The following is a 144,179-nucleotide window of genomic DNA, read 5'->3' as shown; positions in this document are numbered from 1 at the left end:
AGAGAGAGAGAGAGAGAGTGAGAGAGAGAGAGAGAGAGAGAGAGAGACATCCACCTAACATATTGGGTAACACGATATGATGCTCTGGGGAGGTGGGATGGGGTAGGGTGTTTATTTAATGCTGTATAAAAATGACCTTATGTTTTACAAAATAATAGACAATGTTAATGATTGTTTTTTAACGCCGCACTCAGCAATATTCCAGCTATATAACGGCGGTCTGTAAATAATCGAGTCTGGACTAGACAATCCAGTCATTGACATCATGAGCATCGATCCACGCAATTGGGATACGATGACATGCATCAAACAAGTCAGCGAGTCTGACCACCCGATCCCGTTAGTCGCCTCTTACGACAAGTATAGGCGTCTTTCACGGCAAGCATTGGTTTCCGATGACCTATTCTACCCCGGATCTTCACGGGTCGCTAAATTTCAAAACACACCACACAATATTGATACTACAGCGTTCAATGTAAGCGTAGTCGCCTTTTCGTAATCGGCACAGTGTTGCATGTAAACAACATCCCCATTAACACAGGAATGCGAACATCACTTTTGAATTCAAAGCGCTGTTGAAAACGCAGCTGCTTAAAATAACGTTTAATCATGTTAAGTCTAGACTCTCGCATAAGTTCCTTTGATCAGTGAATTATGGATATTGGCGATAGTCATATATATCCCTACATTAACATTATTACATGTAGTCTGAGCGACTAGATTCAACCCTGCCAGGATACGCCTACGTTTAACTGTGCTCAATTTCTGTACACAATGTTCAGATCAACAAATATACACTTGTACGTACACCCCCATGACCCTGGATGTAAAGTATCTGAAACATAGAACGGTTTTTATTATTCTTCATTCGTAACTCCCCGTTTACGTCCGTTTTCAATCAAGACATCAGATATGCTGCTCGGGATGCTTTACACGCTCGATGGTTAACAATGTTGTAGGGATGTCATTAATAACGCTGTGATATGACGTTATTCTAACGTTCCTTCCTCATTACCAAAGCACATTAGAAACGTCGTGTGGTAGCAGGGCAGCCATGATAACGGGATAAATAAAACCCGGAAACCCCGATATCCCTCGACAAAATAAACCTGACACACTAGGGAAACTACTCGTGACGATCCTGGGTAGAATAGATCTTCAGCAACCCATGCTTGCCAGAAAAGGCGACTATGCTTGTCGTAAGAGGCGACTAACGGGATTGGGTGGTCAGACTCGTTGGCTTTGTGTATGCATGTCATCGTATCCAAATTGTGTGGATCGATGCTCATGATTTTAATCACTGGATTTATTTACAGACCGCCGTCATATAACAGGAATGTCGCTGAATGCGGCGTTAAACAACAAACCAACCAAACTAACAAGGAAAACCGACGGGGAAATCGTCCTGGGGATAGTTGCTACAGAGTCGTCAGCCACATGGCTCCTGTATGAAAATACCACGGACGTGACGTATCACCAAGACCAGCAATGCAACACTGTCACAAAGGAAGTGGTCGTGACTGTCGCCTGTTCCATATATACGAGGGGCGTTCAATAAGTTTTGCAACTTCATTATAAGACCAAGTCGCAGAATATCTTTTTCACTTTTATTTTTCAATATAATCTCCATTCACCTCAATACACTTATTCCATTTGTCCTTCAAGCTTTTAATACCTCTTTTATAGAAATCCGCAGATTGGCCCTCTAACCACGCCTCTGTGGCAGCCTTTATGTCCTCGTCATCCTGGAAGCGTCTTCCACGTAGGCCAGATTTCATTTGCCGGAACAGGAAATAGTCACTGGGGGGCGAAGTCTGGGCTGTAGGGTGGCTGATATAGCTGTACAGCCCAGGCATAGCCCCCAATGGGCAATATAATAAATTGTTGACGTTCATCAGTTGATGAAGACAGTGCCTCGCGTGAGCAGTATAATATTTGTTGACGTTCATCAGCTGATGAAGACAGTGCCTCACGTGAGCAAATTCCATGATAAATGGTAAATTTGTTCGCGTGAGGCACTGTCTACATCAGCTAGTGAACGTCAACAAATACAACTTCAATCCTTATTTGGACAGATACATAAATCATTAGAAGACAATACTTTAAAACACCAATCTTTAATTATTCAAAGCGAACTATATGAACGCGGAGAGTTGCTTTTTATCGTAACGTCCTCCGTCCCAAACATTCCATGGAAGTTACGCCCCTTGGTTTTACAAAAGTCATTAAGTGGCAGCTAGGGCAATGCCATTCATTTGAAATAGAAGTTGCACCCATGAAAGTTTTGGAAAGAACTCCAGACCCGTTCGATTCTGAAAATGGATTAATATAAACGTTCAATGAACGCTTAGTGAATGTTTGAGTCATACTATGGCTAAATGAGCTGCTGATGACGGGAATTACCGATGCAAATTAACCTACTCGACAGTGTGGAGCTTAGTGATTTCTCTGAGCATTCTCTGTTGTAACAATGGACGCTTTATTTCGGTGACCCGACATGTAATGATCTGTCTGACTTAAAAGTCTGCATCTTTCATGGCCTAAATCGCACGATGCTACCGTCCTTATTTGACGTTATTTTTAGAAATTGAGGAATTCCCCATAAGCTTTGTTTGTTTGTTTCTTGTTGAACGCCGCACTCAGCAATATTCCAGCTATATGACGGCGGTCTGTAAATAATCGAGTCTGGATCAGACAATTCAGTGATTGACATCATGAGCATCGTCTCCGCTCGATTGACAACGTAATCACACAACACTCTGGGGTTCATCGGGAGTGTTCGTCTTGGCGAGGTCACCTGCTACTGTCAACATTACATGATGTAGTTTCTTGGTCTGCCAGCACCTTGTCCCTGTTCTAGGCTTTTTACAAAAGTGGTACACGTCTCCGACTGGCATCACTGCGGGCCTTTCCCCAAGACCGTGCGAGGCAGCAAACTCTTGCTTTTATGCAAATACTTCCGGTAGAGCAGGAAATACTTACCATTTTCAAGAACATCTGGTGTCATCATTGACCTTCAGTGATTCATTCATATAATTTTCACCACCATTTTGCCTTTTTCGTCCAATTGAATCTGTTTTTGCGGATAATCGAATCTGGTTGTTCTCTGGCGTTGAACTTTCATATTTATATAACAGAAATACTTTTCAAAGCGGAATAAAACAAAACCTACACACTCACTTATAATCCTTGAACTATATACCTTATGTTAGCCGACCGCCTCCGTGGTCTAGTGGTAAAGCGTCCGCCCGGGGAGCCGAAGGTCCGGGGTTCGATCGTTAAAATGTGGTTCTTGTTGTGACCCTGTCTGGTACTCGGCATTACGGGGCGAAAACAAGCTCTGGTCGGCTCGGATTCAGTATACTTTGTCTGAGTGGGTGGGTATTCATGTTAAACTGTGACTTGGTATCGCAGTGGGCTAGCACTATAAATCAGGGGCCGGTCGTGTAGCCTAGTGGTTAAAACGTTCGCTCCTCACGCCGAAGACCCGGGTTCGATTCCCGACATGGGTACAATGTGTGAAGCCCATTTCTGGTCTCCCCCGCCGTGCTATTTCCGGAATATTGCTAAAAGCGGCGTAAAACCATACTCACTCACACTATAAATCGGCATCAGTCGGTACAAGCAGCCACACACACAAACTAAACTGAAGTACAAAAGAAAGTACACACCCCACTATTCTGACAGTAAAAGAAGACAGGGCAAACTTTATTGTGATTGTAATGTTTAATGTCATTGTTGAGTCATTTTCAAACATGTTTAGAATGGATTTAAAGATTTGTGGCCACATAAAACTTTTCAGTTGACAATAACGTCCATAGGCGGTCACTCATAAAAAATCACTCATGTAGAAATGATGACAGTCCCAGGTATGAAGGCCATGCGAGTGGTCTCAGTACCTCGTATGACCCCCATTTGAGTTAATGCAAGCCAGGACACGCCTTCTCATGGAAAAGGTCAACCGTCGGATGACGTCATTAGGGATCCGCTGCCACTCTTCTTGCAGAGCCTGTTCCAGCTGTGGTATGGTGGTTGGTGGCTGTGCACGTCGTCGCAACTGTCTACCGAGATGGTCCCACAGGTGTTCAATGGGTGACAAATCCGGAGAGCGTGACGGCCAAGGCAAAAGCTGAATGTTCTGACGGTTCAGGTCCATAGTGAGTCTAGCGGTGTGTGGTCGGGTGTTATCTTGCTGAAAAAGAAACCCCTGCCTTTGCCTCTGCATGAAGGGGATCACCACCGGCTGTAACACTTGGTCCCTGTACCTCTGGGCTGTCAGGGTCTGGTGGAGAATGACCAAATCCGTCTTCTGTTCGCCGCAAATGCCTCCCCAAACCATAACGCTGCCTCCGCCAAAAGGATGAACTTGTTGGACACATGCTCCAGCCAGTCGCTCGCCTCTACGTCGGTAGACTCTCACTCTACCGTCAGCATGGTAGAGGTTGAATCGACTTTCATCGGTAAAGAGGACTCGTGACCAGTCACGACGTTGCCAGCGTCTGACTCTTCTTGCCCAGCGAAGACAGCTGATACGGTGTTGAGCGGTCAAGGTCATCCCACGGAATGGTCGATAAGCCCGGATACCGGCAGCTCGTAGTCGTCTCATGACTGTGTTCCTGCTGATGTGGTGACCTAACGCTGTCGACGCTGTTGATGCCATGGTGAGGAACCTGTTGCGCAGGTGTAATGTGCGTATGTACCGGTCTTCTGCAGGGGTCGTCACTCTCGGTCTTCCTCTTCTTGGGCGGTCGGATGTCTGGCCAGTCTGGTTGACACGACGAAGGAGTCTGATAATGGTTTGCCTGGTGCAGCCAAGAGTCCTTGCGATGTGACTGTTCGACGCCCCCACTTGGGACATTCCCACGGCTCTCTCTCGCTAGAGCTGCTGTTAAACGTGGCATTTGTCTTGTGTTGTTTTCGTTGAATGTGTAATGAACGATAGAATCCACTGCCTTTTATACTGTTTCTACGCACATTGCACGTGCAAATGGAGAAAATTGCCATTTTCACAATGTGTTCTTTTGTTGCCTATCATAATGTCAAGGTTACGTTTCTGCGATATGCTCTCAATGGTTTTGTTCATTACATTACGATAGCGCCAAAAATGTAACAACTTTTTCAACCATATGCGTAATATATGATATTTTAGGGGTGTGTACTTTCTTTTGTACTTCAGTTTATATAAATGCAATAATCTTGGACGCGACGTTTAACCCAATTTCACCCCACCTCACGCAAGCCGAGTTTACGTATCTAAGTGAGATGAGAAACAGTCTTGACCGAGCAGCAGGCAAATTGTGTTTGCCACAGGCAAATATGCTATCAAGTATATACGCATGCATGTCTCGCCCACCCCGCCCACTAATACAAGCAAGATATCTTTAGTAAGAGATGGTAACCTTTCAGCATGAATATTATCTTTAATTGTTGCCAGTTTTTGCTGGCCGTTCTCAACTGTTCATGAATAAATATTAAGGTGAGGTGAGGTGAAGTGAGGTGAGGTGAAATGGGGTTTAACGTTGGGGTTAATGAATATCTACGGTAAAAGTCTTTACGAACATCAATGCGCTTCTGTAGGCCAAATACAGTATCAGCAATTATAGTTAAATCGTCCGCAAACAATAATAAAAATGAATGAAAATGGATTCCTGGTTCACATTTGGATTCAATTCTAGAGCCAAGTCATTAATAAACATATTAAACATATAGGGGCTTAGTATACAGCCTTGACGGACTCCAATATTACACGGGGAAAAATCTGAAAGTTGGTTTCCATAATTAACGCAAGATATAACATATTTATAGATAGATTGGATATTTTTATACATCTTTGGCGAGACTCCGTGTACGTTTCATACGCGCCACAGTTTTGATCTATCAATAGATCTACAATAAGTGAAAATACTTTACTTCTCTTTTTACCTAAATATCGCCGAATGTTAGATTGCAATATAAAAATAGCGTCAATTGAAGAGTAGCACTTACGAAAGCCAGCCAGGGATTCAACAAGTTTATCACGTGATTCACCCTCCAATTGTAATCTCTTGTTTAATATGTTAGGTTAGTCTTTACTAAAAGTACTCAGTATTGTTATACCTCTGTAGTTGGCTGGTATTTTAGTATCATCCTCGTTGTGGAGGGGAACAATAACTCCATGTGTCCACATAGAAGGAACGTATGCAGTAACAAACATTGCATTAAATAGTAAAGTCAAGATTGGACATAGTATATCCTGAGCATATTTAAACATTTCAGTTATACGTTTTTATCATATTATGGGTAGGTTTCTCGGCAGAATAAAGCCAACGGATAAAAACAATATCCGTTGGGGTCATATGCGGATAGAGATGCAAATATCAAAGGTAAAGTAGGGACTACTTTCATTGTTTATAAACAAACATGGCGTCGCCCTTGTCATTCGGCGATCGAGTCAGAATTAACCATCGGGAATCTGGATACACTACAGAGATAATTGCTATCATTATCAAAAGAACAGTCTAATATACTGAAAATCAGCGTCTAACTGTGACGTAGCGAAGGCATTTTATAAGTTTTGGCAACTTTGGAGAAACAATTTTGCGAGGGCACGAGGCCTAGCCAAGCGGGATCAGTACCCATATATCTGTGCTTGTAGACCTCTGCGGCTTGAAACCTTCTCCACAAACTAAAATAGTTGGATTTGGCCGAAATATGTTTGAATTGTTACCTTGTTTCGTTTTGTCCTATGTGTACATCTGACTACACCGCTTAACGTTATGACAGGACAGACCGACTGTCAACAACGTCTGACTGTGGCCGTGACGTCTCGTAGACTGGGTTTAGAGTAGCTTCCCTTTGACAAAGGGCAGTTACTCTAGCGGACAGACCGATGGATTGCCGCGAAAGGCAATTAAAAACAATTGTCGTTTTGCGTATATGTTGCTTCGCCACTGTATAAGAAACAGATTTCAGTTGGAACTATATTGGCTACTGTCACTGTCCGACTGACACATCACTTACCCTGTGACGTAATAAATATTAATGCGCGCATTCCAGGAAAACTCGCAATGTTCCGGTAATGTTTATGAGAGAGGGAAAGCGATTTTGAAGCACAGAATTAAAGAATGACATTATATGATAAAGAGGTTATCACGCGAGTGTGTTTGGGGATGGTTAATATCCTGTATTAGGAATAAACACTATGTATTTAGCTCGCCAAGGCTCGCTAAATACAATGTTTATTCCTAATGCAGGATATTTACCATCCCCAAACACACTCGCGTGATAACCTCTATATCTGCACCAGCTGATTTATCATATTGTAATGAAATTATAGAATTGATAACTTCCGCTTGGAGAATGGGAGAGAATGGGAGAGGCAAGCTGATCGGTGTTTGTATTTATACCTTCATCTTTGGTGACTGTATCAGATTTAGTTTTCAACATGCCTCGAAAGTGCTTTGACCATTGGTTTATGTTAATGTCCGGTTTTTGGAGTAGGCGGAGTATGAGATGAACGCTTCAACGAAGACCAGAACATTTTACCATTACGTGATTTTTGTATATTGATTTCTTTGCTTAAAAAGTCATTTAAGGATGACTGATCTTTTTTTCGTTTAAAGGATTTAAGTAGTCTATGTCTCTCTGAACGGCGATAACGACAGTCTTTATCAAACCAGGCTTGATCATAATCGTTACTCTGTATTTTTTGCACGTGTGTCTTGTTTAAAATGCTCCCGTTGATCAAAGTCACGTGACTATAATGTACAGGTGATTGGCGCGTTCCGATTCGGACCTAGTTTTAACGTTGAAGCGAGAACACACGCAGTCCTAAAGCTACAGTCACACAGACAATGCGACCGTGATGCAACCTTTTGGCGACTGATTTCCTTTGCGACCGACTGGCGATCGCTGAGACCGGTGCAACTACTTCTGCCCATATTTGGAATAAGGGTATGATCACAGATCGATCAGCGATAGGTTTTGCAACTTGTCAGTGATTGATCGGCAACTATTAACCGCAGATACGCCGAAATGTTTGCAACTGGTTGAGACAGATCGGTGATCAAAACATAATGCATATAAACAGGGTGCTTTTCTGAATGAAATAATCACTTTGCAAGTTTTCGAGATGTTAACAACAGAACAGTTGCAGCTGCTCCGCCTGCAAAGAATATATCAAAATGCTGCAGTTGCTGCCATGATGATGTACAGAAGAATGAGAAGGATAAGGCGAAGACAGTATTGTCTGATACCTTGGATCGCAACAATGCCACAGCTAGGAGTCATGAGAATCTGATGGCAGAGTGGTGATTGCGTGGGCTACCTCAGAATATTTCACGAACTAGTACAAAGACTCACACCCAGATTAAGCAAAGAAGACACTAATTGGAGAAAATCTTTGAGTCCTGGGCTGAAGCTTCGGTTCCTTGCAACTGGAAACAGTTATCACAGCTTGGCCTTCTCATTCAGAGTGGCACACAGCACAATAACAGTATTTGTTCGTGAAGTTTGTGAACCCATCATCGAAGAGTATGGTGATGAAGTAGTGAAGGCACCCTCTACACCTGCAGAGTGGCGCCAATTGAGTGACAAATTCGAGTTAAGATGGAACTTTCCACATGCCGTTGGGGCCATAGATGTCGCCACTAGAGCACCCAGTAAATCTGGCTCCATCTACTCTTCCTTTGGTGAGATGTTGGAAACGACATTGCGACATTGCAACCGTTCGACAACCAGTCACTCACGGCCTCTGATTCTGAGGAGAACACCCTTTATGTGCTATTTGTACCAAAGGGCATTGAATGAGCGTGTGGGCTAAACGTCGCTAAGGACATTATTTCATTCATCACATCGACCGGCTTTGTTGGCAGTGAAAGCTGAAAGAGACTACTACCACTTTGGTGAAACCCACGAGCACTGTTGTCGAGTTGATACTCTAAGGATCCGGACATGGCCAGGGGACTCAACTTAGAACATCGCACGACCTGCAATGTCAACTGCATTGATATCAGTTGATGCCTTAATGGTTCTCACTTCAAACACGGAGTACCAGAGAACCCAGAATGGGCGTATCCGGACCTCAGCCGATACTATGAGGATTATCACCGATCTCGGTTTCATTACAGCTGACGCTCAACCCTATCACGCCCAGAGCCTCCGTTGTAAGGCACTGTTGAATATGAAAAGCACTTTCTTATATGTTGTCCTTTTTATGAAGATTTAAGAATTATTTTATGAAGCTTCAAATGTATCCCAGAGTTTTTATACCCTTGATGATATGCATAGGTTGTTTTATATTGAGTATTGTTTATCTTAGACCCTTTTAGTAATGTGTAAACGATTATTATCTATTGTGTGAATTGTCTTTAACAATACTTTTATTGTGCTGAAATTGGTATAGCTTCATACTTTTTTATGAATGATATGATTCACAGTGTCTCATGGCTGGGCGTCACATATTTTATTTATGTATTGAATTTGTTCATAATCAATAAGTAACATTGTAACGCGTGACACGCTTATAAACCCTCTCTCTCTCTCTCTCTCTCTCTCTCTCTCTCTCTCTCTCTGTCTCTCTCTCTCTCTCTCTCTAAACGGAGATATGACAGTCTAGAAAGACGAATCCACGTTCAGTTGTTTGTGAGCGATTTCTCTTAACATTTCGGCCTTCTGAACGACACTTGACCGAGATACTCATTAATGTGAAGTGGCCATTGTAGCATTCAAACTATCACCATTCGGTTTCAATCACCGAAAACTAAGACATAATATTTCCCTTATATGGCTCCTATTTCACTGCGGATCACGTTGGAGGTAAACGAGTCTAATTTGAGACAAGGTGATCGGGACCACCTTAGCTCTGTCACCTGAGTCCTGGGTTTGTGTTTCTGATCGATGGCTCAGATAAAACCCACGGAGTCAAACGCTCTGCGCGCCCTCTACCGGATTCATTTTATCATAATAAGTGTAAGCGATGCCAGGTCGGTGATTTGAGTGTAATCGCGTGGCACTCTCTGGGTCAATAAAGATTTGTCATTCCGGTTATTTGAAACAATCGAGTTCCTGTTGTGTTGGTGTAAATGCGTCTTTGCCATGAGTAACGGCATTGCCAACGGAAACCCAACTCTCGCCCCAAGTCTCGGATTACTGGAAGGACGAGATCTTGCTGCATATATAGTCCTTGCTGGATAGCCTGGACCGGAGACTGTGTGAAATATGTCGTGGGGGCTTTTGATGAGATATCCGTTACAAGTATTAAATTAACGAAGACTTAGAGTTCCCTGACAAAGCCATATCACATCAAATCAGGGCTACACGCTCTGGACGTCACCTGAACATAATTCATGACATCAGATCTATTATTTGTTGTACTTCGGCGCACATCGGAAGCAATTGTATATGCGCAATTCATGTTAAGCAGATATACCCGACGTCATGCATACATGTCGATAAAATTATAAATTTCTCTCTAACAAGGGACCCTAAACAGAGGATTTGCATTCCCTGGCGTGTAGTTCATGTTTTAGGATAAGCTATGAAAATATCAGTTGCAGTGAAAGATACACCATTTTACAATCACGCCCTAAACCAGTTTGCTTCTATGCAGTATTGTCGTATTGTATTGTATGCAATTTTTGTTTGTTTGTTGTTTAACGCCGCACTAATTGAGTCTGCCATACAATCCAGTGATTAAAATCATGAGCATCGATCCACGCAATTGAGATCGATGACATGCATCAACCAAGTCAGCAAGCTTGGCCACCTGACCCCGTTAGTCGCCTTTTACGACAAGCATAGTCGCCTTTTATGGCAAGCATGGGTTGCTGAAGACCTATTCTACCCCGGATCTTCAAGGGTCGTATACAATGTAACCTTACTTGCATAAATGCATGGAAAACGTATTGTATTGCCTCCTTTGAGATTCCGGGGCAGACTAGGTCCTATAAGTACCCCATGTCTCAAGGTGTGACGAATGTGTTCATGCAAATTTTATTCGGGTCAACCACTTACCATTCAAATACGGTTTCCAAGAGCAGGTGCCTCATAGCTTTTACATCCGGGCAAGGTATCAAATGTTTCCGGTGACGTTAAAAACATGGATCGGCAATTATGTGAAGTATGATCATGATACTAGTTAGCAGAATGAAGTTGGGTGGTCCCAATATATGAGCTGGCTGCTTGTGTGTCACCGTGCCCAGATGGCGTGGATCATTGCTTATGCTATCAGTCATTGGTTTGCCGGAACCAGATTATTTACAGACCGCCGTCATAATAGTTGACTTATGTTGACGCGTCCAAAAATAGCATTCTATCACTCATTATGAATACCGGCGGTTTCAGTCGACTTTGCTGTTGCAGGCAACAGTGAAACATAACCCTTGTACCGTTCCATAAACAGTTGTTTTTGCATTATGACTGTCGGAGCTCCCATTCTTTAATATTGCCTTACGGTAGTCGTAGCGCTGAGATCGCTTTGTTGAACAGAACCCAGGCATAATATCCCGGAGGTCGATCCCCTGACTGCGCTATACCAAAAGACGTTAAAGATGGTACTTCGTTTTACCCTCCTGGGCTCGGCATTCAGGCAATACACAAGGACTGGTCGGCTCGGAGTTGGTCTACTGTTTGTATGTTCTTTTCATGTTAAACTGCGGCATATCATCTTAACAGGCTAGCACTATAAAACCGGCATTATTTATTTCTTGCCACTTGAAATAGACTCACGAAATATCGCGAATACTAAATATGTTCTGACATGTATAACGTGAAAACAAGCCATCAGCCTATGTGGAATATTACCTAAAATGATGACAAAAATTGCAAAGTGCAAACGGATCACGTGGTTACAGTCCGGGTAAGTATCGGTAGTCGGGTGAATGCGAGGGGTTTTATTTAGCAGTGCGTGCAGCTCGAACAAGAATGAATTTATAGCGCTATTGAGTAAGTTGGAGATTTTATTTCAAGTGACGGGTAGCGTGGTCTGAACAAAAACAAGCAGCGACACGCACGCAAGCGCACACATGCGCATAAGTGTAGTAATCTTTAGCGCCACGTTAATCCCAATGTCCCCGCCCCTTTATACTAGTATTTGTACGGATACGTACTTCTCTTGTCTACGGTAGTCTTTCAGGACCATTTGCGTTTTCATTCGTTTCTTCAACATTTATGTCAAGATACTCACGTGAAAGTTCAACTTTTTATTTTGGAATTTAGCAAATGGTCCTAAAAGCTTTCCGTACTTGTCATCCCCGGCGAAAAGAACCAGAACAGAAAGTCCAGATTTGCCAATTAACCCCTCTGCATAAATATGAGCAGAAACCCATTGAAACGGTAGTCAATTGACAATAGCTCTCAAAAAGCCCATATGATATTAAGTATAGTATGTGCGACCCCCCCCCCCCCCCCCCCCCCCCCCCCCCAACCGATAGATAGATAGATAGATAGATATATGATAGATGATCGCCAGTATCTTGCCGTAGAGCGACGCCCAGATTTTCCGTGCTACTTCATATTGACGTCAATCAAAATTACGCCTTATTTCCATCGAAATAATGTTGACATTCTTAATGATCGGGGCGGGAGGTTTAACTTGTGGTGGGGGCGGTCGGGTAGCCTAGAGATTAAAGCGTTCTCTCGTCACGCCGAATACCCGGGTTCGATTCCCGACATAGGTAAAATGTGTGAAGCCCATTTCTGGTGTCCCCCACCGTGATATTGCTGTAATATTGCTAAAAGCGGCGTAAAACTATACTCACTCACTAACTTGTGGTGCTGCAAAATAATAGGAATCAAGCATAAATTTGGGGAAGATAAGATGGGGGTGGAGTGGGGGTGACCCTGGTATGTTCGAATCCCATATGTATATCTGGTCAACCAAAACACGATGTTTTTCTCGAAACCATTCGCTATGAGCTGTAAGAACTATATCCCCAAATTACACATTTACGTATCAATAAGAAATTATATCAGTTCGAAATAACATCAAATGTTTATGATTGCGAATATAAATATATGTATATGCCAATTGACATTCCACAACAGCCAATCACATCTTAGTTCTCGCTATCGCTAAAGATTGCACAACAGTAAAATCACATCTTAGTTCTCGCTATCGCTAAAGATTGCACGACAGTAAAATCACATAATAACTTTTGAATCAAGAAATCCCTGATTAAGGAGGAAACATGCAATTCAAACTTCAGGAATGTTGTAAAGTTTTCCCGTATTTGATGACATGTGCTATTCGTTCTAGCAATAACAAGAACCATTCCATATCATTTAGGTCGTACCGCATTAAAGAGTGGATTTAAAAAAAACTCGTTTCAGTGTATTTGATAGCGAAACACGATTACTGAGTTCATCAAACAATGTACAAATGCGACACTCTTTGAAACTTCATTTCCAAATTGAATTTTTGTTTTGTCAAGAACTCTTTTTTGATTAAGATACTTATGGATTTGCTTGCATTTAATATGAGAAGCTAAAATCGATCAGAATGTATCGTTTCACATCGTGTCTTATTTTATACAGTTGGTATTTCACATATCTGACAAACGATTGAGTTATGTCATATACCAAGGCGAGCTTCTTGCTGTCATATAGCACATAGCGGAGGATACAGAGGTCGAGTAACAGTACATTATCGCTATGTTCATGATGGTTGGGGTGTTTTCTCTTTGATTTCGGGCGAATAATAACTGCGCATACAGGTAGAACTATTACCTGACCTGCAGGTGGACTTTCAAATCAGCACTCACATTTGATTAATTCCACGTTACCTTTGTAACACGCAATGGTGATGCGGTACATAAAAGCAAGCAAACACTTCACTTTGAGACTGACCATCGTATATTTCTGGACAAAAATTGCAAACAAAAACACATTGTTCGCTGGACATACTGATGTCCAGAAGAATTGTGCTGCGAAAAAAAATAGCTTCCTCCTTTATGTCATACAATTGTTCCTCTGAAATCCGTGACGGAAATTCAACCCAAACCGTCTCAAAACCGTTATCAAAAGCAAATTATCTCATTTTACAAGAAAAACATATGACCCGTTAGCACTTTCAGGCACTGTATGGATAAGAAATAAAGTAAACTTACAAATTAACAAATACATTGGCTAGTATGTCACGTACTGAATCTTCACATGTATCAGTTATCATGGTAGCTGTACAATTCACGTACATCTGATGGACTTTGCTAAACAAGTTTGTTTGCAGAAACTACAAAGAGGAAATAGTGTTTGATGATAAACCGAGGGGCAAAACAAAGTATGCCGAGTTTATTTTGTATGTGAATGAAAACTGTTGTTTAGTTTTATTATGTCTGTTTGACCTTTACTCATACCTGCAACCGTTTGTAAACAGTATTGTGTGACTGTTGTTGTTTTTTGTTTAAATAATGGGTTAAATGAAGACTGGGGGTAAGAAATGAATTTGCAGCCACATTAACCCTACTCTTGGGGTTTGAAATGTTGTAAATTTGTGCGATATAGTGCAAATTTATTGCTTTTCAAAGATAAGATACGTATCAACAGTTGTGTATTATGCGATTTTTTTTAATTTCTAAAAGTTTTGATTCAGATTATATTTTAAAATGTTTTTAACCATACAAAGGTATTCTTTGGGTGCTGACTTAGCGCCAGAACTGTTCATTTTTTTATATAGCATCGCTAACATGTGATATTTTCAATTGGAAATGAAACAAAATGAACTTAACCGAGAGGTATAGATGAATGTGAACGTCTCAAAAATGGAAAGATATCGAAGTTTGAATAGGTTTATGAAATACAAAGCATCGTTTTGTAAAAGCGCGACAACACGGCATTTCATACCCCCCCCCAAACAACCCTTTAACGTTATATATGTATAATCAACAGGTGGTAATCGATTGTTCCAAATTGTCACACATCATTGAACCAGGAGGGCCATGGCAGGGTCCTGGATGTTGTGATTCCTGAAATAGGCTGTTGTAAGTCTTGCCGTGTGAGGTCTGGAATTGTCGTGTTGAAAAAAAATGACGCTCGTTTGTTGCATAATAGGAAGGACGTGTGGCCGAAGAATGTCATCCGTGTAAAGGTGTATCGTTAAATGCCGCAGAACTTGCAACACATCTGTTTTACCAGTGTAGGAGGTGGCTGCCCACATCACCACACAAACACCACCAAATCTGTCCGCTTCCTGTATGCAGTTTAGTGCATAACGTTCCCCGCTATGCCTGTAAGCACGACGTCTTGTGGCCCTTGGTAAAAGACAAAAGATATTTTTCAAAGCACGACCAAGGGACAAAAGGTCAAAATGTTTTTGTAAGGGCCAAAAACGAGACATTGTCTCTTCTAGGATAACATAAAAAACAGCCCTTTGAACGTGATTCATTTACGACTTCTCATGGACAAGTATCTTCATTCAAGATGCATAGATTATGCATTCAAGAAGCACAGTGCAGATTTAGATGCGATTTGTGTAGCCTATATACCTTCACGGAGGCTCTAGATTCTGTCTAACCTTTTGTGATGAGTTTTGTGTTGAGCTTACAGTGTGTCAGGTTAAACGCTGGTTTGAATACCCAGATAAACATATCACTTACAGCTGTATACCTGTTGTTCCTTGAGAAAAGAGCTAAACTAAATTGATTATTGCTAAACGGTACGGAAACACCAGCAACGCATCTCACTCCCCACACAGCCCTGATCATGCTATGTGATGTTGACAAGTATGTTAACAAGATCAATTTTACCATTATTGTAATGGTTACCGATGTTCAATATAATAACATCAAACATATAAAATCTGAAGAATATATTACTTGATTTCCAAGTCCATGTTGGTCCTCGATCTGAAGTGTTTCCAAGTCCACCACGGACATCTGCAGTGTTTCCCAGTCCACCATTGACATCTGCAGTGTTTCCATGTCCACCATGGACATCTGCAGTGTTTCAATGTCCACCATGGACATCTCCAGTGTTTCAAAGTCCACCACGGACATCTACAGAGTTTCCATGTCCACCGTGGATATCTGCAGTGTTTCCAAGTCCATCATAGACATCTGCAATGTTTCCATGTCCACCATGGACATCTGCAGTGTTTCCGTGTCCACCATTGACATCTGCAGTGTTTCCAAGTCCACCACGGACATCTGCAGAGTTTCCATGTCCACCGTGGATATCTGCAGTGTTTCCAAGTCCACCATAGACATCTGCAGTGTTTCTCTGTCCACCATGGACACCTGCAGAGTTTCCATGTCAACACCTGACATATGCAGTGTTTCCATGTCCACAATGGACATCTGCAGTGTTTCCATGTCCACCACGGACATCTGCAATGTTTCCCAGTCAACCATGGACACCTGCAGTGTTTCCATGTCCACCATTGACATCTGCAGTGTTTCCATGTCCACCATGGACATCTGCAGTGTTTCCATGTCCACCATTGACATCTGTAGTGTTTCAATGTCCACCACGGACATCTGCAATGTTTCCAATTCATGAATGGACATCTGCAGTGTTGCCAAGTCCACCATGGACATCTGCAGAGTTCCCATGTCCAATACCGACATTTGCAGCGATTCCATGTTCACTACGGACAACTGCAGTTATTCCAGTGGTTTATCTGAACACCAACAGTGTATCCGATTTTGCAGCGGCCAGCAACATTCAAGGCCATAAATAATCGAGCCTGACCCAGGCAAACCAGTAGCCGATAGTGTCGCAGTATTACTACAACTGTTATATTCATCAGTAGGGAACTGCGATGTTATTACTATTCTGCGTAAACAATTCTCAGTTTGGTGAAAACCGTATCGAGTACAGTTTCCATTACAGTTATGAATGATACACAATGATGTCAGATATTTCTAACAATTTCCAAAATATATTTGTTATGGTAAACAGTCTACACCATAACTTTACTGAATTTATTCAGCCTAGTTCATGTCTACAATCCATGGGATGAACTGCGGCTCGGAATCATGGACTGAGTAAGTGAGTTTGGTTTAACGCAACATAGAACAGTGTTCTGGGCAGTCATATCACGGCGTTCCTTCTGTGAGAGGAAAGCCTGAAGTGATGCAGTTCTCGGACATTTCCCACTTTGGTGAAACCCACGAGCACGGGCATGGCACTGACAGACATATTAAGATACTAGGGGCGAACCGGGATTCGAACTCATGATCATAGGTTTCTTGCGTGCCCAAGGGCGTGCTGAAGACCCGGATCTTAACGGGTATTCATCATAGCAGTACAGCACTGTAGCATTAATCAATTATGCCAAGACAACTACAAGAGAAATGTTTGGTCCGAGACTATAGAAACTGAATTGTCTGGTCAAGATTGTTTACAGACCATCGTCGTATGGCAGGGTTACTACTGTGCGGTGTTTGATAAAACTTTTGTGTTCAAATTGTCTGGGGGGCACAAGTGGCCCAGTCTTCTAAGGCGCCGCGATTCGCTGTGCAGAGTTGCGTTCCGTGGACACGCCAGAAACCTATGATTGTGGGTTCGAATCCCGGTTCGCCCCGATTATGTTTCTAAGTTTGTCAACACCATGCCCGTGCTCGTGGGTTTCACCGAAGTGGTAAACGTCTGAAATCTGCATCACTTCGGGCTTTCCTCCCACATTAAGCTTACACGCCGTGATATAACCGGAATACTGTTAAAAGCGGCGTTAAACCCAACTCACTTACTCAAATTGTCTGAGTGGCGTGTGCTACTGGTCATGCTTACCCTTTTTACGAACACCTTGTGTCACCCCTGATGTTTCAGTGATCCATTCATGTCATTTTCACAATTCGTTTCCCTCTATGTCCAAAGGAATGTTTCGACAAATAATCGAGACTGGTTATTTTCTTGCGTTGACGTTGACGTTCTCTAGATATCATATAAACCCCCTTCCCTAAAAAAAACTGTAACCAAAAACTTGTCAAAAGCATGTACACAAATGTGAACCAATTAAATCCATGGATTAATTCTTTCAATGGTTCATCCCACCTGAAATCAAAAAGTACCTTCTTGCAATGAGGCCCTACAAGGGTGGTTGAATGTCTAGCAAGCATCACAGTGGACCACACGTATAAACACCCTCAGAGGCCATGTAAAAAGGAATACGTATAGCTGTCAGGCTCTATTCGCCCACACAAAACACAGAATAGTGTTTCAATAGCATGAGCAACGCTGCCGTGATACAAAGACCCAACGTCAGACATTATGACCACCCGATCCACACCAGACGGATCTAATGACAAGGACCTGTTTCGGGGGACCTATTAACACAGCGCACTCACACGTAGCTGTTTCGGAGCAGCTGGTCAGTGTTACGGTTAAACGGAAAGTACAAGTAACGGGCTGAGAACAAATAGACATGTCGTTATGTATTCGTCAAACAATATGTAAAAAAACATAAAAACCTCAAACGTAAGACTTTATAGAATTATTTTCGTTGTTGTTTATTTGTGGTATGACGGAAGTCTGTAAATAATCGAGTCTGAACCAGACAATCCAGTGATTTACGTCATGAACTTCGATCTACGCAATTAGGATGTGATGACATGACAATTAAGTCAGTGAGCCTGACCACCAATCCCGGTTGTTGCCTCTTACGACAAGTTGATTAAGTTATTTAGAAAATAATAATCCCAATTGTTCTTTTAAAACCATTTTCAAAAACCATCCCACGCAATAGGGATACGATGACATGCATCAACCAAGTCAGCGAGCCTGACCACCCGATCCCGTTAATCGTCTCAAACGACAAGCATAGTCGCCTTTTAAGGCAAGCATGGGTTGCTGAAGACCTATTCTACCCAAGATCTTAACGGGTCCCTAATTAGTTTGACTCTTCTAGACACAGTACCTCTGACATGATGTATAAATACATTGGAGGGCGGGCTGACATGTCTCCCACGCTTTGAACTTTATTTTTATCAAACTCTCAATGTTAAATATGGTTCTCATTGTGTTTAAAGAGACTTGTGTGGGTTTGTATTTCACATTAGTATTACTTTCCGCAAATAAACCTTGACATACATATTTATACTTCAGTGTCTCTTAGAATACCAACAATTACCAGTACCCATGAGACTGAAATTGGAAACGTTATTTGCAATAAGTTACCATATTGTCTAGACTGTTTGTACTTGTCATTTTAATCCTCTTTATAAAAGTGTATGACATTTGAAACGATCGTGGATATTCATTAGACTTGTGTACTGTCCTTTACTGGTGCACGTAAAACAAAGGTAACATGAACCGGCACACAATCCCGTGGTATCATTTAACACACACTTTCAGGTTTATAGATAATTTTCGATCCTTATACGAGTTCTTGGTATTTGATAAAACATTTATTTTCAACAACAACAAAATATGGTCAAGAAAATTACAACAAAAAACAGTCTACAAGATTATGCAGAGAAAGCGTACAGAATAGTTTTGCTTTATTGCACTTACTTAAACCACTTAGGTAACGGATTAAGCCGATTTGGCACAGCTGGCGAATGTTGTTAGTGATGAAGGTAAACTAGAGAAACTCATCACGTCAGTCTTCTCTCAGTAAAGAAGCAATTGTAATATGTTTGAGGCTTGATTAAAATTGTTGTGACCGTCTCTGGCTGGTGAAATATATGTATTGGTTGCATGAGTCAAGTTCCCGTGACTTTCTAAAGTAAGAGCATCTAATAGGTTTAATTGCAAAGGAGAGTCTGACATTTTCGATATTAAGACATACACCAATTTGATACTTTCTTGGTTGTATGTATGTAATTATCAGACCTGAAAAGGCTATTGTGACAAATATTGAATTGTTTGATGTCTGTCTCAGCCAGACTCATTAGAGAAACAAAAAAGTACAACATGAAATGTTTCTATACCGGGCATGAGATTTGATATATGTCTCGTCTTTCGGTTTAGATTGAAGGGTTGCTGTCACCCACATATGGTGTCGGCTTCCGAATGGGAGCTATCTAACAGATATCTAAAGCAATTGCCACAACGTAAATCACTTGACAAACACATAAAAACAGTTAACAGAATAATTCACTGGTTAAAGTATATCACGGAACAAAACAGGGGCAACATTTGACAGGATTATACAAACCATAGAACACATGACAAAACACGGGCAACATTTGACAGGACCAAACAAACCACAGAACACATGACAAAGCACGGACAACATTTGACAGGATTATACAAACCACAGAACACATGACAAAACACGGACAACATTTGACAGGATTATACAAACCACAGAACACATGACAAAACACGGGCAACATTTGACAGGACCAAACAAACCACAGAACACTTGACAAAACACTGGAAAACATTTGACAGGACCAAACAAACCACAGAACACTTGACAAAACACGGGCAACATTTGACAGGACCAAACAAACCACAGAAGACTTGACAAAACACGGGCAACATTTGACAGGACCAAACAAACCACAGAACACTTGACAAAACACGGGCAACATTTGACAGGATTATACAAACCACAGAACACATGATAAAATACGGACAACATTTGACAGGATTATACAAACCACACAACACATGACAAAACACGGACAACATTTGACAGGACCAAACAAACCACAGAACACATGACAAAGCACGGACAACATTTGACAGGATTATACAAACCACAGAACACATGACAAAACACGGACAACATTTGACAGGATTATACAAACCACAGAACACATGACAAAACACGGGCAACATTTGACAGGACCAAACAAACCACAGAACACTTGACAAAACACTGGAAAACATTTGACAGGACCAAACAAACCACAGAACACTTGACAAAACACGGGCAACATTTGACAGGACCAAACAAACCACAGAAGACTTGACAAAACACGGGCAACATTTGACAGGACCAAACAAACCACAGAACACTTGACAAAACACGGGCAACATTTGACAGGATTATACAAACCACAGAACACATGATAAAATACGGACAACATTTGACAGGATTATACAAACCACACAACACATGACAAAACACGGACAACATTTGACAGGATTATACAAACCACAGAACACATGACAAAACACGGACAACATTTGACAGGATTATACAAACCACAGAACACATGACAAAACACGGACAACATTTGACAGGACCAAACAAACCACAGAACACTTGACAAAACACGGACAACATTTGACAGGATTATACAAACCACAGAACACATGACAAAACACGGGCAACATTTGACAGGACCAAACAAACCACAGAACACTTGACAAAACACGGGCAACATTTGACAGGACCAAATAAACCTCAGAACACTTGACAAAACACGGGCAACATTTGACAGGATTATACAAACCACAGAACACATGACAAAACACAGGCAACATTTGACAGGACCAAACAAACCACAGAACACTTGACAAAACACTGGAAAACATTTGACAGGATTATACAAACCACAGAACACATGACAAAACACGGACAACATTTGACAGGATTATACAAACCACAGAACACATGACAAAACACGGACAACATTTGACAGGATTATTCAAACCACAGAACATATGACAAAACACGGGCAACATTTGACAGGATTATACAAACCACAGAACACATGACAAAGCACTGGACAACATTTGACAGGACCAAACAAACCACAGAAGACATGACAAAACACGGGCAACATTTGACAGGACCAAATAAACCTCAGAACACTTGACAAAACACGGGCAACATTTGACAGGACCAAATAAACCTCAGAACACTTGACAAAACACGGACAACATTTGACAGGATTATACAAACCACAGAACACATGACAAAACACGGGCAGCATTTGACAGGACCAAACAAACCACAGAACACTTGACAAAACACGGGAAACATTTGACAGGATTATACAAACCACAGAACACATGACAAAACACGGACAACATTTGACCGGACCAAACAAACCACAGAACACATGACAAAACACGGGCAACATTTGACAGGACCAAACAAACCACAGAACACTTGACAAAACACGGGAAACATTTGACAGGATTATACAAACCACAGAACACTTGACAAAACACGGGCAGCATTTGACCGGACCAAACAAACAACAGAACACATGACAAAACACAGGCAACATTTGACAGGACCAAACAAACCACAGAACACTTGACAAAACACGGGAAACATTTGACAGGATTATAAAACCACAGAACACATGACAAAAACTGGACAACATTTGTCAGGACCAAACAAACCACAGAACACATGACAAAACACAGGCAACATTTGACAGGACCAAACAAACCACAGAACACATGACAAAACACAGGCAACATTTGACAGGACCAAACAAACCACAGAACACTTGACAAAACACGGGAAACATTTGACAGGATTATAAAACCACAGAACACATGACAAAAACTGGACAACATTTGTCAGGACCAAACAAACCACAGAACACTTGACAAAACACGGGCAACATTTGACAGGATTATACAAACCACAGAACACATGACAAAACACAGGCAACATTTGACAGGATTATACAAACCACAGAACACATGACAAAACACGGGCAACATTTGACAGGACCAAATAAACCTCAGAACACTTGACAAAACACGGACAACATTTGACAGGATTATACAAACCACAGAACACATGACAAAACACGGGCAATATTTGACAGGATTATTCAAACCACAGAACATATGACAAAACACGGACAACATTTGACAGGATTATACAAACCACAGAACACATGACAAAGCACTGGACAACATTTGACAGGACCAAACAAACCACAGAAGACATGACAAAACACGGGCAACATTTGACAGGATTATACAAACCACAGAACACATGACAAAACAGGGGCAACAATGGACAGGACCAAACAAACCACAGAACACATGACAAAACACGGGCAACATTTGACAGGATTATACAAACCACAGAACACATGACAAAACACAGGCAGCATTTGACCGGACCAAACAAACAACAGAACACATGACAAAACACAGGCAACATTTGACAGGACCAAACAAACCACAGAACACTTGACAAAACACGGGAAACATTTGACAGGATTATAAAACCACAGAACACATGACAAAAACTGGACAACATTTGTCAGGACCAAACAAACCACAGAACACATGACAAAACACAGGCAACATTTGACAGGACCAAACAAACCACAGAACACATGACAAAACACGGGCAACATTTGACAGGACCAAACAAACCACAGAACACTTGACAAAACACGGGCAACATTTGACAGGACCAAATAAACCTCAGAACACTTGACAAAACACGGGCAACATTTGACAGGATTATACAAACCACAGAACACATGACAAAACACAGGCAACATTTGACAGGACCAAACAAACCACAGAACACTTGACAAAACACTGGAAAACATTTGACAGGATTATACAAACCACAGAACACATGACAAAACACGGACAACATTTGACAGGATTATACAAACCACAGAACACATGACAAAACACGGACAACATTTGACAGGATTATTCAAACCACAGAACATATGACAAAACACGGGCAACATTTGACAGGATTATACAAACCACAGAACACATGACAAAACACAGGCAGCATTTGACCGGACCAAACAAACAACAGAACACATGACAAAACACAGGCAACATTTGACAGGACCAAACAAACCACAGAACACTTGACAAAACACGGGAAACATTTGACAGGATTATAAAACCACAGAACACATGACAAAAACTGGACAACATTTGTCAGGACCAAACAAAACACAGAACACATGACAAAACACAGGCAACATTTGACAGGACCAAACAAACCACAGAACACATGACAAAACACGGGCAACATTTGACAGGACCAAACAAACCACAGAACACTTGACAAAACACGGGCAACATTTGACAGGACCAAATAAACCTCAGAACACTTGACAAAACACGGGCAACATTTGACAGGATTATACAAACCACAGAACACATGACAAAACACAGGCAACATTTGACAGGACCAAACAAACCACAGAACACTTGACAAAACACTGGAAAACATTTGACAGGATTATACAAACCACAGAACACATGACAAAACACGGACAACATTTGACAGGATTATACAAACCACAGAACACATGACAAAACACGGACAACATTTGACAGGATTATTCAAACCACAGAACATATGACAAAACACGGGCAACATTTGACAGGATTATACAAACCACAGAACACATGACAAAGCACTGGACAACATTTGACAGGACCAAACAAACCACAGAAGACATGACAAAACACGGGCAACATTTGACAGGATTATACAAACCACAGAACACATGACAAAACAGGGGCAACAATGGACAGGACCAAACAAACCACAGAACACATGACAAAACACGGGCAACATTTGACAGGATTATACAAACCACAGAACACATGACAAAACACGGGCAGCATTTGACCGGACCAAACAAACAACAGAACACATGACAAAACACAGGCAACATTTGACAGGACCAAACAAACCACAGAACACTTGACAAAACACGGGAAACATTTGACAGGATTATAAAACCACAGAACACATGACAAAAACTGGACAACATTTGACAGGACCAAACAAACCACAGAACACTTGACAAAACACGGGCAACATTTGACAGGATTATACAAACCACAGAACACATGACAAAACACGGGCAACATTTGACAGGATTATATAAACCACAGAACACATGACAAAACACGGACAACATTTGACAGGATTATACAAACCACAGAACACATGACAAAACACGGACCACATTTGACAGGACCAAACAAACCACAGAAGACTTGACAAAACACGGGAAACATTTGACGGGACCAAACAAACAACAGAACACATGACAAAACACGGGCAACATTTGACAGGACCAAACAAACCAGAGAACACATGACAAAACACGGGCAACATTTGACGGGACCAAACAAACCACAGAACACATGACAAAACACGGGCAACATTTGACAGGACCAAACAAACCACAGAACACATGACAGAACACGGGCAACATTTGACAGGACCAAACAAACCACAGAACACATGACAAAACACAGGCAACATTTGACAGGACCAAACAAACAACAGAACACATGACAAAACACAGGCAACATTTGACAGGACCAAACAAACCACAGAACACATGACAGAACACGGGCAACATTTGACAGGACCAAACAAACCACAGAACACTTGACAAAACACGGGCAACATTTGACAGGACCAAACAGAACACATGACAGAACACGGGCAACATTTGTCAGGACCAAACAAACCACAGAACACTTGACAAAACACTGGACAACATTTGACAGGACAAAAAAAACACACTACACATGACAAAACACTGGACAACATTTGACTGGACCATATTAACCACAGAACACTTGTCAAAACACTGGACAACATTTGACAGGACCAAACAAACCACAGAACACATGACAAAACACAGGCAACATTTGACAGGACCAAACAAACAACAGAACACATGACAAAACACAGGCAACATTTGACAGGACCAAACAAACCACAGAACACATGACAAAACAGGGGCAACATTTGACAGGACCAAACAAACCACAGAACACATGACAAAACACAGGCAACATTTGACAGGACCAAACAAACAACAGAACACATGACAAAACACGGGCAACATTTAACGGGACCAAACAAACCACAGAACACATGGACATGAACACATAACACGGGCAATAAACGCAAGAAAAAAGGGTCAGCACTCGGATGATACTGTATACGTAACTCTCTTTTCTGTCAGTGACGAGTGCACAGTCTTTTTCTTCACAAGAGTCTGCTCACCGTGACCAGCATTATATACAACTAAAACATGGCTAAGAGTCACCCGATTCTTTCCTATTACTATAGTCAATCTATCATTACTATAGTAATAGGAAAGAATCGGATGGTCTTTACCTTTTTGAGTGGTAAACAGTCACATGTTCTCCTCATGAAATGGTTTAAATGGAATCCTACATAAAAAACACACCAAACAATTAGGTCATTACTGTGTTAAGATGAATAGTTGAAAATTGATTGGGGCACATTAAATCCATTAAAGGTATTAAACGTCCTTTCTAGTCTTCACATCAGCCTCATTTTTGACAAAGCTGTTTATGTCATTTCCTGCCTTATGAAATTCTCTGTAAATATTGTGCATTAACCCTGTAAATTTCAATATGTTACGTGGCATCAGCCTACGTTAAATTCCTATGAGATCTAATTTGCAGGTAGGTACTATACTTAGCTTAGGTGCTTAATACATTGCATCAAATAAGACTAATAAATTCAAATCATGTCTGATTTCATAATCCTGTTTGTCTCGTTATCTACCGAAAAAAGAAAGTCGAAAGATACAAATAAAGTTCCTATGGAATTTATCGAAAAAAATCAATTGTCCCGAAAAAAATAATTATGCTTCAGATTGTCGAAAAAAGAAGTAATTGCCTTCCACACAAAATTACAATGCTGCAAGGTGTGTTTCTTTAAAAGGAATCAGGATCAGTTTTAAATTAAACAACTATGTTTTTGTAGCTGTATCTGAAAACATCATTGCAAAATCCAATTCGTCATCCCGCGTGACACCAGAAGACATATGACCCCTGAAAAATGTCGTATACCATTTAATAGCTTAAGTTCATTTATTTCAACATCGTATCCAAATTGTAGCTGTATAACACATTCCAGATATAAACTGATGAATTAGACGTATGTTTATTCGTAATCAGGCATCTCTACGTCTTTAAAGTTTTAGACATTCATGGAACAATAAGCGACAAACTGCATAACATCAACGATGTTCTGAATTTGTGACTTGAACTTCCATAAATACACAAATATGGGTGAGTTTACCGCCGCATGAGCCCAGAGAGAGTTAATCGCGGTGTTAAATGTAAAACAAATACATCATTTTAACACAATCGGCAGGAAGAAAATTGTTCATGTGAACAAAAACCAAGCGAACATAATTATACGAGGGTTGGTCAAGAAGTTCTAAGCCTAACAAACGAAACCAAAAATTGTGAAGGTGTTTTTTAATTATATTTTTCAACATACCCTCCCTGCTTTTCAATACACTTTTCATATCGATAGTGAAGCTTTTTAATTCCAGTCAGGAAGAAGTTTTCTGAAGCCACCCTGAATAACCCATTCACGGAACCTTTGAGGTCATCGTTGTCGCCATAGCGCTTTCCACGAAGGTGTTCTTTCAGTTAGGAAACAGGTGGAAATCACTTGGTGCCAGGTTTGGAGAGTATGAATGGCGAGGAAGTTGTATAGGAAAATCAGGTATAGACCGCATGCAATTACAGTTTGCCATGGGTAAAAGGATGCAAAGGATTTGAAGAATGGATTGAGATAAATAAAATAGTGAAGTAATGTGAATGATCCAATCACGTACCCGTGCTATGCATCTAATACCTTTGCAGAATTTGGTTTAATCTCTCAAATAAGGACTGTTTTACACTGTCTGAAGCCCATTTTCAGTCTACATGTAGACGTTATGATTAGTAACTCCTGTAGCAATGAGACAATATTTCTGTGGAATAAGAGAAATGACGAACTGGTATATCGATGTACATCATAAACTTTAAGTTGCCAGACGAACAACGATAGCGTAGAATGACTTGAATCAACTTTACTGTTGTTGCCAATTGAGTTACGTGTCGAACCGTAAATGATGGACCTGTTAGCACAATCTGAACGTGCGAGTAATATGTTTCAGTGTATCACATGGAACGATCTGTAACCTATTTAATGTTCACATATTTTCCTTTCATGTGAGGAAAGGGGCCATCTTATTGTCCGAAATAAATGCAGCATAAACAGATGCACGGACTGACTCACTCACTCACTCAATCAATTGCTCTTTAAAAAAGTTGGGAATACTCGGATATAACTTTAACAAGTTTACAAGTTTGAGAGATATTATTTTCGGGTAATAGTTGCATGATGATAATGGACGAATTGGGAACACATTACAAACGGTAGTGAAGTATGACAGCAGATGTTATGACCACCAGCGATCTCGAAGGACGATAGGGGTTAGATTGGAAATTTCAAAGTGACGTTTTTGGTTCAGCAGTGCGTAATACCTCAACGATTTGTCAAACATTCACTCAGTGTGTATGACCCTCCCAATGGCGATTTTTGGTGAGTCTGCCCCACTCATCTTGCAGCGCCTGGCCAAGTTCACGAACGTGGTCGACGGCCTATGACGTCTCCCTGTCATGTCCCAGACGTGTGCAGAGGGAGAAAGTGCGATTTGGAAAATCTGATAGTTAAAATGATGATTAGTGTAACCATGGGACACATTCTCAAGGAAATCCCTTATTAAAACATTCAAATACAATAGGAAGTTTATAGCTGATGGGCATTCTGAATTTTGCAACACTGTAACTAAACTGGGCGGCAAAAGAAAGCATAGGTCGATTTCCATGATCGATAAAAAAAAATAACAAGAATTATGATATAATCTAGGGAGGGGTAACAAATGATTGATCAATCACAGTTTGAATGAAATTATGCAATCACAGGTAAAGTAAGTACAAGGTAAACAATGGTGGGGTAAGAAATTTCATTGCAAAAGTTGTCTGAAATGTCACCAAAAAAATGTCAGGCACACTACAAGTTCATTGTCGACACAGTTGCTTTCAATAGCGTGTATGGCGTCCAGCTGCCTCAATGCATGCTGTGATACGCCGCCTCATCGATGATGTCAGTCTTCTGATCTCAACAAATACCGCCCCACACCATGACACCTCCCCCGCCGAATGGATGAACCTCTCGAATACACGCCGGAGCCAAACGTTCCCCTCTGCGTCGATAAACTCGTTCTCTACCGTCATTTCGAAACAAGTTAAACCGACTTTCATCAGTAAACAGCACTCGACGCCAATTTCTCACTTGCCAGCGTCGAACCTGCCTCGCCCATCGCAGTCTCAGGCGTCGATGTTGAGCAGTCAGTACTATTCCTCGGAAAGGACGATACGCTCGGATTCCAGCATCACGAAGTCGTCGTAGTACTACTGCACGTTGGCTAATGGGATGTCTCAACGTTGTTGCTGCCGTTGCCGTCGCCGTTACGAATCTGTTTCGCAGGTGAATGAGCCGTATCTGACCGTCTTCCAGTGGTCTTCTAGGCCTGTCTTGTGTCCTCCCTGTCTGCCTGTACCGTTGAATCAGCCTGGCTACTGTCAATGGTGTACAACCAAACCTTCAAAGAAATACATACCATCTTCGTGATCTAGTGGATAGACCGTCTGTCCGAAGAGAGGAAGGTGGTTCAATCCCCGTGTCATATCCAAAATACGTTAATAGGTGGTTCTTGTTTTAGCCTTGCCTAGCACTCGGCATTAAAGGGACAAAACAAGGACTGGTCGGCTCGGACCAGTATAGAGTTTCTGAGTGGGGTAGCCATGTTAAACTGCGTGGGCTAGCACTATAAAACCGGCATTAATCCGGACTAGTACAAGCGGCCATCAACACACGCACGCGCACACGCACACGCACACGCACACGCACACGGACACACACACACGCACATGCACACGCACGCGTGCAATAGGTGCGATAAGTAATAATCTTGAACGCGATGTTCAACACTTCACCTCACCTCAGAGCAAAATAAGCTGTGCAATCGTCATCTCTTGTAATTTTAAATAACATAGAAATTATACTACTCCAAGTTTGCTAAGGATCAAGTTTTGATGATATTTGTCCGGATTGCAGCAAGACGTCGTCACTTCGCGACTGCCACCACACTCATAAATGACCTGCGGAACGCCAGTGGCATGAACATTTCTACTCAGAGAGTGCATATCCGTCTCCGTGAGGCTCTTCTCTGGTCACGGAGGGCATGCGTTCTCATCCAACTGTCCCGAAATCAGAGGCAGGCACGTTTTTGTTTAGGCTTAAGACCAGACCAATTTCAGCGAACTGAAAGCTCTTGGAAAGTATTTGTACATTTTGTCAAACTTTTTAAGCTAAAAAGATGTAAATGTGCTGTTAATTCACAAATAGAAAAAATTATGTTATCTTAAACAAGCCCTCTTTATCACTTGTATGTTTTAGATTTCAGCAAATATTCTTGTCGCGTTAAGCTATTGGACTACTGACATGATACAATATAGACTTAAGAAGAATGTTTCATCTTTTGAAGTGATAAACCCTATTCAACAAAACAAGTTGGCACATTAAGCATCAACTGTCAATTGACATAACTATTAGTTTCACAAAAATCAGTAAATGCGCTAACGTGTCACTTGGTTTTCTAGTCCATCGATCAGGTGATTGTCTGGTCTGTTTGCAGGCCGTCGTGGCATGGCAGGAGTACTGCTGAGCGGGGTAAGGCAGCAAACCCTTACTTTTTGTGAAAATTGTGTAAGTGGCGGATGCTCCCGGGAGGGCAGGACATGCTTGCACTTTTCGCAAACACCTGGTGTCATCACTGATTGTAAGTTACCCATTCCTATACTTTCAACTGCTAGTTTGCCTTTTACGCCCCATGGAATTTGTATCGGTGGATAGTCAGGACAGTCGATATTTACATGCAGTGAAAACTCGAGTACAGTCTTTTCTAGTATCTATATTGGTGATAAGTCGCCTGCTAGTCTTACTATGTAACAGCTTAGTCTGGCAGGCTACTTAATTATCAGGAATAAGATCCTGGCATCCAGATCTGTTCCAACTGTAAAGATAATCACTGCATGGTGCTTGTTGAATATATATACAATTACTGGGAAATGTTAAATTGTTAAACACTAAAGGCTTTGCTTATATATCCAAAGACAATCCAAAGACTTGCCTATGTTCAACTTTTATCTCTACATTTGGCGTTGTTAAAATTAAAGCATGCGCACGTGTTGAAAAAAATAAAGTTCAAAATTCAATTTTATAAAGGTTTTGCTTAATGTTAACACAACATGCAGATCCGGTAGTCCTAAAAGGGTCCTAAACACTTCGTCTTTACTCTGATGGGGCTGAACTAGGTCCAGAGGAGCCTTGCATTTGCCTCCCTTTTACATCAATTTGAAACCTATCACGACAGTTTCTTGTTAAATGTTGGGTCTTGACTATCTACAGTTTACATAGTGCGAAGTTGAACAAGAGGTGTCTCCTTACAATCTGACTCACATTCATGGCATTTTAATTGTCGATCTTTTGCTTGAAATTAAAGAAACTGATGAAATGAGAACAATGTTTAAATTCAATACCCGTCTAAATTAAACGTTTTACTATGCCAAACTTGTCATTAACATCCCCAAAAAATCCTAACGCAAAGAGGTTTATGTACGTTGTTATGACAACGATGATAAAAGGTAAACTGCTTTTTCCCAAGAAACCTAAATACCAGAAAGAGACACAGTTTATATCAAGTGGCACAGATGCATGTATGACAATTTCAAAATAGGTGACATTACAAGTTGTGTGATGGTATCCGCTTGTTTAGAGTGTCGTATGAACGAAGATACATGAAATATGCACGAAGCACCTGTGTAATCGCAATTCAAACGGTAATATTACAATGTCGATTAAAGTTCTTCCGTTCGTTACCACTCCCCATTTTCGGTTCATTCCGTCACAAAACGATTGGCATCTCGAGACCCTTGTGTTTCGTTTCACGGACTGCGTCCCGTATTCGAACAATAGGGCGTAATGGAACATAACACCTCAACGCCACAGAATAATTAGTCCGGATTATCTGCTGAAACAGATTCCATTTGGCGTAAAATGCCAAATAGTGATGAAACATTACTGAAAATTATATTTTTGTTTTATTTTCTTCATTTTGATTTATCTAAACATAAAACGTGTGCCTACAGATAAACACATTATGATTGTATTCACCCCCTCCATATCTCCAGGATCTCCATGTCTACACTAACTCCTGGATCTCGCGATCACAACATACCAGCCCAGAGATCCAGCTCAGACATACAATGGCGGTGGACCTCCAAACATACAACGTTGGTCGACCCCCAAACCCCGGTCACCATTGTATGTCTGGAGGTCCACCACTGTATGTCTTGAGGTCCACTAACGCTGTATGTTTGGAGGTCCACCTCTTTGTGTCTGAGCCCGAACCCCAGTCACCACTGTATGTCAGGAGGTCCACCACTGTATGTCTGGAGGTCCACCACCACTGTATGTTTGGGGATCCGCCACCACTTTATATCTGTAGGTTCACTAACGCTGTACGTTTGGAGGTCCACCACTGTATGTCTGAGCCATACAGTGGTGGTGGATCCCCAAACATACCTCCAGACATACAGTGATGGTGGACCTTCAGACATACAGTGGTGGTGGACCTCCAGACATACAGTGATGGTGGACCTTCAGACATACAGTGGTGGTGGACCTCCAGACATACAGTGGTGGTGGACCTCCAGACATACAGTTATGGTGGACCTTCAGACATAGTGTGGTGGTGGACCTCCAGACATACAGTGATGATGGACCTTCAGACATACAGTGGTGGACCTCCAAACACACAGCGTTAGTGGACCTCAAGACATACAGTGGTGGTGGACCTCCAGACATACAGTGGTGGTGGACCTCCAGACATACAGTGGTGGACCTCCAGACATACAGTGATGATGGATCTTCAGACATACAGTGGTGGACCTCAAGACATACAGTCATGGTGGACCTCCAGACATACAGTGGTGATGGACCTCTAGACATACAGTGGTGGTGGACCTCCAAATATACAGTGGTTGACCTCCACACATACAGTGATGATGGAACTCCAGACATAAAGTGGAGGACCGCCAGACATACAGTGGTGGTGGACCTCCAGACATACAGTGGTGATGGACCTCCAGAACAGATTTAGTTATGTAATAATGGACTTACGTCATGACACTGTTGCAACAACCTTCTCCTTCTCCTTGGTTACTGTTCTGTCACTCTTGTCAATCAAGATGGCGCATCCACACCAATTATCGATTGGTGAAACTCTGGTAATGTGTCTTTTGGACGTCAGTTTATAACAGTCCTTTATAGCTAACTGTTGTTCCTCCGCCATGTTCGTCCCACGGCTAGCACTCCATTTCGTAGCTTGCAATTGCTGTCGTCTGCTAACATTAGTGATGGAAACATAGGTGCAAACTTGTACAAGAGAAAACACCTCAACTCAAATTGATCCGTGAAGAACCTGGTCAGAATAGGTCTTCAGCAACCCATGCTTGTCCTTAGAGGCGACTAACGGGATCGGGTGGTCAGGCTCGCTGACTTGGTTGATGCATGTCATCGTATCCCAGTTGCGTGGACCGCTTGTCATGATGTCAATCACTGGACTGGCTGGTCCAGACTCGATTATTTACAGATCGCCGTCATATAGCTGGGATATTGGTGAGTGCGGCGTTAAACAACAAACAAACCAACCAACCAACCTTATTGCGCTAATCATCAAAGAGTGTGGCTCGTCGTGTTTTAGAAGACAAAAATACTAGTTTACGTTTCTTGCTGAAGACCTATTCTACCCCGGATCTTCACGGGTCAGCGCAATAAGGCTGAAAATGTAATCCCGTTAGTCGCCATTTACGACAAGCATAGTCACCTTTTACGGCAAGCATGGGTTGCTGAAGACCTATTCTACCCCGGATCTTCACGGGTCAGCGCAATAAGGCTGAGAATGTAATCCCAAACACATTAATGTACATGTATACATGTTGTACCTGATACTTAATAACTGATAAAACTACTGACGGAGCTAATAGTACATCGCAGGTCAAACCATATTTGACCGCCTCCGTGGTCTTGTGGTAGAGCGTCCGCCCGGAGAGCGGAAGGTTCGGGGTTCGATCCCCGGCCGCGTCATACCAAAAGACATTAAAAGATGCTACTTGTTGTTACCCTGTCTGGCGCTCGGCATTAAGGGGCTAAAACAAGGACTGGTCGGCCCGGAGTCAGTATACTGTGTCTGAGTGGAGTATTCATGTTAAACTGCGGCATGGTACCTCAATGAGCTAGCACTATAAATCGGCATCAGTCCGGACTAGTACAAGCAGCCACACACACACACACACGTACATGCACGTCGCTATATAAGTGCGACGTTACACCCAATTTCTCCTCACCTCACCTCAAACCATATTTAGCATGGGGCGTTACAGTTACAATAGTTATTGAGTACCCTGGGTTGCCTAACATTTGTCAGAGTGACAAGGAAGCATATTCATATAGCAGAATAACGTGGACGCGACACAACATATCACCATCCACCAGTACCCTGAAGATTCCGGGTTCGAATTTGTCTTCAGCAACCCATGCGTGATCGGATGGTAAGACTCGCTGACTTGGTTGATGCATGTCATCGTATCGCAATAGCGTGGGTCGATGCTCATGCTGTCAATCACTGGATTGTCTGGTCCAGACTGGATTATTTCCAGACCGCCGTCATATATCTGGAATATTGCTGAGTGCGGCAATATACATCAAACAAACGAAAATATACAATCCGAAATCAATTGCATGTTGGGAATATATACACATATAGGTCATACTATGGCATTGGTTGAGTCGACTAATGAGTGATTGAGTGTGAGAGTGATTATGGTTTTATGCCGCTTTTAGCAATATTCCAGCAATATCGCGGCGGGGGGACACCAGAACTGGGTTTCACACATTGTCGAACCCGGATCTTCAGTGTGACGAGCGAACGCTTAAACCATCAGGCTACCCAACCGTCCTCGACTAATGGGATTATTTGAAAAATTACAAACAATGCTGTCTGGATTTAGTGGGCGTAATCTGATTTCATCAGTGTAGTTTGGCATGCATGTTAAAATAGTATGTTTTCCCTATATGCCATCCATATTAAGTTTTCCTGTCTTGCTATCTGCCGACTGGCAGCTGTGATGAATTATACCTATCGTGGATCAGCGGACGTCTTGCTTTCAGAACAGAATATGAAATATGAAGACGCAATATGCTATAAAGGTGGGTAGGTGCGAAAACGAACTAGACAGATACAGATATGTCAAAAAGGTAGACAGGAAGACAAGGTACACGGATGTTAAAAAGGTAAGACCAGGTGCACACAGGTCAGAACGGTCGGCGGAAAGAGGAGGAACGTGGTCGTTGGAAAGATAGGCAGGGAGACAAGGAATGTTAGAAAGGCAGGAAGGAAGACAAGGTACACATACGTTAGAAAGGTAGGTGAGAAGACAAAGATACACATATGTTAGAAAGGTAGGTTGGAAAAGAAGATACACGCATGTTAGAATGGTAGGCTGGAAGACAAGATACACATACGTTAGAAAGGTAGGTGAGAAGACAAAGATACACATATGTTAGAAAGGTAGGTGAGAAGACATTGTGCACGGATGCCGGAAAGGTAGGTGAGAAGATATTGTGCACGGATGCCGGAAAGGTAGGTGAGAAGATAAGATACACACATGTTAGAAAGGTAGCTTAGAAGACATTGTGCACGGATGCCGGAAAGGTACGTTGGAAGACATTGTGCACGGATGCTGGAAAGGTACTTGAGAAGACAAGATACACACATGTTAGAAAGGTAGATTAGAAGACATTGTGCACGGATGCCGGAAAGGAAGGTGAGAAGACAAGATACACAGATATGCAGGAAGCAGCAGATACAGATGCAGATATGTAAGAAGGTAGGCGGAATGACGAGGGCATGATAGTTAGAAGGATAGGCAAGAAGACAAGGAACACGGATGTCAAGAAGATAGGTGGGAAGACAAGGTACACATATATGCAGGAAGCAGCAGGTGTTAAAGGTATGTATATTGAAGGACGCGTACGTTACTCGATTAAAATGTAATTCATGCCTCACACAACTTTGAAATCTTGCATTCTAAATGTGGACATAACGTTTTTATTTTGCGTAATACAATTGGATCTGTGTGCACGTTACTTTAGATACCGTGTCATTTATTAATTATCCACGGCAGTTTTAAGAGTGCTATTCTATATGGAGGGAAACTCAGGTTCCATACAAACCCTGGATACACGAGACCCAGCAATATCAGGTTGTAAATTAGATATCATATGTTACAGGAATAATTTGCAACATCATTTAAAGAGGATGAGTGGTGTCTTGTTGCGGATGATGGATGCTGCTCTAATAGTTTCGTAATTCCCTTCTCACAATAAACGTGGTTCTTCCACCTCAAACTCGTTAGCTCAAATTCATCTTTTCCAAAGCTGTCTCTAGTGGTCGGAAATATCTATACATTGTGTAAGTTGGAAGATATTCGAGAAAGAAAGAATTGTATTGCTAATGTTGACCACCCGAACATAGCTTTATAGATGTCCATCCACGACCCAGAATATGTAGAATATGTAGAGGGTGTCCAAATTCTTTGGAATACAGACTCAAACCTATCCAGGCCAACAAACCTGAAAATCATTTATATCATTAAATTTTCTGTCCCTTTTGACACTAATGTGATTGAAAAGATTCAGGAAAAGCATGGCAAATATGCGGACCTCGCTTTCGAAATGTCACGCTTGCATCCCAAGTGCCAAGTTGTCCGTCTCCCCATTGTTCTCGGTGCCTTAGGTTTGGTACCTCCCAATCTGTTGACTGACATTGGGAGAGTACCCGGGTTTGCTACTAGGAATATAGCCCTTCTGACAATCTGGGTAATGCAGAAAGCTGCAGTGTTGGGGAGTCTTCACATTCTCCGAAAAGGTCTGGGTGGGTTTGACTATCAGCGCTTCCTGGGAGAATTCCATTCGCTGTCTTGACTGCATGTAGAGGGGGCAAGGGCCCTGAGCTGATGATGAGCCTAACCAGCCTGACTGTGCCAGGATCACCCGAACCCTCTTTACTGCATTTTTTATTTTAATATGTTAATAGTAATAATAATAATATTAATGAGTGACAAATTGATAATGTTTCCATAACCATAAGAATTACTGAGTTTTGAATGGCGTTACCCTTATTACACAACTTGTCAGCAATTCAAATGTCTTTGAAATTTTATAAGAAAGAGCAAGCTCATTTTTACCTCAAAAGTTGTGCAATATAGGCGGCAGAGGCTGGAATTGCTGGACTATTGAAGTCATCTCTTTTGTCGTGCATTATTGAGGGGAATATTTTGTCAATCTGAAATATAAAATGGGCTTCACACATTGTAACTATGTGAGGAATCGAACCCGGATCAATTTGTTTAACAATGAAAATCATTACAATAGCTACATATTTTCTGATTAAAAACCTGCTGTAGCATAAAAACATATACAGTTGTAAGAATGAGGCCGTACATGACAGATTCCAGGTACATGTCATCGGTCTGCATGAGGAATAAACGTTGTAGGACTTGAGGGTATAAACCAAGTTATGGCCCAGTAACCACCATAGTGTTTTTAACTTTCGCAATACTGTTCTATTTCTCACTATTGTATATTGCATTTATAGTGATATCTTATTATCTTCGCTGGGAAAGTGTGAATGGTATCTATTCGAGTTGTACCCTTTCATCGAGCTAAATTATGATGGCAAATATTGTCGGGTGGATTCTTTGAGTAGTGCAATCACCAACTGAAAACCGAAATTGAAATGACAGTAGGTTCCCATGTCAACAGTGCTGACAAACCAAGCATTGTGAATCCACCCTTGTTATTTACGGCGAAACCACATTGGAGTGTGTAACATCTCCGAAATGCACTATACGGAAGATTGGTGATGTGGCTGCAATAAATCGTTACTGAACAGTTCTTTGGATTGGATTTGTTTGCTTCTTTGTTTGTTTGCTTGTATCGTTGCACTCGGTAATATTCAAACTACATGACGGCCGTCTCTACACGATTAAATCTTGACCGGACAAACCACTGATCAATATTGTGATCAACGATTCACGTTGTCGGTGTACGATGGCACGCTATCAACCAAGACACCGAACCCGACCATTCGATCGCCTCTTACGACCAACATTGGTGAAATGGGGCTTAACGTCGCGTCCAAGATTATTGCACTTATATAGCGACGTGCATGTACGTGTGTGTGTGTTTGTGTGGCTGCTTGTACACGAACCCCGGGCCTTCCGCTCTCCGGGCGGACGCTCTACCACTAGACCACGGAGGCGGTCATATAACCCGGAAATCGCCAAGGGTCGTTTGAATTGGAACTGTCATTTATTTTTCAAAATAAGGACATACTTCATCCTTTGTTATGTTATTCACCAAATGAGTGCTTATATCTTTGTTTGTGGACGGCGGTATCTACATGCTTGAATCTGGACCAGACAAACCAGTGATTGATATTATGAGCAAGCCCCAGGCCGGGGTACGATGCAAGCAATCAAGAAACTATGTCTGACTGTCAATGAAGTTCCATGTTAGAATTGGTCTTCAGCAACCCATAAGGGGTGACTAACGAGATCGGGTGGTGAGGCTCACTGACTTGGTTGATGCATGTCATCGTATCTCAACTGCGTAAATCGATGTTCATGATGTCAATCACTGAATTCTCTGGTTCAGACTCGATTATTTACAGACCGACTCTGGAATACTGCTGAGTGCGGCGTTAAACAACAAAGAAACCGAGTCTGACCACCTGATCTACAGGTTTGTCCGTCGTCTTTAAGATCGCTGTGCAGAGTTGTGTCCCTTAGGCGTACCAGGAAACTGCGACCGTGGTTTCCAATCCTATATTGATCTTGATTATGTTTCTAGGTTTGTCAGCTCCATACTCCTGCTCGGGGTTTATAACAATTTGACAAACGTCTAAGACCTGCATCACTTCGGGCTGTCCTCCAGCGTCAAGTTGACACGCCGTGATATAACTGGATACTTTTCGAATAGCCCTTATTTTAATCACTTTCTTTAGTGATGTGGAAAAAGACATATGAAAGATTGTTTTAGATGGGTGTTTTCACCGAAGTGGTAAACGTCTAAGGCCGGCTTTCCTCCCACATTAAGCTGACACGCCGTGATATGACTGGAATACTGTTAAAAGCGGCGTTAAACACAACTCACTCACTCACTCACTCTAGATGGTTTCAAATGTGTATGGTGTTTTATGCTTGATTTCCTTTCCATGAACTCGTATTGTTCATGGAAATGGGTGGTAGCCCTATAGTAAAGTGGTCAACGCTCGTCATTCCCGGATCCCTTGGGCACGCCAGAAACTTATGATTGTGGGTTCGAATCCCGGTTCGCCCCGATTATGTTTCTAGGTTTGTCAGCACCATACCCGTGCTCGTGGGTTTCACCGAAGTGGTAAACGTCTGAGACCTGCATCACTTCGTGCTTTCTCCCACATTAAGCTGACACGCCGCGATATAATTGGAATACTGTTAAAAGCGGCGTTAAACCCAACTCACTAACTCACTCACTCGTCACACCCGGTTCGGTTCCCCCACGGTTCGGTTTGGCGTTGTGCAGCGCATTCGGGTACTCCCCGTCACAAGATGGCTTAAATAGGAACTCCATTACTTTTGATATAGTTACATGTTGTGCTATGGTGCTATTAATTCGTTCGATAGTATTTACAACGTGTTTTGTTTTAACATTAAATATCACAACTGATGTTGATCCGAAATAGCTCATAAAGTTTTGTCTGACTTTTGAAGGTTTTAAAGGCAAATAATGAAACAAATGCAAACAATCCGTATAATTAGTTTTAAGTGACGTCCTACGTATCCACTACGCTTCGATTTTCACCCGACCTAGCAATTAATCATAATCGACACTCGATATTCCTGTTGAAACTCAATATTCATTCAATCAACTTTTTCAATTCCAATTTTAAGGATATCAACGTATATCGCTTACGGATTATCGTGATCTGAATTCATAGTAAGGGCCAGAAAGCATTCCAGGTCGACTCGCGACACGTATTATTCAACACCAACGCTGTCATCTTTTGCAGAGTGCGGCATCTCATGTTCTCAGTCCCCATCCTGGAAGTGACATAACAATGGGCGCTCATGCTGGCTTGGTGTCGAATACCGCGGCGTAGACGCCAGGAAACTCAATGGGTAAAGGTGACACCGGTGGAGCGTCGGGTTCGGCCTCTGGGGCAGCTGATGGCGTCACCCAATCCCCGGGGTCGGGCTTCTTGCCTGGGACACGACACAGCGGGACCTAACGAGCAGGTGCCTTCGGGCTTTGTCTCTCCCTGCACACTGTGTAATGAATAGCCGGAGCCGCTGTTTAAACCGCTTGTTATGAAACTAATAATTATAGTCGCTATCACTTCTGTTTAAACTGTTAAAATCTCCCTAAAATCGCCTGAATTTGATTACCACTTTGAAAATGTGTTTTTTAAGAGTTTGAGAGACCCACGAGTTGTCTCCCTTAACTCATACGGCTTATTCTGCGAAGACCTGTATTTTAAGTATTCGGGGATCGTTTTAATCATGAAGAGACAACAAACATCAGCATCTCATTTGAATCAGACTTTGGATTAGATATATATCATTCATGCAAGCTTAATCTTATATTTCAAAAGAGATTAAATCGCTTCAAGAGTCGAACCACAAAATGTTTTTCTGTTATGTTATTCGTTGTATTTGATAATCCTCCCTCACGCCCTGAACACAGAGTATTGATACGACCGAGTTGTAACCTTAGAAATAAGACTTATAAACATAACATGTTGTTAAATATGTATTTAAAATAAGATAAAGATATATAGTTGAGAAAATCACCTCGTATCCAGAAGAGTAACGTCTTATTTGTAGGACATGAATATGAAAGCTATATGAAGTCGGTTACCGATTAATCCACTCCCGGTCAGACAAAAGAGTGGTCGATAGCACAGACAACAATCCACTCCGTCGGGTGTCAGGGTCTCAGATTAATAGCTGTAACCACCGGATGTGACCTTTTAGGGTTTCCCTCATCAGGAAAAGACCTCCACATGGGTACACTGATTAATGTGTGAAGCCCATTACTCGTGCCCCTTGCTGTGATGTTGACACAAACACCGAAGAGGTACAACCCTACACCCGCAGGCTGTTTCTGTGGTGGTCCGGACGCGGGTGTAGCCTAATTGTTCGACTGTTAGCTGTTCACGCCAAATACCCGGGTTCGATTCCCCATTTGGGTACAATTGTGACTATGCGGGAATATTGCTTTAAGCGGCGTAAAATCACACTCACTTACAGTCTGCCTCACTACTGTCTCAAACTATATCTAATGCAACTCCTCATTGCAGCTATAACGGTTTTATTTGTTACCATTTTCTAATGTTTTTGAGATGTATTTTTAACCTTATAACACCCATGATCAGAGTTCAATGGGTGAGTGAGTGAGTGAGTGAGTGAGTGAATGAGTGAGTGAGTTTAACGCCGCTTTGGACAGTATGTCAGTGATGAGAACCCGATGTGTTGTCAGCATTAAGACAAACTGTGTTAAATGATATCATAGGAAACATGTAACTGGTACGCAGGATGTGTCAATAAAAAATATATTCTACAGAATAAATATATAGATATTATGGATTTAATGTCAAATTGTGTTTAAAGGCATCAAGAGTAGACGAAGTGCCTCAAGCACAGGGATGTGCAGCTGTAAACACACAGACACACACACAAAAATACACACGCAGACACACACAAAAACATACACACACATACAATACACACACACACATACACACATACACACACGCACGTACACACACATAAATACACACACCACACATACATACACACGCAGACACACACAAAAACATAACCACACATACAATACACACACACACACACACACACACACACACACACACACACATATATACATACATGCAAACACACATACACACACATTTATTGACCCATATATCCTATTTTTTATGTACAGTTGCGTATCCCTGTGCCTCAAGTTACATAATGTCCTAACGAATGTGCATGTGCAATACGGAGCGGTCGGGTAGCCTAGTGGTTAAAGCGTTCGCTCGCCACGCCAAAGACCCGGGTTCGATTCGCGACATTGGTACAATGTGTGAAGCCCATTTCGTGTGTCCCCCGCCGTGATATTGCTGTAATATTGCTAAAAGCGGCGTAAAAACATTCTCACTCACGTAAGTGCAATACACTAGCAAGAGTCGATACAATTACACATTAGTCAAATGTGCCAGTCAACAGGCTGTGGAGTAGTGTTGCCATTTTATTTTGAAATACCTAAATGATTTCATTAGACAACTTATTTTTTAACATATTTTAAATATGTTATAGTGTTTATACCAAATCCGGGGTAGATATCAGTTTTAAGTGTGTCTTTGTACGTATTTGTAGCCCCTGTCAAAGAAGCTTTTTTGTTCCAAGAAAATTTATGTAGCATTTTGGTCAGGGTACAGAGCTTTAACACGGGACAAATAATTACTTTAGTGTGACCAGATAAGGTTAGCTGATGCTAGCCAACAAAGAGGTTCAAGATATACCTTATGTGAAACTCGTCCTTGTACTCAGTATGTATGTCAGGTATAGGTTGGAGAGAGGGCCCGTGGACAGTCCGGATTCCTTGGAGTGACGGCTTCGTGTAAGGGCTTGGTATTGATCATGTATAGTCATGCAACACCGGGACGGGACAGTCTCGTATCGTTTGTAAGCATTTGGGATTTTACCTATTGATAGCACCACATCCATTGTTTTCCTCATACAGTGAACGCCTTTGTGTCACTGTGTAGAGTTACAATGATAACAATCTACGATAACAACACATAACCGATACAACGTAAGCACGTGTTTCAATATGTTGTATTATTGATCTGCAATAATGCTGCACCGCTGTCTGGATTAAGAGGGTAAATTGAACCTCATCAGTAGACACCCCTTTAATCCGAAAACCATGATGCTGTGGACAATTTGGGTTTGTTTTAAACACCGTACTAAGCAATGTTCTAGCTATGTAACAGCGGCCTGTAAATAATCGAATCTGGACCAGAAATTCAGTGATCCTGACTCCCATATTTTAACACAGACTTACGTCAGTCTTAGCGCTAATATCGCTTTGTGGAACGGGCCCCTCGACTTTAAAACGCAGATGGGTTCGAATCCCGGTTCGCCCCGATTATGGTTCTAGGTTTGTCAGCACCATACCCGTGCTCGTGGGTTTCACCGAAGTGGTAAACGTCTGAGACCTCCATTACTTCGGTCTTTCCTCCCACATTAAGCTGACACGCCGCGATATAACTGGAATACTGTTAAAAGCGGCGTTAAACCCAACTCACTCACTCACTTAAAACGCAGAGAAGGTGGAACCCATGAGTGAGCACTGGAATGATGCTGACACACCAAGTTATAAAGTAAAGCAACACATTCCTTCTTTACTTTACATTAATGTTTGAGGCTGTTCTGCGAGGAACAGTGACAGTGTATGCATGACACTTTACTGAGGTTAGCTGTAATTAAACGAATGGCAGTGGAAAAAACGTACACAGAGAGAAAACGAAGGATTGTGATCAATTTTCGGTTTCAATGTCGTTCGTAGCACAGGAGTACTTGACAGATATAAAATCAAAGTTGATCCAGCGTGTTGTGTTGAAACAAGATGATCAGATGCTCACATGTATAGATGACGTCTTGCTTATGTATCCTTAAGGTTCCGGTTTCGTTGTGAAAAGCGAAAAGTGAAATATAACAGATCTAGTCTTCCCAGCGTTAGAGCAAAGTTGGCTCCTCGTCTGTCTATTGGGGCACCCCTTTCATTGACAAGGGAAACTTTGCTTGTCTTCCTTTGGTCATCATGTGTAAGAATGGATCGTACCAAACCATTTGAAAAACTTACTGCTGTACCACAAGGATCTGGTGCAGACACAGGTGCCACAATTCGCCTCGCGGAGTTGTGTCCCTTAGGCGTGCCAGGAAACTGCGACCGTGAGTTCGAGAGCCAGACAATCGCCCTGATTTTGTTTCTGAACAGAAGTAAAGAAGTATAATGATGTTAATATTGGAAGTCAAACAGAGCCATATCAAGATATTTACTAAAATAGCCACCCCGCCCCACCCTTTCTAAAAGACGTACTAGTCCAGAGAACGATGAAATGACCAGATAAGCATTTGAGCAATACTCTTTCGAACAAACGATTGTTAATCATTAATTTTATACTTTATCTACATATTTCAAAATAAAGATTTTCATCTATTCATAGATCCTTCACAACCATTGCATAATAACAGAAATTTGCAACAAATATGTTCAATAGCTTATACTGACTGTTAAGATGGGTAAGAATTGCTTTCACTAAAGTCGATTTTCTCTATATCCGATACTGGCGATTCAAACTCGTACTCTGTAACCTAGTTCATTCAGAAACCAACCCTGCAATAACCTGGAAACACAACAAGAAGAGCTATAGCATTACCTTAATGCATTTGCTGTTATTTGCGAGTTATATCCTACCCTGTATGCACTCACGTGTCAAGGTTTAACTTAATTTACAGCTTTCTTAAAACCTGTTTGAGAAAAGGAACTTTTACGTTTTCCTTATTGCCGTTCAAAGCAAACTAAAACGCCCGTTAACTGTTCCAGTTCTTGATGGATACCATCAATACCTGAAACCTGTCACGTCTCGATTACTGATGTTATCATAAGACAGGACACTGTCTTAAACGAAACATGCAATCTACAAATTGTTGCAAAGGTCGTGCTTAATTCCATGTCTTCAGACTGTAACTCAATCCATGAAAAGACTTTGATATGAAGGGAGGAATATTTAAACCTTGCAATATGACGCTGGGCTTCGTGCAAAGATAGCAGCTTTACGCAATTACGATACGACCATGCACTCGTCAAAGTAGTTTGGAGTGCCCACTTTTTGAAATACAATCTCAAGCCGCCCAACCTTACAATACGATATTCACTTACAGTAGAATTGCCATGCTGTAATAAGATCTAAGCATTTCAACCGAAGAGTCGCCCATCAATATTCCGTGATATTTAAACTGACGTCCTAGACACACGGACATAGGGGTTTTGCTTGATCTTATCATACAAACCCATACCTCATGGTTCGAATTTCCAGCTATTTTCAGATCGGTTCACACAGATTATTCCACAGCTGGGACAGACACGTACATGCAAGGGGAAATGTAAATGTGCCTCGGAAGTTACAAATGTCATCTTGACACGACTCCCTATGTAAATATGCAGCATAACCAGTATCCATTTTCCATGTTTAGATGTCATTACCCTTCTCTGTAGCTGCCGGTGTAGGTGTGGTCGTGACTGCCGTGCTGCTTCAGACGTTCCTGTGGCCGGGATCTGTATTAATGGACTTCTCATGTATATATTCAGTTGCAGGAATGTCGCTGAAGTGAACTGTGTCAGTGATTTTGCTTTTGTGGCCTTATTAACTCAAAATAAAAGCATCAGTTTGCACAGGGATACTTATTTCAGTGGCATTTAGAAGTTGGTGTGATGAAGAAAGACAAGTTATATGGATGAACAACTTCCTTATTACAATTAGTGCGACGTTTCGGTGTAGGTCCTAACACCTTTATCAAGCAAGTGATTGATAGTGCTGAACAGCATAGGTATATATACTTATTAGTAATACTCTGTGTCCATTAGACAATTCACTGGCTTCCAATCATCCCTATCAGCTTCCGTGATTGTAACCCTGTCCCATTAGTCATTCACTGGCTTCCAATCATCTTAACCAGCTCTCTGTGTCCATCAATCAATTGACTGTATAAACATTGATGTTAATAAGTCTATATACCTATGTTGTTCAGCACTATTCATCACTTGCTTGATAAAGGTGTAAGGATCTACACCGAAACGTCGCATTAATTGTAATAAGTTGTTCATCCATAGAACTTGTCTTTCTTGATAATTATTTCATTCAAATTGTTTATAATTGGCAATACACTTTAATGGTTTTCTTGTATACAAAGTATTCAAACTGTCAGTTTTCTATAATCGATGCATAAACAGCATTGTTTTCACAAAGGCATCTTTTTTTTGTTTATTATTTGGGTGCACAGTAGCGTACCCTTACGCGTATCCTTTTCGCGAACCCCCGGTGTCGTCACTAATATTTTCAGTAGTCTTCTAAAATAATTCTCACAGCTATTTTGCTCTTCACGCCAAATGGAATCTGTTTCGGTGGATAATCTAGACTGGTTATTCTCTTGCAGTGACAACATATATTCGTGTGGTTGATATACGTTCCTTAATTGTACTGACGTGGATATCGGTACTTCTCACGTCTAATAAATATTGTCATCAAAGTAAAGTCAAGGTAACATGGTAACACGGGTTTGGGTGTGCAGTTATTTTAAACTGTCTGATGCTTGTCTCAATGCATGTAGCAGGTTAAAAGTAACAGGTCTCCAGGTCCCCAGCCCCGGCCACAGTAGGTCTCCAGCCTCTCAAGCCTGTCTTCCCGTGGATATTCAGGATATAGGAGGTCTCCGGCACCTCGTGTCTGTCTCCCAGGGTATTCGGGGAAGAGTAGGTCTCCAGCACCTTATCCCTGTCTCCAAGGGGGATTCAGGGCAGAGTAGGTCTCCAGCAGCTTATCCTTGTCTCCAAGGGGGATTCAGGGCAGAGTAGGTCTCCAGCACCTTATCCTTGTCTCCAAGGGGGATTCAGGGCAGAGTAGGTCTCCAGCAGCTTATCCTTGTCTCCAAGGGGGATTCAGGGCAGAGTAGGTCTCCAGCACCTTATCCCTGTCTCCAAGGGGGATTCAGGGCAGAGTAGGTCTCCAGCACCTTATCCTTGTCTCCAAGGGGGATTCAGGGCAGAGTAGGTCTCCAGCAGCTTGTCCTTGTCTCCAAGGGGGATTCAGGGCAGAGTAGGTCTCCAGCACCTTATCCTTGTCTCCAAGGGGGATTCAGGGCAGAGCAGGCAGGTCTCCAGCAGCTTGTCCTTGTCTCCACGGGAGATTCAGGGCAGAGCAGGTCTCAAGGACCTTATCCTTGTCTCAAAGGGAGATTCAGGGCAGAGCAGGTCTCAAGGACCTTATCCTTGTCTCCAAGGGGAATTCAGGACAGAGTAGGTCAGAGGTCAGAGGTCAGAGTAGGAGACAGGGCATAAGAGGTGCCCAGTACCTCATGTTTGTCTCCTCGGGGCGTACAGGTCTCGTGTCTGAATTTCTGTCGGAATTGGAAATATAACCAAAATCAGATATAAATTTGGCATCACTTTATTTCATAGCTCGTGATGTGTAAAGCTCACAATCAAATTTACAGACAACTGCGAAGGCTAACGCAGTCCAAATAAAAACATATACCGCATGCTCGTGCATAACACGTCTTAACTTATTGCAACAACCGTGTAGTACAACAATGACACTCAGTCATCACACAGATATATACACCAGACGAGCCACTGAATTACAGGACATCGGGGGAAATATAGTCCACGTCCCACTTGCTCAAAGCGATCTCAGCACTCCTCAACCCCCTTTACTTTAACCTAATAATAATCTTACCACTACAATCGTTCAACGTTAGTGAGTGAGAGAGTTGGGTTTTCACGCCGCTTTTAACAGTATTCCAGTTATATCACGGCGTGTCAGGTTAATGTGGGAGGAAAGCCCGAAGTGATGCAGGTCTAAGACGTTTACCACTTCGGTGAAACCCACGAGCACAGGTATGGTGCTGACAAACCTAGAAACATAATCAGGGCGAACCGGGATTCGAACCCACAATCATAGGTTTCTGGCGTGCCCAAGGGACGCAACTCTGCACAGCGAATCGCGGCGCCCCCGTTCAACGTTAGTAGGTCCATGCGCTTTAACAGAACCTAGTACATGTATACGGACTGAGACGTTGCAACTGCGACTACCGTATCTCCATTACTGTAACGGTGGCTTACACTTTTCTCAGTTACATTAGTTTTTTCATAAGTGAGTTCAGAAGAGGACCTATTCACGTATATGACTTGAGTTGTAAGTTAGTAAGTCTTAAGACCATCTTAAGAATATTTAAGATGCAACGGTAGTCGAAACGAATGCATCAGATCATGGCGTCACTATTTTACGTACTCAATTTTTTGTTCTATTTTGAGCTTACTTTGCTGCCAGCTTATCGAAAGGGAATATGCAATTCATTCAGAGCGGGGTGTTTGTCGTTTATTATTTAGTAATTAATTATTTCAGAGATTAATATTCCTCATAACTTCGTTGCCAGCTATCACAAAAATGAATTATCATGACTATTGGAAATATATATTATTCACACATAAAGTGTTGGTAGTTCTGCTTTACCATTTAATTTGGACTCTTTTAGGGAGAGAAGAAAGAATAATGATATAAACAATGAAAATGTTCAAATTGGTAGCCTGAATAATTTGGTTCCCATGTTTATATTGATATCATTTCTGCCAGCTTTGAACCATTTTGTTGTACATCTTGGCATACTTGGCAACGCATATAGATAACAAGAAGCTCTCTTACTGACGGCATGTTCCATATTCAGTGTCTGTTACCTCTTCGCAACAATAAACACAGGGTTGTACGAGACTATAGTCCACCCAAAATGTCCTATATTTGCTGGCCCTGTTTTAAAGCCAGTAGATAATAACAAATGTATATATACACGCGCTTAACATCATATATAGTAGATAATAATAATATAATAATAATCATAATCATAATATACATATCAACAAAGACTTCGTACATAACAACTGCCAAGTGAAGCTAGAGGGCTGATGCATCTGCAAAGATGCAAAGATGCAAGGATGCAACACACACGCCCCATCTGAAGTGAGTGAGTAAGTGGGTTAAGTGTAACGCCGCTTTGAACAATATTTCAGTTATATGGTGTGCGTCAGCTCATTGTGGAAGGCAAGCCCAAAGTGACATATAGGTCGTAGGCTTCTACCGGTTTGGTGACACTCACCTCAAGGGTGACAGACCAAGGTTGACAGACCAATGATCAGGACGGTTCTTTGATTCGAACCGACCACCAGTGGATCATGACATGGCTAAGGGACGCAACTCTACATAGCAAAGTGCAACGCCCTCGACCGTAGATATAAAACATGTTATCCGATTTGACATGAAGAACATAACATCATGAACAAGATTTGCCAAGTCATGCTTTGTTTGTTTGTTTGTTTGTTTGTTGTAGAACACCGGACTCAGCAATATTCCAGCTATATGACGGCGGTCTGTAAATACAATGTCATGCTATGTAGGAACAGTTAGGCTTTGTTCGTGTCAGATATACATCATATCCCTCGAATACAGTGTATGAAAAACTGCATGCCCTTTTCATTGACATGTGTAACGTTTCATGGGTTTCATTACCACTGTAAGCGTGATCAGACTGCAGAGTTGATACAGAGCAACAGCAATGTCATATACCGAGTGAGTGAGTGAGTGAGTGAGTTTGGTTGGACACCCCTTCTTATGCAGTTATATCACGGCGTGTCAGCTTAATGTGGGACAAAACAGGAAGCGATGCAGTTCTCCGACGTTTACCACTTCGGTGAAACCCACGTGCACGGGTATGGTGCTGACAAACCTAGAACCATAATCGGGGCGAACCGGGATTGGAACCCACAATCATAGGATTGTGGCGTTTCCAAGCGACGCACCTCTCCACGGCGAATTGCGGCGCTTTAAGCGAATAGGCCAACCGTGTCCCTTAACGTAATATATTTCATAAAAGTGTCACACATTCTCTGGTATCGTGCTGCGTGTTTAAAAGGAGACGCACCTTTTGCAAAGTCAGGGTAGAGAAATTTTTCAAACATTTTTGCGACCGGAATGCGACACTTTCGCGTTGCGGTCGCGGAGCGTTTTTTTCTTTTTGGGGCAATTAAGACACAACCAAGCGTCCTCAGGATCTCAGAGGTAGTGCAAAAGAATTGCTCTGCGGACGCGATTGAAAGAGTGTTAATTTTTCACAGTATATGAGAGAATGCGGAACGATGAATGTGCATTAAAGAGGTTTTCAGATCGTTCAATAAAAATAAATATAAGAACATAATACAATAGTAACTAAAAACACAGTCTGATTCGATATCTCACTTTTCAGCATCGAATACTATCTACAGACAATCTTCCTACAACTGTACATTGAAGCGTTGACGTCTGTATTGAATTTGATGCAGGTGATTTCGACATATAACACCGCAGTATTGGACTCTTGCAGACGCTACCAAGTGAGCAGAACATATGTCGAGACAGGCAAGTCAATCTGGCTTAGACAGGAACTTTATAACTCGATCAAATTCTGCTTGACTCAAGGCTAATAAGATTCATTTGCAAGATTCTCCTAAAAGTCATAAGAGCTATATTATCACCCCTCAGCTAGTTTCCTTCTTTGTAAATGAAACATACACAGGAAAGGTTAAAAACGCGCGTATAAATGATACATCGGGATGAATTTAATAGTAATTCGACATATGTTTTTTAGAATGTTAATCATCAAAGTGCAAAGACACTTACAAGATACAAGTTTAAATGTGATTTTGCATTTTTCACTCGTGGCGTTTCTCACAATGAAGGGTCAAAGTCGATCCATGACAACGACATTTTAGTGTCTTAGGATCTGCCACATAACACGAGGAAAGTTTGCAGAGGACATTATTCTTTATATAATTTGCCTAAACATCATTCATCACACGTTTAATATGATGTCAAATGGCTCCACATACTATATCCTTCTGCGATAGCCTAGCTGAAAGTATCAAGATTGAAAAAAAGCATTGTAACTGTACTTAGGTACGCGTATATCACATATATATCACATATAGAACCGAGAGAGATATCACGAGATCTTGCTACCCACAGCAAGGTGAGCAGATGTTTCTACACAACTCCTACTAGGTCGAAGTTAAGGGAGCAATACTTTCTAGATAACCAGTAGTCGGGCTCGAGAATAAAGATATATTGCTTTTAGCTGCATCAGCAACTTTGCAAATTCTACTGCATATCATCAGTTTGGGCGAAACAATTTTGATCTGAAAATGCATCAATAATTCACACAGGTTGAAGGACGTGTGTGCCTTATTGACAAGTAAACTCGTTAGATTCGGTGTCTGTTCATCCATTGATGAATGGGTACCCGGTAGTATGCGAATGTAAATTGAAATAGCTGTCTTGGTTCCACCCAAAGTCAGCTGGCAATTTGTTTTGAACGAACACAGACCTAAACGCCAGGGCAATAAAATGTCTAGCCCAATATTGTATCACCATTATTATTGTAAAACGACATGCTGATTGAGTATTGCTTGCTCAATATTCTACACACCTCACGTTTCCTTGAAATTTTAATCAGCCCTATCATTAAAATAGCTGCCATACGAATAAAAAATACAACTATCCAAGCTAAGGTATTTGAATTACACACAGACAAGCTTGAAACTGTATAAATACTTAATACGTTCATATTACTTTTAAATGGATAGAAACCCCACACAACCACCCATCCCCACCCTCAACATTTTAATCCTTGGCTCCCACAGACAGAACACCACCTGAACCGGACGTTGTCGGGTTATAAAGCACTTGGATCAGAGCTGGTCCGGTTAAGAGATCCGGTTTCCAATATGGAAGGGTCTTATGTTACAGCGGTTCCAGGGAGTATTTAGATAGGTGAAACAAAGTACATAAAAATGGCTATCACCGGTAGCCTTTAACCTTTTTCAATGAAATCGGATATTCCCTGCGAGGCGACTGTCTGATGTTATCATAAGGACAAGACCCAATCGTCTCAACGGCTCATTATTAAAGCTCTCCTCTTGTAGGTCAATTTGTTCCAATTATACCGTAGGACGCGCGCTTTGCAATGTAACATTACCTCCCTGCACTATTTGACATTAGAAAACTGACTAATGCGACCACCCCTGTTTGTTTTGTAATTCTGAAATATACGGGCGTTATTTGATAAAAGAGGAAATTGTTTGAATTGCAAATATGAACCATGGTGACTGTATTTCAAAGATTAATGACGAGGGTGTGTAACCATGATCATTCATCTCAAACCCTATTAAAACCGTTGCTCCAAATTGGAATAAACGCTCTCGTAGTTGCGGTTGCTGCTATGTAGAAAGTTATTCGTGTAGACCTGTAGGATGTTTCTGGCCAAGAACAGTAGGTGTGAATTACGCTCGATATTTAAGCCTTGCATACGGTGAAATCTCGTCAACTTTTGGTCCTGGGGACAGAATAACCTAGGTCGTATTATTAGTAGTTCGATAAGAGACTGTAACGTTACATATCGACTTAAACGGTTTATTCTGTTACTGACGTTCGAATTAACGGGAGTTTTCACTTTGAGAATTGTTACCTCTTATTAGCGGTTCCATAAGAGACCCTAACGTTACATATCGATTTAAACGGTTCATTGTGTTACTGACGGTCGAATTAACGGGAGTTTTCACTTTGAGAATTGTTACGTCTTATTAGCCGTTCCATAAGAGACCCTAACGTTACATATCGACTTAAACGGTTTATTGTTACTTACTTTCGAATCAACGGGAGTTTTCACGTGGAGATGTGTGGAGACAGCTGAGTGTTGAAAAGAGACCACAACCATATTTCTGAAACATTACTAACAAGCCGTTCTGCATGCCTAGACTACACTCAGTGTCTGTTTCGTTATATAAATATATATCTTCTAAAAATATACTTCTTTGAAATTGTTATACGCGTCTTTATGTACTCGGAATAGATGAAAACGATATTCGTGTCTTGATAAATTCAAATTTTCAAAACACGAACTCAATCATGTCTATACATAACCCCATGTCTAAGTTTGGATCTGGCTAAAAAGGATAAAATTGAACCAGGTTCTTCACAGTAGCACAACACATTTAGCCGTAGCAAATGCATAAACGCAGATCAGTGAGGAAACTAGTTTGTTATAAAGTTATCTTGTACAGTTGGTAACATCCCTTATTACATAGGTACTGACCAAAGGGCCAAAGCAATCATCCGGTCACCCTGGGATTGTGAGCTGCGTGCTCATCACAAAAGTCACATCCGGTGTAACCGGAAGCATACACAATGTGAAACCAAACCTACGCAAAACTTATAGAGAAACAAATAACGAACCAAATATACCATTGCGTGTTCAAACAATCACTGCATATTGACGCACCAAAACATGAAAGAAAACAATATAAAACTTATCATTGAACTAAAATCAAACAGAAAAAAAAGTTTCAATCCGTCTTTGTGGATTTATGAGGCACGGGGGATGATTTATGACACAGCTGTTTACTGTCTACCAAGGAAAACTGTATAGATGCATCTACTACAGACTCCGTTGTGAACTGAATCCTGTCTGCCCCCAGACATACATCAGTCAGTTCTGCACGTCATCTTTTGAAATTATTGCCTTAATACAAATCATTAATGCAGATCAACATATTGGAGCTATAAGAAAACTTAAATGATCTCAAACCTCTATTGCGTAATTTCAGTGCGTTTAGTTATACCCGTCACATGTGACAGGAAGAAAATTAATCTTGCTCAGACAAGCTTTGACTAGAGTCATATATAATGCATGAATAAATTCAAAGATACATTTCAAAGTTACGAGACATTTCAAGAATGGAACATCACAACATGTATGTGTAACATAAATATATATGTAAAGCACTACTTTGTTAAATGCTGGCAAATAATAAATTAATACATTTTGTAATTTTAAAATTGGATTACCAATATAACAAAGTAACACCCTATACGCAGCATGGAACTGTTGGTATCAGTTAAAGCCATGGGTACTTGACGCCAAAAGATATGAAAAAATAAACAAAGTAATTCAACACAACAATGCAGTTAAAACAAATACTCTTGACTCTTCGATTTCATATTTAAAATCTACTTATTACATTTTTTATCGTTTTGGCGTCAAGGGCCTCGGTATTAGGCCTGAGTGATTGAGTTCACTTTGTTCGGACACGAGCCCGTAGACATCGTCTACGTGCCGCCTCTATCATGTCCCTTGGAACACTCCGAACATAGGGTCGTTCTTGGTAGGTGTTCTTCTGCTGCTTGGGGACATTTGGTGCGTCTAGAATGAGGCTCCGCCGTAGAGAATACGCATGATCAGTCGGCGGAAGCGGGAGCTGTTGTGAAGCAAGGGGTGGTTCTCCAGCCGTGGAGACAATGTGAATCCTCGGCACCTTCAGTCCAGTGTCCACCTCCGAGTCCTCAGCATCAGTCTTTGAGGACTCTGAAGGCGGCCGATCCTTGACCGTAAACACCCGATGGTTTTCCTTGCCCATGACCTCTGAGTCCGAGGACACACAGCTGTCTTTTGACAGATCTATTGCACCTGTTTGATTGCTCTTCAGGTCTAGTTTTGGTCTCTTGGTCAGATCAAGCGTCCTGGCAGTGGTAGGTGTAAGAGACCGTTTCAGTATGTGTGAGTCGATCATAAAAGAAGGTTTAATATCTTTCCTCTGTGTGATAGCAGGTTCAGCTGATTCAGATCTTTGACGGTCTGGTTGTTTGCAAGATGCACAGTCTATACAACCACTAGAAGCAGAGTCTCGGGACACAGTTACTCTCCTGTGTGTATTCTCTCTGGGGAAGTGCACTCGGGAACTAAGGGGTGTGGAGGACTGAGGGGAGACAGTATCCCGGACTTCATCTGCACTTGTACCAACCTTTGTGTCAGGAGAGGGGGCATTGCTTTCTGCTTGTTTCTCAGCAAAGAATTTCATGAGTTTTTCCATTGAGATAGGTAGAGGTACAGGTATTGGTATTGGAAGAGGAAGAACAACTGGAAAAGGTACCATAACTGTGACAGGAGGAACACCATTGCCTGCTGGGGGTGGTGGCATCCCTGGATGGGGTAACTGACCTGGACCAATGGGGTTAAAGAAGGGAGGACACATATTTCCCATACCTGGATCACCTGGGAACATTGGGGGTAGTGCCCCAGGAGCACCTCCAAATGGGAACAACCCTGCTCCAAAATTTCCTCTTGGTAACCCTGGTCCAAGAGGTGGAGCTGGGTTATGTGATGAGACAGATCTCATGTTGGGTTCTGCAGCTGAGCTTGTGGCCCTAGGGAGGTTTGGTGTTGTACTGGTAGAGGAAGGTGATGTTTCTGGTGAAGACAAGGACAAGGGGGCCCCAGATGTGCTCTGGGATCTGTCTCTGTCTCTGTGTTTGCTAGAGCCCCCTGCATCTGGAGTCAGAAGGGGCGGTCTTTCTGATGGGTTTCCAAACAGTCCACCAAACATCATTGGGTTGAACATACCAAGTGATGCCATACCTGGAGCAAGTCCCCCCATCAAATGTGGAGGAGGCATCCACTGAGGAAAGCCTGAAGCCCCTGGTAGAGGAGCTTTAGGTGAAGACTGTCTTGTACTTCTGGGTGGACTGCATGACCTTGCAGCCTCCCTTGACTCTCTTATCGCACGACGAAGGCGTTCACGATCTTTGGCAAATCTATCAGCTCCAGATGACGTCTCAAACTTTCTGGAAGACAAAAAACTCTTGGACAATGTGCTGTTCTTCTCCCCTCGTACACTGACTTCTCCATCATCGTCCCCTTTGTCTTCCCGCTTAATGCCCCGAGCTTGATCCTGCTTCTTTGACAGCCACAAGTCTGGAGTAATAAGGATCTGTTTGTCATGTATAGTTGGTGAGGGGGAGTCTTCACTGTCTTCCCCTATCTGCTGCATCTGCTTGAGGTGTTCCTGAGTCTCCCTACAGAAGATATTCATCTTGTACTGATTGAGACACTTGGAGCTGCAGAACTGAAGCTGCTGGTCACCATCCTGAAAGTCCACATAGTTCACTGTATGTCTCACATGTTTACACCAGTCACATACTTTATTCTTCTTGAAGGATGCTCTTCGACACTGTGTGAAGCAAATTTCACTGCAGAATGCCTTCAGGCCTGTGGAGCTCTTCAGTGTGAACAGCTTCATTCCAGTCTTTTGGCACCATGCACAGACAATGAAGGAGGACGGGGATGAGGAGTCAGACAGCCCTGAAACAGGCAAAAATATATTGTTTAGGACACTCACAAACCCATTGACACATGCTTGCATTGATCAGTAAGTTTGATACAGTCACACTCACTCACTCACTCACTTAGTGTGGTAGGTAAACCCAAACTAATGCAATTCTGAGACAGTTATTACATAAGTGAAACCTAGTATGGATATTGCACTGACAAACCAAGAATGAATATCCGGGTGAACCTTGGATTCAAAACACTAACCAAAGGGGTTTGCATAGAGAATGGCAGCACCTTCGATGACTTGACCAGCATTTCCCCAGCAAACTGGAAGTTGTGAGGCTTTTAAATGTACTTATGATCAGTTAACTGTGTACGTATAATAGTCTGCTAGGTGCTGGATGTCAGCGTGGCATAAATTGTAATATTTTGATTGTAACATTGTAACTTGTGGCACATGTATAAGATTCTGCCAGTTTACTAGTTATGTTCTAACTCATATTTCTGTGTGAGGATTGGATTGTGCCCCCAAGCTGACTCTTGTATAGGAACTCTGTGGCCAGTGTCAAGTGTGATGTCTCATACAGGATGATCAGCTTTGACAAGATATTGACATGCCCAGTCAGTCAAATGACAGCGAGTGAGTGAGTGAGTATGGTTTAACACCGCTTTTAGCAATATTCTAGCAATATCACGGCGTGGGACACCAGAAATGGGCCTCACACATTGTACCCATGTCGGGAATCGAACCCGGGTCTACTGCATGATGCTTTAACCACTAGGCTACCTGACTACCCTGACAAATGACAGACAGATAGATGACTAGAGAGCCTGATGATAGACAAGACACATGCCAGATGATGGACAGAACAAGGACAGAAGGATAAATAGCAGAAAGTTAGATGACAGGCAGACACATAAGAGAAAGTGTATTGACACACATACAGAATGACAGACAAATGACTGACAAATGCTTGACAGAAAAATAGACGCTAGATGTACAGACAACATACTGACAGATGACAGAGAAATAATAGAAAATCTGATGACAGACAGATAGATAACTGACAGACCCATTACTGACAAACACATGGCAGATGGACAGATCACAAATACAGAGCAGACAGATAGATGACTGACAGACCGGTTACTGACAAACACATGGCAGATGGACAGATGACAAATACAGAGCTGACAGACAGATAGATGACTGACAGACCGGTTACTGACAAACACATGGCAGATGGACAGATGACAAATACAGAGCTGACAGACAGATAGATGACTGACAGACCGGTTACTGACAAACACATGGCAGATGGACAGATGACAAATACAGAGCTGACAGACAGATAGATGACTGACAGACCGGTCACTGACAAACACATGGCAGATGGACAGATCACAAATACAGAGCAGACAGACAGATAGATGACTGACAGACCGGTCACTGATAAACACATGGCAGATGGACAGATCACAAATACAGAGCAGACAGACAGATAGATGACAGACAGACCGGTCACTGACAAACACATGGCAGATGGACAGATCACAAATACAGAGCTGACAGACAAAAAGACAACCCCTGAAAGATGAAAGGTGACAGACAGATGATGTGCTGTGCCATTTGTTCAATTTGACATTCAGCTTGGAGAGCATAAACTTGATCAAGGTAAACAACAAAAACACAATTCCATTAATAATGAAAAACCTCAGAATTCAGGAAATCATTTTGAAACTTCCTCTTGTCCAAAACTATTGGACCAGTATTCACAGAGATCTGTCAGTTAGACAGATTCCACTGTACTTATCACGTTAAGTTGAAAACCTACAGACAATAGGGAAATCACGATACCTGGAATCAAACAAAGAAAATCTTTTTCAAGATACACTAAAAAGATTTTTTCATAAATAATACACTCAGAAATTGAAGCAGTCTGTCTTGCCTCCCATAAATAAATATAATCAAACCGATGAGATTTTCACAATATCAATTTTCTTTCCATGTTACATCTGTACTTTCGCTGTTTGTTCAGTTCTAATATAACTGTCTAGACAGGGGAAAGTTTTTCAGAGCTGCACAAAATATAGTAGTCAAGTTGTATGGTATCCATTGTGTCGCTATAGTATGCGATTTACAGTTGTTTTCCTTCTATATATAAACCCCACGTGACACAATATCGAATGAGAATTAATTCCTATCCTTGAGGTCTACATTATACACTGTTTTAAGTTTCAATATTGCAATTTTCTTATTCATTGACAGCTTGATTTTACATGTGAATTTTACACTGTATGGATGACATGCTGATATATCAAAGCTGAATTAGTTATTTTGCCAGGCAGATAAAGAATGGCACCAGTGAGTCAAAGTGTGGCACCAGAGAATCCATGTGTGGCGCCAGTGAGTTAAAGTGTGGTGCTGGTAAATTCAAGGCCCACGACTGGCACCAACGAATCAAAGTGTGCCATCAGAGAATCCATGTGTGGCGCCAGTGAGTTAAAGTGTGGTGCTGGTGAATTCAAGGCCCACAACTGGCACCAATAAATTAAAGTGTGGCATCAGAGAATCCAAGTGTGGCGCCAGTGAGTTAATGTGTGGTGCTGGTGAATTCAAGGCCCACGACTGGCACCAATAAATTAAAGTGTGGCATCAGAGAATCCAAGTGTGGCGCCAGTGAGTTAAAGTGTGGTGCTGGTGAATTCAAGGCCCACAACTGGCACCAATAAATTAAAGTGTGGCATCAGAGAATCCAAGTGTGGCGCCAGTGAGTTAAAGTGTGGTGCTGGTGAATTCAAGGCCCACGACTGGCACCAATAAATTAAAGTGTGGCATCAGAGAATCCAAGTGTGGCGCCAGTGAGTTAAAGTGTGGTGCTGGTGAATTCAAGGCCCATGACTGGCACCAATAAATCAAAGTGTGGCATCAGAGAATCCAAGTGTGGCGCCAGTGAGTTAAAGTGTGGTGCTGGTGAATTCAAGGCCCACGACTGGCACCAATAAATTAAAGTGTGGCATCAGAGAATCCAAGTGTGGCGCCAGTGAGTTAAAGTGTGGTGCTGGTGAATTCAAGGCCCACGACTGGCACCAATAAATCACAGTGTGGCATCAGAGAATCCATGTGAGGCATCAGAGAATCCATGTGTGGCACCAGTGAGTTAAAGTGTGGTGCTGGTGAATCCAAGGCCCATGACTGGCACCAATAAATTAAAGTGTGGCATCAGAGAATCCAAGTGTGGCGCCAGTGAGTTAAAGTGAGGTGCTGGTGAATCCAAGGCCCATGACTGGCACCAATGTAGGGTGCCAGTGAGTCAATGTAGGGTGCCAGTGAGTCAATGAAGGATGCCAGTGAGTCAATGAAGGGTGCCATTGAGTCAATGAAGGGTGCCAGTGAGACAATGAAGGGTGCCATTGAGTCAATGAAGGGTGCCAGTGAGTCAATGTAGGGTGCCAGTGAGTCAATGAAGGGTGCCAGTGAGTCAATGAAGGGTGCCAGGGAGACAATGAAGGGTGCCAGTGAGTCAATGAAGGGTGCCAGGGAGACAATGAAGAGTGCCAGTGAGACAATGAAGGGTGCCATTGAGTCAATGAAGGGTGCCAGTGAGTCAATGAAGGGTGCCAGTGAGTCAATGAAGGGTGCCAGTGAGTCAATGAAGGGTGCCAGTGAGTCAATGAAGGGTGCAAGTGAGTCAATGAAGGGTGCCAGTGAGACAATGTAGGGTGCCAGTGAGTCAATGAAGGGTGCCAGTGAGTCAATGAAGGGTGCCAGTGAGTCAATGAAGGGTGCCAGTGAGACAATGTAGGGTGCCAGTGAGTCAATGAAGGGTGCCAGTGAGTCAATGAAGGGTGCCAGTGAGTCAATGAAGGGTGCCAGTGAGACAATGTAGGGTACCAGTGAGTCAATGAAGGGTGCCATTGAGTCAATGAAGGGTGCCAATGAGTCAATGTAGAGTGCCAGGGAGCTCAGTTATGGTGGCAATGATATACTGTGTAGAGCTAGTTAACCAGCGTGTGGTGCCAAAAAGTCAAAGTGGGGCACCAGTTAGTCAAAATGTGGCACCAATGGATCGACATGTACCACCGGTGAGATAAAGTGTGGAGATAGTAAGTCAGAGTGTGTCACCAGTCAGTTGAAGTGTTTCACCAGTTGATAAAAGTGTGGCACCGGGGAGTTAAAAAGTTTCACCAATTGATCAAAGTGTGGCACTGTGGCAGTTAAAGAGTGACACCAGTGAGTGAAAGTGTTCAATCAGTAAATTAGTGTGGGACTTGGCAGAAGCACGTCAAAGTGTGGTGTTAATACGCTCAATTGTTTGGTCAGATATACTATCTTAATTCAATGAAGACTGAAGACAAGAGAACTACATTGGCCTTTGACACTGACAAAACCCATTAAATTACGACACTGTTATTGATAATATATTGTATTTTACAACTTGATTGACATTGCACACCATGAGAATGTAAAATCCTACACACCCTGCTAGTGACATAAGCATGCTTTCTGTGAAATATTTGCTTGTGTGACAATTAGATTAACTTATAATCAAACTTTAATTGCAGTACAAACCGGGACAAAGAGGCCGGCCAGTCAAACTGTATGTTTTGGTGACTGGGCAATCAGATGGCTAGATTAAACAAGCTGAATGGACTTACACATAATGTTATTGAAGGATCTTATATTATTCTTGTTCCCTACATTCTCTTCATGTAAGTCATGGTCCCCGCATTCTCTTCACATCGCTATTGGTCCCCACATTCTCCTCACATCACTATTGTTCCCCACAGTCTCCTCACATCACTCCTGTTCCCCACATTCTCCTCACATCACTATTGTTCCCCACATTCTCCTCACATCACTCCTGTTCCCCATATTCTCCTCACATCACTCCTGTTCCCCACAGTCTCCTCACATCGCTATTGTTCCCCATATTCTCCTCACATCACTCCTGTTCCCCACATTCTCCTCACATCGCTATTGTTCCCCACATTCTCCTCACATCACTATTGTTCCCCATATTCTCCTCACATCACTATTGTTCCCCACATTCTCCTCACGTCACTATTGTTCCCCACATTCTCATCACATCACTCCTGCTCCCCACATTCTCCTCACGTCACTATTGTTCCCCACATTCTCCTCACATCACTCCTGTTCCCCACATTCTCCTCACGTCACTATTGTTCCCCACATTCTCCTCACATCACTATTGTTCCCCACATTCTCCTCACATCACTCCTGTTCCCCACATTGTCCTCACGTCACTATTGTTCCCCGCATTCTCCTCACGTCACTATTGTTCCCCGCATTCTCCTCACATCACTATTGGTCCCAACATTCTCCTCACATCGCTATTGTTCCCCACATTCTCCTCACATCACTATTGTTCCCCAGTCTCCTCACATCACTATTGTTCCCAACATTCTCCTCACATCGCTATTGTTCCCCACATTCTCCTCACATCACTATTGTTCCCCACATTCTCCTCACATCACTATTGTTCCCCACATTCTCCTCACATCACTATTGTTCCCCACATTCTCCTCACATCACTCCTGTTCCCCACATTCTCCTCACATCACTATTGTTCCCCACATTCTCCTCACATCACTATTGTTCCCCACATTCTCCTCACATCACTATTGTTCCCCACAGTCTCCTCACATCGCTATTGTTCCCCACATTCTCCTCACATCACTATTGTTCCCCACATTCTCCTCACATTATTCCTGTTCCCCACATTCTCCTCACATCGCTATTGTTCCCCACATTCTCCTCACATCACTATTGTTCCCCACATTCTCCTCACATCACTCCTGTTCCCCACATTCTCCTCACATCACTCCTGTTCCCCACATTCTCCTCACATCACTCCTGTTCCCCACATTCTCCTCACATCGCTATTGTTCCCCACATTCTCCTCACATCACTATTGTTCCCAACATTCTCCTCCCATCATTCCTGTTCCCTATTTTCTCCTTACATAAAAAATGATTGCCCTCCTGCATTATGATATCTCTCACATCAGAAACAAATAAAACATATCATTTGCAAATGTGTTCTTCCATCCTAAGGCTATAACAAATCATTCTTAGACTTTCATCCCTGGCCACCTCTCTTCCAACACCTTGCCTCACATCCTGTCAGCCATGATGTGACAACCATCTACAAGCACCTGGTTGCAATTAGAAATTCATGACACCTGTTGTTTACTGGTACTTGACATGTGTCCTTACCAACAAGCTTGTCAAGAAATGAATCGCCATCAGTCGACAGTTTATGAACACATTTCCCTTGAACAGTTTTTTCAAAAATATAATATATTAAAAATAGAATGACTCCTGATCAAAATTTGTGAATTGAATGAAAGTATAATAATTAATTTATTGTGGCCTTACTAGATATTTGAAATCTAAAGATGAAGTATAACATATAAAAGGCAAGACAATGACATCGATGTCAATATACATCCAACTTTCAAGAATGACCATGAACAGTACGCTCAGCCAGCTATTGTCTTGTCGAATCAGGATGTGTTGCCAGGATATCAGCATTACAGATGAACGATGGATGATAAGGAGCACAGCAGCCTGTGGACAAGGGGGTATTGCAAGGCATGATGGGAAGTGTAACTGGATTCTCTCCCTTGCTGTGCTTGAAGGTAAAATATATAATACACCATGGTAGCGTGACATCAATCACCTTTCTCTTGGATCATCTTCACTTCAAAGTCAGCTTGTGATGGTAACCCAACACTGACTAAGAAAATGTCACCACAGAAATGACTGAATCAGAACGTCATAGCAAATTGGCGACTGGGTTACAAAATAACATTCTTTCCTAATTACACTGTAACATGAAAGCAGGAAACCTTATATGATACAACTCCTGTGTCGTGTATTTCGGGGCTAGTCTATTAAAGTTCGGATATCTGATCTGACAAAACAAAGGCTGGCCTGAGACTGCATTTTGAAATGTTGCATGGATTCTGAGTCGGAATCAATAGAACGGGTCTCAAATAACTGTCAACTTCTGTCTAAGGGATGTCCCCTTCACCTTAGTCATATCACACCTCAACCAATCACAGATGACCTTACACCTCATCCGGCCAATCATGGCTGCCAGGCCATGTCATGCTGGTGTAACAGTAAGGTGTAGGTGTGTTTGCTGGAGCCTCCTGTTTACAGGTAATTCGAAACGTTTGCAAAGACAGCGTTGTAAAGGTTCGTGGGTTACCTGACACCAGGCAGCCTGACTGAGGACTCAGTCAATACAAGTCTCTGTGTGCCTGCCTCTCAGCTGTCAGTAATCGGAGAACTTTTGTCATCAAAGTTTGGATCAGACCCTGAGTTAGAACCTTACAAGATGTCAGTCCACTGGGAAGATATGTAACTGATCACCGAGGACCCAAAGCGTCTAATCATAAAGAAGCTAACAGAGAACTGGTGTTCACTACAGTTTCCAAATAACTGTCAGTAGTCAGATAAATGATATTTGAAAAATATTTTTGGAATGGGTTTGAACTGATTGTGGCTCTATCTGAATTGTGGGTAACAAAAATATGTTTCATTGTATAATTTTGATTCAGTTTCTCTAACAACATAAATAACAGTGACAAAAACAAAAACAGAATGTTAACAATTATTTCAAATATTTCTGACCATCAAATAAAAGAGCCCTAACAGCCCAAGAGGCGGTCACTTCATCATTTTTTCATTTTTTTAAAAATTCTTATGTTTCAGTTTCATATGTTCACTGTTGTAAAATTGTTTTGATACAATGGAACGACTAGAGATTTTGCAGATCCTCATTCCAAAGCTAAAAGTACAAAAAATTATGTCCATCTTGACATAGACAGTTGAGTATAGTCACCCTCTAGACAGGCCAATCCAGTGATTGATGGTATGAGCATCCATAACAGCATGAGGATACCATGGCACACAATATTATCACTTCAACTATTGTCAGTCTAGGCTATGTTGAATAATAGGTGACACCCTTGGGACTAATCAAAAAACAAATCTTAGCACTAAGATTGTCGTAAAGTTCCTGCTGCAAATAGCTAACCCTATTTTGGAGCTGCCTCAGGGCTAAGATATCTCTTTCATTTACAATCAAAATTAGGATAGGGTAGGACCTATTGCAGCATGTTTAACACTCATCAGTATGTGACTCAAACCCACCTTATACCATCATATAAGACAGCTACACCATAAATCATAAAGAACAATGAGTGAGTGAGTGATTGGGTATGGTTTTACGCCGCTTTTAGCCATATTCCAGCAATATCACGGCGGGGGACAGCAGAAATGGGCTTCACACATTGTACCCATGTCGGGAATCGACCCCGGGTCTTCGGCGTGATGAGCGAACGCTTTAACAACTAGGCTACCCGACCGCCCCTAAAGAACAATGAAGAACGAAGCATGGTTTATTTCACGATAAACCATTGTCCTATCATGACGTCATTTCTGGAAATTCGAATATGTGCTCGCAATTTGATGACATAAATTGGACGACGTTATTTTTTAGAGGGAAGTATCCAGTGAGTTGTTCTCCACAGATGTAGCTGGACAGTGTAGATGAATGCAATGGCTGAACGATTGCACCCAAAAGCTGCGCCCCTTATGGTTTATTCTCCCTGCAGTGGTTTATTGTACGATAGACAACTGCTACTCATCGTTTATTTCTTTAGTAAATAGAATTCTAATGCCTCACTTCAAGTCCACAAGATATATGTCCTTCTTTGTCATAGAGGGATATTGATTTGTCTGTATTTATGAATTTCATAATCCAATTTCAGAAACAAAATAGTAGTCAAATATTGTCATACATAAAAAAGCCAGATGTTTAAATAATGTTGTCAAGGAGGATATTCATATCGTCAGAGCATATACTTTTTGGTGAACACATGAACCAAAAATATGAATTATGTTTAAAAAAAGTAAAAATAACAATGTTAATATGAAACATGAAATGGCTGACAAATGTAATTCAATATCCTTCAAACAGTAACAATATAGGACAAATAAAATTTCTACAAAAACATTTCCATGATGACAATAAAATCTCTACTTGAACCAGAATCCACTGAACGATTATGTCTTTACCATAAGCATGTGATTTTGAATCACTATCAAATAGCGATGATTACCAGTACTTGTGAATAGGTGAGTGTATCCTGCCCCACCGGTGGCACTGTCACAAACACAGTAGTAAGCCTTGAACAGGTAATAGCAGATACAGTCAACTCTTGCAATGTCATCAAGCCTGGTCAGGATGAATCATTAATTTTATATACATGTTTATACGGTATTTCCGCTGCGTGGTGGCATCTAAACAATAACCACCTCCGTGGTCTAGTGGCCCGGAGCGTCCGCCCAGAGAGCGTAACACCTGGGATTCGATCCCCAGCCGCATCATACTAAAAGATGTAAAAAGATGGTACTTGTTGTGACCCTGTCTGGCGCTCTGCACTAAGGGGCTAAAACAAGGACTGGTCGGCTCGGAGTCAGTATACTGTGTCTGAGCGGGGTATTCATGTTAAACTGCGGCATGGTATCTCAGTGAGCTAGCACTATAAATCAGCATCAGTCCGGACTAGTACAAAGCAGCCACACAAACACATACACGTACATGCACGTCGCTATATAAGTGCAATAATCTTGGATGCGACGTTAAGCCCCATTTCACCACCATCACTCTAAACAATAGAACCCATGGGACCTCCAGCACCTTGTCTTGTCTTTGTTTTGTTTGTTGTTTAATGCCGCACTCAGCATTATTCCAGATATATACAGCGGTCTGTCAATAATTGAGTCTGGACCAGACAATCCAGTGATTGACATCGTGTGCATCCATCCACGAAATTGGGATACAATGACATGCATGAACCAAGTCACCGAACCTGACCACCCGATCCCGTTAGTCGCCTTTCACGACAAGTACAGTCGCCTTTTTACGGCAAGCATGGGTCTCTGAAGGCCTATTCTACCCCGGATATTCGCAGCACCTTGTCAATACACACAAAGGTAACAAGCCAACAAGGGACACAGAATTCAAGGTTTCATTAAATGAATTTTGACATAATATATCTGCGTTTTTCTATGTTCTTGGGGATCATTCTTCCACAGAATAACTTCATTACACGTAGCCAATAGCTTTCATAGATTCATACATCCAGCAGTGACAACTGATTACATGAACCATTCAAAACACTGATGACATATTACATTGACCGTTCATTTAATCATTTGCAATTCTTTTGCTTTTCCATGTCAGATATGACATATAATAGTCTGAGTACCATAAGTGCACAAGCTTTCACAAGGGATATGATTCAGAATATATATTGAAGAAAAGTAGTCAGGAATCATAAATATTTTTGGTTTTTTTTTTTGTAAACCTTTTTTTGACAAAATGCTAATTGAGAAAATTTATCTGATTTTACACCGTCCTTCATCTAAATAATGTAACCAGGAAGTACATGTGAGAAAAAGATATTTCTAAGGTATTTGGTAATGAAATACCATATTTGTCTGAAAATATAAAATCAATATATCACACATAAGAAATTATTTAACTTAACCGTGGAGCCACTCAATCTGTGCCTCAGTGACATGTTCGTCTTCCGAAAATATAATATTTGGGTTAACATTTCATTCACGCCTGTGCCTCTGAAATATCAGCTTGTCACGTCATTTGATGTGAAGCCATTGTGATTTGACAATAAAAATAAACAGTTCTCCATGTACATATATTTTTAGTGATGAAATACTGTATTCATCTGAAAACAAAAAAATCATTAACTTGAGTGAAATAACACTTCCTGTCAGATTTAACCTTCAGTCTGCATCAATGACACTATTGTTTTCCAAGTATGATCATGAAGATCAGTAACAAAAATGATATTAAAAAACCATTTGCCTGTTTGTTTGAAATAACATATTTCATCAAGTGACATGAAAGATGGCAGCCCCACTCATGAAAATATCATCTTCATCCAGTCCCTCAGCACTTAATTTGATATATGTGTGCGTAATAGATTATGAATACTTACAAGGTCTGATGCTAGGTACATTAATTCTTGTATGAACGTAACAGAACATATCTCATCAACAGTTGATACTGACAAGTCATTTTATATAGGAAAGGTTGTTTGATGTCAAACATATTACAGCACATGTGCAATCCGGATGTTTAAATATGCTGTAAATCAATTGAGGCAGCAGCTGGGGATTGTTTTAAAACAGAAAACAAACGTTTTTCTGCATCAGAAATATAGATTCATACAACTACGATAACCTTAGTGCTACACTGCCGTAAGTCTATGTTAAAGTATGGGAGTTACGATCACCTTAGTGCTACACTGCCGTAAGTCTATGTTCTAGTATGGGAGTTACGATCACCTTAGTGCTACAACTGTCATAAGTCTATGTTAAAGTATGGGAGTTATGATCACCTTAGTGCTACACTGCCATAAGTCTATGTTAAAGTATGGGAGTTACGATCACCTTAGTGCTACACTGCCATAAGTCTATGTTAAAGTATGGGAGTTACGATCACCTTAGTGCTACACTGCCATAAGTCTATGTTAAAGTATGGGAGTTACGATCACCTTAGTGCTACACTCCCATACTAGTTCTAGTATGGGAGTTACAATCATCTTAGTGCTAGACTGCCATAAGTCTATGTTCTAGTATGGGAGTTACAATCATCTTAGTGCTACGACTGTCGTAAGTCTATGTTAAAGTATGGGAGTTACAATCATCTTAGTGCTACGACTGACGTAAGTCTATGTGTAAGTATGGGAGTTACGATGATCTTAGTGCTACGACTATCATAAGTCTATGTTCTAGTATGGGAGTTACGATGATCTTAGCGCTATGACTATGTCTATGTTAAAGCATGGGAGTTATGATATTGATATATTCAGATTGGAGAACTTGGCCCAAACCACACTAAACTGCAAGGCAAAAGAAAGTATTCACCTACACTTGATGGTGTCTAAAAATTAAACAAACAAGAAATAGTTATTGGATGGTGATGTATTTCATATCGGTATCATAGTTGTGTTAAAGCTTGCATTGTTGATAACATTTAGGATGTTATGGTCAAATACAGTATCAAGCGTATACCTCCCTTGGACCGGCAGTTTATATGGACATCATGATCTCATAACACACAAGTGACTATGTTTACACCTCGAAAATATGTACCCGATATTGATATTGAATTGCTGGATATATTGATATTTAAGGAAACCAAATCCTTCATCATCACAATGATAAATGTGTTACATGAGCCATGCGAGGGTGATACAGGACTTTATGGGCTGAATTTTGAAGTCCAACCCATTATGACACATATACCTCCTAATCTTGCCACATCTACAGTAAATCTGTGTTGCTCACTGACATTCACTTGGAAGCATCACTGGAACATTCACCCTTAGGAAAGGGAATATTTTAAAGGCTTAGAGATTTATGTTTAAGCATTTGCCTGTGATCTTGAGTGTTATGACAAACATTTAAACATAAAATCCCAAAGACTAATGATGCAGATTTTTATTTTTTTGCATTAAGAATCTATTTTCATAAACCAACCTCAAGCTGTAAATAGTTGTTAAAATACAGAATTGGCTTCAATATGTTTTGCGTTTATGGGGACGTAAAGATGAAAACTGAAGTGCACGCTGTGTATATTCATGTAGCAGTAAGCAGATGCACATAAAGTGTGCACCCCAGTTCTTACAATTTAACTCCATAAACGCAAACACATATAGAAGTCAATTATTATGATAAAATAAGTCAATAATTATTTCACAGATTGCTATTTTAACAATTAACACAAAAAAAACCTGTAGACAACAATATGAACTCAGTGACATCGTTCAGTGGAATAAGGCAACACAAGCACCGCCCAAACCCCTTTTATCAGCCAATCAGGAAACAGCAGTCTGCTAGCAGGCGTGGCCTAAATCTTTTTCAGTTTATGGAAACGAGTGAAACAATTGCTTGGTTAGCCAAACAAATGCCACAGAATCACTTACTTACTTAAAGTGACATACATTTCTGACTTAAGATAAAAATTGACAGTTTATCATATTTCCAGTGCCACAAAGTAACGAAGCCCCGCAGAATGCTTCACTGCATCACAAAGGAGATGCAAGATGAAGACAATGCATCTCCAGATACATACATGTATTGTGTTCAGCTGTCACTTTTTGTTCATCTCTATAATAATTGGAAAAGAATTAATTGATCACATTTCAAACATCAGACAAGCAGCTAATACTGATGGGTGTAATCTGCAACTTTATCTGATGAAAGTTTTAAGATTTGGTCAAATTTCATTAATAAGATGAAACATTTTTTCATATGGTGAAAAACACAAGATACATGAAATTTAACCTGAAATATCAATATATTTCAAATGATTACGAGAGAATTTACGACACAGAATGAACAGTATACAATCACGAGACTCAAATCAACATCCTGTGTCAAAGGCCGATGAAGAGGTTTGGAAACACTTGTCTTGCATCAGTCAAACTAGAGTCAAGTTCTTATTATCATCTTTTCATTTTTGGCCTTTTATATCAGTTGTAATTTCTATGTAAGTGCAAAATCGGATCTGGAATTTTTTCAATGTCCTCTGGTATTGGGGACACATTGTAACAGATTCTTTTTCTACACGTTCACTTGCTCAACATGTCATTTTAGGACTGCACAGTTTGATTAACTTAAGAAACGATCCAATCCTCATTCATTGTCTTCAATGCTCCTGACCCTGTGGTAGCTTTTTTTTAATTGATTTTATTTCTGCTTAGAAAACCCACCATGAGATCTTTTCAACTTGATTCCATGAAAACGACAAACTTATTCAGTGTACTATAGTTCCAGAAGATCACTTTGATATGTATGTCAAACTTTAAGATTAACTAGGCTCATATTAACTGTCTTTCAAAACCCACTTTGCCTGCAAACTCAATGGTTTAATACAAATAAAACAGTCCCATAAAACTTTGAAATGTCTTTAGCTTCATACAGGACCAGGGAGTCAAATGTCTGTAAAAGTCCAGTTTCCACCCTTGCCAAACTAGACTGGGATTATGGAGTTAGATTTTGGCTGGACTAACGAGTCTATGCATAGTCCAATCAAAATCGCATAACGAAATCGACACCTGGTTTGCAAACTCCAATGCAGATTTAAGTCGAATACAGGATTTGCAATGCTTATGCACCGCCGACTTGCCATCAACAGATATTTTCCTAATGTTTTCATGTTTTTAATGAAGGTGCTCACATGATTTGATGCACTTCGCTAAGTAAGACCTGTTTTATCACAATATAGACTTTGATTATTGATCAGATCATCTTGACTGGGTGCCTCCATTTTGTTCGAAGCATCTTCTAATACACATAGTTTACTGTAAGTGCAAACCTAATCACCAGGAACCTTGATTCCAAACCCATTACGTGTGTCTGCCATTTTGGTCGAGCCAGGTGAAAGCGGTCCTTTGGCTCAGCGCCTCTAATGAAAATCTGTCACATGAACAACTTAAGTCTCTACTCTACACTGAGATAACATTCCATGCTTTGACTGCATTACTTCATGGCATTAAAACCAATTCACTGACATAAACTCCTGAAATATAGCAGAAACGTACCAGCAAGAATGAATCTGACATAATGATAGATTTGGAAGAGAATATATGGATGTCAACTTCTTTATTATGTGGAATATAATGTTAATGAGTATATGCTTCCTCTCGGGCTGGGACGGGTGGCTCGGGTACTTGGATCGGGTGGATCCTGAGTAGGACCCGGATGGCCACACGACTACCCGGACCCATGGTTAGTCAAGTGATACACGGTTTAATGACAATAACAATAAAATTCCATGGTTACACTAGTACAAGTTGCTAATGTTCACATTTCTTTCTGACTATGCTTATTCCTTATGCTTTTTATATGTTTGAGTAAAGACAAAGCTTCAGTCAATTTCAGTGTATGAACGATCAGATCGTTTTAAACACTTTTTGCCAGTGCTCCAGTAAAACAATTTCCACCTGAACATTTTGTACCTACTCTTGAGATCTACAGCAGGTACCCGGGTAGGGTCGGGTAATAGTGGGTTGCGTACCCGGGTAGTAAATTTGGACTTTTCCCAGCCCCAGGTTGAACCTTCATCATGTGAATGAATGCCATGAGGCAGAGAGCATATATATGTACATGTAAGGACAACAAAATTAATAAGATAACAAAAGGTGGAAAATAACAAAGGGTAGAAACAAACTAGGGAATCCAACAGATGACTGGAGCTGATAGGTGATTAGCAATAGACAATGGAAGCCAACAGATGACTGGAGCTGATAGGTGATTAGCAATAGACAATGGAAGCCAACAGATGACTGGAGCTGATAGGTGATTAGCAATAGACAATGGAATCCAACAGATGACTGGAGCTGATAGGTGATTAGCAATAGACAATGGAAGCCAACACGTTACTGTAAAGTATAATAAAGAAGTTGACATCCATACATTCTTTTCCTTATGTGTATCATTTCTAAATGACTTTTAAAGACCTGAATGACAGATTTGTTTCTTAGTCTTACTTTGTTACACAATTATCTGTCACAAAACCCTGAAAATCATAGTCCATGAATTATACCAACAGTCCTGTATATCAAATTTAACTATTTACAAGTCAAGGGGCACAATCTCAATGCCAACAGTCCTACGTTTCAAATATTAATAAAGAGTCAAAATGCACAATCTCAGATTATACCAACAGTCCGACATTTTAACTATTTACAAGTCAAAAGTCTCAATCTCTCCTATATTATTTCAACTCTTTACAAGAATCAAAAGGAACAATATCGGATTATACAAACAGTCCTATATTTCAACTCTTTACAAGAATCAAAAGGAACAATATCAGAGTATACAAACAATCCTGTATTTCAACTATTTACACCAATCAAAAGGTACAGTCTCAGATGATGCGAACCTTTAAAAACAGCCTGAAACACTGATGAAGTTTCTCCAGCCAAGTGTTCACTTGCTAATGAATCTGTCTGTGACCGCACATCCAAACTCTATAATAAAGCCACTTTGAAGTGAACAGCCCAGCTCCATGGTAAGCCTCTAAAGTTACCTCATTACGTTCTCGGAGTATCTAGGTACCTGCAGACAATGCCTACACTGTTCCAACTAAATGTAGGCTATGTCCTACTGATGGTAACACAACACCGTACCCGCAAGCTTCTTGATTTTCCCATCACAAAAATTCAAGACAGCTCTCCAGTTTAATCATGATAGTGTAATTGATGCGCCAGACTTCTATGTCCAACAGTAATGGACTCTTTTATTTTCCATCCCCACCCCAAGGTGTACATCCAGAGAACATGTTGCTCGACTTTTATTGTGAACAGACTTAACACTGTGTTGGCTAGGCTAGAAGTTATGGCCTGTCACCTGGCCTGTGACGTGACAGGCTATGATACCTACTTCACGGGCGTGTATCTCTCAACCGGCAACACAGCTGCTGGCTGCTAATTCCGGTACAAATGATATTCGTGATGATGCGTTACGTATTGTGACACTTGTTCATTATATGTATCGTGGTACTTGTTCATGATACGTATCATGGCACTTTTCATGATACGTATCATGGCACTGGTTCATGATACATATCATGGCACTTGTTCATGAAACGTATCTTGGCACTTTTCATGATACGTATCGTGGCACTTTTCATGGTACGTATCATGGCACTTGTTCATGATACATATCATGGCACTTGTTCATGATACGTATCGTGGCACTTTTCATGATACGTATCGTGACACTTGTTCATGATACGTATCGTGGCACTTTTCATGATACGTATCGTGACACTTGTTCATGATACGTATCGTGACACTTGTTCATGATACGCATTGTGACACTTGTTCATGATATGTATTGTGGCACTTGTTCGCGATACGTATCATGAAACTTGTTCGGCGTGACGAGCCCTTATTTCAAATCCTTACCCCTAGATACCGTGGAACATGTCCCTGGCCCTTTTTTCAAATCCTTACCCCAAGATCCTGTGGAACATGTCCCTGGCCCTTATTTCAAATCCTTACCCACAGATACCGTGGAACATGTCCCTGGCCCTTATTTCAAATCCTTACCCCAAGATCCTGTGGAACATGTCCCTGGCCCTTATTTCAAATCCTTACCCACAGATACCGTGGAACATGTCCCTGGCCCTTATTTCAAATCCTTACCCCAAGATCCTGTGGAACATGTCCCTGACCCTTATTTCAAATCCTTACCCCCAGATCCTGTGGAATATGTCCCTGGCCCTTATTTCAAATCCTTACCCCCAGAACCTGTGACACATGTCCCTGGCCCTTATTTCAAATCCTTACCCCAAAATCCTGTGGAATAAGTCCCTGGCCCTTTTTTCAAATCCTTACCCCCACACCCTGTGGAACATGTCCCTGGCCCTTATTTCAAATCCTTACCCCCAGATCATGTGGAACATGTCCCTGGCCCTAATTTCCAATCCTTACCCACAGATCCTGTGTAACATGTCCATGGCCCTTATTTCAAATCCTTACCCCCACATCCTGTGGAACATGTCCTTGGCCCTTATTTCAAATCCTTACCCCCACATCCTGTGGAACATGCTCTTGACCCTTATTTCAAATCCTTACCCCCACATCCTGTGGAACATGTCCCTGACCCTTATTTCAAATCCTTACCCCCACATCCTGTGGAACATGTCCCTGACCCTTATTTCAAATCCTTACCCCCAGATCCTGTGGAACATGTCCATGGCCCTTATTTCAAATCCTTACCCCAGATCTTGCCCTTAATAGAGGAAATATGTTACTCGCAATGATGTAACAAACAAATCCCAAACTAATATTTTCCACATAATGTATTTTCGGTCACTGATTGTTCAAGAATAACAAGAAAATTAACTCGTACAGAATAGAAGACTAGACTTCAAATGTCAGACAGAATGAGCTTGTACATCCACAATATGTCAAATGACATGTGTCAACACATAAGGAAGTGGGTCATGTATCCTATTACTGAAGTATTCAACAGCACATCGATGAATCATTTCAACCTTATATGTAATAGTGCTGAACCACAGGTGTGTCTGTGAAATGATGGATACCGTATTCGACGTAATAAGCACCCCGCTCTAATAAGCGCCTACGGCGGTATTTGCTAATATATTGGCTAGTGAACAATCCTAATTAGCACCCCTTCCGATTGATCAATGTTCACAAGACTTATTTATTCGCGAAAAATACGCACTCGTGTGTTATATGTACCCTTAATTATGGGCAATTAAATTCTAGAAAAATATATCTGTCGTACATAAACATTTCAGGCTGTCATAAACCACAAAATTTATCTTTCAACTCTGTTTTTTTCAAAAAAATAATATTCTAATAAGAGCCCCCTATTGTTAATTTCGAGAGCGCCCTGGGCGCTTATTACATCGAATACGGTAGTTATTTTTACCATCTCTAAGCTGGTTGGATGGCTTAGAAGTAAGTGCTCACTTGCTGCAAACCGGTTTTAACTGCCAATATTGGTCCAATTTGTGAAACCCATTTTGAGTCAAACATTTGGAAAATTTATTCGTGTGAAACTGAAATATGAAGCCATGATTCAACAGCCTAGGTCTTCTCCCTACTCTCAAACTTGTGTCACACCTCTGTGGTCTATTGGATACAGGGTCTGCCCGGAGAGCTTTAGGACGGTGGTTCGATGCCTGACCAGGTCATCCCTAAGGAATTAAAAGTTGGTACTTGTTGTTTTTCTGTCTTGTGCTTGGTATTCAGGGGATAAAACAAGGAATGGCTTGGAGTCAGTATACTGTGTCTGAGATTTTAAGGAAAAAAAAAATTGTTTTAAAGACGATAAAAGAAATTGCCTGATACAAAAATTAGATTTGTCTCAAGGTGTTTTCGGTTTTTTTGCATTAAAAAATTCAAGCTCATAGATTTGAATAAAAAGTTTTTATTTTGTAGCTGTAGCTGAAAAAATATCTAATCTTGATACAAAATCCCATCCCCCTTACCAGTCAAAAAACGTCTTTAGGGGACCTCCCCAGGCCCATGCTGTCACCAAGTCACCAGAAAGGGTAGGATGGGCTCAGTGTGTCAGTGTGTACCCCTGCTACGTGGGAAGCAAATTCTGCATAATGGGATGAAGATAACAAAACATCTCCCCTTGTGTTTCTCTCACAATCTCAGGTTGTTGTTTGTTAGGCTCATAGCAAGCTGATCTCCATTTTCTGCTCTGATAGTCAAGAGATCATGGGTCTCGAGGTACATGAGGCACACAAGTACTTGACAACAGATACATGAGAGATACCCTTGTAATTTGTTATCAGGGCAGGTACGAAGGGCCTTGTGTCTCAGAGGAGACTGTTAGAGAGACCCTGACTAAGCGGGCTGGTGTCTTAGATATGTAAAATAAGAACCTGATATTAATCCTGTGTACAGAAAGGCATAAGTAATCTTTGTCATTGTAAAAGTACAATAAATCAATGCGAACATGTTTTTTTATATATTTGATATTCAGATTAGTTTTCGAAACTTTAGAGACAGTTGTTGAAATAGAAATAAAATTTTAAAAAATGAAATATTGTGACCTCCGAATAGTATCATCGGTTGGATGAAATGTTAAAAAAATGTTTATTTGGCCTCCCCTATTTCTCTGCTTTTACTAAAAGGCCAAGTCCACAAGATCACACATCCTTAAGGTCAGGTTCACCAGATGCAATGTGTGACATAAATCCTGTAGAACAGGTCCACGAGACCAGGTGTGATGTGTTTTGGTGTGTGACACATCTTGTACAACAGTTCCACTGGACCAGATGCCATGTGTTCTGGTGTGAGACACATCTTGTACAACAGTTCCACTGGACCAGATGCCATGTGTTATGGTGTGTGAAACATCTTGTACAACAGTTCCACTGGACCAGATGCGATGTGTTCTGGTGTGTGACACATCTTGTACAACAGTTCCACTGGACAAGATGCGATGTGTTCTGGTGTGTGACACATCTTGTACAACAGTTCCACTGGACCAGATGCCATGTGTTCTGGTGTGTGACACATCTTGTACAACAGTTCCACTGGACCAGATGCCATGTGTTCTGGTGTGTGACACATCTTGTACAACAGTTCCACTGGACCAGATGCCATGTGTTCTGGTGTGTGACACATCTTGTACAACAGTTCCACTGGACCAGATGCCATGTGTTCTGGTGTGTGACACATCTTGTACAACAGTTCCACCAGACCAGATGCCATGTGTTCTGGGGTGTGACACATCTTGTACAACAGGTCCACTGGACCAGATGCCATGTGTTCTGGTGTGTGACACATCTTGTACAACAGTTCCACTGGACCAGATGCCATGTGTTCTGGTGTGTGACACATCTTGTACAACAGTTCCACCAGACCAGATGCCATGTGTTCTGGTGTGTGACACATCTTGTACAACAGATCCACTGGACCAGATGCCATGTGTTCTGGTGTGTGACACATCTTGTACAACAGTTCCACTGGACCAGATGCCATGTGTTATGGTGTGTGAAACATCTTGTACAACAGTTCCACCAGACCAGATGCCATGTGTTCTGGTGTTTGACACATCTTGTACAACAGTTCCACTGGACAAGATGCGATGTGTTCTGGTGTGTGACACATCTTGTACAACAGTTCCACTGGACCAGATGCCATGTGTTCTGGTGTGTGACACATCTTGTACAACAGTTCCACTGGACCAGATGCCATGTGTTCTGGTGTGTGACACATCTTGTACAACAGTTCCACTGGACCAGATGCCATGTGTTCTGGTGTGTGACACATCTTGTACAACAGATCCACTGGACCAGATGCCATGTGTTCTGGTGTGTGACACATCTTGTACAACAGATCCACTGGACCAGATGTGATGTGTTCTGGTGTGTGACACATCTTGTACAACAGTTCCACTGGACCAGATGCGATGTGTTTTGGTGTGTGACACATCTTGTACAACAGTTCCACTGGACCAGATGCCATGTGTTCTGGTGTGTGACACATCTTGTACAACAGGTCCACTGGACCAGATGCCATGTGTTCTGGTGTGTGACACATCTTGTACAACAGTTCCACTGGACCAGATGCCATGTGTTCTGGTGTGTGACACATCTTGTACAACAGATCCACTGGACCAGATGTGATGTGTTCTGGTGTGTGACACATCTTGTACAACAGATCCACTGGACCAGATGCCATGTGTTCTGGTGTGTGACACATCTTGTACAACAGATCCACTGGACCAGATGTGATGTGTTCTGGTGTGTGACACATCTTGTACAACAGTTCCACTGGACCAGATGCGATGTGTTTTGGTGTGTGACACATCTTGTACAACAGTTCCACTGGACCAGATGCCATGTGTTCTGGTGTGTGACACATCTTGTACAACAGGTCCACTGGACCAGATGCCATGTGTTCTGGTGTGTGAAACATCTTGTACAACAGGTCCACTGGACCAGATGCCATGTGTTCTGGTGTGTGACACATCTTGTACAACAGGTCCACTGGACCAGATGCCATGTGTTCTGGTGTGTGAAACATCTTGTACAACAGGTCCACTGGACCAGATGCCATGTGTTCTGGTGTGTGATACATCTTGTACAACAGTTCCACTGGACCAGATGCCATGTGTTCTGGTGTGTGACACATCTTGTACAACAGTTCCACTGGACCAGATGCCATGTGTTCTGGTGTGTGACACATCTTGTACAACAGATCCACTGGACCAGATGCCATGTGTTCTGGTGTGTGACACACATCCTGAAGACCAGGTCTATGAGACCAGATGGGATAAGGAAATGTTACATAAAATGGAGGGGCAGCAATATATGATACAATCCTAACAAAGGTAATTAGGACAGATCCCCCAACCCCACCCCGACCCTCCGCTTAGCCCTTATCATACAGTCCCTTAGTATGAACACCTGTACAGCATATCATAACTGCTAAGGTCATCTAAAAGTGGACCATCACTCTGCCTTTCACTGTCAATAGCTCCAGCTCTGCCTCTATGTCATGCAACATATCACGCACACACAAGGCAACAGACTCTGTTTAGCTCACCTGGCGTCCCACTCTCCTGTCGTCTGTTGAGTGCAGAGACCAGGTTCCGGTGCTGTGCTGCCAAGGAGGACTCACTGTTGGCTGCACCTACAAAATGATACCTGCATTGTAGATACTAGCTGTACAAAACTACTCTTACTTTCGTATTTCATATCTTATATTTATTAGCACAGGTAACTGTTTCAGTAGAATACAACTTACTGTATTTGACATAATAAGCGCCCAGGGCGCTCTCAAACTTAGAAATATGGGGCTCTCATTAGAATATTATTTTGGTGAAAAAAACAGTTGAAAGATCGTAAATTTCATGGTTTATGCTGACAGCCTGAAATGTTTATACACGACAGATATATTTTTCAATAATTTAATTCCCCATAATTAAGGGTGTGTAGTATACACTAATAAATAAGTACACTGATCAATCGCAAGCGGTGCTAATTGGGATTGTTCACAAGCCAATGTATTGGCAAGTAACGCAATGGGCACTTATTAGAGCGTGGCGCTTATTACGTCGAATACGATAATGGTCATGCCTAAATGAGGGTCATGGGGATGTCACGATAATCCCAAAACCAACCCAAAGCCTTTGATGTCACATTGCGTTCTTGCATTATATACCGTAGGGACGTGTAACTAACCCAGTCCAATTTCACTGTAAACTGTTGGGCAAAAGAAAGTATACCCCATCTCCCCGAGGCAAGGGAGTTAAATGACCTTAAAAGTCCAGTTTCCACCCTTGCCGAACTAGGCTGGAATTACTGGGCTCGATCCTAGCGCCAACAGTGGCTATTACCAGTTAAGTCCCTTCTAAGCCTCTCCTATGGACCAATCAGATTCCACCTCTCGTATCACTTGCGTTTGCTTCACACAAAATGGTGGCACCCGGTCAGGACAATCTGATTGATAATCCAGATCTATATTGTGATAAAACGGGTCTTACATCGCAAAATGCATCAAATAACGTGAGCACCTTGATTAAAACCATGAAAAGATTTGGAAAATATCTGCTGACAACGAGTTGGCGGTGCACATGCTTTGCAAATCTTGCAATCGACCGAAATCTGCAGTGCACGATTTTGATTGGACTATGAATAGAGTCGTTAGTCCAGCCAAAATGGAACTCCATAATACCCGCCTAGTTCGGCAAGGGTGGAAACTGGACTTTTATAGTCAGTTAACTCTCTTGCCTCGGCAAGATGAGTATACACATGCAAAGTGGACTTCACCTAAAAAAATGTCAACATTATCAAACATTACAAGGCTGAAAACACTGCAAACTTTGGGTCCAAAACACAACTGTGACACCAGAATCAAATACACCAGCATCAAATAACCATTTCATTTTCAGCCCCCATCAAACATGGCATTATACTCTCTTTTGATTTGCAGTTTTTGTTTATCATTTGCATATTCTTCAATACATAAAGGTAGGAGTGAATAAAATTCTTTATGATTAAATGATTAAATTTATGACTGAAATGTGATTATTATCATATTTTCTTGATTGGGTTCAAATTGTTTTTGTGGGGAATACTATCCTTTTAATTTCAGGTTAAGTCTTTTTTCGTAAAATATGGCTCCAAGGTGTTGAATGTGTTCAAAGGTTGATGATGTGTGGGCATACAGTCAGACACAAATTTGAAAGATTTTGATTTTGCACCTGGTGCTCGAGACATAAATATCAGGTTGCGTTTTTCAATAATAGGTTGCACTGGTGCCTGTTTTATATAGCTTAGTCGAGCCGTGAAACAGCTTGTCAATTATGAAGGTGAAGATGGACCACTTGTGCAACATGATCTCAATTAGAGTGTTATGTCAGACGACAATATTACATTAATGTAATATCATGTCATTGTTTTGGTAACAAGCATTTGAATAAAGTACCACATTTGGTAACAAAGTTTCTGAGATGTAAGAGTATAAGTATATTCCTACCATCATTAATTTATGTATTAATTGGGCGGATGGTTTTATAGATAATCACCAACCAAAGACATGCATGCATGCACGCACATTAGTTTATGCATTACCACGGTGGATGGTTTTATAGATAAATTATACATACTATTCTAAAGTAATAAAATCCTTTTAAGTTGTATGGACAAAACACATCTCAACCAATGATCAATATATCACCATTAATAATTTTTGAAACCTTGATTTCATTTTTAAAGTTTGACTGGAAGCTGAACAACTTGTGAAGTGGTCATTTAAAATGACAGTTGGAATCACACTATCTTAACCTCAATACGGGCCAAGCTTGCCACACACACCAGCCCTGAAATTGTCTCTCGCCTTTCATCCCAGCTATCCTTCATGGTTTTCATTTGTTAGCGTTCATTAGTCAGACTTGTGTCTAACGACCACCATCAAGACAGCAACATGATCCAAGAATTGGGGATGAATGAAAAATACATGCACATAGCAGATTACCAATAATCTCATATTTCAAAACATCTAATGAGTACTTATTGATTAACTCTATCATAACAGTAGGTTGTCAATCACTATATCATAAACACCACACCTTTCAGTTTCAAGAGGCAATCCGACCCCGTTGCCATATTATTCCAATCTGCTCATTGTTAAACAAAATGGCTTCCTCTAATGCCTACAACAGGCTAGTTGTCTGACAGATCCTGAATTTATTACCCTTTGGCAAATACTCCCTATCCAAATGGCCTGCTACTGAGCATAACTAACCAAGAAAGGCTTGTCATTATTGCTAATCCTCCCAATATCAGATAAAACTGTTTTCGGATCAAATTCAGGCTAAATTGAGTCTTGGGGAGATTGAAATACCATGTCCAGTCTGAGGTCCTCTGTTTGCCTGCTGAACCAGTTACCCCATAAAACATCTCTGAAATACACACTTTGCAAATCGGCAGTTGGCATCGAAAAATGTTGCGTTTTTAGTCCACATTAACTTAATGTTATACATGACGATGCGTTCGATCATTATTTTCACGTACAATAAAATCTGACTGGATATTTTTTGTTCGGAAAGGTCATTGTTGACAAGACTTTAAAAACAGACAGACAAAAAATGCTGCGAAAATGAGAGAAATATGAGGCGTAATGTGACAGCACTGGCAAATAATGCTTAATAAATCTTTATTGTTAATCCCGATTCAACAAGTAACATCTATTATCACACGATTAATCCTGACTCTTGACTTCAGCTGTATAAAGCATCTCCCCATTGTTTATTGGTGTTCGGATCGAGTTCACTTTGATAGGCAATTTGTGGAGAAGTATTTTTTAGGTTTTTATTTTGTTAAACATGTTGATTTGGATGACAATTGCTGCATCCTCAGGAAAAGTGTTGAAAATCGTGTCTAAGACAGTTGTGGATGAAGGAAGTTGGGTGGAAGAGTCCAGATTTCAGTGTCGTATTTATTGACATATCACGATTGTTTTGTAAGCTTCGCGTGATCACTTGGTATTTCAATTTTTCGAATGACATGAAAAATGTTGTGATTTCGATGAACAACTCAACATTGCTATTTTCATTCTTATCACACAATTTTATTTGTCTTACAATAAAATATATTTTTTACAAATGGTGTGGGGTTATATTTTGTATATCATGCCTCTCCTTTGGTCTGGGTTCATCAAGTGCACTAGTATCTATCAGCCTCTAAGTACGTATGGGAAAACCTGTTAGTCAGGACAGTTGCCTTTACTACTCACAGAAGCAAATATTATGAATATTGAACAAAAACAGTTATATATATACCATGTATATCATGACAGTCGTTCCTTATATATTCCATGTATATCATGACAGTTGTTCCTTATATATTCCATGTATATCATGACAATTGTTCCTTATATATTCCATGTATATCATGACAGTCGTTCCTTATATATTCCATGTATATTATGACAGTTGTTTTTTATATACTCCATGTATATCATGACAGTTGTCTTTTATATACTCCATGTATATCATGACAGTTGTTCCTTATATATTCCATGTATATCAAGACAGTTGTTCCTTATATATTCCATGTATATCATGACAGTCGTTTTTTATATACTCCATGTATATCATGACAGTTGTTTTTTTATATATTCCATGTATATCATGACAGTCCTTCCTTATATATTCCATGTATATCATGACAGTCCTTCCTTATATATTCCATGTATATCATGACAGTTGTTCCTTATATATTCCATGTATATCAAGACAGTTGTTCCTTATATATTCCATGTATATCATGACAGTTGTTCCTTATATATTCCATGTATATCATGACAATTGTTCCTTATATATTCCATGTATATCATGACAGTTGTTCCTTATATATTCCATGTATATCATGACAATTGTTCCTTATATAATCCATGTATATTATGACAGTTGTTCCTTATATAATCCATGTATATTATGACAGTTGTTCCTTATATATTCCATGTATATTATGACAGTTGTTCCTTATATATTCCATGTATATCATGACAGTTGTTCCTTATATATTCCATGTATATCATGACAGTTGTTCCTTATATATTCCATGTATATCATGACAATTGTTCCTTATATAATCCATGTATATTATGACAGTTGTTCCTTATATAATCCATGTATATCATGACAGTCCTTCCTTATATATTCCATGTATATCATGACAGTTGTTCCTTATATATTCCATCTATATTATGACAGTTGCTGCTACCAGCATAGTTCTGTATCATATTGATAGTTACCATGCATAAATACCATAACACAGGTGGTAAAATAACAACCAATGTATTTGAAGTCTTGTTTCATTTCCTGGAAATATGAAGGCAACGTTCTATCGAAAAAGTAGAAAAATAAGGATTCCAATTAACCTGACAACATTTTCATTATTTCAAAATGCACAAAACAAGAAAAAATAATTGATAAATCACTGGTAAATATCATTAATATCAATTTGAGTAACTCATCTTAGAATTATATAATTGCATTGTTTATTTGATACTACAAGAGTCATAAATATTTTGGTTCTTTTAGACAAGGTATTTCTTACTCATGAACAATATGAAACTTATGAAACAAAAAAAAGGGACAGAAAATGAGCTTCATACTGTAACAGAACCTTGTAACGCATAATACAAGGGTAGTTTAATTTCATGCATGATGAAACTGTTGAAAATATTAAAAATATCAATAAGGGAAGAATAAGATACAAGAATATATCATCACGTATTAGGTATCCGACGTAACTAGGCTTTTTGTATCAGATTAATGTGCAACTGTAATTAATTCTAAAGACAAATTTTGCAAATTGATCATCTGCAAGACAGTATTGTTTGTAATATGAATGTGATTAATTGGTGACTGAGATTGAAAAGTGAGACAATATCATCATTTAGCATTCATCTGCTATACTTATAAACATTACAAAATATTCCACAGAGAAAGTTATATTTTCTGCAATGTGAATTGCGAGATAAACACACGATTAGATGTGTACCTCAAAGTTCATATCACTAATTACAGTAAATTGTTTTCAAAGCTAGTTATTTTGAGAGATATTGTGTTTATTGAAGTAATGTTCATTTTTTTCATTAATAGATTGTATATTGAAGACCATTATGGCATATGCTATTGTGTTACTGCATCTTACACTTCGATACCAAATTTCCAAAATGAGGTGGTCAAAAAATGAAGCTGAATTGTTTGAGTAAGCTGACATCTGATTGGCTCCAAAACACACACTTCCTTCAAATATATTGGCAAGTGAGAGTATCTGTTCAGGGTAGTAGTAGTAGTAGTGGTAGTAGTAGTGGTAGTAGTAGTAGTAGTAGTAGTAGTAGTAGTAGTAGTAGTAGTAGTAGCAGTAGTAGCAGTAGTTAGTCAGTGGCAGTAGTAATAGTAGTAGTAGAAGTAGCAGTAGTGGTAGAAGTAGTTGTAGCAGCAGCAGTAGTAGTAGCAGTAGTAGTAGTAGCAGCAGCAGTAGTAGTAGCAGTAACAGTAGTAGCAGTAACAGTAGTAGCAGTAGTAGCAGCAGCAGTAGTAGTAGCAGTAACAGTAGTAGTAGTAGAAGTAGCAGTAGTAGTAGAAGTAGCAGTAGTAGTAGTAGCAGTACCAGTAGCAGTAGTAGTAGTAGTAGTAGTACCAGTAGCAGTAGTAGTAGTAGTAGCAGTAATAGTAGCAGTAGTAGTAGTTGTAGCAGCAGTAGTAGTAGTAGTAGTAGTAGTAGCAGTAGCAGTAGCAGTAGTAGCAGTAGCAGTAGTAGAGCAGTAGCAGTAGCGGTAGTAGTAGCAGTAGTAGTAGTAGTAGTAGTAGTAGCAGTAGTAGTAGTAGTAGTAGTAGTAATAGTAGCGGTAGTAGTAATAGTAGCAGCAGTAGTAGTGGTAGTAAGTTGCAGCAGCAGTAGTAGTAGTAGTAGTAGTAGCAGTAGCAGTAGTAGCAGTAGCAGTAGCAGTAGTAGAGCAGTAGCAGTAGCGGTAGTAGTAGCAGTAGCGGTAGTAGTAGCAGTAGCAGTAGTAGTAGTAGTAGTAGTAGTAGCAGTAGTAGTAGTAGTAGTAGTAGTAGTAGTAGCAGTAGTAGTAGTAGTAGTAGTAGCAGCAGCTCAGTACACCCACGTATCATTATTGTCCTCGCCTGGCATCAGATAGTGTCTATGACAGACTGTCTGAGTGGAGGTGTGTTCCAGGAGTATTTGCTGACCCTCCATCACTGAGATCCTGACTTACCTCCCTTGCCACACCTACCAGGATGTATGTTGTACACACACAAATACATGGCATCACAGTATAGCAATCAACCTTACAGAAACCCTGGCCACTGAAGTCAGAAGAGAATCTTCAACACTGAACTCACTTCATACTATATTTACATGTTGAGTAGGGCGGTCGGGTAGCCTAGTGGTTAAAGCGTCCGCTTGTCACGCCGAAGCCCCGGGTTCGATTCCCAACATGGGTGCAATGTTTGAAGCCCATTTCTGGTGTCCCCTGCCGTGATATTGCATGAATATTGCTAAAAGCGGTTTAAACCCATACTCACTCACTCACTCGCTACATGTTAAGTCCACGTAATAAAGACAGCTGTCTGTATAATTTTGCAGATGTTTCTGTTTAAAAATGAATTTTGAATATTGTGTTGTGTCTATAAGGGTAGGGTAGAAAGATTAAGTGTAATGACTTTCCAATATTTGCAGTCGAGAAATTTTCAATGCTGATTGGTCAATCGAAGCGATAAGGTGTCATCCCAGCAGGCACATGACATTGTCTCAGTGCTAAAATTAGTTGATCTGAGGTTGGTAGGTTGAAAAACATTCTATCAACATTATTTCAATATTGGCCTTTCGATATTCAAAGATATCTTGAAATCTGAGATTGGTTTCAACATTTATTCTCTTTTGGTCTTTCGCTTTTCGTAAATATGTTGAAATCTGACATTGTTTTCAACATTCATTCAACAGTGGCCTATCAGTATTTGAAAATATGTTAAAATCTGGCATTGCTTTTAACATTGCTTAAACAGTGGCCTTTCCATATTTGAAAATATGTTGAAATGTGACATATTTTCAAAGTGCTTCAACAGTGGCTTTTCAAGATTTGAAAATGTGTTGAAATCAGACATTGTTTTCAACATTGATTCAACATTGGCTTATTGATATTGATAATATGTTTAAAACTGATGTTACATATATATTAATTACTTTTCTTAACCACAGGAATTAATACTAACATTTAAGAATGTATTTTAATGAAACCAGGACATCTCGCATTTAACGAAATGTTTGTAACAATTGTAATCTTAAACTTTGGTTAACTCATCATTATGGTTGTAAGTGCAGTGCACTTAGTTTAACATTTCAAGTCTATGAAAATGTCAGTTAATTATAACATTGAAAAATGTCAAAAATGTACACATATTCTAAAACGTAACATTTTTGCATGAAGTCATTGTTAATTGAGATACTTTGGATATTTATGTACTTAGCAAAGATTTTGTTTCAATTTATAGTTTTCTGAACCTATCATCATCTACTGTCTTATAATATTCATATTGCAATAACATTGCAACGCTACAATGTAGCATGTTTTGTGCAAAGAAAAAATGGATATAAAGTTTGATGGGATATTGGGTGTGAGCTGATCAGCATTATGTGTTTCTTGCCTCAACAATGGTGATCTTTATCTGTTTACCAGACATTTTCTTTCTCTTTTCAGTTGGTTAACAGGACAAGGCGAGCATTTGTCTAAAGAATCAACAGAGATAATGCAGCCTTTATGCAGATCAGTGTTTTCCGAACTGACATCAGATACCTGACATCAGGAGACTCATCGAGGGATGTGACAAAAGACTCAATTGTGCCAATTCATGGATGTGCCAAAGATGTAGCTCACAGATCTTTTTCCCCTTAATATGACTGTGGCATGGATTACACTTATTTAATTGAGGGACACTTTGGTTTGACGTTTTACATTGAAAGGTGAGCATATCCTGTCCCACAAATGGCACCCATCACAAACACATGCAAGGGCAAGTCAATTGTTCACCTGAAAAATTATGGGAACATATGTACATGTCAAAATAGGGAAACTATCAATAGTCGACACTGATACCATACTTAATCATCAGTAGTTTGAAAAAAATCATGAAAACTACCTGTTGTTAACACTTCTCATACCATTTGTTTTTCATACAAGATACACCTTGTTTGCAGATAGAAGGTACTGATTATAACTGTGAAGAGAGATAGCTTCCTCCCTCCTTTAGTGACCCTAACAACTGCTGCATACTGAATCTAAGAATGGCTGACATGTTAGACTTGAGTCCATCTTCCACAAAGCCTGGGAATCTGCTTGAGGGAAAACTATCACAATACTTATTGCAAAGTGATACAGTCTTACAATAAACTCAAAATAGTATTTCAACTAGAAACCCCTCAAACATTCAGACTCTGTTAGGTGTTTACAGTCACATTTTTATCCACATCTGCATCAAGTTGAAATGTCCATTATCTGTCTCTTATAGAGCCCATATTATGTTACTTTGCCATTCTCTGTGAAAATATGCAACAGCTAGCTAACATTATATCCTTGTATCTTTCATGTAAATGATACTCTTCTATCACTGGCACAAAGTTTGAAACTGATAGAGCATCAAATCCAAATAGGCATCAAAATCTGTCCAAATAGTATTCTACATGATTTAAGCACCACTTTGAATAATTCATTTATCATGAATAGTAAATCCCTGTGATTTGAAAATGGACCATTCAAACACCAATATTTCTGTGAATTAACAATCCAGTTGTGTTTATCAGTCAGTTATAAAGAAAACCTGAAGTGATTATCTATTGATAATTGAATTAGGAACAAACAGTTTTAATATCAAGTTGAGACAGTGATAAATACCAGATGTCTTCCCTAAAGTATCGCTTTACATGCAGAACCTGAAATTTTAGGCCGGATATCAAATTTTTACATTAATATCTCCAAGCAGGAGACAGACTAACAAATATAATTTCTCCTCGGACTCAAGAATTTATCCCACAGCAGAAAACATGTATTCGATCCACTGTGGATCACTCAAAAGTGAAAGAAAAACGAACGGCATATTTTCTCCTCGTGTTGTCTCGGGAGTTTCCTCCCAAAGGTTGTATTTCAAAGCAAGACTAAGCTTTTCTTTCAGACCACTACACCTTACAGAATAAACAACTTTCTCTGAATTTATAGGTTATGGAGATACAAGGGAAAGATGATCTGCCAACAGCCGAGAAATTGGTCATTGTTCTTGTGTCACGGGGTATCGTATGACAGACAGTTAAAATCATACATGTAATGAAAACATCACACATTAATCTGGTCTGACGTGAACTATGAATCATGCCAAAGACGCTGGCAATATGATCTAGCTCCGATCTGGCTAGGGAGAAGGGAATTTCAGAGGAAGGATATCAGATGTGGTCCGCACAGACCTGCGCGATACGCACACAACCTGATGTGCAGTGCAGATTACGCCGCACATCTGAGCCCCCTCCCATAATACAATTCTCCATTTCATAACTTCCTGTCGGTAATCAATGGTACAGATGCATGTCAGAAAATAATACCACCGATATGGTTTAGAAGGGTTGTCCATTGATTCTTAGCATAGCTCCCCGCTAGACATTTCTTACAGGGCCTCTGATGGATGCGAGCTTCATTCTGACACAAAAACATTCATCATTTGCCAAAGTTTTTCCAGACTTCTCCTGCTTATTTTGCACTATTCATAAATATTGATTCTGATATTATTGAAGAAGGTGATGTTTTTATCTCATTTGTTTTAATTCCAACTTATGTTTTAAAGAATTAATCACATATGCTGCAGCATTTTCTTCTACATGCTATATCTGTTTCTACCATTTTGTTACATCAGTGTCTTATTTGTGGCATCCACACACATCACCTATGTTTAGAATTAATCTCTGATGGAATATATTTGATTAACTTTCGGGTAAGATATTTCTCTTTCTGAATTATTCTGTTCACATAACTGATCTACTCATCACACCATCAACAAACTCATCTGGGTTTTATTCAGCTTTTGAACCTGATGCTAAAAGAATCAATTTTGAAGCATCATGCTACAAATCAAAAGAGCTTATTCCTATTTCATTAATCTAGAGACTCTTCAAGTCCTCGGGGCATAGATCGACCTCCCTGCCATATATCCAACTCAGTCTGCAGAAAGTGATGAAATTCATAACATGAAAGAAGAAACGATCCTAGCGTGACTGAAGACCATATGGGGACATAGATAATGTTGTTCTCAACTCCTTGAGGAGAATACATACTCACACCAGTTGTAAGTCCCCCACTTACCAGGAGGTGTTGCAGAAAGCAGCAAGGCAACATGTAAGTAACTATCACATGCATTCCTCTCAAAGCTTACCTAGTTGCACTAAATCACAAGAATATAAAGTTAAATAATCAATTTTTTTTTTTTTACATTTTCAAACACCCTCTTTGTTTTTCTATAGAGAGACAATTTTGATAATAATAAAAAACATAAAATTTTATTTTTTTCAAATCAGAACTTTACATTCCTTTGGCTAGGACAAAGGATGAAACTTGCAGACTCGCTCTCATGGACCACAGTTTGTGTGATCTAGGCTGGGCCTTGCATTAAGCATCAAAGCATCTGTCATATAAACACATGTAAGGAACTTCTGACAGTGTATTCAAATATCTTTTAGTAAAATAACCCCCCATATACTTTAACGATTTGTGAATGACTTTCATTCTAATAATGGAAATACCCAGAAGCAGAATTCCCCAATAGGGTCACCCCCCTCCCATTATTAATCTATATTTAGACTGCTGAAAGTAGTTCAGTGGGCAGGGCCTATTTTTCTTTTCAATTCATCAACTTATGAACACAAAGATATTTTCCTCGTTAGCCAATCAAATTACTGGAAATTACAAAGAATTTCTTTTTTTTTACAAAGAATTTATTTACTACACTGTGCACAGTGAGACTAGACCTTTCTGTATTCTCTGCATGTAAATTAGTGTGAACCCAACTCTTGTCTTGTTCCACAATGAAGACAGTGTGTGACTTAGAGATTACAAATTCTATATTACGATAAATCTTGATATTAATGCATCTCCAAATTACTACGACTGCTGACACCTACCCGGTAGCAACAAATGTGACTCAATATCAATGTGACTCCCCCTACCTCAATTCCCATTGGAATGATACATATCCTCACCTTAATCCTCCATTCCTATTCTTTGAATGACATTGTTACATACTTGTTAAATCTGCTGCTCAATAAACCGTATTTGTGTTAATATTCAAGTTGGTATTTCTGCTATCCAAAGTCTTCAGTGAGGGCGTCTTATTGTTGGTACTCATTTTGGAGACATAAATGCAAAGTTTGATCAATGCGAAGAAAGATCACTCGCATTTTTCTCATTTAGTTCACTCTCATGTTAATTTCAAGATCTACAGTATTTTAATGGGACCTTAGGGTACATTGCTCCACAAACACTATGACTCTCCTTAGTATGAAGAAGAAGAAGAAGAAGAAGAAGAAGAAGAATTGTTATTGTACAGAACACCCTCGTAGTGTAGGGTACAAACTATCTACATATGGACATGTATATAATTATAGACATGAAAGGTAGATAAACACGATGTACATTATACATAGAGGTATTACATGTTATTTCATTTACAGCATATAAACATTTATGTATTTCATGAGGTGGCTGGCAGCGTACACATAGTTTTGATACTGTATTGATGGACTAGAAGAGAATTTCTCATGGCCTCAGCTTAAACATGTGGAATTACAGTCCTGGCAACAAGACTTGACCATTCTTTTGGTGGGTTCATCAATTGTTTTAGGAGGTTGGTTTTATCAGTATGTGATGAAGCATAACAGTTATAGGAGCGTGACTTCTTTGTGGATTGTGCCATTCAATGTTTTGTTTCACCATAACGACAATAACGCTATATATGTCCTAACTCAGTTGGAGGGCATCTGGTCACCTGATGGTTGAAGCCTTCCCGCATCATGCCAGGCTTGAGTTCGATTCTTAACATGGGTACAACGTGTGAAGCCCATTTCGGGTGACCCTTCCATGATAATGGAATATTTCTAAAAGAGTTAGGAAAGTGTTAGAGTTTCCTTGCTTTTTGTATATATTAAAAAGTGGATAAAGTGTATGTATGAAATATAAAAATAAAAATAATATCAATTATGTCTCTCTCTCTGCAGTTGATAAACAAACACAAACAATATAATCATCACTAATAACTGGTTAGCAACCCTATCTTATAAATGATAGGTTTTAAGTTTTCAACCAGTTATTTGTCATAAAAATCTGTGTTTTTGTCTCTGTAGAAGTAGAAGACACATGCCTACAGCAGGCTCCTACAAAAAGTCATTTTTCTCATGAAACACAAAATTAATAGGTTTAACACACAACAAAACAAAAATTACAAAATAATCACTTTTTGAAATTTCTTAAATTTGGAGGGGACAATGTCACAAAGTCTTGCTGACAATTTCAGCTGTTGAAGTAATTGAAACGCTTTAAAAAGATGGTTGACTGGATTATCTCACTTCACCGAATTAGACACAAGATGACAAATTGAAGGCATCATTCAACAATGTGATTTCTAAAGGATAGCGAAGCCCATTTCTGGCGCCCCTGCCATATTGCTGGAATACTGCAACAAGCAACAACGGTTATAACTCACTTTTCTTAAGAATGGTAAATACCACAATCACAGCTGCAATCAAGGCATGGCAAGGGGAGATAACTAGGGTTTGTGTTACATATCAGGCCCACATTGCCCAGAGATCATTAAGAGAGTGAATTGTGTTTATTTCAGTGTCAGTGTATTGTGGGATGGGAGCCAAATGAGGGGCAGCTCATATGCATGTACCACCATGAGCAGGGTTAGGGTGCCAATAGACCAGAGTTAATAATTGAGGAGAGGCTTGCATTTGAACCCATGATTTGACCAACGGGACACAGGAATTGGCAACACCTCAATCTACTGGGCCAACCATGTCCTCTGCATGGTACATATACAGAAATATTATAAATTTGGACAATCATCCTAAACAAAAACTAGACAAAAATTGTCCACAAAATGTTATAATGTAATGAAATAGCATTTTTCCTATCATTCAGAAACACTGATTCAAATGGTCCATTTTTTTATACCATTAAATTTTGACAAGATAGACACAATTTTATGGATAACAACTTCTTTAATACTGTGAAAAGCGATGTTTTAGTATAGATCCTAATACCGTTGTCAAGCAAGACCAGTCTTGCTTGACAACAGTATAAGGATCTAAGCATCTATACCAACGGTATTAGGATCTATACCGAAACGTCGCTTTTCACAGTATTAAAGAAGTTGTTATCCATGAAATTGTGTCTATCTTTTCATCCGTCAACTTAAGTAATATCAAACAATTCATTAATTTTTGGTTCAATTTAGATATTCTTTTTACCACTGACTAAAAAGGCACTTTCAATTATTTGATTTATTTTCAGATTCAGAGTCAATGTTCAAAATTTTAAAAATTTGCATTTAAATACGATCTGATATATGTAAAAAAAATATAGAAAAAAATGATGATATAGTATAACAACACAAAGAGTTATGTCCCATATTGACCTGTTTTGAAGTTTGTCTGAAGAGTAAAGAAAATGTTCTAAAAATTATTATTTTATTCCTCATTTGTGAAATTTGGGGTCAGTAGATCCATAAACTAATGAGACAAGGGTGGCCCCGATTTAGCTGTTTATGTAGCTCCCCGAGGCCAAAGATGGTATTCGATGACACATGCAGCATCAGTCTCAGGGACAAACTCAAACATGACTCTTCACAAAAACTACATATCACTGTCCTGGTTAACTTTGTTATCAAGTTGCTGTTATAAAATCAACCTCATTTTCAAACCCCATTAGGCTTCTGCAACAAAACGACATTGATCACATTGTCTATCTTTGAAAGGTCCAGTAATGACCATGATGTAAAAATATTAATTTCTTAAGTAATTTTATCCAGTGCATTTTCAGAACATGATCTGACATTATCTCAAGATGGTGATATTTATATGCTAGAAACTACCCCATAGCTAAATAGCGGTTCAGGTGTCCAGGCGCAGGAGACAAAACATGGCAGCAGGTTTTATTGAACCGTTCTTGGCTGATCACAAGCTGTGGAGCTGAGGACACTCTTCCCTCTGATTGGAGTCTCAGACTTTCTTGTGCGTGTAAATATGGCATATATCGTGGACAGCTTGCTCACTGCATAACTCAAGACAGTTGACTAATTTCGATAAAAATTCTTCCAGAAACCACCGTTTTTCCTGTGGTAGTGTGCTCATATTTCTTGAAACCATCAAATTATTTCACAAGTGATACACAAAAGTTAGCTGCTTTTCCACTGCATGTAAATAATGACTAGAAAAGTTTCTATCATCTAAATTACATTTTTATACAAGAAAAATCATTTTGAGCTTCACTGGTGTTTTGATCAATTGATTTGATGATTAATATGAAATCATTAAAATGCAGCGTCAGGGAAAATGGTACAGAACAATGCATTTTCTACATGCAATTTGATTAATCAATGAAAAGATTCTATCATAAGATGGAGTACTGTTTTATGACTGTGTCAGCAGTATTCCAGCTATCCTACTGCCTGGAGCCTTGGCCAGGTAAACAAGGGGTTGATTGCATGAGCAGCACAGGACAAGTAAGATCATACACTATGATCATTTAGTTAGCCCCTACAACAAACAAAGGGTACGTGGGACGTTTGCTGCCTTTTAATCCCCACAGGGTGCGATTTCCCGTCGACAAGACTGGATTTGGTGCAGTTGGTAAATTATTCCACAAACAGGCAGATACATATCACTTGTTTTAACTTATACCATTTACCCCAGATCCAAACAAACTAAAATAAGAGTACTTTCATTTCGCATGATGTTGAACAGTTCATGAGTACATCCTGTTCATGTGCACTACACTACCAGTCCTTGCTATATACATGTTAACCAATCACATTCCTCTTCATCATTAATTTACATACAATTAAATTCCGAGAAGTTTAAGGGTAAATGATGACCAAACAAATCACTCAGTTTACTCTTGAGGATAAAAGAATAAAACTGAAACTACTCAGGTTTCCATCAGCTACAGAACAAAATGGCGGTCTCCATTTGATGACAGTTTATGACCTTGTGGCCATTTCTTGATAGTTTGACATCAGACAGAGGATTATATTAATTGTACAGCATTTCAAAGACGTCCAAAGAGAACCAGTCATAACTGTCTTCCTTTTACCATTCAAACACTGTGAAATGGGACACAGTTCCCGTGGTGACGGAAGTTGACAAATTTGATAACGTGACGTCAGCTGGTCATACTGATACTGATATGCAAACATTCAATTTTGATGTGCTGTCTAGATCTCAGAAAAAGGTTAAGACTTTTAAGACGTGATTATGATTAATTGTAACAGGGTAAACATTAGGTGAGGTGATTATGATAACGAACTATAGTAATGTTGAAGTGTTTATGTACTTGTCCAAGGACAAATCCACTGCTGAGGGCAATATAAAAAAATGACGAGTAAACTAACATTGTCATGATACTTGTTCTAATTTTCCTGTAAAGCACGTGATGCAGCCAGTTAATCTGTTGTGCGGTCAGTTCTTCACTGCAGTCTGGTGTGGTTGAGAAATAAAAATGAATCTGTTAACAGTTTCTGACAATCAGAACAATCGTTAATGCTAGTTGTATTGGTATCAAGTTATAAGGTATGTATCTTGTATAACACCAAGTGCAAAATCACGGTGAGACATGTCTGTATGTTCTACTCACTGAGGCGCCCACTCTCTCCCTCCTCTGGTGTCATCAGACCACTTTCGCTGCCGTCCAGGCTGTCACCATCACACACGTCACCATCGTCCATGCTGTCTTCGGGCCGATAGCGCCCCAGGTTAAGCTGTTCTGTCTCACTACTGCTGACCTTGTCGTAGCCGTACCAGCCTAGCAGCTCATTCATAGTGGTCTCTGCATAGTCCTGAAACAGACAGTGGTGTTAAGTTTGTGCATTTCACAGTGGTCTCTGCAGAACAACAATTTCAGAATTCTATCACATCCTAACTCCTATCTCCATTTCCTATTTCAATCCTTTCCTCTCCGATTTCAATCAATATCTGACCCCAGCCTAGACCTGACCTCATCCTAACTCATCTGCTTTACCCTGATCCTATATGAACTCAACTCAAATTTCAACTTAATTATTAACCTCACCTGACTTTCTTATCTCACCCTAACTCACTTCTCACCAGAACTTATATCACACTTTATCCCCCTACCTTAACTCACATCTCACACCATCCTCTACCTTAACTCACATCTCACCCTATCCTCCTACCTTAACTCACATCTCACCCTATCCCCTACCTTAACTCACATCTCACCCTATCCCCTACCTTAACTCACATCTCACCCTATCCCCTACCTTAACTCACATCTCACACCATCCTCTACCTAAACTCACATCTCACACCATCATCTACCTAAACTCACATCTCACACCATCCTCTACCTAAACTCACATCTCACCCTATCCCCTACCTTAACTCACATCTCACTCTATGCCCTACCTTAACTCACATCTCACACCATCATCTACCTAAACTCACATTTCACCCTATCCCCTACCTTAACTCACATCTCACACCATCCTCTACCTAAACTCACATCTCACCCTATCCCCTACCTTAACTCACATCTCACTCTATTATCTCGACTGAAATTCTATCTCACACTATTCTCTACCTTGACTCAAATCCCACACTCTCATCTCACCTAAACTTCTATCTCACCCTATCCCCTACCTTAATTCACATCAGAGGCAGTGGGGAAGCCTAGTAGTTAAGCATTTGCTCATCATGCCGAAGACCCGGGTTTGATTCCCACATGTGTACAATGTGTGAAGCCCATGTCTGGTGTCCCCCGCCCTGATATTGCTGGAATATTGCTAAAAGCGGCATAAAACCACACTCACTCACTATACTCACATCTCACCTGAACCTCTATCTCACCCTATTCCCTACCACAACAAACATATCTTACCTAGCCTCATCACAATGTGTACTATTCCTACTCCTCAGTTCAGTTGGAGGAAGCAAGGCCCCACCTTCTACCCCCTGCCCCAGGTGTATCAGGTGCCCCTTTGCAACACCTAGCCCACAGCTGGATGAAAGTACAGTTAAAGTGTGTGGGAGGCAGCCTACACCAGCAAGGAAGCCTTAATGTGACAGCGGAAGTGTTACCCAACCCCTCTACCTTTCCTGGAGCAAGCAAACTCCATTCACCACCACACCCCACTTTAATTTTGCTGAATAATCTACAAAAGCGATGATCACCAAACATGCCAGGAATGTTGAGCCATATTGCTGACCGTCGGAACTGTTATCGTATATCACACATGCATGGTGCTATTTCTGGCTGTTACATTATATGTTGCATGCAATCAGCACATGTTGTGTTCTGTTCAAGATGTTCCCATCACATTGGGTTACCTCAACTATCCAGGGAAGGCTTTTATATCCTAACCTCTTCCGCTACCCATATCCTACCCCTCCATTATACTGATCACATCTCAACTCACCCCAATTCCGGTTTCACCTCAACTCTTAACTCGCCCTTAACTCCTATCTCACCCTAACCCAAGTTCTATCTCACCTCAGCTCCTATCGAACACTTATTTCAACCTCAACTATATAGGGAAGGCTTGTATATCCTAACTTCTTTCTCACCCTTTCTCGACCTCTTCGCAACTCCTAACTCATGCCAACTCATATCTCTTCCCAACTCCTATCTCACCCCAACACCTATCTCACTCAAATTCCTATCTCATGCCAACTCATATATGACCCAATTCATATCTCTTCCACACTCGTATCCACCTAAACTCTTATCTCACCCTAACTCCTCTCTCATGTCAACTCATATCTCACCCTAACTACTATTTTTTCAACCTTATATCTACCTCACCTCAATTTTTGACTCAAAGGGGGTAACTAAGGCTCCGCAATTTGCTGTGCAGAGCTGCACGCCAGAAACCTATGATTGTGGGTTCGAATCCTGGTTCACCCCGATTATGTCTCTTGGCTTGTCAGCACCATACCCGTGCTCGTGGGTTTCACGTATTGAAGCAGTCTTGCTTGACAACGGTATAAGGATCTATACCGAAACGTCGCTTTTTACAGTATTAAAGAAGTTGTTATCCATAAAAATTGTGTCTATCTTGTCATCCGTCAACTTCTAAGTAATGCCTATCAAACAAAATATATCACACATGTATGACATTCCCTATGTTCCTTGGTTAAGTTCTACATTACAAACAATAAACAATCTCATTAAAATCAGATCTTACTTCTCACTACCGCTAAACAAAGATCTGAGGACATCCCATTACGGATCACGTCAGACCAACATATTTTGACAAATTCTCGATTACAAATTTGAAACCTGAACAAAAGAACATTCTGGTATGGTTAATAGATGGTCTAGATTGTATGGATTCAGTCGTTAAACCCGTAACTATCGTTTGGAATATCCCGTGTTAATGTTTTCGAGGCTGTATGATTAGAAATCACATTCCGACTGTCACTTTCATGATCTGGACAGGCGACGCTCTGATTGGTCGGATGAAAGGTCGTTCTGACGTGACCCCTAATGGGATGTCTTCAGATCTTTGTTTAGGGGTAGCGAGAAATAAGGTCTGATTTTAATGAGATTGAAACAATAAATAGAAGACATTAAGGCATTAAATGGATAACTATTCCTCTTTCCTGTCCCATTTTGTTCTCGATTTGGAAATCATCATTAAAGAGAAATATGTAACTGATGGTATTTAAAATTATATTTGAAACTTTGTTAAACTACTTAATGTTCATCGATTTCTCTGAAACTGTAAACCACTGAACACATATCCATTGACACATGCCACTGGTCATGACAAACCTGTTTTGTAGGCATGTAAATTCCATACAGTGATATCTTGTTTCATGCCCTGTACTTGAGGCTTGTTACACAGCCTAGTTCATGGTAGTCATTGCACTGCATTATGTTTTTGATGTGTACAATTATTAGATTTATTGTCATGATTTTTTTGTTATCAATTTATTTTAACCAGTCGCCAGTATTGGATTACCCTTACATAATTTATTTTAACCTGTCGCCTGTATCGGATTGCCCTTATATATGCCAATGAGCTCACACATCAAGAAGTTATAAATGCCATATTTTGGTATTCAACTTCCCAACTTGGAAATATGACTTTGCGCAAGTTTAATGCAAGTTTGGACTCCCAAAAATATTATTGTATATTGTTTTCTTGAATAGTTCTTAAATTGGTGTATAGACAAGATGGTGGTGGGGCTGTAGGGTGGAGTGAGTTGATGGACAGGTGGCTGTACAAATAAGATGGTGGAGGGTGTAGGATGGGGTATTGATGTGGGGGTGGGTGTACAGACAAGATGGTGGAGGGTGTAGGATGGGGTATTGATGTGGGGGTAGGTGTACTGACAAGATGGTGGAGGGTGTAGGATGGGGTATTGATGTGGGGGTGGGTGCACAGACTAGATGGTGGAGGGTGTAGGATGGGGTATTGATGTGGGGGTGGGTGTACAGACAAGATGGTGGAGGGTGTAGGATGGGGTGTTGATGTGGAGGTGGGTGTACTGACAAGATGGTGATGGGTGTAGGATGGGGTATTGATGTGGGGGTGGGTGTACTGACAAGATGGTGGAGGGTGTAGGATGGGGTATTGATGTGGGGGTGGATGTACAGACAAGATGGTGATGGGTGTAGGATGGGGTATTGATGTGGGGGTAGGTGTACAGACAAGATGGTGGAGGGTGTAGGATGGGGTATTGATGTGGGGGTGGGTGCACAGACAAGATGGTGGAGGGTGTAGGATGGGGTATTGATGTGGGGGTGGGTGTACTGACAAGATGGTGGAGGGTGTAGGATGGGGTATTGATGTCGGGGTGGGTGCACAGACAAGATGGTGGAGGGTGTAGGATGGGGTATTGATGTGGGGGTGGGTGTACAGACAAGATGGAGGTGGGTGTAGGATGGGGTGTTGATGTGGGGGTGGGTGTACAGACAAGATGGTGGAGGGTGTAGGATGGGGTGTTGATGTGGGGGTGGGTGTACAGACAAGATGGTGGAGGGTGTAGGATGGGGTATTGATGTCGGGGTAGGTGCACAGACAAGATGGTGGAGGGTGTAGGATGGGGTATTGATGTCGGGGTGGGTGCACAGACAAGATGGTGGAGGGTGTAGGATGGGGTATTGATGTGGGGGTGGGTGTACTGACAAGATGGTGGTGGGTGTAGGGTGGGGTATTGATGTGGGGGTGGGTGCACAGACAAGATGGTGGAGGGTGAAGGATGGGGTGTTGATGTGGGGGTAGGTGCACAGACAAGATGGTGGTGGGTGTAGGAAGGGGTATTGATGTCAGGGTAGGTGCACAGACAAGATGGTGGTGGGTGTAAGATAGGGTATTGATGTGGGGGTGGGTGTACAGACAAGATGGTGGAGGGTGTACGATGGGGTGTTGATGTGGGGGTGGGTGTACTGACAAGATGGTGGTGGGTGAAGGATGGGGTATTGATGTCAGGGTAGGTGCACAGACAAGATGGTGGTGGGTGAAGGATGAGAAATTTGACATTTTCAACATTATATTTCACCTGAATGCTAAAAGATGACTTTTTTCACTTTTACTTCAATAAATAGTTACACCCAAATCATTTGATATAACGACAGATAGAAACAGAGATCAAGTGTTGAGAAAGTGTTCAGAATGTCATCTGGACTATCACCCAGAGAATTTTTATCTTCATGTTTACAGTATGAAGTCACAGCTTCTGAAACACCCAGGCAGAGAGTTCCACACACACACAAAGAGGAGCAGAGGATTAGGAGTAGGAGACTATTACCCTGATAACATTTTCTCTTTGAAATGTTAGAACATGCGTAGCACATTTTTTAAATGTCTCAAATTCACATCTCCATTTCAAGTGAGCAGAATTTTTCTTAGCAGCAGCTTAAGCACTTCCTGTAGTGCTGATGGCACAAAATCATCTGGAAATCTTTAAAACACTGAAATGTATACTTTATAGTGCAGGGATGTGCTCCAGGAGGGAATATGATGGTGGCAGGCTATAGGTGGGGTGAGGTGGAATGGGGTTAATGTCGCGTCCAAGATTATTGCACTTATATAGCAACGTGCATGTGCGCGTGTGTGGGTGGCTGATTGTACTAGTCCGGACTGATGCTGATTTATAGTGCTACCCCACTAAGATACCATGCCACAGTTTAACATGAGTACCCCACTCAGACACAGTATACCGACTCCGAGCCGACCAGTCCTTGTTTTAGCCCCTTAATGCTGAGGGCCAGATAGGGTAACAACAAGTACCATTTTTTATCGCCTTTCGGTAAGATGCAGCCGGGATCCAACCCCAGGCTTTCCGATCTCTGGGTGGATGTTCTACCACTAGAATGTGGAGGCAGTGGCAGGTTATAGGATGATAGAAGGGTAGCTGTATAGACAAGATGGTAGTGAGTGTAGGATGGGGTTTGTGATGGAGGGGTATGTGTACAGACAGGAGTTGTCATGCAGGGGTAGCATGCAGACAGGATGGTGGTGGAGGTAGGATGGGGGTTGTCATGCAGGGGTATGTGTACAGACAGGATGGTGGTGGAGGTAGGATGGGGGTTGTCATGCAGGGTAGCATGCAGACAGGATGGTGGTGGAGGTAGGATGGGGGTTGTCATGCAGGGGTAGCATGCAGACAGGATGGTGGTGGAGGTAGGATGGGGGTTGTCATGCAGGGGTAGCATGCAGACAGGATGGTGGTGGGTGTAGGATGGGGTTTGTGATGGAGGGGTATGTGTACAGACAGGATGGTGGTGGAGGTAGGATGGGGGTTGTCATGCAGGGTAGCATGCAGACAGGATGGTGGTGGAGGTAGGATGGGGGTTGTCATGCAGGGGTAGCATGCAGACAGGATGGTGGTGGGTGTAGGATGGGGTTTGTGATGGAGGGGTATGTGTACAGACAGGATGGTGGTGGAGGTAGGATGGGGGTTGTCATGCAGGGTAGCATGCAGACAGGATGGTGGAGGTAGGATGGGGGTTGTCATGCAGGGGTAGCATGCAGACAGGATGGTGGTGGAGGTAGGATGGGGGTTGTCATGCAGGGTAGCATGCAGACAGGATGGTGGTGGGTGTAGGATGGGGTTTGTGATGGAGGGGTATGTGTACAGACAGGATGGTGGTGGAGGTAGGATGGGGGTTGTCATGCAGGGTAGCATGCAGACAGGATGGTGGAGGTAGGATGGGGGTTGTCATGCAGGGTAGCATGCAGACAGGATGTTGGAGGTAGGATGGGGGTTGTCATGCAGGGTAGCATGCAGACAGGATGGTGGAGGTAGGATGGGGGTTGTCATGCAGGGGTAGCATGCAGACAGGATGGTGGTGGAGGTAGGATGGGGGTTGTCATGCAGGGGTAGCATGCAGACAGGATGGTGGTGGAGGTAGGATGGGGGTTGTCATGCAGGGGTAGCATGCAGACAGGATGGTGGTGGAGGTAGGATGGGGGTTGTCATGCAGGGGTAGCATGCAGACAGGATGGTGGTGGAGGTAGGATAGGGGTTGTCATGCAGGGGTAGCATGCAGACAGGATGGTGGTGGAGGTAGGATAGGGGTTGTCATGCAGGGGTAGCATGCAGACAGGATGGTGGTGGAGGTAGGATGGGGGTTGTCATGCAGGGGTAGCATGCAGACAGGATGGTGGTGGAGGTAGGATGGGGGTTGTCATGCAGGGGTAGCATGCAGACAGGATGGTGGTGGAGGTAGGATGGGGGTTGTCATGCAGGGGTAGCATGCAGACAGGATGGTGGTGGAGGTAGGATGGGGGTTGTCATGCAGGGGTAGCATGCAGACAGGATGGTGGTGGAGGTAGGATGGGGGTTGTCATGCAGACAGGGTGGGGGTGGGTGTAGGGTGTCCATCGTGTTTAGGATTGGCATGGCAGTGTCTAGCTGTTAGGACAATGGTGACAGGATATAGGAGCAAAACCTTGACGAGGTCCGTCCAGGAAGCATGGAAAGTTAAATAGACCAAGATGGACGTAGATGCATTCCCTGCATACATATACAATGTGGAGGCCTGTTCAAATGGCAAATACTCAATGCTTAAGGTGGAGCTTGTGCACTGAATCAAATGGACTTCAGAATTTCCCTGATAATGAGGCAGTGGCTCTATTTAGAGATGTGATGCAGATGTCATGACGGTTTTGTTCCTGGGGTTACCAAGTGCCTTCAGTAAGTGTTCTGACTGAAATGGATATGTATGTGCAGCAGACAGATGGATGTGTGTTACACACTGTCCAGGGCACAGAGAGGGATTTAAGGAATCAAAGACAGACCCTTTTCACAAGTCACAGTGACACAGGATAGGCTGGACTTTCATGAAGTTCAGAACTAAACAATGCTTAAAGCTGGTAATAGATATGGTCTGGTTCCATCATCCTGAAATGTTGAGGAGGTAGATAAGCATGTAAGTGATACCTGTAGATATAGGTATGGGGGATGCAGAGGAGGAAAACAGGTTGGGGAACGCAGGGGAGGGGATGACTGGGTCTTAAAGGTGCAACATCAGATTACCTTTATCTTTTTTTTTTAGATGATCTCAGAAAGGGCACTCCCTGCACAGATATTCAATATATATAGATTGATTTTAAGAATAGATAAACATTGAACCTGTTTCTGCATAAAAACAGATCGCAGTGAAAAGAGACTGAAGAAGCAGCTGATAAATATCGCTGACAAACATAGGAAAACCAGTGCACCAGTATTTGTTTGTTTGTTTGTTTAACATCTGACATAACAATTTTCAAATGAGATTGGGTATTTCGTTTTGAATCCAACATACTTGTCAAAAACATGTATTTGAATTAATGTGTAGGCAAAATACCTCAAAATGATATGCACAGTTTAAGAATTTTAACCAGTTCACCTCACACCTTTAAACACTCTGAAGTGATAGAGTAAGCCAGACTGCTGATGGTGATGCTGGAAACGGGAAGCAATGAAGGGGAGGTAATAGAGCAAGGCTGGGTGGGAGCTGGTTTAATGGAGAGCACATTGGAAGGTGGACACGAAAAACAATATAGAAAAACACCACAAACATCAATAGTGACCATCACTGCAACAATCAATAGTGACCATCACTGCAACACTCAATAGTGACCATGACTGCAACCCTCAATGGTGACCATCACTGCAACACTCAATAGTGACCATCAATGCAACCATCAATAGTGACCAAACAATGCAACCATCAATAGTGACCATCACTGCAACCCTCAATAGTGACCATCATTGCAACCCTCAATAGTGACCATCACTGCAAACATCAATAGTGACCATCACTGCAACCATCAATAGTGACCATCACTGCAAACATCAATAGTGACCATCACTGCAACCCTCAATAGTGACCATCACTGCAACACTCAATAGTGACCATCACTGCAAACATCAATAGTGACCATCAATGCAACCATCAATAGTGACCATCACTGCAACCGTCAATAGTGACCATCACTGCAACCATCAATAGTGACCATCACTACAACCATCAATAGTGACCATCAATTCAACCATCAATAGTGACCATCACTGCAACACTCAATAGTGACCATCACTGCAACCATCAATAGTGACCATCACTGCAAACATCAATAGTGACCATCACTGCAACCATCAATAGTGACCATCACTGCAACCCTCAATAGTGACCATCACTACAACCATCAATAGGGACCATCAATGCAACCCTCAATAGTGACCATCACTGCAACCCTCAATAGTGACCATCGATGCAACCATAAATAGTGACCATCACTGCAGCCATCAATGGTGACCATCACTGCAACACTCAATAGTGACCATCACTGCAACCCTCAATGGTGAGCATCACTGCAACCATCAACAGTGACCATCACTGCAACCCTCAGTGGTGACCATCACTGCAACCGTCAATAGTGACCATCACTGCAGCCCTCAATAGTGACCACCACTGCAACCCTCAATAGTGACCATCACTGCGACCATCAAGAAAAATGAGAAGCACCTTCACACAAGAAAAATATCAGGGATGTACAACTCTGAGTAAAGAGGGGGGTGGGAGCTTAGTGGGGAGAGGAAGAGGGGGGTCAGGTAGCACCAAATCTAGACTTGGCAGGGTTTCATCTCGCTATCAGGTAGCACCCATTGCATGTATCCCTTTCAAACAGCACTCTGGCTTGCTCCACCAGGTTGGCAGAAATAGATGGTGGAAATCCGACACCCCACCTCAGAAGGTCGATGCTTCAATGTATATATCTTATCTACCTTGGATGTGCTAACTAAACTTGTAGTAATGGGAACCAGCCTGAGGTTTGGATTTCCCCGACATTGAGAGAGGTGTACATCCCAGAGAGTGTCTGTCTACCTTACTGGCTTCACCGATTACATGCCTGCTAGCCCGCAAGCTTAACCCATTATACTCCCTAACTGGGCTTTGGGTGGTGCGCTTACATAAATCCATGGATAGCGGTCACTTGGATTACAAGTTTATTAAATGTCAAGAAATTAATGAAGGAGAAACCTCTTTTGATTTTTTTTTAAATACAGCAATATTAAGTAGAGGGGGAAAATATTGTGTTTCAGTTCTAAATCTTGTTAATGACTTCCACATGAACTTTGGTATGCAATTACAGTGTGCTCAACCTATTAGAGTAGTCATCTGAGCAATCATAGGCTATTATCTATATCGGGATTTGTTTTCTTATATCCAATAGAACTTTATATTTACAATGATCCTTTATGCAAAGTTATCATATACGAGTTTAAGTTATTAGAAACATCAAATGATAGATATCCTAAACAATGCTATAAAACTTTTATGTAATTTAGAACTAGCTTGGCAAACAACTTGCGTTTCACACAAGACAATTTTATCATATTTACAATGAAGCTTATTGCAAAGTTATTACAAACGTGTTTAAGTTATTAGAAACGTCAAACAATAAATATCCTAAACAATGCTATAAAATGTTTATGTAATTTAGAACTAGCTTGGCAAACAACTTGAGTTTCACACATCTAAAAAGGCTCATTGTTGGATATGTATAGAAGTCTGAAGCAATCAAAGGCAATGGAAACTTATGTAGTTAATCTCATATCCAAACAAACAAGACATAGAATTACTTTGTTAATAATCCACTTAATTTGAATGTGGGTCGAAGGTAAGGTGAACCCTGTCACCTAAAAATATGTAACATCTGTCACTACACTGCTGACGAAAATGAGTATTATAATTATATAGTGTACTGTGTAGGCAGAGTTACGTCATAAATATCTGGGGGCACAGGTGGCCCAGTCGTCTAAGGCGCCGCAATTCGCTGTGCTGAGTTGAGTCCCTTAGGCACGCCAGAAACCTATAATTGTGGGTTCGAATCCCGGTTCGCCCCGATTATGTTTCTAGGTTTGTCAGCACAATACCTGTGCTCGTGGGTTTCACCAAAGTGGTAAATATCTGAGGCCTGCATCACTTCGGGCTTTCCTCCCACATTAAGCTGATAGGCCTTGATATGACTGGAATACGGTTAAAAGCAGTGTTAGACCCAACTCACTCACTCACTCATAAATATCTCAAGGATATCCCTCCATGCTAAAAGGGACTATTTAATACAAATTATTAAATCTGGTATTAAATCCAAGTATTGGGATTAATTACAGAAACTATATAAAGGATGCATTTGCTGTGTGTTCCTCATACTACAGAGTGTCACATATCTGACAAATGATACCGTATTCGATATAATAAGCGCCCAGGGCCCTCTCAAAATTAGAAATAGGGGGCTCTTATTAGAATATTATTTTGGTGAAAAAAAACAGAGTTGAAAGATAAAGTTCATGGTTTATGCTGACAGCCTGAAATGTTTATGCACGACAAATATATTTTTCTAGAATTTAATTGCCCATAATAAAGGGTGCATATAACACACGTGTGCGTATTGTACGTGAATAAATAAGTCTTGTGAACATTGATCAATCGGAAGGGGTGCTAATTGGGGTTGTTCACTAGCCAATATATTAGCAAATATCGCTTATTAGAGCGGGGCACTTATTACGTTGAATACGGTAAATGTTAGTTTGCCACTCACTCGTATAGAAATATTATTTGTAAACAACACTTTCGTACATGGACCAAAGGCCTAATACAGAATAGAGTTGATTGATTTCATTTGAAATTTTGAGAACATTTTCAAACCTAACAAAGAAACATTCTGTCTTTTGCAAGAAAGAAGAATATTTATTAACTGACAATATTTATTTGAGGGAAACTGACATTTACCAGAACATTAAATTCATATTCAAATATGAAACACATCAAATGTTCCTAACTATCACCCATTTTTTTCTAGTTATCCTTATCTAGTTTTATAATTCGATACTCGATAATCTTCATATTTCTTACATAAAACTGTATCCTCTTTTTAATCAAAATTGAAGAAGCAATGAAATTCTAGGAAGAATCCATATATATTGTGATTGCTGTCATTGGTTTCAGGCTGAAAACTTGACAGGTTCTGTCTTGCTTCTCTGAAGCCTCTTGATTTCTGAGAGTTATATATTATAACATAAAGGACATTATATATCTGGTATTAATAAAAATGAAATCTGAAGCAGGCTATCTTAAAATAATATATACAGCACATTACAGCGGAAGAGAGAATCTCTACACCTCATGAACATAATGGTCAGTCTGATTTATAACAAAAGTGTCAATACAAAAAGAGATTTATTGTAATTAGTGTCACATTCATAAGGACAAATGAACAATATTCTGGTTTCACATCATCAATTTACACTAAGTAACAGCCCAACGGCAACCCTTAAGTTCTTTCAAACAATAGTCATGCTAAATATTGTACAAGTTCTATATTTGTTCATTGAGACTATGAGATATTATCTTGTTTTTGTCGAATGTGTGTGTGTGTGTGTGTGTGTGTGTGTGTGTGTGTGTGTGTGTGTGTGTGTGTGTGTGTGTGTGTGTGTGTGTGTGTGTGTGTGTGTGTGTGAACAAGACAAAGTTTAACATGAATACCCCACACAGACACAGTATACTGACTCCAAGCTGACCAACCAGTCGTTGTTTTAGCCCCATTTTATCAAAATTGGTCCTCTGAAACCTGTGCCGATCGTAAGAGGAGACCAAATGGATCAGTTGGTCAGGCTTGTTGACTTGGTACTTGGTTGACTGCAGGGCATCGTACCTGACTGTGTTGATTGTCTGGTCCAGACTTGATTATTTTCAGGCTACTGATACAACTGAAACATTGCTGAGTGAAGTGTCAAACAGCAAACAAATCTGCCCGGAGATAAAATGAATGAAAATCCTGTATGCTTATTAAAAATATGATTTTTAAACACTTTACTTTCTATTATGTAAATAACTTTCTTTTCAAGACATTTTTAGGAAAATAACTTTAAAGTCAAATGTGACAAAATCCTATTGTTTTATCACATCCTTTGGGCGTATTGACCAAAAGACTCTGTAAATTAGAAATCACATCAATCTGGCCTGATATAAAAAACATAAAAGCTCCAAATAAAGTACAATTATATATCAAATCCACTTTCCCGATCTCAACAACTAGATATGACTCACAGCACAACACAAAGTCATTATGGCAAAGGATGTTTCACATCAGATCAACACCATCAAAACAATATATCGACGAGACAGTCAGTAAACTTCTGTTTCCAAACAACCATTACCGAAATTGTGACAAACCCTTGACTACCGGTAATGAAGTTTTGCATGTGTGAGAATAAGGCCTATGAAGCCTACAAATGTGTTAGAAATGGATAGTATCATGGAAACCTCTGTAACGACAGTGCTTAAAGCAAGTGTAACAAGAAACTAACTATTATTTTATGATCAGTCTGACAGTTAGGATTCACATTCTTAATATGTCTAAACAAAAATACCCCGAGGGCAACAGGATACCTGTCTGGGTCTTTCTCTGAAGTCTGTGGAGTGGTTCAGATTTCCTTCAAATTGAGTTGAAATGTCTGATGCCTGCAATCATTTCAAAATGTGCTTGTATCATATGTCATGAAAACTCGGACTGCAATGTTACTTCTTAAACAACATCACAATGTATTTGCTTCGAGGTGCAATGCTCAACTATATTTAATTGAAATTTTATGTTGGGTTTTCAAAAGTTAGTGGCCATTGGTGACATCAACATCTACTTAAAAAGACAAATAACCTGTAAGACTGGTCATCCTTTTGACCTAATGTTTGACAGGAACTGACCTAAATGTTCTGGGCCCTGTTCTATCAAGCGATTGTATCGCACTGTTTGTTTGTTTGTTGTTTATCGCAACACTCAGCAATAATCAAGACAGTGGTATGCCAGCGGTATGTAAATAATCAAGTCAGACAATCCACTGATGGACATCATGAACATCAATCCACACAATTGGGATCAATGACATGCATCAACCTAGTCAGCGAGCCAGAACAACCGATCCCATTAGTCACCTCTTTCGACAAGCATAGTCACCTGTTATGGCAAGCATGGGTTGCTGAAGACCTATTCTACCCCAGATCTTCACAGGTAGGTGTAGCGCTATGACTGTCATAAGTATGGGCGTTATGATCATCTTAGCACTATGATTGCTTAGTGGAACGGGGACCTGGTAGCTCGGTCATAGCTAATTGCCTTGCTTCACCACCCTGAAGATGGGTTCCATGTGTGAGTGAGTGAGTGAGTGAGTCTGGGGTTGTCTCTGGACAGTGAATAGTGGCCAGCTCTGGACAGTGAATAGTGGTCTGAGGAACCCAGCTCTGGACGGTGAACAGGGGTCTGAGGAACCCAGCTCTGGACAGTGAATAGTGGTCTGAGGAACCCAGCTCTGGACAGTGAATAGTGGCCAGCCTTGGACAGTGAATAGTGGTCTGTGGAACCCCGCTCTGGACAGTGAATAGTGGCCTGAGGAACCCAGCTCTGGACAGTGAACAGGGGTCTGAGGAACCCAGCTCTGGACAGAGAATAGTGGTCTGGGGAAACCAGCTCTGGACAGTGAATAGTGGTTTGAGGAACCCAGCTCTGGACGGTGAACAGGGGTCTGAGGAACCCAGCTCTGGACTGAATAGTGGCCTGGGGAAACCAGCTCTGGACAGTGAATAGTGGTCTGGGGAACCCAGCTCTGGACAGTGAATATTGGTCTGAGGAACACAGCTCTGGACAGTGAATAGTGGCCTGAGGAACCAAGCTCTGGACAGTAAATAGTGGTCTGGGGAACCCAGCTCTGGACAGTGAATAGTGGTCAGAGGAACCCAGCTCTGGACAGTGAATAGTGGCCTGAGAAACCCAGCTCTGGACAGTGAATAGTGGTCTGGGGAACCCAGCTCTGGACAATGAATAGTGGTCTGAGGAACCCAGCTCTGGACTGAATAGTGGCCTGAGTAACCAGTCTCTGGACTGAATAGTGGCGCCTTGTACAACTGGTCCTCACTTGGGGGATGGAACATTGTTAAGGCTCACGGACCCACCGATTCTAATTTTTGAGAAAATATAAAAAGAAAAATCAATGTTTTTCCCGCCGATAGCCACATGGTCAGTTATTTTTTTTGTTATCATCACCTTTTAATAAAAAAACATATGAATTTACTATGTAAACTAGTAAAGAGAAACATAATCAATCTTTGATGATCTCGAAGCCGAACATGAATAGCCTCCCTTGACAGCTGTCCGTGTTGTAAATGGTAGAATTTTTAGTGTTACAAGGGGCTTTATCGTCCCAAATGGCAGTCTTTTGAGCACAAAATATGTTCATAAAGTATGCCAGAGGCATTTAGAAAAATGCTTCTGGCTTTTTTTCTTTTTTTTTCTCCTCCAACCCTGAATTTGGGCTGAAAAACCTGTAATCCTAAAAATAAAAAAAGCCTGGCCTAACAGCAATGTCACTAGAATCCTCATCAATAATGTCCACAAAGCAATCATAGTGCTACGATTGTCCTAAGTCTATGTTAAAGTATAGGAGTTACGATTATCTTAGTGCTACGATTGCCGTAAGTCTATGTGTAAGTATGGAAGTTATGATCATCTTAGTGCTACGACTGTCGTAAGTGTATGTTCTAGTATAGGAGTTACGATCATCTTAGCCCTAATCTGGATTAGTCGCAAGTTCCAATGTTCACACAGTTTAGCCCTTTGAAGGTTCATATTCCAATGAACTCACACAAATGATAGTAAATTCTTAATTAATTCCACTTGTCTCAAATAATTTCTGTGTTATCTTCGGCAGTTTTAATGTATGATTCTCAGCTGCACCACTTCATATCAGTGACAGATTTATGAATATGTGTCACCCCAATATATGACACGCCACACGACAGTTCAAGTTTCACAGAAAACAATTCCAGTAGATATCTTAAGTCTCATACCTTTTGTAAAGTTTAAGGAGGCTGTATCTTATGAGCAAACATGATGCCATTTGACATAATGATATTTCAAATAGTTCATGTGTCTGACATGTTCTTTTGTTGATTTACATTTTAACCTTTTAACCTATTCCCTCATTTCTGCATTCTCCTAGCATGACACACAAGACGTCACATTCTGAGGAACAAATAGCACTGGACAAACTTGCACAGGAGTAACAAGTGTTGGTGACGAGTGCAGAAGAGTAGATATCAGGTGATGGAGAAACGGAATATTGAAATCACTTGATGCTGATGTGTCATCATGATGTGTGATAGGTGTGAAGTGAGTGGTGTTGGTGTGCTGTGGATGAGTGAGTGAGTGAAGTAAATTAGTATTGAGGTGAGGTGAGGTGAAATGGGGTTTGGCGTCGTGTCCAAGATTATTGCACTTATTATAGCGACGTGCATGTGTGTGTGTGTGTGTGTGTGTGTGTGTGTGTGTGTGTGTGTGTGTGTGTGTGTGTGTGTGTGTGTGTGGCTGCTTGTACTAGTCCGGACTGATGCCGATTTATAGTGCTAGCCCACTGAGATACCATGCCGCAGTTTACCATGAATACCCCACTCAGACACAGTATACTGACTCCGAGCCGACCAGTCCTTGTTTTAGCCCCTTAATGTCGAGCGCCAGACAGGGTAACAACAAGTACCATCTATTAACATCTTTTGGTATGACGCAGCTGGGGATCTCCAGGCGGACGCTCTACCACTAGACCACGGAGGCGGTCAAATTAGTATTGAAGCTACTTGATGCTGATGTGTGATAGGTGTGAAGTGAGTGGTGTTGGTGTGTTGTGGATGAGTGAGTGGACTAAATTAGTATTGAAACTACTTGATGCTGATGTGTGATAGATGTGAAGTGAGTGGTGTTGGTGTGTTGTGGATGAGTGGGTGGACTAAATTAGTATTGAAACTACTTGATGCTGATGTGTCATCATGATGTGTGATAGGTGTGAAGTGAATGAAGTGAGTGGGTGGGTGTTGTCATGGGTGTATGGGTGGGAGTGGGTGGGTTGTTTTTGGTTTGGTTCGTTGTCTAACGCTGCACTCAGCAATATTCCAGCTATATGACGGCGGTCTGTAAGTAATCGAGTCTGGACTAGACAATCCAGTGATTGACATCATGAGCATTGATCCACGAAATTGGGATTGATGACATGCATCAACCAAGTCAGCGAGACCTGACCACCCAATCCCGTTAGTCGCCTCCTACGACAAGCATAGTCACCTTTTACGGCAAGCAAGGGTTTTTGAAGACCTATTCTACCCCGGATCCTGTCGGGTCGAGTGGGTGGGTTGAGTGAGTGAAGCTACAGTCAATGATTTAAGGAGAGAGAGCAAAATCTGTATGTCCATTTTGACCATGATTTCACCCTTGAACTTTAACCACAATTATTTAATGGTTCCAATTTGTGGAAAATTAGTTTTAAATATCTGGCAACCAAGACATAAAAAGTCTGCCCTTAAGAAGATATAGTCCCTACAAAGTTCTCCTTTAAATTAGGGTAGCTGTCTTAAGGGAACTTGGCTAGCTAAATGTGATTCCATATATTGATTCCATCTGATTCTAGTGCATATGAATCTGACCAATGAAGATCCAGGGTAGAATAGGTCTTCAAAAACCCATGCTTGCTGTAAAAAGTGACTATGTTTGTTGTAAGAGGTGACTAACCTGATTGGTTGGCCAGGCTCGCTGACTTGGTTCATGCATGTATGTCATCATATCCCAATTGCATTGATTGAGGTCATGATGTCAATCACTGGATTGTTTGGTCCAGACTTGATTATTTACAGATCGCCGTCATACAGCTGGAATATTGCTGTGTGCAATGTTAAACAACAAACAAAACAGAAACACTTATGAATCTATAAGTTAATGATTATCATAATTACAAAACAGCACTCTGTTTCAAACAAAGTGTAATAACATCATCTAGTCCTAGACCTGAATTAGACAGTTCCCCTTTAACGCCTACACAGCAATACAGTCTACAATGTATTCCATTTTGGAAAAATCCAGAACAAAAACATCCCTCCATCATTGCAAGCTACTTTTGTCTGTGTCTGTAGAGAGGTACACAATTGGCAATTGTCTGCTACTTCAATGATGGTAAATGGGCATTGCCCCAGACTGTACCAGATCAGGATTCACTTACAGGGATGTCAAGAGACCTAGCAGGGTCAATAGACCTCTCAATGTCAGAAACTAACAACTTTGTCAACATTTCCCCACAACGCCTCTACGGACCCAGATCTCTCCACCTTGAAAGATGATCAGTTATCAATCAATTGATTGCTATTAGCTAATTAATGATCCCTATTTAGATCCTATTCACGACCCATTCTCATTTTTCCAATTAGACAGTCAGTGGCTATTGTAACAGACGAGCATCTGATAGAAGCTTATTTCATCAGCTTAAGAGGCGGACGGCTTTCTCTTTGAAGTGTCGCCTCGTCAACTAGCGGGGAACTGTAACCCTGACACACACTGCTACCATAAACTGATAGAATACAAAGAAAAATTCAAAGAGAAATTGATGAGGTTTTCAAAGAGATATATAGGTGTCACGGAGTCGCAATGGGCCCCGGCGATAGCAGGGCCTCAGGTAGCAACTGGAGAATGGTGGCAGACGACCAAACTAGAGCCATATCGGGTCTCCCCTACCTTAACGGCAATGCCTGCCCCTCCCCTGCAGATGTCTTCCGTGGTGTATTAATCTCAGTCCTTATTGATTCAGAGTGGAAATTGGCTGTAACACTATAGCCTCTTAGTCTAGGGACAGGGAGAATGTTGGAATTGGTGTAACCCGACACCTCCAGCTAGGGTGTTGCCGTCTGCATAAGGAAATTACTTCAAGCGGGTCCCGCCACATGTCTGCCGCAGCTAGTCTATCTACCGCTCCGATTTCATGGCAGATAAATAGCATAACAAATACAATTATAATAGCAAAAAATTGGGTAATTTGATCTGTTCCCAAAATGTCAGTATTGAAGCCCTGTCGTGCTTTTATTCAGCGGAGCACCGTTCCTCCCATTTGTTCGGCGGATCAGGTGTCACAAATAGCAACGATCACGTTGCATTATTTCTGTGCACTCCCCAGAATCATAATATGTGCTTCCTCCGTGCTCCATACAAGTGAACATTTCTCAGTCTGGGTCGAAGTAGACGTGGTGGTATACTCTCCACGTAACATCCACGCAGGCCGTTTGTCATGTAGTTTTGAAGACTACACCTGAATTTTTGACATTTGATCTCCTCGCCTAATAAAATTTCTGGCCGTTGCGTCTGCTCTAGGCAACACGAGCCCTAGACAGCTGGGAAGACGGCTCGGGTTGCAGGAAATAATTACAAATTTCCATGAGTGAAAAATACAAGCTACTTTAGAGGCGTAGAGCAATATCAACCACTGCAATATGGAGCCTGAAATAGTTTTTCTATTACATCGATCGTAAATTTCATGAGGTTTGCCGCCGTCCCACAAGGATTTACCTACGTATATCGTCTATCTCAAGTTCTTTCTTTGATCAATACATCCATTCATTAAAGGACTTTCTTTTCGGAACTGACGCTGGGTCCCATATCAAGTTAACGTCACCATTGCAACTTCCTTGACTGTTACGCGAAGGCCACATTGGCCGTTCATTGATCTAAAGGCCATACTGCATAATAACGGGTATCAACTTACACAATTTGTGAGATGGAATATGTATAAAATATGCAATTACAGCAGTCAACTGCGCGACGGTGGGTATCTAATTTAATATTAATAATTTTATGTTTGAAATTTGATCTCCAAACAGACGGGGTACGTTTCATCACTAGGCTTTGTGCATGACAAAACAAAAAATGGCCAAAGTTTTCTTAAAGATTCACAATCGATTTTTGCAAACCGTTTTAATGGATAGGCTGTTTGGCAGACTTAGGTTACCTACTCAAAATTATCTTGTTCAATCGGGAACTGGGGAACTCGAATCTAATATTACAATCAACACAAACTGTAAATGGTGATTACTTAACAATGTGCATCAGGTTCTTACTGGGCCTTGTCTTCAGTAATGTCTGGTAGTAGCTGCAGAACAGGAATGGTGACCACGTTAATGCTTGTATCATACGTCTAAGTCGAATAATTCAAATTTCACCAAAAAAATTCCATCACTCCTATTCATTATACAACATATTGCATCAATCAAAAATATTTTCGTGACACGAAACTGGGATAAAAATACATATATGAATTAATAATTTGAAGGGTATTACTGAAATGTTAACATGGCATGTCAATATTTCCCTGAAGATGCATTTTTGAGGATGCCGATGTGGCATCATTTTTTATATACTACACACAACAAGTTAAGGAACACCAACAACTGGACGGCTGGGTTGCAACTACAGTAAACTACGGTTATAACGAACACGCTTATAACGAACTGGCGGATATAACGAACTAACTTTTTAGTCCCGACTATTTGCTGTCGTTATCCTGTATGTATGCTTATAACGAATTACGTTTATAACGAACTAAAACTAGCAGTCCCTTTGAGTTTGTTATAACCGTAGTTGACTGTACAGTTATACGAAAACGTCTGGTGGTCTTTAACTTCTTTTGAGTTATATATAATTTCTTACATGGAGCATCCGTGGGGGAGTAAGACAACAGAAGAAAATTTTTGTTGCATTAAAATCTTTAAAAATATGAAACCTATAAAAAAAACATTTTGGGTTTAAACAACGTACATTTATTTTAAATTCTCTTCTGATACACCAAAAGTGCAATCAAATGACTGTTCTTAAACCAAACAAATATGATCAAATGTTTCATGTTTAAAGGATTAAGCCATCCGGATGAATGATTATGTCGCCCGATTTCCTGTTGTTCAAAACTGCCCACTTCATTTATAAATTTTATGTATGCTAAGATAACAATACGGAATCTCACCACGAAGCATACTGAATTTGTAAAGCGTTTTCTTTCGCTTTTTAACATAGTATCGTTCGTAAAAGGTCGATAAGAGATAGATTTGCCTAGAAAACCTATTCATCGGCGGTTAGGCTTGCGCGTCTGACGTTCTGGCACTAGTATAAATATTTAATTCGACCAATAGCTGTAAGCCCGGGCATTTGTCTGCCGCGATTACCGACACTCAACCCCCTTGCGACCACGAGACGACACCCCACCCCCAACCACAGCCCCAAGGCCTCGTGTTCTCGGTTCTGTGAGCAACTGATGACGTTGCTGAAGGCGATAATTCCTCCCGCCCTTGGCTCCCCAACACATCTTCCCAGTGTGACAAACATCCAAAACCCCTGGCCCATCCACGATCCTACATCACCACTCGACCAACCCAGATCCTGGCCCCTATACCCCATCTTCATCCTTGTTCCATTCATCAGCCACCCCAAGGGGATTGATTGTTGGTTAGGATAGGTACCTATCAGCCCGTGGTGATCCAATACTGGGCCGGGTGGTCAGGCTCGGAAATTTAGTTGATGGCGTGTAACCGTACCCCAACTGCGGACAATATCGATCGCTGGATTGTCCATGTAAACCACCATTGAACTATATAATAGCCTACACAATGTACCAATGCCAACAACATGCCTCCTATGTTCATGTATGTGTATGTACACGTGTTAAAGGAGTTCTGAAAGTACGAACCCTTGGGAATCCCAGGTGAGAATATAGGCCCCCAGCAACTTATGCTTGTCTTTCGCGGCGACTAAATGGATCGGGTGATCAGGTGATTTGGTTAACTGCATGTTATCGTATCCAAATTGCGTGGATCGATGCTCATGAAATCGACGACTGGATTGTCTGGACCACACTCGAGTATTTATAGATTGCCGCCATGTTGCTGGAATATTGCTGAGCGGACGTTAAACGACAAACAAACAAATCAAATCAGCAAACATCTATCACCACAAGCACGCACGCACACGCACTCTGCACGAACGCAAACACACACACACACACACACACGAACACACACGCAAGCAAATAAAAAAAATTTAAAAAAGCAATCCCAAAGTCCCCAAATCCTTAACGTCCACCTTGACATTACTAGACTTCGTGACTGAAAAATAAAAGCAAAGAAAATCCCATGTGAACTATCCAGTGACATATGTGAAACATTCAGATCTCATTTCATTTAATGCTGCGGAATCAGTGGAGCGCAGTATGAATAAATGAAGAGTTATCAAGTACATTAGCACAATGGGGTGATGATCCGACTGGCAAGACCACTGACATGACGGCGGCGGCGTGTAATTCACTCCTTGTTCTGTTCGCTCCAACGCACCTGTAGCAGTGAACGGAGTGAATGTGTTTTACGCATGAGGAAATGAAACATAGATCAAGGTAATTGGCAAAGAGAAGTCAAATCTACAAAAGATGATTGCAAACTTGTGGTCAAAAGTGTAAGCATTTGTCAAAATGTGTTACGCCAAGGTAGCCATAGTGAAGTCGATGTTACGGAAACAGTGGTCAATAATGTGAACATTTGCTGTTTGTTTGTTTGTTTGTTTGTTTGTTTGTTTGTTCCAGCTATATGGCGGCGGCCTGTAAAAATTGAGTCTGGACCAGACGATTGACATCATGAGCATCGATCTACGCAGTTGGGATACGATCGCGATGACAATGCATTAACCAAATCAGCGAATCTGACCAGGCGATCGTTTTTGTAATATATAGGGTCTTACTTCGCGAAGTGAATCCAGTGACGTGAACACCTTGATTAAAAACATGAAAACATTTGGAAAATATTTGTTGACGCCGATTTGGCGGTACACATGCTTTGCAAACCCTGCAATCGACCGAAATCTGCACGGCAGTTTACGAACTGGATGTCGATTTCATTACGCGATTTTGATTGGACTATTCATAGACTCGTTAGTCCAGCCCAAATATAACTCCATAATTGCGGCCTAGTTCGGGAAGGGTGGAACCTGGACTTTTATAGTCAGTTAACTCACTTGCCTCGGGAAGATGGGTTGCTGAAGACCAATGACCAATTCTAACCCGGATCACATCACGGGGGGGGGGGGGGGGGGGACAAGCAGGTGTTCCTCGGATCTGCAAGGGGACCTGTTATCAACATATGCAGGACAACCTCGTTTATCCGGATAAACTGCAGAAGGTGAAACATCCGGAGTAAAGAATTACAACCAGGTAGCAGAGCCCTTAAGGATATCCGGTATATTAAGAATCTTAACTTCTCTGTGATATAGATGGAATCATTCAACGTCTTAACAGTTCTGCATGAAAGTATAATTAATAGAATAGTGTAACATTCTTAGATATTATAATTTATTAGTCTACATTCGCCGAACCAATACTGCAATCTTAAGGTCCATAACACTACTAAGATACCCGTATCAAATACATCACCACCGATCGCGACCATTGCTTGGTTGTTTCATTTTCAGCTACCATCAAACATGGATGTATACTAACTTTTGACCGTTTTTAATGTGAAAACATCATCATTTCTACATGTCAGTGTGTTAAATTTCTGCAAATGAATAGAAAGTCTGCATTTAAATTTGTTTCCTCAATTTCTAACACACACACACACACACACGCGCGCGCGCGCGCGACGCACGCACACACACATTCCACTAAGGCTGTCATATGCAAAGTTTCACGCAATGAGGTTAGGATACATTGATGTCCTAGTCGAAAGAACGTCGCTAATCACCTTCACCTTGTTTGATATATACGTGTAACTCGGTAATAGAAACTCGGTATTTGATTATCTTCTGTACGTTTCAAGTCCGCGACAGATTGATTTTTGATATGTCGTTAAATCACCCGATTCACGGCAGTTCGAGTTGTGCAGTAAACACAAACCCAACAGACATCCTTACCGGTATCTACACACAGTGAGTTAGTGAGTGAGGTAGGTTTAACGCCACTTTTAACGCCGTATTTCAGTGGTGCCGCGACGTGTCAGTTTAATGTGGGAGGAAATCCCGAAGCGATGCAGGTCTTAGACGTTTACCACTTTAGTGGAACCTACGAGTACGGGTGTAGTGATGACAAACCTAGACAAAAGAATCGGGGCGAACCAGAATTCGAACCCTCCTCCATCATTGGTTTCTGGCGTGCCTGCACACAGAATTGTGGCGCCTTAAACGCCTGGGCCCCGTGTCCTCAACATACACACAGGGTGCAAACGACGAGCGTCCGACACGTGGGTTGACAGATCAACGGAGTTTCATTGTATGAGAAATTTGGTTACGGAAACACAGACGCCACCCAATAGATATAGAACGTACCCGAAGCGACCGATATATGCCAGCAATTCATCACCTTGATTCTATTGCATATTGTAGGATTAAATCACTTTTTTAAAATCTCCTTTTCTGAAAATCATAGCCAGAAGAACTGAAATTGCTAATAATGTTGATTACGTATGGGGACCCAGGTGGGCCGATCGGAAACGCGATTTAATTTGCATGTTGAGTTGTGACTTCGGCATACCATGGCGGCAGGGCCATTCATCACCTTATGTAGAATGTTCTTTATGGTTTAAGATACACGATTAATAACGTGGATAAAAACCTGATGGAATGCATGATCTTTTTAACCAATGGGAAATATAGTGTGTGTGAGATTTCACACTAATTGATTAAAATACTTGTTTGGGAACTGCCGTCTCCAGATCCGGTTTATTTTTTTTGAAGAACCTATTAGCATCCTAGTTCGAAATCCTCACTGCTGTGGAATGGATAGAGCGGTATATGCCTTAGGACTTCTCCAGCTTAATAAGTAGCCCAGTGTCTGAAGTTTTCACTCGTCACACCGAAGATCTTGGTTCGATTCCTTACATGGATTTTGTATTTGAAGTTCCTTCCTAGTATTCCAAGCTCTGATATGGCGGAAGTTTTGCCAAAACCATACCCACTCACTTAACGCTAACCCGTAGGGACCTGCGTTAGATTAGAACCCCAAAACTCTATAGTTTGTCATGGGAGACGACGAAATTGGATAAGTGGTCAGACACGTTGACACGCATGTCATCATCGGATCCCGATCGTGTTGTTCATTATATCAAAAACATTTTGGTCTTGTCGTGATTCCTCTGATTGTGGGTTCGAATCCCGGTTCGCCCCGATTATGTTTCTAGGTTTGTCAGCACCATACCCGTGCTCGTGGGTTTCACCAAAGTGGTAAACGTCTGAGACCTGCATCACTTCGGGCTTTCCTCCCACATTAAGCTGTTACGCCTTGATATAACTGGAATACTGTTTAAAGCGGCGTTAAACCCAACTCACTCACTCACTCACTTGTCGTGATTCAGTTATTTACAGGTCGCCGTGATATTGCTGACTCACAGGAACTCGATATTAGCGTGTATAGCATTTTATATTCGTAGAGAAAACATTCACACCCCTCTATACATCTCTACGAATAAATTATGCTATACACACTATCATCGAGTTCCTGTACGCTGACTGTGGCGTTAAAGTCAAAACACCGCTTGCACAAACCACACATACAGACCCATGCAATGGGACACCCTCATGCTGTCACTGCTCCAGAATTCACTTTCAGATAACAAATACATGTTCCATATCCGTTATTATACACCTAAACCTTGAAGTTAACTTTTTTTAAAGTACATATATTCCAGCCAAGCTTAAATGACTTACCAACGTTCACTTAGTCTTAGCTGCATGAAACAACCTTTCCAAGAAACCAGCTGTATCTTATACACGTACATTTAATCATCTCCACAATTTCAATGATCAATATAGGCAAAACATAACATTTTAACTTCAAAGAAGAAATATCAATCGCCAGTTCATTTAGTTATGCCCTAAACAAAATTATATTCCAATCTTAAGAGTAATGCGGTTTGAAAAAACATCTGAACAAATCTCAAAGACATTTGTCGGAATGAATCGTGACTCTTATTGTTCTTAGGGTTATATAATGCTGACACACACACCTCCTCCAATTTATGTAACATTTTTTTACATGCACACACATCCAAATGTGGTCAATGCTTCACTCACTCAACCCACCCACTCGACCCGTCAGTATCCGGGGTAGAATAGGTCTTCAGCAACCCATGCTTGCCGTAAAAAGTGATTGTGCTTGTCGTAGGAGGCGACTAACGGTATTGGGTGGTCAGGTCTCGCTGACTTGGTTGATGCATGTCATCGATCCCAATTGCATGGATCAATGCTCATGATGCCAATCACTGGATTGTCTGGTCCAGACTCGATTATTTACAGACCGTCGTCATACTGCTGGAATATTGAGGCGTGTAATAGCAAACAAACAAACATACTGGACCTTGCGAATGTGACACTTCGTGTGAGCTGTGACTGAATATCTCGTAAACATGGGCTCCACAAAGTTAACTCAGCGCTAAGATGATCGTTACTCACATTCCGTAACATAGACATACGACTGTCGTATCGCTCAGACCGCTTTGTTGAACAGGGCATTGCAGTCCACAAGGACAGCTGGGCTTACAGTCTGTGTGATGTCATAGATTAATAACTTGTACGTGAAATGTCTCCAAGGAATGAAGCGCTAACAGAGAGCTTTTTGTACTCTGGAAGATAGCTAGCTTCCTCTGCAATAAACCTGAGTCTGTATGTGTGTTGTAAGTGAGTTGCTACATCTATGATAGGATTTAGTATGGGTACTTCTGTTCAACTGCTACAATGAGGGAGTGAATGTTGTTTTACGCAGTTTACTATGATCGTTTATCGAGTACTACTGGTAAATAAGTACAATGTGAGTGAGTGAGTGTTGTTTTACGCAAAGTTTGTTATGATCGTTCATCGAGTACTACTGGTAAATAACTACAATGTGAGTGAGTGAGTGAGTGTTGTTTAACGCACAGTTTTTAATGATCGTTCTTCGAGTACTACTGGTAAATAAGTACAATGAGGGAGTGAATGTTGTTTTATGCACAGTTAACTATGATCGTTCATCGAGTACTACTGGTAAATAAGTACAATGAGGGAGTGAATGTTGTTTTATGCACAGTTAACTATGATCGTTCATCGAGTACTACTGGTAAATAAGTACAATGAGGGAGTGAATGTTGTTTTATGCACAGTTAACTATGATCGTTCATCGTGTACTACTGGTAAATAAGTACAATGAGGGAGTGAATGTTGTTTTATGCACAGTTAACTATGATCGTTCATCGAGTACTACTGGTTAATAAGTACAATGAGGGAGTGAATGTTGTTTTATGCACAGTTAACTATGATCGTTCATCGAGTACTACTGGTAAATAAGTACAATGAGGGTGTGAATGTTGTTTTATACACAGTTAACTTTGATCGTTCATCGAGTACTACTGGTAAATAAGTACAATGAGGGTGTGAATGTTGTTTTATGCACAGTTAACTATGATCGTTCATCGAGTACTACTGGTTAATAAGTACAATGAGGGAGTGAATGTTGTTTTATGCACAGTTAACTATGATCGTTCATCGAGTACTACTGGTAAATAAGTACAATGAGGGTGTGAATGTTGTTTTATGCACAGTTAACTATGATCGTTCATCGAGTACTACTGGTAGATAGACGCACTGTGAGCAAGTAAATACGTGTCGTACAATTGAAAAATCAAAGATTATAATCAGAGCGAGACTTAAAAGTAGCTCACAAACAGCGGATCCAGGCACACAAGTAACGGACACAAGTCGGCAGAGCGAACTGCCGAGCAGACGCTCAGTGGGTTATGGTTGAGAGATACAACGTGTGTCTTTAATTGTTATTATTAATTATTTCACCGCATTATGATAGTTTTATACATAATGTCTACATTACATACATACATATAGGTTGATGCTGAGTTTCAAAATTATAGAAAAACAATGGTAGGTCTTGAGAGAGATCCCTCATTACCAACCTATATGTGTGTCCAGGTTGATCGACATCGTTTCATGAAATAGCTGTTAAGAATAGAAAAGGAAAACGATAGGCTAGTTCTTGTTGGATGTTCTAATCTGAATAAAAGGTAGAATGTGTATAATGCCTTTGCCTAAGGCGTTGTTGTACAACTGACGGTATCTATTTACAGGTACGAATGATACCCCACTGCACGCGTTCACCTCACAGGTAAATAAAGGTGACGCTGTCGAACGCTGGCGTCAATACCTACAGAGCAAGGCGGCAGGTCCCCGGTGGCGATGATGACCATAGCAGTATTCTGTTAGCCATACGGCGACTTGGTCTTTGTCTAAGGAGTCAAGTGATGTAGAAATGTTTTCATCCGAAACGTGTCAAAGTAACAACAGTTTGGGGAATTCAGAAATGGGGAATGTGATAAGTTTCTCGAGTCTTCACTACAATAGTCGTTGCCTGTAACGCTATCTGCTATTACCGTCCATGGCCAGGGGTGTTGCTGTCTTCACTTTCACGGCACAGTTGATAGTTGTGGTTATCCATTTTAAAACCCGAATGTAATCATGTAAGTATTGACAATAGTTGTTGTAAGGACTGGTCATATGACTGGATATATAATAGAGGGATGTGCCAGTGTAATTAACGGGGGTGTGGTGTGCGTGTGTGTGTGTGTTTGGGGGGGGGGGGGGGGGGGCGGTGTCATGAATAAAGGACACAGCAAGAAAGAGGTCATATTCATTTCAAATAGTGTTTTTGTTTGAACATTAATCTGAACATTATTTCGGTTCTGGTCACTTATTATTATAGCGAGGGGGGTCATGACAAATAGTTACATGAGTTTGGTGGGTCGGGAGCATGAAAAATTGTTACATGTCGATACGCCGTACACAGAATGACAGGTCAATACTCGTACATCACAATGCTGGCATCTTTGCCACAGAGATAAACGATATATTTATACTACTTAAATACGGGTATGAAATAACTATTTCAAAAGGTTGTGCAAATATAGTACTAGTAACTGTTTAGTTGGTTTATCTGTTTTATTTGTAGTGAAATGTTATGACTAACGACGATCAGCCTTCATGGTCCGGTCTGAATCATTTAAAAGCCTCTGATCGGCCTCTAACATCGGTAAGCCGCTTATCTCAATGTCAGGACATCGCCATATATTTCTATGCCCCGCACGTTTTACTGTAATTAATCAATTTAAATTATATAAAATGCATCCTGATGGATTTTTGCACTTACATAGCGGCGTGACTTGTAATAGGACGACAATAAGGAGTGAGTATGGTTTTACACCCCTTATACAATACTCCAGCATTATCACAGCGGGGGACACCAGAAATGGGCTTCACACTTTCTAACCATATGGGGAATCGAACCCGGGTCTTCGACGTGACGAGCTAACGCTTAAACAACTAGGCTACCCCATCGCCCAGGACATTTATAGGACACCAATTGCTGTTACAGCTCGGTCCTAAGGTTTACATAATAACTTTGTTCTATTGTCTGGTACCAGTTCCGTACTACACTTTCTATTTTTTAAATCATTTTTATTCTTCTCGGTAGTCACGGTATTCGTACATGGTTGTTTGACGCCTCACTGAGCAATACTCCAGCTATATGACGGCGGTCTGTAAATAATCGAGACTAGAACTGACAATACAGTGATTTATATCATGAGCATCGACCCACGCAAGTGCGAATCGATGACATGCCGTTAACCAAATCACCTGATGACCCGGTCCATTTAGTCAACATTAAAGACAAGCATATTAAGTTGCAGGGGGCCTATATTCTCACCCGGGATTCCCAAGGGTTCGTACTTTCAGAACTCCTTGAACACGTGTACGTACACATTGAACATAGGAGGCATGTTGTTGGCATTGGTATATTGTGTAGGCTATTATGCAGGTTTTTGTAACACTGTGTTTCATCATCAGCGTCAACATTAATGCTTTCCACTTTTTTTTCATATTTTACGGTATTATTTCTCGAGGCTATAAATTCATCTGCAAAAGCGGATATGTCGAGCAAAAGAAAGTATAAACTTGAAAATAAGATTTGACCAAAATATTACAAACGTCATCAAAACGCCACTAAACTGAAAACAGTCGCCGAAACAAGACAAACTTACGGCCCAACACAACTACGATACCATTATGAAATACATTACTATCGAATAACCATTTCTTGTTTGTTTGATTTTTAGCCACCACCAAATTCCCGGCAGTTTATTTCGTTGATAATCTTTATGACAGCTTCACAAGAGAGTTTATTGGTTTCATACCAGAGACATAAAAAGTACCTCCCGGCAGCGCAAAACGCATATTACACGTTGTAGCTGGTGCCTTGTGTGAAAATAAAGACATAGTCTGTCTAACTGGGATAACATTTCTTATTTTTATGCTGATAAATATTACATGAATTGAGCTTACAGACAAACAAATTGAGTTTTGAACAGCTAGAATCACTCAAGCTAGAACTGCCATTTGACGCAAGCCAAGTTGCCCTTTAAATCGTCCCCAATGGTGAAGGAGTAAGTGAACGATTTTCGATTTTCTGAACACTGAGCGAGCTCTGCTTTGAACAACTAATGTTTCATAAGAAAATATCACAACTCACTCAAGACAAGTTTAAAAACAACAACTGTAATAAAATAAAGTATTTAAATGACGCGGAAATTCCGGAATACTTTCCAATGCCCATGACAATCAACACAATACACAATGTGGTGTCGGCCGCTCTGGATACGGCCCCTTCACTCATAACACCTTACAAGAAATGAAATATTAACCGGTTATAGTGTCATCTGAGACAGTCTTGATACAATACCATGCAGACACACGATGCCACACCGAGAATCGCCAAAGAAAGAGAGCTTGATATGTCGCTGATAACGAACCACATAGGGCCAAGTTACACGATAATAAGCCACCTTTATTCACCAACAGATCATTGCTACTTATCGTTGTGTGAAGCGAGAAGGTAACTATGGCTGGTCATATACAACTATTAGGCCTGTGATCCATCACTGTAATTAGTGGCTGTTATTCTGCCATTCTATCGTCGAGGGCCAACCGTGGATCTCGCGCTGTCTTTCTCGGAACCTATAACTATACTAGGCTATTGATGACGCGAGCCTATAGTGATGAAGATAACAGCTCGGCCTTTATCAAATTTGATGAAGCTAGGCTAGTGACTATTTCCAATTCGATCATAGATATCGTTTTTGATGTAAAATGCCTTGTCGGAGCTGTCCGTCTTTGAGGCACACCTGCATGGCATATTACAGGTGAGATAATTACTGCGGCGTCTTTGATGTTTACGTGCATCTCATGATGAATGTTCGTGGATGTCGTCTGACTGTGACGAAGTTCCGTGCTGGCTTTGGCATGACAAATGATCATTGTAACTTGAAGAGAAATCGGGAGATTGTAATTATTAAATAATAGAGTTTTCTGGTGTCAGGTTTCGTTTGAAAATGTCTTTATATACTAATGAAATTATTCATCATCTTCTGTTATCTTATCATTGCATGCGTAAAGTAATTATTAAAACTGTGATAGATCACTCGAAATTCTAGATGTTCCATAAAAGCATTCATTCAAACTTATTTTACTTGCGTAATTCATCAAAAAACAAATATAATGACACTGTTGTCATGCAGTCTTTGTAAATGTGTCAAAATGGAGTAAATTGGACACTGTATAATGGAGCTTAGAGATGTGGATTAAGCTACAGATATATCACTTAGCTTCTGCTTGTCAAAATGGACATAAGATCAGTGTTGGCTTGGCTGTAATTCGATGGGTCTATGAATTTACAATCTTTGATTATATTAACCAGTGTCATTCTACAACGAAAACTTTAGCGCAAAATCAATTTAGAAATTGAAACGTCGACAACTTGAAGTCAACCGTTAATTCCGCACCATTAAGTAAAAGGAGTTCGAGACAAGAGAAATGTCCATGGTGCCGTACGGATGCTGACAGCACTAACACATACGTCGAGTTATAGGAGGTGCAATGGTAGATCGAAATATCGCAATTGCGCACGACCCGATGACAAGTAAACTATCAATAGTTAAGGTCGACACAGCGCTACAATAAGCAATCGTAATGCTTATATCATTGCATAAGTATCGCAATGGTGTTTTCAACAATAAATAATGCCCTCAATAGTCCCCTAATATTGAAGGAACTCGAGTGTGTACTATCCCTGCCTGACCCGGGTATGTACTCTGACTTGTATTCAAAAGAGCATCATCGAGTTATATCAAAAGCTGGAAGACTTTTACTGCCACGTGACCTTAACTAATCATAATGTAATGTAATGTAACAGAGATCGTTCTGTACCTCCCACAAAAGGATAGATTCTAACAGTTCCAAATTTCAAGTAGAGCAAAAGTAATAACATACATTAAAATTATATTTTTCAATGGAAAATGAAACTATCTCTGAGTGAAGTTGCCTATATTGTAAGTGGTGGTTCTCCCTGGCATAGAAACTTATCCGCAAATTCGTCTAGACACAGTCTTGAGTTAGAGATATGAGTGTACAAACAGATTCATGGAACCGTGAGCTATAACCCCATTTCTTACCATTATCCATCTCCCCGAGGTAAGGGCGTTAACTAAGTTACATTTTGGTTGGACTAACGAGTTTATGCCTGGTCCTGGACAGATATTTTGCAAATCTTTTCACAAGGTGCTCGCGTGATTTGATGCACTTTGCGTTGTAAGATCCGTCTTGTTACAATATAGATCTTGATTATTGATCAGATCGTCTTGACTGGGCGCCGCCATTTTGTTCGAAGCAAATGCAAGCGATGTGAACTGAAGTGGAATCTAATTGGTGAATAGGAGGGTCATAGAAGGGACATAACTCGTCATAGCCACTGGTGGCGCGACGATCGAGCCTGGAAATTCCAGCCTTGTTCGGCAAGGGTGGAAACTAGACTTTTATAGTCAGTTAAGGCCCTTGCCCCGGGAAGATGACAAATATCCCGCACAGCTACCATCAGTTTGAATGCATTGGATTTGTATTTGATCTTGACCCTGACTTTATCCTTGTCCGGATACCACTTCTGAGACACTTACGTATTACTATAATGGCAGCTTACGAACCCCAATTAGCAAACGCCCGTCACAACTAGCAATTTTAACATGAAAGGTGAAACATTCGTAGTTTCGTAAAAAGTCCATGAGATCCGTAACAGAATGACATCATTTAGTATCCCTATTAAAATTCCTGGGTTTAACTACCCTTTTCGCGAACACCTTATGTCATCTCTGATTTTCAGTGATCCATTCATACTAGTTTTACCGCTATTTCGCCTTTTACGCCCTGTGGGGTCTGTTTCGCCGGATAATCGAGTCTGATTGTTCTCTGGTGTTGACGTTTTCTGTATAATATTGTATCGTATTTGCAACCATATGCAAAGTCCCGTCTTGGCATCACTCTTTGCTCGTGGCTGCAGGGGACATGGTTGTCACGTTGGTCTAACACACAATGTGCCTCCATGGATGTTGTCAAGGCCCATGGTTTCGAATCCCAGATTCACCTCAGTTATGACCTTTGCTTTCACAGCGCCATGTACCTCTGTTCGCGGCTTTCAAGAAAGCGATAAACACGAACAGACGGCATTAGTTTGGATGTTCCTCCACATGTTATCAGCAGCAAACATTTTAAAAACAGTCTCTGCTGATGAGTAATTTTCTCCTGAATGATGGGGGCGTGATTAACACCACTCCGGCGACATGTTAATGCTAAAATTAGTCTTAAACCCCAGATCATCCACACGACCCCATTCTGAAATGGCTAATCCCGAAGGCTTAGTGTCGAACTCGCTGTCACCTTTCAGCTTTATCCTTAAGATACACCTACACGGAATACACAAATCTGAATTTAGATTAACAATATTATGTCGAACGAATAACCCTTGTTTATTAGATCTCCAAATGATTGACATAAAACTACCATTTATATTTAACAAGCGCGCTAGCCAGTCATACGTCATCTACTGGCAACTAGTGCTGTGTACATCGCCGGAAGAGAACAGACAGCGGTTTTATCTTCCTACAATTACAAGCAGACAAAAACTCAATCTTCCTAACATTACAGTTGGAGGGTATCGATATCTATGTATAAGTAAAACAGATTGCCTTATCAAAAGTCAATCGTGTTGTTATGCTTTATGGTCACTGTTTTTTTCTGTACTTTCGTATCTATCTTTTATTCTGTTACCTTATCTTAAAACTTAAATTTAACTTATTAGAACTGTCCATGTATATATGTTTGAGATAGTAATTCGGATAAACACAAATAACCGCCGTAAGTTTAGACACTTCGAAATTGGATTTGAAATTGCTACCCCGGTGACCCTCCATACGTCACGTGTACGTCACCTGGTGTGAGATACTCACTGATATAATGCATGTAATATAGCCAATGATACCCGAATTCAATACATCACCATCGAATAACCATTTCGTGTTAGTTTCAGTTTTAGCCACCATCAAACGTGGGTGTATACTTTCTTTTGCCCGACAGTTTAGTCCGATTCCAAAGGTTATGGCAGAGGGCGATCAATGTGGATACCACAATCACATTTACAAAGTCAGTTCTAAAGACAAACGTTGTTTATCATGTCATTTACCATTAAAATGTATTGAATACGTTTGGCCCATGGTCTTTCATTAAAAGCAATTAAAATGATTGGCTGAGGTATACGTCAGTGGCTCGTACTTACAAGAGATAACTTCTCAATTCCACGCTTGTTAGGGATATGAGTCAAACTGTTATCTTCGCCAGCCTTGGTTCGCCCTGTGTTAAAAACGTTCACTCGTTACGCCGAAAGTCCGAGTTCGATTCTATTGGTAATAAAATGTAATACAACACGTCAACGCCAGTGAGTCAGTGATTTGATTTTACGCCGCTTTTAGCAATATTCCAGCAACATCACGGCGGGGGACACCAGAAATGGGCTTCACACATTGTACCCCTGTTGGAAATCTAACCCGGGTCTTCGGCGTGACGACCGAACGCTTTAACCACTAGGCTACCCGACCGCCCCGTCAACGCCATAGAATAACAAGTCACGTTAATCCGCCGAAACAGATTCCATTTGGGCGTAAAAGGTAACATGCAGTGAAAATTATATGAATGGATCACTAATAATGCGTGATGATACACGGTGTTCGCGAAGCATGCTATTAGCTTCGTATAAATCTATCGATCAAACATTCGTCTATCACAAAATCAATAGTGAGCGAATGAGTGAGTGAGTGCGTATGGTATAACTCATCCTGGGCTGGATCGTAGCGCCACCAGTGGCTATTACGAATTATGTCCCTTCTTTGCCGCTCCCATGGACCAACCAGATTCCACCAGATATCACTCGCATTTTGCCTCAAATAAAATGGCGGCGGCCAGTCAAGACGATTTGTTCGATAATCAAGATTTATATTGTGATAAAACGGATCTAACATCGCGAGGTGCATCAAATCACGTGAGCGACTTGATTAAAAACATGAAAAGATTTCGATAATATCTGTTGACACCGAGTTGTCGGTGCACATGCTTTGCAAATTCGACCGAAATCTGCATGACAGTTTAGAACCGGATTTCGATTTCATTGCGCGAATTTGATTGGACTATGCAAAGACTCGTTAGTCCAGCCAAAATCTAGCTCCATAATACCAGTCCAGTTCGGCAAGGGTGGAAACTGGTCTTTTATAGTCAGGTATCTCTCTTGCCTTGGGAAGATGGGTGGGATAGTCTCACTAACAAGAAATATGACAACGGGTAAATCAGTTTAGAACTAACCTATCAATGTGAACAGATACTGGATACTTCGCCACACGATCACTGCTACTGAAAATACATGGAGTTGTCTACTACTGTAAGTGTTACCCCATACCATGTCCATTATTTCAACAATTTGATATTCCAGCGCTAAATACCCACACCACGGCAGACGAAATATTCGCATTGAGTACTTTACTAGTTATTTTCGGCCTCTAAGTTAATAAGGAGACTCATGGAAAAACGAATTAGTATAAAGCTATACCCTACATTGCCGCGTGAGCTGGATGCTGTGATTGATGCGTCTGAGTGTAACTTGTACATTATCTTAACTCCAGCTCTGTTGCCACCCTGTTCAATATTGACCAAATCTATTGACAAAGCGCGCCAGCGATACAGTTTGAGTTACGGGAAAACAATATATAACAATATGGATATGCCTGAAACTAGGTGTTGTCAAAGATGTATTGTTCGGCTATACTATATTTATATGTGTGGTACTTTGTATCTTGTATAACTGCCTCCGTGGTCTAGTGGTAGAGCGTCCGCCTGGAGAGTGGAAGGCCTGGGGTTCGATCGAGTTTTTGATAAAACTATTGTAGCTAAAAACATGTTTTACGTTGTCGAATTTAATTATAAGCGGATTCATACAGTTTCTGCAGAAAACAGACAGTCAATCCTTAATTAAGCATACACTCCATGATATAACTGAAACAGTTCAAAGCGGCGTAAAACACACTCAATCACACGGCTTTGCACGATAGTCACAATCTTCCGGTTCGATACCCAAATGTTTAAAGCACATCCCCGGTGTGCCAGGGTATGACAATACTGGTAAAAGCGACGCTAAACTCACTCATTCAATTTGGTGACTGAAAGGAATCCATTGACCAAGTAGTTATAAAGTAGTTGCCACATCACCTACATCAAGGTAACCCCGCCAACTGTAACTCATAATGGCAGACAAGGTTCCAAATTAGGCTAAATAAGGATCGGTTGGTCACAATGTCAGCATGACTCTTATAACACATGCAAGGAAGAATAGCTTTTCAACTATACAACGATTACGTCATGCAACGATGACGTCAGTCGACATTATCATCATCGGGCATGGTTTGTGAGCTCAAAAACAAACACTTCTCTACTCTAGCCTCTGTTTTTTTTATATCCCCACGATCTAGACCCATTAGCTATTCTGATTCGCTGAAAATCCATTTGTTATTTAGAATTCTGCTCCAACAAAGTATGGCGACATATTGTCATTATCAATACAACTTTGTGTGGTATCTATCTATTCCTCATTCACCTGGTAGCTAAGTGTCTAGAAATTGCCCAGATAGCTTACAGACATGAATATAGCCCGAAGAAAAAACGATACCAAAGATCTTTTTAAACAAAAGTATAATGTCGTAAATTAATTATTAAACATATAAACATAATATCATCCATGAAACACGTCTTGGCTAGCCGACACCGAACGAATAGGGTGCCTGGCATCCAGTTTCGCTTAATCTCTGGGGAGGTAACTGATATACCTACCATTATTTTATTTCCAGAAAAAAAACGTATTTATATTTCCTCAAATTTCAAGATAAATTGATAAAATACTGTCTGGCATATTTTACCCACATGTCAAACGGTATAGATTACATCAAGTATGGAATTACCGTATAATGGGATGTCCAAAGTCAACACTAGCTTATTATTCTTGCACGTCGGTTACAAGGCCAACCAACACTCAGTTGCGACAGCCGATGACACAAATAAGACACCATTGGGTCAAGTTGTGTTAGAGAATTGTGTTTGAATGCGTTGTTTTGGCCCCATTGTTATTGGACTATGCATTTCGTCCATTGGTAACGGTATACTCCAAGCTTGCATACGTCCAAGTCAAGAGTGAAGTTCAGACAAGGTTTTTTCGCATACTTTAGCATCAGGTCATCTGCATCATGGGGGGGGGGGAGCATACCACGTGAAGGCTCAACACATTTTACCCATTTGGGACATCGAACCCGAGTGTCAACGCTTTAAGCACTGCCGACCCATTTACGCCACGGTACCTTTGATTTTGGTACCATGGTCTAAAATGGTTCCAATCTGATAATCGAAGTCGATATTGTCACCAAAGAAGTAGCCCAATGCAAGGTCGTACTATCGGGTATATGGTCTCAATCGATATAGAAAAACGGGGTAAAGTCTTAAAGAAGGAATCACCTTAAACTGCACAGTGACATCATCTTCTGTTCAAGAGAGGCGCGGGACAAGCGGCAGCACATGGCACAAGATGAAGTCATCCCCAACAGATGCTAGGTTCAGACACGTGGCAACTGTGTCCACGAAATTACACCATCGTACATGGATGCTAGGCAAGACAAGATAGATTTCATAACAAATTTTAACAGTTCCATCAAAATATTTAGTTTATCTGCTAATTTGTATTTTTATAATCTTCATCCTTTTAGCAATAAAGGGTTATCCTCGTTACAAAGATACAGCGTCTCAATTTCCACGATGCACCAACTACCGACTCTCAACAAGGGCCGTTCAACAATGCAAGCAGACATCTGTCGTGTTGTAACTCCCACACTGTAACATAGAATATGATAGTCGTAAAGTTAAGATAGCTTAGGAAGGGGCACTGGATTGGCGCCAGACTGTAGTACCGAGTTCAGGTTTAAAGCGAGCCTGATCATTCGAGTTGCGTGGTAACGAGGTTTAAGTACATACTTCAGTCTCCTCAAAGACACAACTTTGTAATTGCCGTTGACGTAACATGACAAAGATGTGTACGTTTGCTAGTTGGGGGAAAATACACTGCATCATTGAGTATTACAACTGCAAGAAACAACAGGATATGCAACATCTACGTATTTGAATTATGAGTTCAATAGAAAAATTTGCTAATACCATACAATGAAACTCGTGGAAACTGATATCACACGGGACTTTCGAAATCTATATAAGTTAAACAGTTATTGGTTTTCGCCCGACATTCGAGACTCGCGTTTACGATGAGTATTGTTGACTCGTCAAATCTGTTGGGTTTCACTGTAACATGAACGGAAAATTATGGGTTCCCTAGCTCAACTTTAACATACATTTCCCAATTCTGTTATGTATCCAAGCTCGTACATAATTTGTCTGTGCATTTCCCCAATCCGACCTTTATTGTATATCAGCGTTTCAGTACCTATTGCGCCCCTGACACACGAGCGAAAGCCATGCCGGACTGAGCACTGTTAAAGGTGGGCTCTGCTGTCCAAATACTGCTTCACACGTTGTAAATAGTGATCGTGCCCTTCAGTTGATTTGTGTATCGGATTCCAGAGACCTACAGTTTTTAACATGAACTAGCAGCAGGGAAACGCTGTGTGTGGTTATACCCAGTCAATTAAGCTGGGCAAGCCTTATTGACATACTTAACCTTTGAATCCCACTTACGTGGGACGGATCGCCTCCTTGGTCTAGTGGTAGAGCGTCCGCCCGTAGAGCGAAAGGTCCCGGGTTCGATCCCCGGCCGCGTCATACCAAAAGGCGTTAAAAGATGGTACTTGTTGTTACCCTGTCTGGCGCTCGGCGTTAAGGGGCTAATCGGCTCGGCTCGGAGTCAGTATACAGTGTCTGAGTGGAGTATTCCTGTTTAACTGCGGCATGGTATCTCAGTGTGCTAGCACCAGCACTACAAGCAACCACACACACACATGCATGCACGTCGCTATACATAAGTTCAATAATCTTGGACGCGACGTTAAACACCATTTCACCTCACCTTACGTGGGACGCTCTATTGCGCGAAAAGCCCCAAGTTGAGGACTTCACCGAGAAGGTCATACGGTTTGCAGTACTTGATATCCGATCCAGTGAGAAAGGCGTATCAACAGGTGTTAATATTTCCCCAGCTTTCGAGTCTAATGATCTTATTTCGATCAAGTAATTCAGATAAATGGAAGAAATCAAATCTGTTTCTGGTATTTCGACACTAAATAATATGTTTAGGTCAGGCACTTCGTAGTGTTGCATACCTACTGGTGCAACAAATGGGCCAATTCTACACTGAAACTGGCGTCAGGTGTTTCAGAATTCAAATTTATCATGACATTGGCAGTGTTTGCGTGAAAGCCAAATCCCATCATACGTATGGGCAGCTTTAACATAGCAGGATATACAGGTATGTGCCATTATCAGTTGTAGCCATAAACTTAGAGGGGCGGTCGGGTAGCCTAGTGGTTAAAGCGTTCGCTCGTCACGCCGAAGACTCGAGTTCGATTCCCGACATGGGTACAATGTGTGAAGCTCATTCCTGGGGTCCCCCGCCGTAATTTTGCTGGAATATTGCTTAAAGCGGTGTAAAACCATACTCACTCACTCATAAACTTAGAGAATGCATGTGTGTCCGGATGAATAGTAACCATCTTTATGTGAATCCCCTTTCGTCAGAAAACTGTCAATCGGAAAACTCGGACTTTCGGACAAACAACTGCTGGGCACCTTGGTTCCGTTTCTCAAAGCGACCCCAGCGCTAAGAAAATCGTAACGTCCATACTTGACATAGACTTACGGAAGTCGTTGCGATACGACCGCTGTGTAAAACGGGACACTGAATATATATGATAGTGAGTATGGTTTTACGCCGCTTTTAGCAATATTCCAGCAACATCATTGCAGGGGACACCAGAAATGGTCTTCACACATTGTACTCATGTTGGGAATCGAACCCGGGTCTTCGGTGTGACGAGCGAATCACTGGGCTACCCCACCGCCCCTTGAATATATAAGGGACATTACTATGTACAATATGTTGTTACTGTAAAGTACATGTATGTTAATCCGAAGGAATTTGTAGTGAACAGTACCGTCCAGAGTAACGATGACTTAACCCACAATAGATCTTAGAACATAATGATTCTCCTTACTGTCACTGGACGTGTGGCATGGAATTAATGTGGAACATAGATGGCACAGTTGATGTACAGTTGATTTGACTCCCAATAGTTAATCACATTTATTAATGGAGAACAGACTTTGGGTTTGAGATACACCTACAGATGGTAATGTCAACCGTTATACAAAGAAGTCTCAGCAATGTTACTGATCCAATGAAGATCCGGGTTAGAATTGGTCGTCAGAAACCCATTTTTGTCGTAAAAGGCGACCAGCGGGATCGGGTGGTCAGGCATGTATCCCGATTGCGTGTATCGATGCTCATGAAGTCAATCACTGGACTGTCTGGCCAGGACTCGATTATTTACAGACCATCCTCATATACATGTAGCTGGCATATTGCTGAGTGCGGCGTTTAACAACAACAACCAAAGAACCATCTTATGCCAATATTCGGGTATTGAAGTTACGACATGCGGAGCGTGTCCTTGATATTCGTACAAAGGATGCAGTTCAGTTCCAGCATCAGGATGAGGCTCCTGGGCTCTGGGCGATCGTGACTCCAGTAACTGAACACAGATTTACGATAGGAGTACCGCTAAGATCACTTTGTGGAACGGGACCCCATTTCGCAAAACGACTGTAGCAGTAAGACAGTCACGGGTCTATGTTAGGTGTTGGAATTACGACCGACTCAGCGCTAAGATGTCTTTGTGGAATGGGACATGGCTTGTGGGACATACAGTCACAGCTCAGACGAAGTGTCATTCGCAGAGAGTTAGTTTGGTTGGTTGGTTTGTTGTTTACGCCGCACTCAGCAATATTCCAGCTATATGACGGCGGTCTGTAAATAATCGAGTCTGGACCAGACAATCCAGAGATTGATTTCATGAGCATCGATCCACGCATGGGATCGATGACATGCTTCAACCAAGTCAGCGAGCCTGACCACCAGATCCCGTTAGTCGCCTCTTAGGGCAAGCATAGTGCCTTTTACGGCAAGCATGGGTTGCTGAAGACCTATTCTACCCCGGATCACGGGTCGGACAACTTTGAATGTAGATGACGTTCCAACAGTCTGTAGGTAGGACAGGATATGCTTACTTTTTCGCGAAGACCCGGTGTCATGACTGATCTTTAGTGATCCCTCCACACAATTGTCATCACCATTTTTTTCCATTTCCACCCACAGATAATTGAAAGTGAGGATTATATGTTATGAACACTTAAAACGCAGCTGCTGACACACTACGCCATCACAACGTTGTCCGAACGTTGTATCCATGTCGTTTAAGCGTTGTCGCATCTTGTAACACCGTAGTGAGAAATATTTCTCAAAGTCTGATTCCCGCGACATCCGCTCCCCCGAGCACAAGTTCCAGATAGTAGACTCTTCATAGGGATGAAAACAATTTGAAGGGCAGCGATTAGCACCAACACACACACACGCCCCACAACGGCATCCAGGTGAGCTAACATAATCCCATGGTCACGTAATTTCGTTCTGGGCTCGTAACATCAGAATCTCTTCCTGTTGAAGCTAGACAGCACTGTTGTATATTATCGACTAACAACCACTCCGAGAGCAGGTCTGTATGTGTATTAGATTGTTCTAACCTCTATGGCTTACAGGTTGCCGAGCTAGGTGTCGGGTTATCACCGCGCCTACAGCAGGTGCAGGCGATATTAGGGTCATCAATGGTTTTGTGGAACAGAGGCCTTCGTAACCACTCGTATCATTCCGGGACATTCGGAAGAGGGAGTAACGGAAAAGAGCGACTGGTTACGAAGCATTTTGTAAATTCAAATGTATCAAACAGTATCTTGAATTATCTGACACACTTATCTTTCCGAAAACTCTATTTAGGGGACTTAATGACTATCTGTTGGCCAAACGGCAAGATATACTAGGCACTGTGTTCATAAAATTCCGTATGAAGCTGCTAGGTATTCTTGAGTGATTTGTACAGCAATGAAAATTCCGATGTAAAGTTGTTTGACAAAGAGCCACAATTCAATCACATTTTAAGTTCTATGATAAAAGTATGTAATAACATATTGATAACTGAAATAACATTATCGTAATTATCAGGGAATAAGATGGGAAGAAATATGTAAACAGCGTAAACTACTAAAAATCAAAATGAAAATATCATACTAATGAAATCTCTTACATATTTTCTATTTACACGTTGAACACAACAACCGTTTCCGTGTTCTGTTATGTTAAAAAGGTGCCTTTCAAAAAAGCCCATTGATATTTCAGCGATGTATAGTTTTTTGATTGTCACATTAATGAGAAAACATGTCTCTGTCCACGTTAGGAAGATCATGATGGGCGCGATAGGCAATAACCTATAGGTTGTGTGTTTGCAATGACATACAAACATGGTGCCGCGATATATGTCGCACATCATTACTGGTAAAAAGTTGAAGTACCCCAGGTGAAAGAGCTTCCAACAGCAACTGTCAAGTTAGCTCCCTGATCATAATACAGCATGAATATTCATCATGCAAGTTTGAAATACAATAATACTGAGGAAATCAACCCCGTATCACTCTCATGTTAAATATTTCGAATCTATTTACCAAACGGACTGAATTTCAGAGAAATGACAAATGTGGGATAGGGTTGTAGGAACCGAATACGTGCCAGTCGGTCATATCGGAGCTATGCGCGATTGTATTTCACACATCCGCATATTCTGGGTTGCCTATTGTTTCTATAAAATATATAACTATCTAATATTTAGCAGTGACATTAATATTTCAGTATTATATATCTGTCGCATGCTTCAGGTCATGTCATGCAGACGCACGCCAAATAAAAACGACTTCTGACAGGATATTTTAAAAAAGAAAACCTATTGAAATGTGATGCTCTATTTTCAGTTGGAAAAACAGCCAGAAAACGAAAATGACTTGATATCTATTGTCAAGCGTATCGATGTACTAACAGCGCATATGTAAATGTATACCTACCTGTTTAGCAGTAAAGGGGTTAACTGAAATTAAACACACACGAACGACGCCAACATTTACAAATGAACAGAGTCGGACATAATGCATTTGTCATGTCAAACAGACATCGTATTGATTGCACATACACACAGAGGTTTATATAGTTATAAGTGACCCTGTTCTGATGTAATACATGGCGAAAATACGTTCTATTTATAAGTGGCCATACAACCTTAGCGACTGGGCCGGGCGCCTTCTAGCAGGATATCGTCTGCCACTGAGAAATATCGTCTGCTTTACACAGTAGGAGAGAAAGTTAGTGCATACACGATAACTACAAGTGCTGTTTTTCGCTGAAAACCTTTCCCATCAACGCAACGAGACAGGTAAACCACTCGCGAGTCTTCCGTCATACTTAAAATACCTAACAGGCCTGAGAATTTCGATAATTAACGGGAGAGTCACTGGATAGCGAAGCTAACGACAGTTGGCTTCATGACAGAATGAAAACACGGCCTTACCTTGATGTCATCCTGAGGTTCCTCCTTAATCTTAACGGGTAGATCCTCTGCGACCGACTCGGGTTCTTCATAGTTTTTGTCCATGGTTAGATAGTTCGGTAGCAAGGAGCCTAATGCTCTGCCGTACTTCGCTACTTGAGCAGAGTGGAAAGCCGGGCGTCGGGCTATGCGATACCAGTTACACTCCGCTGTATTGACTTGAAAGCTGAGCCGGTTGCAATCTGAGCTGCCATATTGATACTAATAACATTGGGGCATGTTGGGGCGAAGCTATGCTTAGAGGTAGCGGGTTACAGCGGCACGGTGGCAGAACCAAGCCATAGCTCCTCCCTCCGTCCCGCCCCACCCGAACACGACAACATCCCTTCCATTGTGTGCCATGTGCAGATTCGAGCAAGAGACTCCTCCAAGAATTGAGCCAGCACTCTCATCCTAACGGTGGAATAATGCGATAACAACCCACTCGCTATTAAACGTGCGTGACTTGGGTCATATGTTTACATTCCTCACTGTTAGATATTACATAAAAAATAGGGATGTGAATTGTTATTTGCCGAACAGTTACGGGGATATTTAATGCCGAGGGTCCTGTTTTCTTGAATGGTCTTTGTTGACGGAGAGGAGAAGCGTTACGAGATTCGCTTGACCGACACAGAGGCGTATGGTGACCTTTTCAAACTAATTACGTGTAATGGTATCACTTAATGAGAGCATCAATTAACGCGACGTAATTATTGTATATGATTTACATTTAATATATAAGGAGCCGCCCAATGAATAATTAACTGAAACGGGTCATAAAATGTTTCAATGAATAGAATGTTTTAATAAAAAAAATTATATTACATGGTAATTGGATATGATTTGCAGGTATGTAACTGCAATAATATCAGGAAAATATATTGATCTAAAGTCTTCACGTAATTAGTGTCGGATTGCATAGCAGTTCAGAATGTTTTTCTCGTCTTGGGGATTTTATTTTTATTGCAGCGCTTCATTCACCATTTAAGTTGGAATATATTGGATGAAACAAACCATCGATTGACTATTACATGTCGCTATTCTATACTGCGGACACTGTCGAAACCGGGCCGTGTGTCATTATCGATCGGGGACACGAGTGGCCCAGTCGACAAAGACGCCGCAGTTCGCTGTATGCGTTCCAGAATACTTCGATCGTGGGTTCGAATCCCACATTTGCCCTGATTATATTTCTAGCAGAGATCCAGATAAGCTGCGTATCTGCGTAAAAAACACATCAGAAATGCAGAAATACGCAGTAAAATAATATCCAAGCGTATCAAATACGCAACGAACATTACAGATACGCTACAAAAATAAAACCCTGCGTATTCGATCGGCAAATCAGCAACTTATTTTGAAATTATAAACGGGCATTCCGTCAACCTTGCCAAACTCCACGATGACAGTTTTATCATGATCATTTGCCATCACACTTTCTTGTGGAAGTATCGTGGTATTTTTGAGTCCTATAAAGCTCTCGAACCCACACAACACCAGTTTGCAGGGACTAGATGAATAGTGTTTTTAAATATTTAACTTAAATACCCGCATGTGTAAAAACTAGTGGCTAACAGAAATTTGAATACCCAGATAGAATAGCTGATACGCAGTGATTTTAAAATGCATGGGTAAAATACTCACAACACTAAAAACTTATCTGGAGCTCTGTTTCTAGGTTAGCCAGCACAAGCCAGTCCTCGTGGGTTTCACCAAACTGGTAAACGTCTTAGACCTGCATGTTCTGCACAAACGATTTATATTACACCATTTTAACTTTGAAATAAATTAAGAATCAATTATGACGAAGGAGCCGTAATTTTCTTTTAAAAGAATATGTAGGACCGTGATGATTGATTGAGCGAATGTAGTTAACTGCCGCATTGAACAGTATTCCAGTTATTGCGTGTTAGTTTGGTGTCGGAGGAAAGGAAAGTGATACAGGTCTCAGATGTTTACCACTTTGGTGCTGACAAACATAGACACAAAACCGGGGCGAATATGAGATTGGAACCAACGGTCAAAGGATTTTGTCAGGGATACGGGCGCAACTGTGTCCAGCGAACTGTGGCGTCTCCAACGACCACGATAAAACATTCTGAACATAAACTTCGAACTTTCAGGGTTGCTAAATATGTTTTAGTATCGTCTCATCAATACCACAACGCCCAGACAGCTGATCGTGTGGTGGGACGTTGAACTTTATCATGGCATTGACATAATATACTAATTTTGTTCTCTTTCTTACAATGTGAAATCCTTCTTGGAAATCACATACAGCATAGATATGAGACTTGTAATAATGACCATGTGGTGTGTCTCTTGACACTCAACTTCAAGGTCTTTTACGATGTTGCTAAAAAGGTTTTCCAAATGTGACGCATCAGTGACAAAACAATTATGTCAGATGCAATTCATTATTTGTACCAAATTTCCCCATGTTTTTTTTTTTCATGTGACCAATTGACGTGCCTTTGCATGTGTTAATGACGTACACAGTCAACGGGCAGTATCACTATTTGAGATTGATGCACAAACTTAGGCTCATCATACAGTCGGAATCGTAAAACCAATCGACTGTGTTTCTGGCAGAGATTTCTTTGAGTATGGAAGGGAATTTATCGCTTATATTTATAAGAGGCGACTATGTTTGTCATAAAAGGTGACTAACGGGATCGTGTGATCAGGCTCGCTGACATGGTTGATGCATGTCATAGTATCCAAATTGCGTGGATCGATGCTCATGATGTCAATCACTAGATTGTCTGGTCCAGACTCGATTATTTACAGACAGCCATCATATAGCTGGAATATTGCCGAGTGCGGCGTTAAACAACAAATAAACAAACATGACAGAAAGTTTAACCATTTGCAAAAACTTGACATGTAAATGTCTGTTATCTTTTTGATCATTACAATATGTTCTCCTCGTATAGCCCACATTAAGCAACTAACTTTGATTGATATAAAAAGCACTACATATTCATTCAATTGATGGGTTAAAACATTATTGCATATAACATTCATATAGCTGTAGGTATGTGAACATGCATATGATATTGATCGCTTAACTTGGACCCGTGTCTCAAATCCAACTTGATTCAACGACTGTCGCACGTATATGTTAAACTATGAGAAACGCCCTTGTGGCTAAGGTCTTTCATTCATGTATGCATGATTCTGAAACCCTCCACCCGAAATGCAGTAATACTGTGGTATCCACAATGTCATCAGTGGGCGGTCGGGTAGCCTGGTGGTTAAAGCATTCGCTCGTCACGCCGACGACCCGGGTTCGATTCCCAACATGGGTACAATGTGTGAAGCCCATTTCTGGTGTCCCCCGCCGTGATATTGCTGGAATAATTGCTAAAATCGGCGTAAAACCTCACTCACTCACTCACTCACTCACTCACTCACTCACTCACTCACTCACAATGCCCTGAGTTGCGGTGGCTGTGCGCTTCTATTTATTACCCGGCTGTGACCTTGTGACACAACGCGACACAACATTTGTTAAAAGATGAAAAATAAAAAAACATTATCATTTCTTTTTCTTTATGAAAGACCTTATTATCGTGTTTAAATGGAAGCACATCCACACACAACTACTTGGAATACTATGATAATATCTATCGTGACTTCATATATCGTGCTTCTAACAAACATGGATCGCTGAGCATGTAAACGTGATGATCATGCTCTGCGGCAATTATTTATTCCGGATTGCTGAGTTTGAGGACAAGAGGAACCGTACAGTAAGCAGTGAAAAAAATTCCCCCGAGCTAAAAACAGACAGTTTTATTAGTACTTAACCTTTTCGGAAATTCAAATATAGATATATTTGCAATAAGTGTAGTTTAAATGTTGGTCGCTTGCATTCTACTTCGTTTACACAGTTGGTGTGCTACCTTTTTAAACCACAGAGATTTCGGCCAGAATAAGTGTCAAGGATCCGTTCCTTTAACACTCCACAAGTTCTCTTTGAAGGTTGCCTCTACAACAAGAGTACTACCAAACAGACATGCTACCAAACAGTAGCGGCACCTCGCCAGGACTTTCTGATAGAGAATCTCACCCGAGTGACTTTCAGTACCAGATATTTCAACACAAGTCATTAAGAAACAAGATAGCTTTGATCCAGAGGATCAACACGGCGCAAAGAAACTTTGTAGCATGCCTACCTTTTGATGCAGGTACCTACACTGTCATAAAGCGTACACATGTTGCTTGGTTGGTTGGTTTGTTGTTTAACGCCACACTCAGCAATATTACAGCTATATGACGGCGGTCTGTAAATTATCGTGTCTGGACCAGACAATCCAGTGATTGATATCATGAGCATCGATCCACCCAATTGGGATCGATGACATGTATCAACCAAGTCAGCGAGCCTGACCACCCGATCCCGTTAGCCGCCTTTTACGACAAGCATAGTCACCTTTTGCGGCAAGCATGGGTTGCTGAAGACCTATTTTATCCCGGAATCTTCACGGGTCCGTACATATGTAACCAAGAAGATAAAACAAATTGTAATTTGCATGTGGTACCTACAGAATCAGGAATGAGAACACTACGGCACATTTCAGTTTAAATATTTATGTGATATAAAATTAGAAAACAAACATTTTATGAAAACAGAACTAGTAATTTGTTTTCACAACAATGACTTCCTGAGATATTTGTTAGTGTTTTCAAGGAACTATTAAAGGGTACTAAGTTGACACAGTCAAAGTGGTATATACTTTTTGTTTGTTTGTTGCTTAGCACCGCGATTCAGCAATATTCCAGCTATATGACTGTGGTTTGTAAATAATCGAGTCTGGACCAGACAATCCGATGATTGACATCATGAGCATCGATCTACCCAATTGGGATACGATGACATGCATCAGGGAGCCTGGCCACCTGATCCTGTTAATCGGCTCTCACGGCAAGCATGGGGTACTGAAGACCTATTCTCTACCCGGATCTTCAAAGGTCTGTTGACATTCATATATCTACAGTGGTAAAGTTATTAAAAACAATTTCATAATTAATATTTTCAAAGTAATAGCTACATTGTTGTAATATTATTTTATGTCACTGGACAACTGCTGATATTGCTAATATTGAAACCCACAACGTGAGTGCGGGTATTTTTTCAACCATGAACTATGAGAGTTACCCGCCTAATGCTTATAAGTTTACTCCTGTAGTCTGACACGTCAATTATTCCCAATGTCAAAAAGTGCTAATACCTCGCTACAAGGAAACTGGGTCAACGTTTCCCGCATAGCGATATGCTGTAGGCTTGTCTCCGCCCTCTCGACAGGCAGATCTCGGTACACGAAAATGGGTCAACGTTTCACCTCAACGAAATGTTGAATGGGGAATAAGGTCGGATAGAGCTAGAGTTGAACCCTACCCTTTGCCTGCTAGCGGCTGCAGGCGAGCAGCGCAAGCGCACTAGGGCGGGTAAACCAGACTGGGACAGAGCGTGACTCCCTCTTATGTTAAGCATAATAATTTACAGTAAGGATTGTTTTTAAAAATATTTTCATAATGATTTAAGTATTCCGTATGTAAGCATATCATTATACATATGTGAGACAAAGATTAAGTATCTTTAAAAAGTCTGTTTACATACTATTATACATCTCCAATGTGACTTTCTCAAACCAAAGCTAAATAAAGCACGGCGCTTGGCGCTGTGCAATTAAAACTCCGAGACTTGCCGACAGATTTTAAACTTTTATTGACGAGTGATGATAAACTTGATATCAAAAGACATCGGGGAGGGGGGGGGGGGGGGGGGGGGGGACTCTACTTCTCATCCAAATTCATTCTTGTAACCTTTGCTGTTTCTAAAACGAGGGCAGGGGGATTTAGTGATGTCATTTGATTGTGACGTCAAGGGTCGGCAAAGTATTGGGATGCGATTTCATTGTAGTT

The 144,179-nt window shown here is 41.0% G+C and overlaps 2 protein-coding genes across 3 annotated transcripts; both read right to left on the bottom strand.

Moving 5' to 3' along the window:
• Positions 1–15,968: 15,968 nt before the first annotated feature.
• On the bottom strand, positions 15,969–16,553 carry LOC139475529 (protein SON-like). Its single transcript, XM_071258719.1, has one exon. It carries the CDS (start codon positions 16,551–16,553, stop codon positions 15,969–15,971), a length of 585 nt encoding a protein of 194 aa, XP_071114820.1.
• A 34,467-nt stretch (positions 16,554–51,020) lies between these two features.
• Positions 51,021–138,585, bottom strand: LOC139474284 (sine oculis-binding protein homolog). 2 transcript variants are annotated; one of them, XM_071257232.1, is made up of 4 exons: positions 138,228–138,585; positions 94,416–94,617; positions 78,054–78,140; positions 51,021–55,899 (listed from the first exon to the last, which is right to left on the bottom strand). In XM_071257232.1, exons 1-4 carry the CDS (start codon positions 138,309–138,311, stop codon positions 53,837–53,839), a joined length of 2,436 nt encoding a protein of 811 aa, XP_071113333.1. In that variant the 5' UTR covers positions 138,312–138,585; the 3' UTR covers positions 51,021–53,836. The 2 variants fall into 2 exon arrangements, with proteins under 2 accessions (XP_071113333.1, XP_071113335.1); XM_071257234.1 differs by lacking the exon at positions 138,228–138,585 and adding an exon at positions 112,837–112,921.
• Positions 138,586–144,179: the final 5,594 nt, after the last annotated feature.

The sequence above is a fragment of the Haliotis cracherodii genome, unplaced genomic scaffold (genome assembly GCF_022045235.1).
Source record: "Haliotis cracherodii isolate W230 unplaced genomic scaffold, xgHalCrac1.p SCAF_3, whole genome shotgun sequence".
Taxonomy (NCBI): domain Eukaryota; kingdom Metazoa; phylum Mollusca; class Gastropoda; order Lepetellida; family Haliotidae; genus Haliotis; species Haliotis cracherodii.
Note: the sequence above shows the minus strand (reverse complement) of the source record. Positions and strands in the feature narration are given on the sequence as shown.

Excerpts from the sequence above, each read along its gene's own strand:
- LOC139475529 (XM_071258719.1), bottom strand. The coding sequence starts at position 16,553 with ATGGAATCGCTGCAAATGTCGGTATTGGACATGGGAACTCTGCAGATG.
- LOC139474284 (XM_071257232.1), bottom strand. The coding sequence starts at position 138,311 with ATGGACAAAAACTATGAAGAACCCGAGTCGGTCGCAGAGGATCTACCC. Across the intron at positions 94,618-138,227 it reads AACCTCAGGATGACATCAAG|GACTATGCAGAGACCACTAT; the intron begins GTAAGGCCGTGT and ends TGTCTGTTTCAG. Across the intron at positions 78,141-94,415 it reads GGGAGAGAGTGGGCGCCTCA|GTGCAGCCAACAGTGAGTCC; the intron begins GTGAGTAGAACA and ends ATCATTTTGTAG.